General features: G+C 50.9%; 4 protein-coding genes across 5 annotated transcripts; 2 read left to right on the top strand and 2 right to left on the bottom strand.

Annotated features, from left to right (window-relative positions):
- The first annotated feature begins 6,962 nt into the window (after positions 1–6,962).
- On the top strand, positions 6,963–17,686 carry SPARC (secreted protein acidic and cysteine rich). The gene is made up of 10 exons (XM_009971381.3): positions 6,963–7,115; positions 13,118–13,186; positions 13,404–13,454; positions 13,628–13,712; positions 14,140–14,261; positions 14,511–14,631; positions 14,838–14,971; positions 15,130–15,278; positions 15,994–16,142; positions 16,367–17,686. Exons 2-10 carry the CDS (start codon positions 13,130–13,132, stop codon positions 16,393–16,395), a joined length of 897 nt encoding a protein of 298 aa, XP_009969683.2. The 5' UTR covers positions 6,963–7,115; positions 13,118–13,129; the 3' UTR covers positions 16,396–17,686.
- A 29,955-nt stretch (positions 17,687–47,641) lies between these two features.
- Positions 47,642–106,870, top strand: FAT2 (FAT atypical cadherin 2). The gene is made up of 24 exons (XM_033006192.2): positions 47,642–47,941; positions 60,215–63,500; positions 63,956–64,270; positions 71,334–71,395; positions 72,232–72,543; positions 73,164–73,374; positions 75,841–75,980; positions 77,745–78,020; positions 78,470–78,680; positions 79,630–83,682; positions 85,459–85,655; positions 86,282–86,435; positions 87,228–87,461; positions 88,273–88,662; positions 90,003–90,217; positions 90,846–90,983; positions 91,653–91,796; positions 92,475–92,672; positions 93,813–94,620; positions 95,401–95,546; positions 98,874–99,315; positions 101,842–101,995; positions 103,824–104,416; positions 105,260–106,870. Exons 2-24 carry the CDS (start codon positions 60,236–60,238, stop codon positions 105,793–105,795), a joined length of 13,194 nt encoding a protein of 4,397 aa, XP_032862083.2. The 5' UTR covers positions 47,642–47,941; positions 60,215–60,235; the 3' UTR covers positions 105,796–106,870.
- Positions 106,871–110,119: 3,249 nt separating this feature from the next.
- Positions 110,120–133,939, bottom strand: LOC104366127 (proton-coupled amino acid transporter 1). 2 transcript variants are annotated; one of them, XM_042790344.1, is made up of 11 exons: positions 133,858–133,939; positions 130,035–130,182; positions 129,225–129,315; positions 127,981–128,069; positions 127,648–127,743; positions 126,828–126,912; positions 124,503–124,721; positions 124,175–124,273; positions 122,533–122,699; positions 116,179–116,348; positions 110,120–112,980 (listed from the first exon to the last, which is right to left on the bottom strand). In XM_042790344.1, exons 2-11 carry the CDS (start codon positions 130,175–130,177, stop codon positions 112,712–112,714), a joined length of 1,428 nt encoding a protein of 475 aa, XP_042646278.1. In that variant the 5' UTR covers positions 130,178–130,182; positions 133,858–133,939; the 3' UTR covers positions 110,120–112,711. The 2 variants fall into 2 exon arrangements, with proteins under 2 accessions (XP_042646278.1, XP_042646277.1); XM_042790343.1 differs by lacking the exon at positions 133,858–133,939 and having other exon boundaries at positions 130,035–130,198.
- Positions 133,940–134,558: 619 nt separating this feature from the next.
- Positions 134,559–139,698, bottom strand: GM2A (GM2 ganglioside activator). The gene is made up of 4 exons (XM_042790443.1): positions 139,379–139,698; positions 137,351–137,503; positions 136,305–136,487; positions 134,559–136,183 (listed from the first exon to the last, which is right to left on the bottom strand). Exons 1-4 carry the CDS (start codon positions 139,493–139,495, stop codon positions 136,028–136,030), a joined length of 609 nt encoding a protein of 202 aa, XP_042646377.1. The 5' UTR covers positions 139,496–139,698; the 3' UTR covers positions 134,559–136,027.
- Positions 139,699–141,343: the final 1,645 nt, after the last annotated feature.

The following is a 141,343-nucleotide window of genomic DNA, read 5'->3' as shown; positions in this document are numbered from 1 at the left end:
GCAGCTGTATTTTCAGCCAGCTAAGGGAGCTCTGTCCTCTTAGATTTCTTTTACCCTCTGATCAGTGAAATCCCATCAAACTCCAGACAGATGAAGCAAATGATTCCTCCACTGACTGGCCCTTGCAAGGAACAGAATATTTGTGCGTGGCCATAAAGATCTGTATTGCTCAAGGTAGGAAGATTTTAAGGGACCTAAACTCCCCAGGGTAAAATTCATGCTGGGCAGGGGAGTTTATAAGGGCTCAGAAGTGCATTTGGAGACAATCTGAAGGAAGCCTGCAAGCTGACATAGCAGGGAGGTCAGAACTTTTGCTGGTGGTGTTGTCCTGGAGTGGCTGTGTTTGCAAATTGCATCATGAGGAGATGCTAAAATCCTCTAGCAGTTGTCAGCACTGCCCCTACCAGCCCGACCTACCCTGTCCCAACAGCCCTTCCTGCAGCTGCTTCTCAGCAGGGATGGCTCAGTGTCACAAGGCACCCCGCTCCAAAAAGCGGGATGTCAGAAAGCTGTCATACTGTCAGCCCTGTATCTGTCAGAAAGCATTTCATACTGTCTGCCCTGTGTCTTCTTTGCCAGCTTCTAAGCCCACCTGTGACTGTCTTTTTCCTTTGTATGAGATCCTCCCAAATGCATGTTGACAAAATCAATCCCATTTTGTCTCCTTTAAGAGACACCCTGCTTATGGACCTTCTTGCATCCATCAGCCTGGCTTGTTCATCTGGTACATCTCAAGTCGGGGCTTGTTCTGAAACAAGTTCAGCTCAAGTAGAAAATGTCAGAGCAAAAGACTAAAAAATGCAGATGCTCAGGGTAGATATGTGCATGCTCATCCGGGGGTGGCCTGAGCACTCTGGGATGCAGCCCCAGCTCCAGAACGGTCCGATTCCCATCCAGAGATGCTGTAATAGCTCATCCGTGAGCGGTGCTAGAAGGGACGTGGCCTCCTGGGATCTCTCTGCATGGCACAGGGCTGCATTTCTTGGCTTATGCAACAGCAGCATGGCCGGGGCTCTACAGCTGGCAGGGGATGGGGATGGTGCTGGGAGCACCGAGCCATGCACAGACTGAATTACTGTAGGGCAGGGCTGGCCAGGAGGGGGGGATATTTTGATAGGGTTTTGCCAGCAATGATGGTTAATAGGAGGATAATTAAGTCCTGTTCTTCAGCCTCCATGGGGAATTGTTAAACTTTCCAGACTTTAATTTTACAAGCTGCCCAGCCTCCTCTTCACCAGTGTGCCTTGCCCTCCCCAAGACCATCTTTCCCTGCTTCTCTTCACCTCCAGTAGTGCACAAGCCTGGAGTGAAGGCAGCCATCATTTAAAGCCTATGTTGTCAGCTACCACGCTTCTGCAGCCAGCAAATTATGCTGAGGACATCACCAATCCCTGCTGCCTGCTCCACCTCATCTGTGATCCCGATCCATGGCAGCTCTGCCCCTTCCCCACTCAGCCCCACTGGACATTCACCAGTCTGCCCAGTGTATCACATCCCTGGCAGGGGAGCCATCTAAATGGGCTCCCAGCAAATCACCTAGGGGCTCCCAGAAAACACATGGCCCAGGAAAACCACTGCGTTCACTCCCAAGTTGTAAGGTTGTGGAGCTGATTAAACTAAATTAAAAGGGGTCTGGTTATCAGTGACTGTGGAGTATGTAGCCAACTCATTTGAGAATCAAGATTTTCTTAGAGGACTTCACACTCATGACCTAAAAAAAACAAAGGCAGCTGGCCCCAGAGAGCCTTGTGAACCCTGGCACTTGCCTTTCTGGTCTTTTCCTTGCCCATGGTTATTGCCACTGCTTTCCAGATGGTGTTTGGATGTCCTGGAGCTGGCACAGCTTCATCTGAATACTCCCATCATGACTGCCTTTTAGGAGAGACTTTTAGGCTGTGTTTATCCATGCAAAAGAGCTGCGACTGCAGCCCAGGAGCTCCCCTCTCCCCGCATGTCCCAGGGGTTTGAAGGTAGATTCCTGTTTATTTCCTTAAGCAGCTCTATTCATAGCCTTCAAAAGCTGCCAAGCTGCATCTGTCAGGCCCAAGAGGGCTCTAAAGTGCATTTTAGGTAAACACCAGGAGCAAGGTGGAACTGTCTGGAGTTAGCAGTGTTTGCTGCAATTCTTCCTTGGATACTCTATTGCATCTTCTGCAAGTCATAGGCACGTCTCCCGCACAAGGTCTCGAGCAAAAAGTAAGTCAGGCTGAGACACCAGACTGTAACTGAGGCACACACAAATCTCCTGTTCGGAATTAACAGATAACAGCCCCCTGCAGCAAGGGAGAAGTCATTTTAGGAAAGGCAGCGAGGTCCTTTGGATATTGGAGGCATTGGACTGGGACCAAGCTCAGCCAGGCTGGATGTGCCCACACCGCACATGGGAGCTTCAAAGCAGCTGAAGATCTGTCCCGTCTGCTGGTGCCTGGTGTGACAGCTCCAGTCAGTGCTGTGGGGACTGCCCACCACGATGTGGGGGGGCTACAGCCAGAGGGATTATATCTACCACCCTCTCTGGGTGTAGTTGGCGGCAAGCACAGCTGTGATGTTCAGACCTGATGCCCGCGAGAGGCATCCAGGGCAATGTAGGGGTAGCTGCAGCACACAGGGCTCTCTGCTTGCACCATGGCTGAGGAAGGTGATGGATCTTTTTTCCCCAAGAACAGATAAGCTTCTCCCAAGCCTGCAGCCCCACACGTTTCCAAGTGAGTGAAATGATCATTGCAGGGGTAGTTTGAAAGAGGTGCCGGAGACATCCCTCCCATGGGGCATGGGAAGTGCCTTCCATCAGAGACCCCAGGGGACAGCTGTGAGAGCCCACGCACGCCATGGAAAGAGCAAGCCATCCCCCAGCAAGCATGTCCTGCCTCCTGGCTCCGCAGCCTGCTCCCAGGTCATGACTCACTGCAGAGCCATGCACAGCTGCATTTCCACCCCCTGCCCCGCAGGCCTCTGGTTTACAGCTGAAAATCTGTAATGACATCCACTGCTCCTTCTCGATCTGCTTCAGAGCCATCACCCCATTTGCCTGCATTGCCCCATGGAGCCAGCTCACCCCCAGTCCATCTGCAGAGCACTGAGGCTCAGGGTCTCCCAGCCCAGGCATTGGAAGAGACCTTGGCTGGGTGTCAGTCTGCTCCATCTGAACCAGGCATCAGTCCCACTGCTGAGTTCTGCGGGGAGAGTCCCATCCCACTGGGAAGAAATCCTTGACCCACACAGGACAAAAACAGCCACTCTCGGGCAAGTTCCCAGGACAGCTTGGGTTCATCCTGCCCTGTGCAGATGGTGATTCCAGTGGCCATGCATCTGCTTAGCGTGAGTGTAGAGAGCACAGATTTTCTGCCTCTGATCTGCTTCTGAAATGGAAAAAACCAGAAACTCTCCTGCAGGACCTGCTGACACACTCCCAGACTGCAAGAGTGCTGGGACATTCCTGGGATAAGCAGATTCCTGTCTGCTCTGCACTTACTCGTCTCACTCGCCTTTCCCTGGGCTGGGTGCTGGGTTCCCACCCCAGCAGCCGTTGCCTTCCCCCATGCTGCCCCATCCCTGGAAGGAGCTCAGCCTCTAAGCCACACAACCAGCGATGAAGACTTAGTAAATGACATTCCCGTAGTGGTTCCAGGGCATCCTGTTTATTTACATGCACTTTGGGTTCATTGTTTTGTAGCAGCATCCACCAGCAATTAATGAAGAAACATCCTCTCCAGAAAAACTCATTAAAGAATCCCTCCAGAACAGAGAAAAGGAAAGGCTCCTTAGACTGACAGATTTGTGAGTAGGACACAGTAGGATTATTAATCCACACTTGTATCACTTCCACGAGCTGTTCACTCACATTACTCTCCTCTTGCAGCAGAATTGTTCCCCTCTTGGAGAGAACCAGGGTTTTTTCAACTGTACCAGCCCAGATCTGCCTGACCTGGCTTAAAATGGGATGAAGAAATTTGGATTTTGAACTGGGGTTAGCTGGAGTTCAAACCTCAGCCCTGCAAACCTCTTGGCTTTGCTGTAAACTGAGCTCAGGCCTCAAGGGGTCTTGTCCTGTTTGCTGTTTCCATTGGAGTTTGTGCGGTCACTTGAGCTGAGAGCTGAGCACCCAAGGCTCCTGGGGCGTATCAGCTGCACCCAAACCACCCTCCTGGCACGTGGTAGGAGCCCCCACACTGGACCCGGGAGGCTGGCAGCACTGTCAGAGCTCCTGGGGCTGATGAGGCCCTTTGAGCCATCTTCTGCCCATCCAGTGCCCCAGATAGCATAAAATGACCTTCCAGCATGTGTGAGGTCCAAGTTTTCTTCCTGGCAGCCTGACACCTCTTTGGTGGTCCCACTAAGCCTTATAACTGTGGAGAGGACTTTTCAGGACTTCCTTTGCAAGCTCTCAGTCATGTTTGGAGCTTCGTAAAGCTGCTGAGATTAAAGAGTCAGCTAGCCAGTTGCTCCTGGCTGTTGTTTCCCTCCATGCGATCCCCCTCCATCCAACAGCTGACAACGCATACCCGGGCCTGGCACCGTGCCCCCCACAAGATGCAGGACCTGGCTGTCCCCACCATGTGCACAGAGGACCGTGGGGACCCCTCACTCCCACCCACTGGTGCTCACCGCCGTGAGCTCAGGGGCCATTCCCAGATGTGACTGCACCACTGCAGCAGGCTGCTTTCTGCTTTCACTCAAACCCAGGGTTTAAGCCGCCACGTATATAAAGAAATCCCTGTTATAATTATCTTCCTGGCACTGTGATTTGTCTAAACCTTTAGAAGAGGGCTTAGCTTCAGGATAGAGTGAAGAGCACTAAGCAATTGCCACGTTGTCAGTTAGAAAAGATGTGGTTTCTTTTCTCTTAATTTTTTTCTTTTCCTCCCTAAAATTTTTTCCAGATGTCTCTTTTTTTTTTTTTTTTTTTTTTTTTTTTCCTTAGGAGAAATACCAGCAGCTGTATGATTTCAACGCGAGCCGTGACTAATCCAGCACAGAGAGCATTCAACTCCTCAGGGTGCAAATCAAGCAAATGAAACTTGGGCTGAGGGGATCCAAACTGGACCTGTGAGTGTCACTGAGCAGCACATGGGAGCTATGGACACTTGTGGTGGGAGGAGAAGATGCTCCAGATGCCATGAGTGGTTGGCTGTGTTTGAAAGACTGATGGGGGCTTAGACACCATCACAAAGCTGGCCTCTACACAGAGGGGGTCGCATGGGGTATTTATGGATGTCTTGTGTGTGATACCAACATCCACATATCAGCACCCAGGGATAGCTTTTCAGTGGTGTGTAGCCAAATAAAGAAATGGGTGAAGAAGACTGTCTTCTCTTGTTCTTTGCCACCAGCCTCCCAAGCTGCCTGATCACAGAGATCAACCATCTCACTGCAAAGTGATGATGGTTTCTCACAGCCCCCTCCCCTATCTTTCCCCTCCCCTTTCCCTTTCTGTTTAATTTTTTGTTTCTTGTTGGCCATATGGATGTTTAGTCTTACAGCTGTTTCTTTCACATGCAGCAGAAGTGCTGCAAGGCCAAATGAGGAGTGAGCTGATAATGAATCACAAATCACAAAGTAACAGGCATCCTACAGAGCAAGGAGCCAGCACAGCCCAGCAGATTATGACAGGCCAGTTCCTTTGTTGACATCTAAATCCTCAACAACATCAGTGGGAAGAGTACGCAGCCTGATCTATGTCTCAGCCCCTCTCAGAAATAACTTGTAATCATGAGGAATGAATCCAAACCCCAGGCAGCCAAGACAAAACATGATGTTCCATTTTGTTATGGGCTTGGATGTCCTTCACCCAGCATCCCCAATCAGGCTGCTGGTGCCCAGATGACTAGTCCTCAGACCTGCTGGCTACACCAGCCACCATCTTTCCAGCAGTGCCAGGAGAGCAACCTTGCATCAACCTGGACGGGGTGAGGGTTGGTGCCACGGGGGGATCACAAACTACAAAATGCTGCACTATCTGCAGTGCTCAGGACAGCCCTGTATGTCATGGAGACACTCTTCAGGGTCATCTAAAATCCAGCAATTTGACAGCCTCTCTTTTTGGCTGCTGGTTTAACTTTGAAATGCAGTGCCATGGCCATGGTGGTACATGCTGTCTGTTTCACCCAGGGGAGCAGATGAACCTTAAATCCTCTCAGTCATGGTGAGATGCAAGGAGACAGGAGCTGGGTTTTCACCCTGAGCATAGAGAGGAACAGATGGGAAAAGTCAACTCCAAACAGCTTTGCTGTCTGGCTGCCTCTGGCTGGGCAGCTGTTCCAGCTGAGTTATGATCTGTAAGGTCAAAGTATTTAGTGAAGAGACCATCAGATTCAACTGACTGGCAATTTCAACTGTGGGTTTTGCTCAATCAGTCCAGATCTGCGGGAAGATAACCACAGCAGAGAGACCGATCTGCTGAGGGTCACATCTACCAGCCCAGGATTTCTCTGCCTACTCGGAGCAAATTTCAGACATGTCATAAATCTCCCCGTTCTCTGGATAATTCTTTCCTCTCCCTTCCTGCAAGGCAGTCCCAGATGGCAGCAGTGTTAGGAGACAGGATGGAGGAGTGAGGACTCTCCTGCCTTTCTCTGCATCCTACTGAGGATGGGAAACACCACCTCAGGGACTGAACTACCCTGTTGTGAAATGACAGCATTTAACATTTTAATTGCAGTAGGTCAAGGTGGTTGGAGGTGCACAAGCCAAGCAGAGAGATAATATTCCTCCCTGCTCCCCCCATGCTGCTAGTCTGAGAGAGCCAGAGAACTGACCAACTCATTGCATTAGTGCACACAGCTGCTGTGACAATGACTCTGCTGGGAAGGTTGTGCTGGGGGCTGATCTGTCCCTCCGACAGACCCCCTTGATCTCCAGTCCCGCTTGATTTCTCTGGTCTATCCTTCGGACCCAGGCTGTGCCTCAGTCTTTCGGGTGGGTGGGACTGCCCACTGGGGAGAGAGGGAGAGGAAGAGACCGATTTGGAAAGACAGCGAGGAGGAGGAGGAGGAGGAGAGGCAGCGGGAAACCCAGCCCACCCTTTGGCTTCTTCCTGCCTCCTTCTAAAACCTGCAGATTCCTCCAGCCCGTCCAAACGCCTGAAGTTTCCTCAGCCCTGCTGCCGGGACTGCGAGGTATGGCCCGAGACCTCCGCGTTCGCTTTTGCTGTGCTGTTTCTCCCAGCTTGGGGGTCCCAGTAGCCCCACTCGCGGGGGTCCCTGGCCCGGGAGCTGCTCTCCCAGCCCGTGGGGTGCATCCAGTGCTCGGCAAGGCATCACTCAGGGGGAGGAGGTGGATGCTCCCCACCCTGAGCGATGCATTTACAGACCCCTCCTGACTTCTCTTTCTCCTCTTTGCAGCATCTCCACTCCCAAACTGTTACTGTATTTCATTGCCAGGTTACTAGCTCTAACGCTTTGGTGGCATCTGACTGTAAAGGTTTAACCTGCCCTAATTTTTCTCTCTCCTCCCTTTTTCCCCTCTGAGTTTTTATTTGTGGGGTATTTCCTTAGCAAGGTGCATGAGGCCAGCGTCTGTGCACATCAAACCATCCTGCAGAGCAAATCAGATCTAGTTACAAACCAGTCCCGATTACTCCCAGCCTGAGGTGCATTGGCAGGTGATGTTTTACTCACCGGGATATCTAGAGGAAGAACAAAAGAGCTGTTGACTTCATCTCATCATTGTTATCTTTTCAGTACAGCTGCTCTTATTTCTCCTAAAAAAAAAAAAAAAAAAAAAAAAAAAAAAGACACTTGGCTTTTTGTTCCAAGTAGTCTTTGAAACTATTTCACCATTTCAAGTCCCACTGTCCTGGTTTACTTCACTCCGGCTGATCAACTGTTAGAGAGACAGAGATTGCAGGAGAGGAGGAACAAAGCTCTTTCGGTTTTTTTTTTTTTTTAAAGTTTTAAGAACTTGGGCTCAGTCAGGCACAGTTTTAATTCCATGCAGAAGAGCTGAGGTCTTGTTTCCTTTAAAGGCAGCCGCTGTCCTTCCCGTCCCGCTGACGTGCGTGGCAGTCTAACTCTGCTCTTTGTGTCCCTCCTCTAAGAAAGCTCCACTCTGGTGTATCCAGCCAAGAAAAGGAAACTTAACAGGATGGGGGCTAAATTCCCAACGGTACTGAAAGGCAACACTCAAGTTGGAGTGAAATCGGGAGCACCGGGAAGGTCGCCAGTACTCCGAGCCCTCAGTTACCACCACCCCGAAACAGCCCAAAAATTCAGCAACCTTCCAAAAGTAAATTGCAGCCGTTTGTTAGAGTCGATCAGGCAAGTTTTATGTGGAAATAAAAGGCTGTTGCATTCTGCACAACCGTTAAAGCCAAGCTATTGTCTGCCACATAGGCAGGAGCAGGGATGCAGGCGGTGTTGGGAGGGGGAAGAGGAGAAACAAACTTTTCAAACTTTTTTTCAAGCCCCTCCTTCCACAACCCTCTGCTCTGCCATGACTCAGCCCCAGAGGAATGTCGGCTCCCATGGAAACCCTTTCTGGGTCCTCTGGTCAGAGGGATGTCAGGGCTGTTATCGCTGGAGCGGCTGTGGCAGAGCGAGGCCAGGGAGTGCTTTGAAGATGGTTTGCATTTTTGCAGAATATTTAGCAGACAGTTTCTTCTCTCCCTCCTCTGTGGAGCTGTGCGAGATCAGCTTGCGGTATCCCCCGGGAGCCAGAGGGTCCGCTTGCATCTGGCACAGAAGCATCCTGGCTGCTTTTGGCACTGCCCCGCGTCCACTCCAAACAAAGAAAAAACTCAGGCAGGACAGCAAAATGCTGTATTGCCTGTCCTTCCGACTGAGGTCTGCAAAGGACTCATCAGTGAACCGTAGCTTGCAGCCCAGGTCTCATCCATGCACTTTTCTTGGTACTAATTTCATTGTTTCTCATTATGGATGCAATTTGCAACCTAGACAAACTGTGACAGCTTCAAGCCAGCACACAACTATAGTGGCATAGAGGCTCTTGCCCTTTTATCAATAAGCCCTGTAAGATCTGGAGCATCTATAAGTGCAATCAGAGCTGCTCAACTCCCTGAAAGGGGAATATGTTAATACAACGATGTGGTGTATATATGTCTTTAGTGACCGCATGGACAGACATGGTAGATTTTTTTTTTTTTTCCCTGTGTTTTACTTGGAGCATGCAAGTGTGTGCATGAGCTAAAGGGAATTTCACTTCCATCTAAACCTAGCTTGGTTTCCTGAGCCTGCATGCTGCATGTGAGGGGACTGTGCAGGTGGCAGGGGCCAGGCTGGCTTCTGCCCAGTCCTCTGCTCCTGCTCTGCTCCCCTGTGACCCAGTGCAGCTGCAGCACATCTGGGCAAGCCAGCACCCCCAGCAGTACAGCCCAGACATGCAGGGACCTGTTCAGCAGAGAGCTTTATGGGGACTCACGCAAACAACTCTGACTTCAAATCAAATTTTAGCCTGGGAGTGGCTGGCTGAGTAAAGTTCAGAGGGTCTTGCTTGCATAAGGAGGTCAGGGCCAGACAGTGGGGTCACAGCCCTTGCTTTCTGTCTCTGAGGTGCCCATGCTCAGTCACCCACCTGCACCTTGAAAACTATGGCCCACGGTGGGGTCTGTAGGTAGGTTTTTCTGGGCTGTTCCTGCCTTTACATTCAGTCTGAGGTGCTGGGGCATGTCAGACCCTGTAGAGCCTTGGAAGAGCAATGAGCAAACAGAGGGGCCAGGTTGGGGTGCAGGTGGGGAGCTGAGTCATGGGAGGGTTTTTGCCCAACGATTACCCACCCCTGATCTCGGCTGCTGGCGATGGGAGGTGGCCGTGGGGCCCCTGGCCTGGGTTAGCAGTGGAGGCAGTGGGGCTTATCCCAGTGACCTCAGGGAGGAGCTGTCAAAAGGGGCCAGGCAGAGACTCCTCCCCACGCTAACGTGGCATCCCGAAGGGCTTATGCAACCCTGGCCAGGGCCAGCAACACAAGGGCCACGATCCACCATCCACGGAGCCTCCTCCAGAGGCTGCACCCTCTGGGTCTTGTCCTCCCCCAGCCCACAAAGACCCTCAGGCTGGCTGGGAGGGCACGAGATGGACCAACAGAACCCAGCGGCACAGACTCTCCACTGTGCATCACTGCAGGGTATTTTCACCAGCATGAGAAACTTATGATGGTGTTACACAATTGGGGGGAGGGTGTTAACGTGTGCCAGAGTAGCCTGCTTTGAATTTATGGAGGTGCTGAGGGTCAGTCTCAGCCCTCTCTACACCCCATGGCTCTCTTGTTAGGGACTTGTCTGCAAAATGCAACAAGCAGCCAGCGCTGAGGGATAGCCTGGACCATGCTAGAAAGGTGAACCACTGAGAGGGATTTATGGGGGCCACAAGACTGTTTACACAACAATTGGGAGCTGAAGTCCCCACTTAGGATGCAAGTGGGGTCAAGTGTTAGAAAGGCAGTGCAGGCCATGGGTCCTCTAGCCCATGGGTGCCAGGCTGTCTTCTCCATCTTCAGCAGTCAGGAGGGCAGGCCTGAGGTGGTGCCCATGAAGGCTTCTCTTATTTTATATTCATCAGCCCTCTCTGTGCCCACCATCTGCTGGTTTTCAGAGTCTTGCGAAGCGCTGACTTCTGTTGATTACTTTAGGATGTAAGTCCCTGCTTGCTAAAATCTCCTTCCCAGTTCTGTTTCCCTGAACCCAAAATGACTCCCTGCTGCACCCCATAGCTCTTCCCCTCACTCTGCTCTCTGTGGGGCTCTGGCAGACCGGTGCCAGACATTCCCAGCACGGGGCCCCTCGCAGGGATCCCCCCAAGCCCCTCTGGCTGGCGGATGGATGCTGAGCTCACAGTACAGCCCAGTTGCCTGATCCAAAGAGCATCCTCTTGGGCAGCAGGACCATTGTAGGTGCACAAGGAGGGACACTTGAACGATGGGCCGGGCTCCTCTGCCAGAGCAGTTCTGTGTGCAGGGCTCCTGAGCCCTTATTTCAGGACTTCTGGCCACCAAGCATTCAGGAAAGACCATGCCTTTGCCAAGCAGACAGGGACTCACAGACGCTGCAATGTCCTTTCTGCCTCCAGGAGGATGTTGTTTTTCAAATAAATTTGTTTTCCCATCTCCGGTGCGAGACAGCTCTGCAGAGCTTGTTTGCTCAGACTCGTGCTCCTTCTTCCTCCAAACACAACACTGGCAGCTCTGACTGTCTGCTGGCTCCTAGCAAGCATGTAATTCCCTGACCCCAGCTTACTGCATGCCCAGACTTTGAAATTCAGGGTAAATGATCTAAAATGGCCTTGGTCTGGGCTTGGGTTCTTCTTAATGCCATTTTCCACAGGTACATGCACTGCGCTCTCCTCCAGCCTGGGCACTGCCGTGTTTCTGCCCAAAGAGCATCACTGAACCTCAGAGCATCTTCCAAAGCAAACAAGCCCCTTGGGAGAAGCCCAGGAGGAGCCTTTACAAGTCATGAGATGGCAGCAAGGGAGGAGATGCCCAGATTCACCAGTACTTTTCCACCTTCCCCCCCCAAACCACCCCTCCAGAACTGACCAGTGATCTCTTCTGGCAAATGCTGGGAGAGCTCTCAGCAGCCTCCAGAGCAAATAAAGGCAAGAGCAAGGGACGGCATGTACCGAGCAGGAGAGGAGGGAGCTGCTTCAGCTTCAGCCTTACCAGAGAAAACAGGCTTATTCACCCCCACCTGCAGCCCCTCTCCCCACAGGTCACCCATCTCACCACAGCAGCCATCCCCACCATCTCCCAGCCCTCTGACATCCCTGGGAAGCTGCCTTCCATGCCCTGACACCTATTTTGCACGGGCACCCCACTGGGGCTGGGTGAGGCGCTGAGATTGGAAGGAGGGTTTCAGCCTCTGCATGGCCAAACCTTGCTAAATTAGAAAGCCCAGCCCAGGCTGGCTGGTACCCTGGCAGCACAGCGTTGGCGTGGATTTATACCCAGAAAGCTGCTGTGCACGGGGAGGAAGGGAAAGGATACACCTGGCAAACCAGATAGATACCCATCCATGCTCACTGGGAGAGAAGATGCCCTGTCCAACACTTTCTGTCGTAGCAAAGACACCCATCCACCCAGCCCCAGGGGGCCGGTGGGCTGTGGTGCCCCGGCCATGCAGGTGGAGCGGAGGAGGGCGAGCGGAAGGGAGGCAGCGGAAGCCTTGGCAGGGGGACAAGTCCCCTCACTGGCAGGAGACAAACCGGGGGTGTTTCGCTCTCCCAGCAGGCGGAAGGGAGCGGGCAGCCCCCACTGTCAGGAGTGGGATGCCACTGGCATATTAAGCGGCCAGCTGAGCTCCTCTCTGCCCTCAGACAGAGGGGCTCAATCCTGCCAAACAGGAACTGAGGCGGGGGGACAAGGGCAGGGCGATTTCACCAGCTGTGCTCTCCTCCTGGCTCGCATTGCGGATGGTGTTAGCTGGGCTGCCTGGCTCGCTCGTCCTGCAGAGTCCCCGCAACTGCCCAAATTTGGAGGGTTCCATCCCCCTGGAACTCATCTCTCAGAAGGACACAGCCTCAAAGCATCTTGGATCCCACAAACCCAGTTTGGGGACTCTTGGGTCTGAGAAGGAAAGTGAAAAACTAAAGTAGAGACCCCAACATTTGGGGGTGCTGGGGATGGGGGACTGGTCCCTAAAACACCTAGAGATGTCTGTGTCCACGTGGGAAGGGGTTTTCTAAAGGATTTAATTCTTAAGTGCCTCATTTCACCATCTCTCTGTTACCTCTTTTCTTCCTCCACTTTCATTTTTTCCTCTGGTTGATTGACAAATAAAATGGTAGAGAGTTGCCTATACCTGGGGCTCATATCAGGGGCTTTTAACATTAAAATATGGGGGGTTGGTCCAAAAAAATCTCCTATGAAGGAAAGGGGAACTGCCATTTTGACTGCAATTTTTCTAAAGGCATCCAAGAAAGTAACAGAAATCTAAACCCCCACCATCCCATTTCACAAAATCAAAAGAATTTGTCTTGGAAACATGATTTGGCTTAAGATTTTGGCTAGAAAAGTCAGCATGTGGGTCAATAATATTGAACAGACAAGGCAGGAAACCAAGAGAATGCTGTTTTCTGAGTGTCTGACTGCTAGCCGTGAGCTCAGCCCAGAGCCAAGCATCGTGTAGTGGCCTCCTTCCTCATCCCTCCTTTTCCTCTAATTTATTCAGGGTTGCTGAAAGATGAGGGCCTGGATGGTTTTCCTCCTCTGCCTGGCAGGCAAAGCCCTGGCAGCTCCGGTAAGTACAGGAGACAATGCAGCCTCTCTGCTGTCGGGGTTGTCCATCTGATGGTATCAGATGGGTATTTTCTTTTACAATGAACAAAACCCTGGGAGATGGGAAGCAGCAGGGGGGAGAAGAAACCTGAGGGTGGCCCTACTGCCTGTTCCAGTAGGTCAACCCCTGGGGACTGTTCTTCCTACAGACCCCAGCTCATTGTCCTTTTCCCCTGCAGCAGGAGGCTCTGCCTGATGAGACAGAGGTCATCGAAGATCCCACCACAGAGGTAGGAGACTCTGTTTCTCCTTGTCACCCATCCCTTGCAGCACCCACCGCTCTGGGAAGAGCATCTCCAAAGCATGGGGGGAGCAGGGGCAATGTAGGGGGCTGCTCTTCCCCCCCAGAGCTGGAGCCAGGCTCTTTGTGCTCCCCCACCAGAAACACTGGCCTCTCTTGCAGGAGCCCGTGGGGGCTAATCCCGTCCAGGTGGAGGTGGGAGAGTTCGAGGAACCCACGGAGGATGTAGAGGAGATTGTCGCAGAGAGTAAGTTGCTCTTCCCCTGCCCCCAGCAGGCAGAGACATCATCCCTTCCATGGGTGGGGGAGATTTAGCCACCCCAAGCAGTGAGGGACCTCTCTGGGAAGGGCTGTAGCACAAGGACGATGCCAACCTAGACGCACAATTAAAAGCAAAAGAGGTGCATGGCCTCTTTCCAGCACTGGATTCTCTGTAAGCTCTTTTTTTGCAAGATAAAACAATATTGCATTGTGTGGCTACAGAAAGGAGCCCAGGATTAGCCTGAAGGCTAACATGGTCTTCTGGAAACCCTCACATATTCCCAGTGCAAGAAGAGATGCTCGGGGCTGTCCCTGGTGAAGTCTCTGTCTTCCCTCTGTGCCAAGATGCCCCAGGCAGCTCATGGGAGGTGAGGATGGGGCAGGCTCTGACTTTGCTCTCTGCCCTCTCCCAGACCCCTGCCAGAACCATCACTGCAAGCACGGCAAGGTGTGTGAGGTAGATGACAACAACTCGCCCATGTGTGTGTGCCAGGACCCCTCCAGCTGCCCAGCCACCGCCGGTGTCTTCGAGAAGGTGAGGACAGAAGCTGCTTGATGGACCAGAGCAGGGAGGATCCTCACATGGGACATTGCCATAGATGGTGGAGAAGACAGTCAGAGTCAGGGTGACAGGTGCCCATATGGCCTTGGTCAGTGGTGGCCAAGGAGCTGTTGTCCACCCCAGAAAACAAGTTAAACATCTAATTTGGAGGCTCTCTCTGCTGACTGCCCAGCAAGGCTGAGCTTCACTGTCCCTCACGCAGCATCTCCCCATCCTGTGCAGGTCTGTGGCACTGACAACAAGACCTACGACTCCTCCTGCCATTTCTTTGCCACCAAGTGCACCTTGGAGGGAACCAAGAAGGGACACAAGCTGCACCTGGACTACATCGGGCCTTGCAAATGTAAGACAAATCTAAGGCTTATCTAAGGCAGCCATTCCCTTAGAAAAGGGGACCCCTAACCTGAGCGCAGCCCCCTTGCCCATGGGCTGAGGGACAGCAAAGGTCCAGGCAGATGCAGGGCCAAGGTGGGAGGTCGCGGGGGCTGTGTGTCCGGGGTCTGGGGCTGATGTCCAGGTTCTGTGCTGACCACCTTGTATGGCTTCCAGTCATCCCTGCCTGCCTGGACACAGAGCTGACTGAGTTCCCCCTGCGCATGCGGGACTGGCTCAAGAACGTGCTGATCACCCTGTACGAGCGCGATGAGGACAACAACCTGCTGACAGAGAAGCAGAAGCTCAAGGTAAGGGGTTGGGGAGCTCACCCTCACCAACAGAGCCCAGCGCACATGAGGAGCCTATCCAGAATGACCTGTGGACACCCCACGTATAGCCGCTCTTGGGATCCCCCTTTTCACCCCGTTCCCCTCCTGACAAGGTCCCCTGGCCTCTCCTATGACAGGTGAAGAAAATCCACGAGAATGAGAAGCGCTTGGAGGCTGGTGACCACACTGTGGAGCTGCTGGCCCGTGACTTTGAGAAGAACTACAACATGTACATCTTCCCCGTGCACTGGCAGTTCGGGCAGCTGGACCAGCACCCCATCGATGGGTGAGCGTTAGCAGAGCAGGATGGAGGCCTCCACCAGGACCTCTTCCTGCCTGAGAACCAGGGTGACTTGGTGGCAGAAGGTGTCAAGGCAGGCTGGAGGTGTGACACGAGTGGGTGGCTGGTAGCAGAGGCACAGGCAAAACCCTGTGGAGGGACAACCCCTGCACACATTTGGCAGGGGCTGGGGCAAACCAGGCTGGGATAGAGGCAGTTTTGCCTTTTGCAAATAGCTCTTCTGCAGAAAGAGGGGCCTCCCCCAGCCCTAGGCGCTTCCATCTCCCTTGGGTGTGGAGTTTCTGTCTTCTCAGATTTACTGTCGCATGATAGTTCCCTAAAATATCTCAGTCCAAAGGCCCCTGCTGAATAACTTCAGCAGCTGAAATAGCAGCTGCTGGCTTAGCTGTGAGCTGAAGATGGGTGCCAGAGCAATCTCATACACAGACTCACGGGGTGGGGGCAGCTGGTGAGGACCCCCAGCTGCTGGCTATTTTGTGCCTACCACTGCCAGTTGCAAAAGCAAACAGCAGTCCTTGACCTTCATGACACTCAGTGGCGGATAATGGGAGGCCACTGGGACAGCAGTCAAACCAGACAGAGAGCTGGGACCAGCATCTTGCCCTTCACTGGCCCTCACGCCCAGCAGAGCATCTCCCCTCTGGTGGGAGGGTGGCTGGTGCTGGTGGGCAGCGTGTTGACCATGCGGTCACCTCGGCAGGTACCTGTCCCACACCGAGCTGGCCCCCCTCCGTGCCCCCCTCATCCCCATGGAGCACTGCACCACCCGCTTCTTTGAGGCTTGTGACCTGGACAACGACAAGTACATTGCCCTGGAGGAGTGGGCCAGCTGCTTCGGCATTAAAGAGCGTAAGTACTGAGTAGGGAAGGAATGGGGGTGAAGGGGACACTGAAAAGCAACCCCAAAGCCCCCCACTCAGGATGAAGTAATGCCATTATATGAAGCAATTACTGGCACTACAGCCAGTCCTGGGGAGGGAAAAGCAGGGGAGAGAGGGGAGGGCAGAATCGCAGGAGCAGTGGGACCCTGGCAGCATCCACTTCCTAACCTCGTCTCTCTTTTCCTTCCACAGAGGACATAGACAAGGATCTTGTGATCTAAACCCCCAGCTTCCTTCTCTGCTGCCAACTTTGTCTTGTTTTAACCTTCCCACTTCCTTTGGTTTTTAAATCGCTTTTGTTTTGTTTTTCCCTGGGAACAAGGTGCTAATATAGATCTAAACATATGTAGTAACGGTGCTAAGAGAAATAACAGGCCTCCTTCATAGCCTAATCTATTACCACTAGATTACTCACTCGGCTGTTTCCACATGCTCTTACCAGCCCTATCTCTCTCTGATGTGTCTTTCCCATTGACAGACCCTTTTTCTGTCCTAAATATCCACTCTGCCTCAGTATCCAGCCTTTGGATCGACTTCTCTTAACTTCTTACTAACAGCACGTTCTTGGACAAGTCGGCATAGACACAAAGATCTCTCAGCTGATTCACCACCCCCAGTTACACACCACCAGCAAAAGAAAGCAGAGCCAGAGGATGGAGGAGGATTGGGCTTTTCGAGCAGAGCAGCTGTGGGTGACATTGTGGTCAAGCAGCTCATGGTAGGGGTGAGAAAGACATAGAGTGGCAGGATGATTTCGTTTTCCTTTTTTTTTTTTTTTTTTTCATTCCCAGGGCTTGAATTTAACAATCACTGGGCACAAAAAAAAAAAAAAAAAAAAAAAAAAGGACTAATCAAAAGAATAGGAAAGCGCACAAAAATTAAACCAAATAAAACAAAACGCATCCCATCCTGTAAAATCCCCTTGAAAATAAAGGTTTGAAAGTGCTACGTGCTTAACCATTACTCAATGATGGTACCGCTGTCGTGTCTTCTGTGCTGCAAAGGGAGTTTGGGTGCGGCCACCTGTTCCCCCCCGGGTGTGCGTGGCTGACCTTGCTGTTGAGATTCTGCTGTAGTCCAGACAAAGCTCTTGGCTCTCCCCAGACCACGGTGCCCTTGAGCACTTCCCACCTCTGCCTTGGTCATGCTTAAATTCCAGCCCAGCTCTCCCAGGGAAGCTGTGTCAGGCTTGGGAGGGACATTTCTGCTCAGAAAGAGGCATGCTTGCCACACACTCGAAGGAAAGGCTGTAATAATTTTTTCCTGTTGTGGATTTTGGGGTTTAAGGGATGGGCAGGAGGGAAGGGAGAAGGTACGTGGATTTTGCTTTATAGAGAGGGTCCTGACAGGAGCGAAGGGATGGTTAAGTCTCACAGGCTGAGAACTTTTTACCTTTGAATGTTTCCTGTGCCTTATATTATTAAATTCCTGCCACAGTGTGAGCAACCTGATGAGTCTCTGTAATAAAAAATACTGATTTGAAACACTGACAATAAACAAGCTTGCAATGTTCCTCTGTTTTGTCCCATCCCGAGGAGGGGGATCACACACCCATCGCCAACCTCATGCATGTGGTCAGGTTGTAACACAGGCATCCCAGCCCCAGGGAAGAGTCTGGTCCAAGGTAAGCTGGGCTGCAGTCACAGCCCATCACCCCACTGTGAACAGGCTCATTGGGGGATCTCAGATGGGTAATGCATGAGCAAGATGGAGCTGGAGTGATGGAGGCAGACAGGGTCACTGCAGCAGCCAGCACAGACACTCACACCGCTCTAAGGCCCTTGCTTTCATGAGCAATCACATCCCTGGGAAAGGTGAAAAGGCGCAACAGTAGAAAAATAAACACCACCATTTGTATGGGCTAAAAATATCCAAGTTGCAAGAGCTCTGATTAAGCTGTGAAGTCCCCCTGTGAACAGTCCCTTGCTGGATGTGCTGTGCTCCAGGCAGAGCTGTAGGGTCACATCCTGCACTGGGTCACTCCCAGGTGCAGAGCCCTGGGCAGGTCCCATCAGGGATAACCCCTTTACAGGTGTCTTGCCAAGCTGTTTGAACCCAGAGTGGCCAGATTAAGGATTTTCACCCCTGCCTTGAGCCCCAGGACTTGTTCCACTCGGCCGTGCAGCTTCCCAGAGCCATTAGCCAGAGGGGGATTTCTCACTGGGGATGCCTCCCCCGCCTCGGAGGTTGCCACTGTGATTTGGCAGACCTGGCCTAGCGAGGGGCACCGCTGCCCACGACCCCCACCTGCGAGATCCAGCGGGCTGCAGAGAGAGGATCCAGCTGGCGAGAGAGGATTTGGGCAGAGGGGAGGATGGGAAGACAGGAGGGGACTAGAAGAGATCGGCTGCCCTCTGCAAACCTGCTTTCCAGTTGCGCCCTCTCAGCCAGCAACTCTCACTCGCCTTCCTCTGCCAAGACACAGCCGCACTCCTTCCAGCTCCAGCTCTCTCCGCCAGCACCGCTGGACAAGGGAAGGCTTTCCAGCCCTTCTCTCCTCTGCCTTCCCCTTTTGTGCAGGAGTTGGCTCTAAACCACAGCAAGCTCAGGAAAGCCAGCAGGCTCCACCAGCAGAGTCAGTTATCACAGCTCAGGAAGGCGAAGGGATCCATCTCCAAGGCCATGGCCCATCCCAGGGGACGATACTCATGTCCCGACAGTCTGGCAGAGCCCAAAGGACCCAAACTCAGCGCTATTACAAGTGCAGCTGTCCTGGCTTTAACTGAGCATCAAAGTGAGATCAGGAGGTTGCAGCTGGGCCTCGCTTAACCCTTCAAAGGTCACAGCCTGAAGTATCAAGTTGCTGGAATTTCACTACCTTGGGGTAAATGCCATACATGGGGTTACATCAGGATTTGAGAATAAGCTGGCCTTTTTAGGCTTTCAGACCTAGATGATCAGCAAGGGTGGAACAGAACAGCACTTTCCCTGTTAACAGCTGAAATTGAGCCTTCCAGTGCCTCACAGCAGTAAAGAAACTTGCCTGTACTTTCCATGTGGAAATTCTTCCTGTGGTTAGTGCTGACAGAGGACAAAGTTTGCAAACTTGAAAAAAAGAAAATAGAAAAATAACAGAGAGAACTGGATCCAAAACCAGCCTGACACAAGCACAATCTGACTTGAGTGCTATAGTACATCTGCAGGCAGAGGTGGTTAATTTTGCTGTAGCTATTCAGGGCAGCAGCACAGAGCAGTTCACTGAGCATTGTCCTGCATTCAACAGAGAAAAGATGGGGAAGACAAGCCCCAGTCACACGCCTGGAGACAGCCTGGACTCTAAGGCTCACTGTTTGCAAGGTGTAGCTGCACCCAGAGATGCTTCTGCTCTAGCTAATGGTGCCACTGGAAACCCATGGGGTTAAAGCCACCCTGAAGCATGTGTGAAGGCTGGTATTTCACAATGTTCATGCCTCACTAGCTAAAATCAGTTCTGCAAAGGAAGACTGAGCCATATAACTGAGGGCTTTGACCCCTATTCATCTGGCCCACGGTGGTGGGGTTGATGGAGTCACTCTTTACCCAGCAGTTTTTGGAGTTACTGTTCCCAGCAGTTAGTTATCTCCCACAGCAGTTCAACACACCCAGATTTCCTGCTGCTGGGGGATCTCATCGTGACCCCCTGGGTCTGGTGCTTGGCGGGATCTGTGCCAGGACCACCTCCACCTCTCTGCCCAGCTCTGGGTTTGTTGAGCTGCTCCTGAGCTGCCTGTATCAACTGCAGAGCCTTCTTCTGGCCAAAAAGATATTTCAAAGACAGACAAACCCAGTAAAACCAAGCCCTGCCTCCAGCAGAGAGACAACACGAGGGGAAAACACGTCAGGGGATGCATCTCCCTGCGGCCGGCCTGGAGGGCAAGCAGGATGGAGGCACACACCCCCCTCTGCCCCACCCCCACGCTCCCCAAAGTTGTGAGAGCTCCTCCACCCCTGGCTCATCCATCCCCTCCCTCCCTCCCTCCGGTCCATCAGCCCATCACCTCCATCCCCCGGCGCGGCGGCAGCAGCGCGGCGCTGCCGGCGGGGGGAGCGGCAGGGCAAGGGACGGAGCCCCGGGGCGGAGCGGGGCGGGCCGGCTGCTCCCGGCCGGGGGGGGGGGGGGGGGTGTTTGTTCCTCCCCCCTCGCTGGGGCAGGGGCTGCCGGGGCTGCCCGGGCACCGGGCGGGAGGAGGGACCCGCTCCCGGGGGCGCATCCCCCAGCCCAGGGCTTTGCCCGTCGCAGCAGAGCATCCCAGCGAGATGCGGCCTCGCAAAATGCAGCCCTGGTCCCTTTCGGGGCTACATCCCCGTTACACTTGGCCATCCCATCCCACCCCAAGGGTGGCCGAGCCCTCCCAGCCTTTCTGGAGTGCAGACCACCTTTTAATCTAAAGGGCACATGGCTTATATGAATCCCAAGCTTTGTGTTTTGCCAGTCGGTCTGCCTGTCTCGGTACCATTCCCTCTAATTTATGAACCTACTGGCTAGTTTTAACTTGATTTGATGGGGCATAAAACCACAAAGACATCAAATTCCTCCAGGTAGCATTAAGATGGAACGAGGGCACACACATACAGACAAGTACTTTGCTGCACAGTGATGCTGAAGTCTAACAGAACTGGGCTAGGTCTGCCTCCCAGATGCTCTGGTGCCAAGGTAATTGCACAGTAGGTAATTGTGTCAGGCACTGCCCAGATTCTGCACTGGCCAGGGAGAAGTTACATTACTTTCTATTTCATGGCCTACTTCATAAACCATGGCCATTTCCCAATTAAGCCCACTCTTTGTCAGCCTTGTTATTGTGCTCATAAGAATCACAGAAACTCTGATTTTTTGATTCTTGGGAAACAACTCGCCCCAGGACACATTTTTATGTGCACTCCCTACATTTTTCTTAATTTCATATTCCTTTTGATCATCGCTTCAGTTGGACCCAAGAGACTATACAAGTCTCTTGTTATTTCTTGTCCAAACACCTCACTGATCACCTTTACAGCCTGGGTTTTAGAGACTTTGCTGCCGTCAGCTACAGGGCTGAAATTCCCCATGTGCAAAGCCAAGCCTGACCGCAGCATGATGGCAGCTGTCTGTGGCCTGCCCAGGGCAGCCACGGCACTGCAGCCATGCCCGGCGGGACAATTCCCAATGGCCAGGGCTGTACTGGCCCCTTGTTGGACATTTCACAGCCAGGAGGAGTGTAAAAACAACACAGGACTCCTAGAATGAGTATCCAGTGCCGCCCAGCCACGTGGCGCATTTCCTCCCACAAAATAAGGGGTCTCCTGAAAACCAAAAGCATTTTCTACCCAACACTAATGTCCCCAGAATATCTGCTTTGGCTCAGAAGTACCTGAGCTGGACACTGGCTGGAAGCTGGGTTAATATCACCACATTTTCTATGCTGCCTCTGCCTGAAGCATCTGCTGTTGGTTGCAGAGATGAGTTGAGACAGACTTTTGGTCTGACCAAGTCCTGCTGCTCTTCTGCACTAATCACTTTGCAATCATTACCTGTCTGCTTGGGCTTGAGCAGCAGGATGCATCCTACAGGATTCCTGTTGTTTCCTCTTGGTCATGGTGCCCTAATGAAATCCTTACCTTATCTACCATCAGATCATTCCCCCATCACTTGGGAGCCAGCTCCAGGTTTTCACTCTGGTACAGATTTTCATGCCCTTCAAAGAGCCGTTCCCCATTCTGAGTGCTGCCCACATGCTGTCTGTTTGGTGAACCTTTATCCTGCTCCACTGGAGTAATTTCCTTTTCCTTCATAGCTTGCTCATCCAGGTTGGATGCTGGAGTATTTTACTTAACATGTCTTGTTTGCATCCTTCTTCACCTGGCATCAAATGAACTATCTGTGGCAGGAAGAAACATGCTGTAATAATCAGAGGGGAAATCTGGAGGGCTCTGGTTGCTCCTCCTCAGAGGCAGATGCCCACATCCCTTGCATTTTAACCATAACACAGGGCCTGCCCATATAGATGTTCTCCAGCCAGTGCTGGCAAACTTCAACCCCTGGCCATGGAACCTCACTTCCCCCAGAGATCTTGGCACTCTGGACAGACTGGAAGGAGCATGAAGATAATACTCCTGCTCCATATGCAAAGAGCAAAAGAGAAGGGGAGGAGAAGCCCATACTCCTCTCCTTGGCTGCCTCTACCTAAAAACTGGCAAGGGTGAGAGTGGTCCGCATACAGCTCACACCTGCAACCCCTGCCCGTGCTGCTGCCCACGCGAGCAAGCCCTCTAGGGAGGAGCATGCCAGCGAGTGCCAAGAAGCCTCCGCAGCCCCCCGCGCTGCTGGGCTCAGCCCAGTGCTCCCACACCTCTGTGCCCATCCCTCCTCCCACTCCCTCCAGCCCTGCCTCCAGACCCCCATCAGCACCACACAGCTGCAGCGCCGTGGCAATGAACCCCTGATAGATCAAGCCTTCCTCCTCTGGATGGTTCGTCTCCCCAAGGATGCTCAGCCCTGGCTTGAAAAGCCAAATGTTAGATGAGGAGGAACTCTTCTGGAAAGGAGCTGTGACACAAAGCCAGGGTATGCGTTGCTGCTCCAGCACCCAGCCCCCCCTTCCACAGTCATCACTGGGTGCACGCGCCAAGCTCCGGGCTCTGCTCATGGCTCCCCTTTTCCTCCACGCTGGAGCTGTGGCTGGCTTTCCCTGATTTTTGCCTCCAGCTGTACCTTTAACATGTGTGGGCAAACCCAGGCTCTTGAATGCAATTCGGTTCAAGGCAACGGTGTTGGGGCACGTTCCGTTCGGGAGAGGAGGAATGGTTGAATTGCTGGGGAAAGGCCAGCCTTTGGCTGCCAAAGCTGGGAGAGGCCTGGCTTCCTGATCTGGCCCGAACTGGGGAGGCTTCAGAGCAGACCCAGGGAGGAGCCAGTGAGGGATCGGCTTTGCCTGGCAGGGACAGGGGCAGAGGGAATGAGGTGGGGATGAGGCGAGACCCCTGCTGCAAAAAGTTCCTTCTACGAGGGTGCCAAAGGATCTGCAAAAAGAGTGAATGACCCCGCCTTGTCTTCCCTGCAACTGCTTCTTTGTAAATGTCTCCTCTTTCTTTCCAGGTGGGAGAGCAAATATCTTCCCCTTCCACGCAGACAGAATGGAGGCTGCATGTCAGAGCCGTGCTTAACACACACGTGTGCACACACACAAACTGGGCTTCCTGGGTTATCTGACAAGCTTCTCCTTCCTCCTTCTGCTCCCTCTCTTGCTTCTCCCTGGGCTCAGTTCACCCTTGCACAGCCCCTTCCATCCCAGTTACTATTACAACAGAGTAAAGCTGAGTCCAGGCAGTTGTGACTTTTCCCAGCTCCACAGCAGCCCACGGGCCCCTCCCCAGTGAGAAAAAGGAGCTGGGCTTGTCAACCTGAGCCACAACCCCGTGGGTGCCTCTGTTTGAGAGTCATCTGTTCAAACCCTGCTGCCAACCAAAACCCATGCCCGTTTCTGCACACCCCCTCCCTGCCTCCCTTCCGTCCCGCCGAGCCGGCTGCACGGGGCTGGGGGAGGCAGCTGCCCCCAGACTGCTCTCTGCACAGGGCTGGAGAGCCTCTCCATCTGCCCCAGGCTCTGTGGGGTTGGACACCTATCTCTCCTGCCCATTTCCCAGCCTGTCTTCTCCAGAACCCACAAGGCTTCCCAGGAAATACTGGAAGGGATTTTCTGTCTCTCTCTGCTGGGGTTTCCGGGAGCCAGAGCAACCTCCCCCGTATCTCCAGATCTAAATCACCGGAGACATGCCACAGCCAGTAGCCACCCCAGCTCTGGAGTGAAGTCAACCTTCCCCCAGAGATAAACAGGAGGCTCTGCTCCCCACCTCTTTGGCAAGCCCATTGCTCACCCACAGGCTAATATCAGCCTTCGTTCTCCTGGCCCATCAGTCTCTCCTCCTGTTCTCAGCCAAGGTGCCGGGAAGGAGCAGGAGCTGATATCTTGGGGCTTTCTCCTACCAGGAGCCTGCCTGTGACCTCTCCCTAGAGACCTGCAGAGGAGCAATGGTGAAAAACATGAGCACAAATCAAAGGGTCTCAGCTGCTCACCTGAGTCAATTTATATGCAGGCACCCAAGGAATGGGATTAGCTGTGGGGTTCAGAGCTCTTATCTAAGTTTTTTCAATTTGATCCTGAGTTGTCTCAGAAGAGATGGGTGAATTTCTTGCAGATTATTTAGGGGATCAAAAGCAGCCTGGCAACAAAAATTTTTCTTCCTTGCAGAACTCAGAATTAAGCCATGTGCTACTTTGGAAGTGGTGAAATGATGATCACACAGGTGAGCATTTGCAAAAAAAAAAAAAAAAAAAAAAAGGGGAAAAAAATTCAAACCCTCCCACTGGTCATTTCCAGTGTTGCTCATGTTGCTCGTTTCCAGTGCCTCTCATTTCCCCTGGCTCTGGTGAAGCCAAGCACAATTCCAGCACAGGGAGGCATTGATTGACCATGTTCTTCATCCTTTTATTTACCTTCTCATCCACTTGTAAGTGGCCAGGCTTCAATTCTCTGAAGAATCAACCCCTTGGTGTTCTTATAGACTCATCTACAGTGATAATCGGCGCAGATGCCCTCAACAGGGTTGAAACATTTGCAGAAGGGAGTGCTGATTTCTTGGTGGGAATCCAATGAATGATCTCATCCTTGAAAGGATGCCAGAAATCACCATCTCCACTGGGCAAATCATGGTCTTCGCTGTCGACTGCACAGACAACCCCATGCTTTCTGCAGATGGTCTGTGGTGCCTCTCCAACCCACAGTCCCAACAACATCTCCACCCCCACATTCTTCAGCTTTGATGCCTTGGCAGGAGTAGTCAGGACTGCTGTCACCACTGTGGCTACTATCAGAGCCACTGTACCACCAAATACCAACTGGACATCAGGCAAGCTGACCAAAGAGTAGAAGAAAACCAGTTTAGTGTTGGAGCAGCAAAATAAAGAGGGTGGCATAAGCAAGCAGTCTGACTGACAAGGGCTGGATTGGCACATGTGATATGGTAGATACTTCTGGGCTAGAGACAGATGATGAATCTCTGCCAGCAGTCCTTTTCCTGCTCTGTCCCTTCCCTGTTCCCCTGCCCTCGTGGTGGCAGGGCAGCCTGGCCATCACCCGCAGAGCCAGGTGCTGTTCTGCACCCCAGGTATTGTCCCCATCACCCCTTGTTTCCCTAGCTGTGGGACTATCAATAACTTCCATGTTGCCTGCTCAGGCAGTAGCAGATCAATGGGAGCATGAGGTACCATGTGTCTTAAGAAGCCAACTGTCAGCAAGATATCCCTTCACAGCCCTTTGGAATGAGGGCTGCAATGCAATGGCTGATCTACCCTGCACACCATGCACTGTTTTAAATTCTCAACCGAGTCCCATCCTGCCCCCCAAGACCATGACTGTCTGCTTCCCAGTTGTGTTTTCCAAAGAGGACCTTGAACTGTTGATGAAACTTAAAAGCCATCCAGGTCTTACAGTTGCCACTTGGCCTCGATCACACTGCAGCCACAGCTCTACTTTAGACCAAGCCCTCAACCTGTTGCTTGCTAATACAGCCTGTTGACCTCCTGGAAGCAATGAGTGAGAGCACCCTGCCAGGGTCACCGAGAGGGTAGGAAAGAGGTGTGGTTTGTGCATGTCCACAAACACCCATTGCAATGCTCTCCCTGCCAGCAGGTCAGAGGCTCAGAGTGGTTGGGAAGAGATTGCACCTCAAGGTCCCTCCCCGATCAGCTACCTGGGTGCACCCTGCAGCAGGGTGCTCTGTGGTGGAGTGGAGCCTTCCTGGTCCTGGCCCACCTGCCTCTCACACTTGTTCATCCTCCTGGAGAGATCTCATCTTTGTTCTCTGAATCCCTGTGACCTTTTTTTTTTTTCCTCTCCGTGTCTCCACCCATTCCTCTAGACCTCTGTCTCTTCCTTCCAGACTCTGCCCTGCGTTCACTGTTTAAATTCTCCATTCCACTGCCTCTTGCCACAGCCGCCCATTTCACACATCTCACCGAATTATTTTTGCTCCATTTCTGTCACTCACAGGCATATCCCTCATCAGCTCCATTTCCCTTCCCAGTTCCACCCCAAAAACCACCTCCACTCCCTCTCTGTCTGCTCTTAGCTGCACTCTCTGCCCAACTCCACCCACAGCTTCCGACAACACTGCCTACCTCACAGGTGGATTTCCCAGCCCATGTTCATCCCTCCCATCTTCAAGCTCTCCAAGGTGTGGAGCCACCAGAAAAGGTCTGCCCCTTCAGAGAGAGATCAGTCTGCCCGAGATCCCCTTCCATGACTGTAAGAGCCAGCTAGAGGGGTGAGGTACTTGAGATGGGTACCTCCCTTTGGTGGGACGAATTGGGGTCCACAGGCAATGGCTCTTTGTCTCCTGGGCTGGAAAGCACTGTGGGACCTCCTTCTCTCCCTGCCTATCAGCTGCTCCTTCCGGAGAGCCCAGGGTACCCTCTGCTGAACACAGTGCAGCTCCTTCTCTTTGTTTCTATTCCAAACCTCTGCAATACCTTTGTTCACTTCAGATTTCAAATTGTTGAAAGATTTATAAGACCACAGTAAATTGAAAGATATAACATCCAAACGGGGCTTTAATTATCATCACAAAGGTATTAAATGTACATCCAAAAAGAGAGGGAGACTGCTTATCTCTCTGTGGGTATAATTCCCTGTTGATGTGTTTGGGTGCATCTCTTTCCCCCCACCCTGCATATTTGTATACCAGTGCATGAATTCATCTTTGAAGGCTTTACAAGAATGTGTAATCTCCCTCTTTAATGTGCTTCCATATCTTTTCACATCTTGATTAACAGGAGCACTCCCCTTTATTCATGTTCATACTACGCCATGAAAGGCATCTGCACACATACATGGAGAAGAGCGTAAACTGGTGTTTACTAACTCAAGTTGTATTTCCACATAAATACATTCTGCATAAACTTCTGCTTTAGCACCTTACAAAGATGTTTTGACATATGTGTGTGCTCATGTAATTATGCTCTGTACCTAAAGCCACTCATTTCTGTACATGCACAACTTTGACATTGTTTTCTCTATCACTGGTGTCATATGCCTGCATCACTGCTGCTCCCCTGCCAACCAACAGCAGATGCCTGAGCCCCTGCATGCTGGCTGCCTAGCAGAAGAGAAAGCAGAGATGTGAAGACCTGGTGTATTTTCCAGGTTACTTGTTTTATTTACACCACCTACCCTAGGTTAGCACAAGATGTCCAATCAGCTTTGAAAGCAATCCCTTGATCCTGAAACCTCCCAAACATCTATGTTCTTCCCCTTTGAATTAACTCTGCCTTCAGAATTGGATCTCAAAGGCCCTGGCAGAAAACAGACTTTCTCCCACCTTCAGTTTACTGTCTCCTGAGCCTCACACAGGTCCACATGTCTCCCTAAGAATAAAAGCACACTCAGAAAGGTCAACTCTTGTGTGTAACACCATCACCTGCTGCTACACTGCCTTTACACTCTGTTTACGCAGTCCATACATGTGCAAATCCACAGTTGAAAAAGACTTTGGCCAGGTACATTCATGTTAAGAGTTTACAGGAGTTTATTTGTCCATCTGGTGCTCACGTGCCTGCTGAAAACCCCTGCTCTAATTGCCTTGTGAATGCTGGCCCATTCCCGTACAAGCAAGAGCAATCCGTGTCCATGCTGTTGTTATTTCCATGTTCCCTACAGCCATTCTGTCCTCTGGTAATTTTGGACAGAAACACTTTGGAAATTATAAACCACAAGGTAATATAGAGGGCCCTTTCAGTGCTGCTGGCAGTCAGATAAGAGGCTTTCTTTTCCCTGTCTTTAATGATCTCAGGCATTTAGAGGAAGGAGATAAATCAGAGATATCAGAGCTCATGAGGATCCACATATTCTGCTGTTCTGCCAGAAAACAAAGAGCAGAAGAATTTAAAATCCTGCAGCCAAGAAGCAAATGTCCCCCTGTGTGCCATGAGGCTCATGTCCATGCACACATGCTATGCTGTATATGCTGGACCACATTTGGCAAGGGCTTCAGAGCTGTGCCTGGCCAGCCAGCATGCCAGCTGCCACAGAAAGCCTCCTGGCCTGCCCTGCTCTCCAGTAGCACTGCAAGCTTTGGCTCAAAGCACGTGTTTTTGGGAACTAGGGCCTGTCCCTCATTTTATACCAGCCTTGGCCCAAGGCACTTATGCTGATGGATGTCCTGCTTCCCAGGATTCACAGCCAGATCTGCGGTGCATGCCCAGCAGTCACCAAGCACCTGGTTTACCCCTGAAACCACATCTATACACCCAGAGGGGAATATAACCCAGCAAGTAGTTTCTGTCCCCCTTAAGCCCCTTGGATTTAGTGATTTAAAGCAATCCCAAATCAGGCCCCTCGGGGGTTGAGTCAAAACAAGTGGTGGGCTGATTGCTCTTCCCCTCACCTGAGGGTTTAGTCACAGTCAGCAATGCCTCACGGGTCTCAGCTTTCCTCAGTCCAGGAGCTGCAAAACTGATCTGCCCTGGGATGGGCTCCCAAGGGCACAGAGAAAACTTTACAAATCGAGGGTGCTCTGCTCTCCCTCTTCTAGCTCTGGGTACCCTGGGTTGACTGTACCCCAGCCCAGGGATCTTTTCCACGTGCCCACACAGATACTGAGTCCAACTCCACTGCACTGTCACATACCACTCTGCTCCCCTTTCTGTCGCAGAGGTGCCTTCTCTCTTAACCCCCTTCTAATTTCTCCCATTAACACAATATTCTGCTTTTGCAGAAGGAAATCCTTTCCAAGTGCTTAACAAAGCTATGTCCCATAAATTTTTATTGATTTGGGAATCCTGCATGTTGCTGTAACTGATACTATGATGAGCTGTGCTAGGGACTGGCAGGGAGCACGTGGTAGTGTCTAAAGTGGAATTTCCTCTATATCCAGCTTAGGGAGTATTAAGAGGACAATAATAGCAATCTGGACCTGTTTAAGGATCACCCAGTGCTGATCCACATCTGAACACCTCATGTTGTCAGACTACCCAGCAGCAGCAAGCAGCAGAGCCAAAGTGCATCGACACAGTGGGGTGTGTTCCCAGCTGCAGCCAGCCTGGGCTCCTTGAGCCCTGGGGCTGTAAACATGAAGTTTTCCAGACTTAAAACTGTGTGAAAAACTTGGCCCCAAGCTTATCTGGGAGCAGTCCTAAGTCTGCTGATGGTGTCTCTGTGCAACAGCCACAGCTCCTGTGCCCTTGCCCAGCTCCTACTGATGTTAAATTAAGGGACAAAGGGTGGCTGATGGACAGAGGGACAGGCACTTCCACCAGCAGTGTGTCACCTAACAACAACAGTGCAAAAGAGATAGGGTGCAGGATCTGTCCCCTGCACTCAGAACAAGACATGGCATTAAGAAGAACCATGTGCCCTGTGCTGTGCTCCCACAGCATTGCTCAAGCGGGACTCTCAGCCGATCACAGCCACAGCCAAGGCACTGTGACACCTGAAGAATTACCCCTCCCTGGTTGTGCAACATGTGTGTGATTTGTATAACAGCAAACTATTGCCCAACAATCATATTTAGGCTACTCGCAGTCATCCTATGTACACATATGCCAAACCATGTCAGTATTGGCCAATATGTATTAGAAGATCTCAAACATCCATCTGCCTGCCTACCTGGCTGCAAAGCTTGTGCTGAAGCTAACCAGAAGGCTGGGTTTCCCATGGTCAGTCAAGGAACTGGTTATTTCTTAATTCCTTCTCTTCTGGTCCTTGGAATTCTTCATTTCAAGGACTTTATCCCTCTGACTGATATCCAGGATGTTCAAGCAAACAGCACAGATACATGTCCAATGAAGATGTCATTTACCTCCTTACCAAAGACATGGCAAGTTCAGACACTGGTGTTGAGGAATAACCTCATGCTCTGAGGATGCATGTGACCCTGATTTATCATGAAAGCAAACCCTAGATTTTGTCCTCCTTTCCCTTCCATGTCAGCTTATCCTCAGAATTACTTAATTTCTATTGAAAGAAACTAACAGCAAGAAAACGCAACTGAGAGGAGATGCTCTCCAGGTATCAGGGAAAGCCCCTCAGAAGGTAGAATGACCCCAGGGGTCAGCTCGGCCACCTGAAGTAGACACCCCCTCCAGAGCCCTGGTGTATAAGCCCTTAGGTTACTTCCCTGTTAAAAGCCACCTAATATCTGATGACCTCTCCTAAACCTCACTGGCCAATCTCCACCCTCAGCCCAGCTGAAGCAGTGATGGTACACAACATTCATTTTTTTTCAGTACAGCACTGGGCCCCATGGAGCTAGACCCTCCCTGTACAACCATAAACAAAAAAGGCCTGCCAGAGTCTGGAGGAGGTGTGGATGCTGGGTGAGGAGATAATTTATGCCAACACACCAGCCTAGGCTTTAAACCTCAGCCTAGAGTGCTCTGGAGCCCAGGCAGATGGTCCTTTTGCTGCTTCAGTGCTCTCCATGGAGCCCGTTTGCTGGCACCCATCCGAGCGCAGGTCAGGCACAAACCCTCATATTATGCACAGAGCTGGGTGATGCAGGCTTTACAGCAGAGCTTTCTTCAGGCAAGTCATTAGATGTCCAGGAAATAAAACCCAGTGAGAGCTTCTCTCTGGGTGGCACCCACAGGAGATAATTGCTGCTGGATAATTGCCTGAGGGCTAAGGAGAAGTTCCTACATCAGCACATCGGAGCTGCTCCTCAGGTACCCCTGGCTCCTTTACATCCACATCTTCCCCTTCCAAACTGCACCAGAGGAAATTCCAACACATCGTGTGATCATTGCAAGAGTGTCCAGCAGCCTCAGAGCACAATCAGGAGAGATGGGTTGAACTGCAGCATCAGCAACAGGAGCCCACTGCCTGGATGAGCAGTCCCCCACACACAACCCCGTTCTCCCTCGCCTGGTGGCTCCTGCATTTTCCCGCTTCCCCCAGACGAGTCCCGGTTTGTCCTGAGGTTTGCTTGCTCGCCTTGTTTATATGAACAATCATTTTGGATGTGGTAACAGCAGAACTGTAGCAACATGCCTCCCTCCCGCCCTGCATCCTCCGTCAGCAGCGCAGGGCACAAAGCTGCACGCTGCTGCAGCCGGGCTGTTTCAGGTCCCGGGAAGGACCAAGCTCCTTGCAACTTGTTTCCTCATGTCCTCTCTTAATCCCAGGTCCCATCAGCAGACCCCATCCTGGCAAGCACTGTGGTGTGCCCATGGAAAGCCTGCCCACTGGCTGCCATGCTCCCATCACCCTCACTGCAGTAGCAGGGGTTGAACCAGCTCAAGGGCATTGCAGGTTTTCACCTGATTTATTCCATGTGTCCTATATGGGCCTGTCCCACACACGTCTAATAAATCATGAATTAAATCCTCTTAGAATAATATTAATGGCCATGTTTACAGTGAGCAGTTTGCAGGAATTTCCCTACCTACACCTATCAGTGTCAGATTTATCATTTAACATTCAGGGGCTGTGATTTTATTAGGACACTCAGTTCCTGCACCAGAAATACATGAGCTGCGTGTCCCTTGCCACAGAGATGCGTATCTGAGATTCATCCCCTGCAGTTATTGATCATGTGTATCATCACAGCACCTCACAGCCCTCATCACAGGACACCTCAGCACCAACTACATGCACATGGCTGCCAGCGGTAACAGCATGAAGAAGGTGCCCGAAGGATGGTGATACCACCTGGGAGGAGGCTGGGAGCCTTCTTCCCAAGCCCAGGAGGCAATAGCCCATTGTTTGGGGTTAAATAAGGGATTCTTGGCCAGGTGGGATAAGCCATGATGCATCTTGAAAAGGAAGGCAATGGTCTAAGCCTGATGTGACACAGGGTGGGGACAGAGAGGTGAGAGTCAACGCTGTCCTTTAGGGACCTGTCTCCAGATCAGACACAGCTTTGCTGTCGTTCAGATCACTCCTTGAGCAGATTGAATGGAGACAGCAGGGAGGCCCAGCAATCCCAGCCAATATTCCCACTGGAAAACTCAAGTCAGACCCACAGCCAAGTACAGATCCTGGGAGGCACCTCAGAGCACAGCTCTGTGCGGGGTAACCTGGGTCCACGCACCAATCCTGCCCTTTCTCCGAGTGCTCCCAGGCTGAACCCACAGCTTCCCAGGGCAGGAGGCTCTTCAGTGACTGGCCACAAGGCTGCCCTGACCTGATAGGGATATATTTTTGCAAATCCCATCTAAGAAGATGCTCACTGGACTCATCCATCACATCAGCTTTTCAGAGAGCCCAAAGCAGCCTTACCTTCAGCTCCCAGCTCCCTTCTGCCAGGACTTGATAGGGCAAAAATTATTTTGCTCCAAATGAGTAATGCTCGCCATGCTACAGAGTGCACCAAAACAGACAGGTCAAAGAGGAAGACTCACCAAGTGCCTTTCTTTTAAAACTGATGTCATTGCCACAACTTATATTTATTCTAGTAGTCCTTAAATTAGATGCCCTTAACTGCCCTGGGCCAGAGTACAGCAAACACAGACCACAGCAAATGAAATAATACAGCAGAAGGAAGACAATGAAAGCTCACTCCCTCCTCTCAAAATGCCACCCACTGCCTGTTGGAGATGACAGCTGAGCAGGCAGGATGGCCCCGTACCAGCTCCCCCACTTGGAAAGTCCCCAGCCTCTAGCTCCAGAGAGCGGCTGTGGGAATCGGCAGAGAGATCAGCCCAATGCATAACAAAGCGGACGTCCTCTCCACGGTGGCCATGTCCCAGCTTGCCTGAAGCATCAGCAGAGAACAAGCCACCGGGCTGGAGACAAGCTGCAGCCCATGCAGTCGGGACGGGGCAGGCACCGGCCGCTTTCTGCTCCAGGAGGACAGACGCCGGGGTGGTCTGCAAGCCTACTGAAGAGCAACGAAATGCTACATCTCCACTTGACTCTTCTTCCTGTGCAACCCAAAACCCATGCACTGCACTGCAAAGTGGCCCCGGTCCCAAGTGCAGGAGGAAGGTTTCCCTGCCAGCAAATTCCCATCCGCGTTCCCCTTCTCTCCTCCCGTTCCCCTTCCTGCTCGCGTCGGGCAGGGCTGGGTAAGCCACTCCTGGGTGATTCACTCCTCACCAGGCAGAAATGCTTTCTTGGATACACACAGCTGGGCACAGGGAAGAGGCGCAAGTCCTCTGATCCGAGTTGAATCACTGCGCCCCAAATGAGCTCCTGCATGCAGGGACACAGCTCCCGCAGAGGTCGCGGCAAGGTGAGTATTGCAACAGTACGACGTGTGACTCACCAGCAGAGAAAAATGCAATTTGGGGTAGAAATTGGGAACGCAAGGAGGAGAGTAACCTGTCAGGGCACAAACTGGGGGTGCAGGTTACAGAAACACCCATGTCTGTCTCAGGGTGAAGAGGAGAGCAAACTCGTGCAGAGCAGTGAGAAAGCATGGGGAATGGCATCGGGTGAGCGAGCCTGCCCTGGGAGCAACGGGCACCTCGTTATGCTGATGAGACTGGTGCCTCTCAGCCCCGGCTGAACTCAAAGTGGAAAAGATCCTCATCCAGCCACAGTGCCGGGAGTTTTTTTCTTTTCTTTCAGGACAGGATTTACCCACAGAAGTCTCCACGTGAACAGGATGGTCACCTAAGGTTTGGGCTGGATGATGCCAGGGTGCATCTTGCCAAACTCTGCTGTGGAGGCAGGCTCTGGCAGAGATGCACCCACACCAGACAGCAGCACTGGCTGGGCTCTGGGCAAACCACCCATGCCATGTTCTTCCTCTCCTCCCCTTCCCAGTCCCTGGGGCAGCAAGGGCAAGACCTGCACCCATGCCCCAGCAGTGAGCCAATGTCCCCAGCACTCAGATGCCTCCATGGGCACTGCTTTGGGTAATTCCAGCTGCATGCCCTGTGTTTGCCCTACAGGATAATAGACTTTTTCTCACACCCGGGTTTTTTTTGCTTGTCCCTGAAGGCAAAGCAGCCTTGATCAGCATTTCCATTTTATGTTGCAACAAGACACAAGCTCCCTGAACTCCATTGTCCCAACAGTTTTGCCAAGGGCAGCAGGAAAAATGGGCAGAGGTTCCCAGCAAGGTAACAAAGCTCTCCTAATCCCTGCTAAGAAATGCACGTCCCTAGCCTGGGACACAGCTTGGTCCCTACTTCCAGCCGGCTGCAGCAGAGGGGAAGGTGTTGGCTGGGAGCATCAGTGCTGAGCTGACAACAGTCATGATGGAAGGCTGGCAGGGTGTCCTCCTGCACCCCTCCAAGCCAGCTGGATTTCTTCCCGGGGACTGCAGAGGAAGGGAAACGGGGTGGCCATGAATCATTCACACCCAGGCTAGCAGCTGGGGCTCCCCTGTCTCCCTCTAGCGACTGCAGTCCTTGGAAGATTTCAGGTTAATTAGGCTGGATCGTTAGCTGAAGCTGCAGCTCTTCTGGTTCATGGGGCCCTAGGACTTACTCTCTCAAAGGACAGAGCCCACAGTAGTCACAGAGCAGTTGAGCAGGAGCATCCCCAGACTGGTGGGAGGGCTCATGTGTATGACAGCAGCATGTCAGAGCCAGGGTAAAGAGCCAGAGCCCTATTGTGCAAGATGCTGTACAAAATGGAGAACAACAACAACAAAAAAACAGCTATCTATATAAATAAACCAGGCACATCTCCACTGGGAATTTCTAAAAAAAAAAAAATAAATAAAAATCACCACCCTTTGGGATGCAAAGCAGCTAGGCCTGGAGAGCAGCTAAGCATCGTTATTAAATAAATTAATTAGCTCAGCAGAGCCCGCCAGGTACTGAACACTTTCCACTTCCAAGCAGGTAAATGAGTCCGTGGGAACAGAGGTTGCTCCACTCTTGCCAGGCAGCGCAAGCTGCATTTTAATAGTAATACAAATTTCTGCCGCTCTGTCCCTGGACGCGGCACACCAGGGTGCTGTGTGTCCCCCCAGGAGAGGCCAAAGATGCCCCCAGTGCCAGGGGGCACAGCCACCTCTCTGCGGGCCCTGATGCAGGAGAAGGGCTGGGTGGCAAAGGGACGTCTGCCCTCAGCATAGCCCAGAGCTTTCCCCCCGCGGGGAGCGGCAGCTCTGGAGCCAGCGCTGCGGTCGGGGGGAACCACGAGCAGGGCTGGGAGGGTGAGGTGTGCCCGGCGTGCAGGGCTGAGCACCGCCTCCGAGAGTGCAGCCCTGCGCTTTGCATCACCAACTGCTTCCGTAGGCAGGCAGGATGCCTTTGATCCCCTCCCCAGCCCTATCTCACTGCCTTTAAAAACTAACTTTCATCACCCTGGGGTCTGGCAGGAGTAGGCTAAGTAAACTCTCCTCTCTCATCCGAATTGCAGCCGTCAGATGACAACACTGGCAGGCACAAGTCGAGCAGGCGACAGGGCAGCACTGCCCTCCCCGCCAGCCTCGTAGGTGTAAGCTTGGCTTTGACCCCTGATTAGGAGGGAGTGACCCAGGGCCGGGTTGTGGGTCACAGCTTGCCAAAATGAGACACAGGAAGTGGAAAACAGGAGCTGGGGAGGGAAGGCTGAAGGTAGAGGAGGTAAGAAGGGACTCTCCCCCCTTCCATCCTCCCTGCAGGCAGGTCCAGCTGCGATGACCCTTCCTGCATCTCCCCCTCCAGATGTTGTGCAGCAAAATGTGTCCAAGTCCCTGTCCTCCTGCAGGAGCTTTGCTAAAACTCTGAGAATTTTAAGGGGACTATAGAAAACCTACTGAAAAACACCAGCACAGCTCCAGCCTCCATTCCCAACACGAGTGTTCACCAGGGTAGCGGGGAGGTAGATCTCTGTTGTAAGAGGAAGTTCACAATTATAGCACAAGTCGTTACTGGAAAATAAAATTCCCTGGCATGTTTCAAATAAAATCTGAATTCCCCAGTCTGAGGTGCAAGACAGCCCACAGCGTTCATTCCAGGACCCATTTGAAAGAGAAAATGAGACGATATTTATGATGGCGGAGGCAGATAAAAGTCAGTAGGGGAAAAACTCAAGGAGGGCATTTCAAACAATGAATATTACTTCCAAAACAGTACAAGATTCACTTGAAAAAAGAAGTCCCCAGTGAACATGCATTGCTGACAACTCCTGAAATTAAATCTCTGCACGCACACACACCCCCCTGTAATCTGAGCAGCACTATTGCAAACAGCTCCAGAGAGCACAATCATGCTGCCTCTTCCTCTGCTTGGAGGAAATGGGATTATTCAGACCCTGAGAATCTTTGAACAGCTCTTATTTTCCACCTGCAGGTAAGGGCAGCCATTCTGCAGACGATAGCTATGTCCAGGCTACCGGGCTGCTTGCAACCAGCCTCTGCAGCACACCAGGGTCAGGATCTCTGCCTTGATTCCAGCTCCAGGGTACCAAGACTGAGCCACGAACAAATACTTGGTCCTCTTCCCACCCAGCAATGGATGACCATTGAGGTTGATTCCTTATTGCACCCAGATCCCCACCGCAGATCAACCCTTAGCATTCCCCACGGGTGCTGCCCTAAGTGCAAAGCACGACCCACCCCTCCCCAGCGCTCCTGCTTGCCCATGCAAACACATCACCTGCCCTTTCCTCCTAGCCGCCTCCAGAGCCTCAACAAGCTGCAGGAGCTCCCCAACAGGCTGAAGAAGCATCTCATGTCACCCCCACATCTGAGCAATCCACAGATTTGCCCCGACTTGGGCAGGATTAGGCAGAGCTGCTGCCAGGCTGAGCTGCCCAGGGAGGACTGATTATTCCTGCCAGGAGCCAAGGCTCTGAAAAGGGACATTGTTTCAAGGATGATTTGCTGTTTCCCCCTCACACACACACACTACAAGTCTGTAGCTCCAATCTCGCTTTTTTTCGAGGCGCCTGCTACCACCTGCAGTCAGCGATAAGATCAGAGAGGGACAATCAAGGGAAGAAGGGAGTGAAAGCTGGGCCAGTCAGCTGAACCCAGGATGTTCTGCCAAGGGACTAAGCCTTGCCTGGGTGCTCAGCCTTGCCCGAGCCCAGCTAGTTGCTCCAGGTGTTGCATGTTGACTTGAGGGCACCCCAGAGCAGCAAATGCCCTGTTCCCCTTTCAGACCAAACCTTGGCTTCCACACAGCCCCTGCTATTGCTCAGGAGCCACGTGTCCGCAGTCATTGCTGGAGGGAACAGGTTGCAATACCTCACTCCCCCTCCCCAGCCCATCTTGGCTCGGGGCACGCTGGCAGCTGGGAAGAGGCAGTGTTGAAATGGTGACCTCAGGCCCTGCAGGAGCTTGATTTAAGAAGATGATGCACTCTGGTCAGCACGGGAAGCCCACACTGAGGACTGCCACGCTGCCCTGGCCTCCTCGTGTGCAGGCTCACTTCCCACAACCAAGCCCTCTGCCAAGGCACGAGGAGCAGGACAGAAGGCAGCCTAGACCTCTTTTCAGCAAACTGCCGAGTGGGGTGTGATCTGATTTCAGGGGCCCTACAACAGCATCCCAAATGCCTCACCCCCAAACACAGTCTCTCAGGGGTGTTTAGCCACCAACCCTCCCCAGTACTAGGTAACAGCCACCACTCTGGCCTGGCTTTGGTTACACCAAAGCACTCCCAGAGAAATAATGCGCAATCTTCTCCTCTGCCCTTAACCTTAACCTCCTGCCAGCTGCTCCCCTCCCCTTTCTCAGGCACTTGCACCAGCCCCATTTCCCATAACCCTTTCTCTGCCAGCACAGCCCCTTCCCAGAGGCAATGCAAGCAGACCCACATGAGCATGTCATACAGCAACCTGACCTCTAAACTTTGGGAACTCAAATAAAAATGAGCCTGAGAGATAATCCAGCCTCCTGGGTTTACTTTTAAAGCTCAATGCAAATTAATATAGAGAACATTTTGCAAAAAATCAACATTGCCTCCTGCTGCAGCATTTCAGCTCTGTTATAAAAAAGAAGAAAATCCTGGTTTATGGGATGGCTTGGTACTGGATGCTGTCAATGGGTCAGAAACATCTGTCAAATGTACAGCCAAGTAAAGAGGTTGAAGAGTGTCTTGAGGTCTCAGCAAAGGAGGATTTGCTTCTGCTGAGCAAGGAAGAATGCCTGGGGCTGCGATCCTGATACTCATCAGTCCCAGTGGTCGAGGTTGCACTGGGCACCAGGGTTCACCCCGCTCTGCTGGGAAGGGAGCAGGAGCGCCAGGCGGAGGAGTCACGTTCGCACCCTGTGCTACATCCAAAACACTGAGGGATGGTTTGAAGCAGGATGCCAGAACCACCCATCATACTTCATTTTTTTTCCTTTAGTCTTTGCTATAATCCTTTAATGAATTAAGTGCAGCAATTAAGAAGGATTTTTTTTTTTTTTAAAGGGAACATGCATGAAAATGGAGATGGGTATTTTTGCTGTTCAAACACTTAATATGATAATTAATGCAAAGCCCCTCAGCTTTAGGGATTCTCCACACCTCTCACCCAGCCCTTTTTCTGTTTATCTTTCTGGCAGACTGCCTCTCATATTTATTCTACTGAAGGTTGACCCTTCCTCTTGCTCACGCTATGCCCACACTGCATGGGACAGGGGGAGGAGGAAAGGGTAGAGACTCAAAGCTGCTTCAGAGCAAAAGCCCCAACCCAACATCAATGGTGGAGAGCCCTGTCATAGCAGAAAATGGAGAAACCTCCTTTCTGGGGGAATTCAGAGGGCACCATGCCCTTAGGGCAGAGTCAGAAGCATGAGCAAAGCCCTGGCACCATGGGGCTGCTCTGCAGCTCCCTCAGGGCCATGTTGCCTGGTGTTATAGGCCAAGAAGAGGTGCCTGCTGCCTTCATCCACTTCCCAGGCATGGCCTCACTGCACACATCTTTCACAGGTTCAAGGCAAACTAGGAAAGCTGTGTTTAGCGGGCATGCTGAAGAGACACTGTATTTGCCCTCCAGGAAAGCATCCAGCCTTCATCTAAAGTGGCTGAGCTGATTCCTCATGCCTAGCTCACTGGGGAGGGATCTGCTAGATAGGGTGACAAGGTAAGCACTTTTGTCAACTCTGACAAAATGGAGGGTTTGGCTCTGCAAAGGATTCTGAGCAGGTTCACCTTCCCAAAGCAGCCTTTTGATGGCCTGTATCTTCTGGACCCACCAAACCTCCTAGTCCTCAGGCCCCTTCTCCATTCCTCTGTTCCCTCTCATTCCCTTAATCCCTGTTTGGCTTAAAATATTCATAAGTATAGCTGAACATCCCTGTGCCTCAGTTTCCCCACCCATTAAAAAGAGGTTAACAGATCCCCCTGCCCCCCCTGGAAGATGCAGGCACTGGGAGATGATGGACGTCTGGGAGATGTCGTGGACCCAGGTCAACATTTAGAGGTGTCCTGCCCCTTCTGCTCTCATCACAAGTGTTTTACCAAGGAGACTGTGAGCCCTACAAACGTCCTTATCCCCCGGTCCCAGCACTGATGGGAAGGAGCCCAGAACTGATAAAAACCAGCAGCACAAGTCCAAGAGGAAGCCTCTCAGACACTTCTCTGAGTGCTTGGGCAAAGTGTTTCAGAGATGGTCAAAGTCTTACCTGTAACTCCATGGGCAGTTAGCAAATGTGGCTTACCTGAAAGCAGGCAGTGGGTCACCAGTGAACCCCAAACACACTGTCCCGAGTGGGCTGGATGGTATTCCTCAGCACTAAGAGTTGCTCTTTGGGTTGGGGAAATGCCTCAGCAACCCACATTTCTCTCATTTTTCACTCTTTTTTTTTTTTTTTTTTTTTTTTTTTTTTTATTAACTTCTTCCAGTTTTCATCAAAATGCATTTCCTGACACAAAAAGGCCTCGGTAAATGTTCTCTGACTCATTGAACTGGACAAACAGATCTTCTGTCTCCACAGGAACTGGACCATCCTGTTTGTGAGTGCAACAGCCACCCCCAGCTGTGTGCCAAGGGCTGGGGAAAGCTGCTCCTATGGTGAAAGACTCCCTGCCAGATGTGGGCAAGCCCACCCTCACATCTGGATAGCAGTCAGCCATTTTGATTTTTCTCTCTCAGTTGCTTGCTGCCTTGTCCCAGAGCAGAACAAGTCTTGGAGATGAGGCTCTTTAACCATTTCTGCAGAATGGTCCACCAGCTTTTTGCCTGTAGGACCATGATTTTGTAAATTCAGAAGGAAGATAATAATACCCCCAAAAAAGTAACTTTACTATTGGGAGAGAAGTTTGTCTCCATTCCTTTGATACCCTGTGAGAAATCGGTGGGAGTTTGGACAGTGGATTTGTTCAGTAGTACAAATTCATGGAGATTTGGGCTGCTGGTACTGTGTCCGTTGAGAGCCACTGTCCTATACAACATGTCTGAGATCTTACCTTTCTCTGTACCAATGCATAAAATGTGCTGCATAGCTTGCAAAGTCTGCACTGATCATGGCCAAACATAACAGTCAATAAAGCTGATGACCCTTGCTTGATTGTCCAGTTCAGCCAAAGCAAACGCTTTTCCCCTTCGGCTGCTGTGCAAGATGCTTCAGAAATTAGGGAAACTGCTCCCATGGTGTCCCTGGGAAATCTCAGAGACACACCATCCATCAATATTTTGCAGTCTGAGACAATAGCAACATCTCCTGCTACACTGGTACAAGCCCAGACACTGTGCTCTTGCTTCCTGTAAACAAGAGCTGTTTAGCTCTAAATTTTTCTTTTGGCTCAGGCTCCCCTGGTTCAGTGAGGATGGTATCAAGATAATCATCATGTGGACTGTATTCCTGGTACAAGGCTCTGTTGCACAATGGCACCTCTTTATAATGTCCTTGGAGCAAGGAAGTTCCAGACTGGCTTTTCCGCCAGACATGACTGGGCGTCAGGTCTCAGCACCAGGTCAAAGGAGAAATGGTAGACAGTGAGGATCTGAAAGGGGACCCAGAAGAGTTAGTGGTCCAGGATGTTTCAGCTCAGACTAGAACAAACACAAGTTATTTCTCTACTTGAAAATTAACCTCCTCTTTGAAAGCATTTCTGCTTGAGCCAGGCAAACTGGAGGCCTCTGAGTGAAGCAAGAGTGTGGGTAGTCCCCTGCTCTGCCTGTGCCTGATCTCCCAGTGCCTGTGCAATCCCCAGCATGCGACCCAGTGCACTGGACTAAAAGTTAAACATCCAGTCTAAGCTAGTTGTGTGGGGTCAGTGAGAGGAGAGAGGTATCTTCTGGGAACAGCTCATTCCCCCTGGATAGACACCTGAACTTATGGGCTTGTAATTTAACCTTTCATCCCTGCTCTACCCTTCAGATAAATTAACTTGCTGTCCTCTTTCCTTACCCCCTAGGAAAGATCCAACCATTTCCCATGTTCTCCTTTCCACCCTTCTTCACTGCCACCTCCACTAACCTCTTTCTTCTGCACAAACGCCAAGCTGGAGCTTGGTTTCTCAGCCAGGATGATAGAAAGACATGTCTGTATTAATCCATCCACCACTGCCCCAGCTCTTTCCTGAGCAATAGGGCCATGAGGAGGGACTTGCTGGGGCCCTGCCTTGCAGTGCATGGTGGGGAAAAGGGGCTCCAGTGCAGTAATTTCAAAGACTTATGGTGGCCTGGGACTTGCCTGGTGGACAATGGCATGAACCAGTAAAGTCCTCTGAAGGGCACCAGCTCCTTAACTAGTTAAGCAAGGAGGGTTAAGGAGTCTGTGATGCAAGAAGCAGTGGTTGTGTAGGCACTCTGGGAACGTAAAGCCAGTGATACTACCTCAGAAACCGAGAGAGAAACCTCCCGCCAGACGGGGAAGTGAGAGGCTGTTCCCTGGGCACGCTGGCAAGGACTTCGCCACATTCCCCCCCAGCACGCTCTGATGAAATCACCCGCTTGGGTCTGGTGGACAGTTTTGCTTGAGGTCACTTCCCCGTGCCTCGCAGGGACATGGTGGCTCCTCTCCCCGCGCTGCCCCGACGGCTGCCCCGCGGAGGCTGCGGTCCCACGCCGCGCCGGATTCAGTCACCGCCACCCCAGCCAGCGATGAGATCAGCCATCCGGCACACGGCGCAGACCCATTGGCTTGAGATGAGCTAATGCCTGCTCCGCGCAGACGGATGGAGGGGGAGGAGGAGACACGCTGACTCGCTCGCTCATCCCATGACGAAGAGCCGTGGTCCAGCCCGTGCCCTCCCAGGAGGGCAGCACACAGCTCTCTCCACCCGATGGGGCTCCACTCAGCACGGACGATGGAAGCGGGTCCGTGGCACACCCTGGCATTCTCTGCCGGCAGGTATTCCTTGCCTTCCCTGCAGCACCAAACCTTCTCCTGGGGTCTTGCACAGCATCTTGCCCCATCCCATCAGGGTCCCATCTGTCTGTAGAGTGATGACATCCCCTCTGCGGGCTGGCATCCCAACCTTCTGTTGTGCTGAGCTTCTGACTCTGTCCTGGTGCCAGATGGCTTCGGAGGCAGATGACTTCATCTCTTTTAAAGGGGCGAGGGATCTGTCAGCAGTGCCCTGTAGGAATCAGTGTGTATCGTCCTCAGTGGGGAAGTGAATGAGGAAGGGAGCATGTCACAGCAGTGGTTATGATCCTACAAAGGGCCCAAAGGGACTTGAATTCCAGTCCAACACTGCCAAAAACCTCGTGTCCTTCACTCTTAGCAATCCATTGTTTGATCTGTCCCACACAATAGCCTTGTGCAACACCATAGAGGGTGGGGGGCCTGATTCCAGCATGAGCGCTGTGGTGATGCCCTCCTGTGCAGGGACTACCCAGTGTTCAGCCCCAAAAGCCAAAGAGGTCTTAATGGAGCCTGCGCTGGATGCTGGGGAGACCAGAAGGAGTGGTTTGCATTGCACCACCCTCTATCCCCAAAACTAAGTATGATGGGTGCCCAAGTCAAACCCACCCATCAATGGACTCCTCTTAGACCTCAGGCCAGGATAACCTGGAGCTTCTCTAAGGAAATCCCAGTTCAAATTTGTATTGGGTAAAAAGGGTGAGTCTCAGTGTGAGAATCGATTTTGTACACAGAAATGCGGTTCAGGGCCTTTGGTTACCACCCAGAGGGTCCGCAGCAAAGGGAGAGATGGATCCACCCTGTGCCCCTTAGGAGGCTTGAGGAAGACGAGAGATGCAACCTGCCTGTCCCTCTCTGCAGACAGCACCCGCCTCCCTCCCCGGCGTGTTCTGCCCGGCTGGGAGCTGCACAGTGGTTTGCAGCTCCATGAGAACAATCCTGACTCATCGGAGCATCTTCATGGAGGGCTATTATCAGCGCTGGTCAATGAGACTGCAGTGCACACACAAGCACACGGAGCTGACTCCTCTGCAGGGCTGGATCCTCCCCTCCCCCAGCGCACACGCTCCCACTTGTTGGGGAAAATGCTGCTGTTGTTTCAGGCAGATAATCGCCCCTTCCCTTGCAAGTCCCTGCACGCTCCCATGAAAACGTACCCACAGAGCATTTCAGCGCAGCAGATGCTGAGGCTCAAAGGCCAGACCCACAGACCAGTTCTCCTTTTTGCAAAGGGGAAACAAAAGTTGTTTGCCCCTGAGGGAGGTAACTCTCCGTCTGTCTCGGCTCTGCCTCGGGGCCATCAGATGCTGGCACACCAGTGAGCGGACATTTGCTGTAGATTTGGAAGTAGCCTGATAAATCAGGCACCATGGGAGAGAAATGGGAGCTGGGACTGCATAGGAAGCGCCCACCACGAGGCTGGCTGCCCACCCTCACCACAATAACTGGAGCATTTCAGTCCCTAGCTGGGCCAGCTCACTTAAAGAATGCCAAACCCTCATCAGGGATGAGAAAGGGGGTTGCACCATCATGTCCGTTTCTGAGGGCTGGAGGGTTTGGAGAAACACCCCAGTTTCTCAACAGCACTGCCCTGGCCTCCAGATCCACAGAGGCAATGCTCCCGTGGGGCCAGTTGCAAGCATTGGCCAGGAATGGCACGTGTTCAGGAGGATGAGCTGGAAGATGGGCCTGCAGGCATGTGTTCAGGAGGCAGGCAGATCTGGTCCTCAGGGTAGTGAGTAGGTATAGCCATTGGCAATGAGGCCCCTATAAGTGTTTCTTGTCAGTCCAGAGAGGCTATTGGTGATTTTCCTACCCTAGCCTGAACATGCTGCTTCTCTGCAAAACTCTGCACGCAGCTAACCCACAGCAGAACGTCTTGGTTCTATCAAATGGAGATCTTGGGTGGAACCAGGAAATGAAATCTCTCCCTGTGATTAGGGAGAAAGGAGAGTCCTTGCCAGCCAAGTGATGGAGATCTGACATTCCATGTGCCCTGGAAAAGGGCCCATTGCATCTGATGGGGTGAGATCTCGAGAGCGGGACGTGGCAGGATGTAATATTGACACCAGCTTATGGACCTTTTGCTGGCTTGTTTGATTGACTGCCTGAGTGGTGTGAAGCAGTGCTCAGGGCAAAGACAAGCATCATGCATGGCTCCATCTTCCTTCTTTCTTTCCTCCTGGCGCAGCTCCCCCAGGCAGGCCAATCCTCTCTGCTTGCAACCTCAGGTAATTCTACAACTCACCCCTTTCTGCAGGAGCAGTTGTTCCTTGGGACAAACACAACACTCTTCCCAAGCCAGCCTGACTTCAAGTTGAGTAGCGGAGCTGAGAAGGCAGAGCCAGACAGTTTTCACCACTCCCAGGCTCTCACCCACCTCTGATAGAGAATTAACAGCTGGACCTCAGGAGGAGTTCTCCTGTGCTTCTTTCCCTTTCTGGATGCCTGGGATAGTGAACAATCCAAATGGGCTCTAAGAGCCCATGTTTGCCTTTGTATGGAAGGCAAGAGTCCATCTTAGTGACCTAGCCAACTATAATCTGAGGATTTTGGGGTCTCTTCTCTGTAGCTAGAGTACTGCTCAACCTGATGCTGTGATTTAGTTAGGAACAGCAATATTTCTTATCAAACCATCTGGTACATTTGGAAAAATAATCAGAATTTTGGACAATCAAGTCCTCCTTTGCTCATGTCCTCAAAAAGCATGTCTATTTTTTTTTCCAACTGTACCTGTTCAATTAATATGATGTCTCTCTACTCCATAGCCAGGGAGAAAAGTTTTTTCTAAGAACTGAAACGAAGTCTCCTGCACCCAACAAGACTGGTACCACGTCCTGCCACTGCTGGGGAAAGGAAGACCCAGCGTCACCAATCTGCTGGCAATGAGGTGGAGTTGTCATCGGCTTTTGCACTCACTGGGCATTTGTATGTGTTTTGTAAGGGGATCAGGTAATAACCACCCCTAGCTTATGTCCAACCTTTCTGCAGGTTCTGCCTGATACATGGCTCTTAGATGAGCACCGGCTTCCTCAAACAGCATTTCATCAGCAACATATGGCAGAGGAGGAACTGAAAGAGGCCCCCTGGAAGAGCAATGAGACCGCGCAAAAAGAAGAGCTGTCTTGTGGGTGGCATGATAGTCTTTTGCCTTGCTGAAGATCGGCACTGCTAGCCTTGCTAGCTGAGAGTTCATGCCTTGCTACACCAGATGAGACCAAGTCCCCAAGCCCCATGTCTCCAGGGTTACCTGCTGCTGCAGATGCTGGCAAAAGGAGCAAGGCACCTGGCCAGTTGTGAAAGGCTGCAAACATAGGGAAATGCTGGTTCTTGTAGCAATCAGCTGATGCCCTGAAGCCAGAGGTTTGCTCACTTGTACATTGGTATGTCTAAATATAATACAAGTATTGTTCTGAGCCCTGCCTCAGCCCCATTGAAATCCAGCCACCAATACCTGATTTTCTCGCCTTCCATGGCTGCATGAAGGAACTTTTCCTTTCATTCCTCCCAAATGCGCCTCCCATTGCCATTACTGACAGATCACCTGGCCTCCTCTGATGACATATCTTAAAGAAGAGGAGCTGATTTTCAATTTCAAGGTATTATTACTTCTATTATCACTTTTATATTCCTCAAAACTTCCTTGCAAATTTCCCCCACAAGTCATCTGGCTAAACCAGCTGGAAAAATGGACCAGCTGTACATATAAATCCAACAGGATTTATACCCTCTTCTCATTCAGTTCAAACTAGTTCTGAAAGGCCATGATGAGCTTGACATCAAAGTCATTTTCCAAGTGGAGTTAAATGCTGTGAGGAGAGCACCCAACACATACATTTGTAGCCCAAAAGCCAGCAGATCAGTTCTCAATTCAGCACTGTCCCAGGGTGACCCCAGGAAGATCATTCAGTCTCACCATGCTGTGCAAATTTCCTCTCTCATTCTAGGTACAAACTGTTCATTAGATTTAATCTAAAATGCTGAACAATTTTGATTCCATCAAAACTGCATTTTCTGGTGAATTTACCAGATTGCTCTCACTCACCTCCACTGGCAGCCCCAAATATTCCCATATATCATGGCTCGACCTCTTCACATATTTTCAGATTTGCACCATGAAATCCCATGGATTTTTTCATGGATTGGTGTCCTGTGATTTAATTCAACAGTGACGAGTTTAAGACAAGTTCCAGTTGAAGTTGTATGTGTGGCTGGAGGACTCATAACCTGCTGTTCTGGGGAATTTGCTGGTAAAGTGCAAGTTTGCACCAACCACTCCTCCTCAAACAGATTGCTAATGGGGTCTGTCTCTCTTTACGTGTTCCTGTGCTCAATTCCATCACTGTCTCCTCATGGAGCCACAAAAGGAGCAGTTGGGCACCTATTCAGACAATTTAAAGTTAAAATTGTCCAGGTTTTATATTCTTTACTTGTTTTTGATTTCCTAAAACTGTACAGAAAGCTTTCCGGTCATTTCCTCTGCAAAAATGCACCACAGGGGGGAAAATCTTCACCTTAACCTGAACACTGATTTCCCACGTTGAGACCTATCCCTGTGTTTGTTCAAACCCCATTGCAATCTAAAGGGGATATTACATTAGTAAAGGGGATATACATTAGCATGTACTGAGAGTTGAGGGGAAAATGAGGAGGGGAGGCAGGAGGGTACTGGGACAAAGAGGACTGAAGCTCCCCACAGACTGCCCATGCTCTAGCTAATGTGACAAGGAACATCCACAGACGGGTCTGTGTCACATCCCTTCAGTCCAGCCCTGAACAACGCCCCCCCCCCCCGAGTTGGGATGCTCTTTCATTGCCAACAAGAATCCCCCAAAGCTCCGGTACAATGCTCTCTGTGTTGCCACCTCTCCTTGCTGCCTCCCTCTCTTTTCTCTGCCTTTTCAGGACAGGGACCACCTTTTCATCCTCTGCCTGTACAGCGCCGAACACCCTGGGGCTTACTGGCGGCAGCTGGGGTTTCTGGGGGCTCCCCCAACACAAACAACAACAACCTTCAAAGTGCCTCTCCGCACGCAGCTGCTCTGAGGGCAGATTCAGGTTTCCCCCACCCCCTTCTCCCCATCCCTCCTTGCAACACCCACCTGGCAGCTAGTTAAAAACAACCTTTGGGTTTTTCAGGTGTGTTGGAGGGATTTACCTGACATATTCTGCACACCCCCCCACCCCCCCACACACACTTGCAGTTGATGTCCTGGATTTCATGGCAATGTTCGTTAATCTAACAGTAAAAAGCTCTGCAATTATTTGGCTCTAAGGCTTGGGTCCTTGCCCAGCTCTGACATTCGCACACACACAAGTTCACTTCTGCAGTGAGGGAGCGGGTGATGCCTCTCCTCTTCCTCCTCCTCCAGTCCGTCACGGAAGGGCTGGCTCTTCAGCGAGGCAGTTCCACCTCCTGCAACTTTCTCCCTTGCTGTTCTCAACCTGTGCTGCCGGAGTTTCAGCCAGCAAAAGCCCTTCTTGCAGGAATTTCTCTGAACCCTCTCCCCTGATTTTCAAGCACCATGGACCCCCGGCAGCCAGCGAGGTGCTGCTGTGGGAGAGGATTTTCAGCAGTGAGAGCAGAGAGGCAGTAAACTTCAGGAGAGGTCTCTCCTGTTGCAACAGGTAAGGCACGCTGCTCGCTGGTGTGGGAAGTTGAAATGACTCAGGGAGAAGTCTGTACAGCATGGATGGAGGAAGGCATGGAGAACGAAGAGATTTAGTCATGAAACTGCTTTTGCATGTGAGTAACTTTTGCTGAAAACAGCCTCGTCCTAAAGATAGGGCTTTGGGATGCAAAGGGAGAGCCTTTCATCTTTTCCTCCAGTCTGGCAGCCCTAGCGTGGTGGGGGGATATGGAAGGAGCCAGGAAAACTTCAGCTGTGTTTGCACAGAGTTTGCATCTGGTCTTAGCTGGGAAAGTTTAGCATGCTGCAGTCAGTGCAAGCAGATGGGCTCCAGGTAGCAAATGTGGAAGCCGCACTGCTGAGCAAGGCAGGCGGGGAGGGACTGAGCAGAGCAGTGCTCCAGGTGTCTGCACAGGGCAGGATTTCTGCGGGGAACATGCTTGTGCTGGAGTAAATGGATGTGCTGCTGCAGGAGCGGTGATGGCGTTTGGCTGTAGGCTCGGTTGTTGGCCTTATACAACTTCACTAAGCAGGGTGAGGTGGTGCTGCTCCAAGCTCTGTCTCCCCGTTCCCCATTAAGTCACTTCCACTGTCACCTCGAACTCAGCTGTGCTTTGTGGATCCCCGAGTGTAGACACGGTGCTGGTGCCTCCCTGTACAGCCAGGCAAGAGCCCCTTGCCTGCCCTGGTCCTGCTCCACGACAGGCAGCGGAGCCAGGGAGCTGAAGCAAGAGTCACTGGCACTGCTTCACACGGGAGCGCATACGTGAACGTGCATGTGTTTGCATCAGTGCAATTTTGCTCACTATCATCTTATTTTGCCCTGATAGCAAAATGAGATGAAATCCCAGAGCCAACTCAGCCCCAGTTCAGGGTGTGCAGGAATTATTTCCCGTATATGTGTGCAGCGCTGAGAAAAGAGGTAAAAATATAGGGATGGAGGCCTGGGTGCTTGGAGCAATACGGGGCCCTTCCAAACAACAGTTATCAGCTAATCAGCTTCTCAGGGGCATTAGGGGCTGACTTGGTGGCGTGCAGCACTCCAGAGGGGCAAAGATCAGCTGTCACACAACAGGGTTTTTTTTCAGACAAAACTCTTGAAAAAGCTGGCACTTACTTGGGTTTGCAGCTGTGAAGGGCTGAGAGTCTTGAAACTGGGGCAGTGCAGTGGCCAGAGCTGGGAGGCTTTGCAGGCAGGGCTGTGACCGGTGGGCTCCCATTTCGCCCAGGGTGCCCTGGATCCAGGCAGGAGGGCACGGAGCCCACTGCCTCCTCTGCTCTGGCACTCAGGGGGGTTAAAGAGCGGTCATGGGACACATGGGGAGCTGCTACAGCGGTCCAGGCTGCCAGCTAGAGAGACCTGGGAGGTTATCGGAGCCTCGGGACGGAAAGCAAACAGTCTGTATCGGGCTCCTGAGGAAGGCTGGGCTGTCTCGGTATTCAGGGAGGCAAAATCACCAGGCTTGGTATTGTGCACCCTTATCATCTCCTAATATGCAGCGCACCTCAGCTTATCAGGAACAGTTCAGGGACATCCGCCTGTCTGATAAGTCACTGGGGTTCCTGAGGGACTGAGCAGGGAAGAGGTTTCTAACCCAGCCAGTGGCTTCAGTCTCTGCTTCTCCCCATCTGCTTGTTGTGCTCTAACGTGCTTCGTAAAGCTGCAAAAGTGAGCCCAGCCACCCCGCCTGCAGAAGGGAGAGTGCAGCAGGATCTGTTCCTCTCCTGAGCCTTTCCCTTAGATATAGCTTGCACCACAAACGTATTTCAAATCCTAATGCTCTCAGAAACCAGTGCTTCTCCCAGCCCTCCGAACAAACAAGCATCATTCATGTACGAAGGGAGAGTTCAAAGGAGGCGTAACACCTGGAATCAAACATCTGTTAGAAACTAATGCATTTTGCATCCTACGCTCCTGCCAACTGCTCCAAGGCAAGTCCTAGAGGATCGTTCCAGCTACCTCCATGCTACAGAAATGGCATTCCCTGCTCCACACACCTCGCTTTGTTTTTTTGCGACGTGTGGAATACGCGAGTGCAGCTGCACCTCGAGCAGTAGTGGGCTTTCTTCTGTATCATGCACAAGCATAAGAGGATTAAATACCCTCAGCCTTTTTTTTTTTTTTTTTTTTTTTAAACTGGGTTGGCAACACTGATGCTCCATTGTCTATTAGCAAGCTGATTTGCTGAGCAAGCAATTTTTCCTCTCAACCACACTTTTTCCTTGGCAATGGGGCAGGTACTGGTTTATTAGCAAAGAAACTTTCTTTCCTAATTCTTGGAAGAAGGAGCTCCAGGGAGGGGCAGGCTGAAAGGGCTATTAGGAAGGTTTGTAGCTCAGAAACGAACAAGAAGCAGGTTTGAAACAAACCAAAGGAAGTATTTTTTTTCCACACAGAGGGCATAATTAAATTCTGGAACACATTGCCACCGGATATTGCAGAGGCCAAAAGTGTACTTGGCTTCAAACAAGGTTTCGAACCATTTGAGTTGGATCGCTCCAGTGGAGGTTAAGCGCAACAGCCCAAGAGCAACCATGTACTTGCACTGATGCTGGAAAACAGGAGGAGCATGTAATACATGCCTTATCTCTTACGCTCCTCCTCTACACAATCAAAACTGGCCCTTTTGGGACAGATATTATAGAGAGATGGCCAAGCGTGGCTATTCAGTTGTTCTTACATTGTGGGACGATTTTGGATTGACCTTGGATTGATGCTGTGACTCGAGCAGCCTGGGAGAGGCTGGTTATGCCGTGAGTAGATACTCTGTATTGCTCAGGTTGACAGGGACACTGTGTGCCCAGCCTGGTACCTGGCTGTCCCCACACGGCTGCTTGCTCCGCAGAGGTGTTGCAATGGCAGGAGCTTTCAGGAATGTGTTTCCAGCAGACAGCTCAGGGCGGGAGGTAGCACCTTGTGCTGGGAGCACAACAAGAGCTGACAAGGACATGCTGTGGCAATGAGACCAGCCCGGGCAAACATACTTGTCTCAGGGGTTAATCTTTTCTCCGGTGAAACCCTGAGCTCCCCAGGCCAGGGACTGGCTTTACATCAGCTTGTTTGGCACTGTGGATACAGCAGAGGAGGTGGGCTGCTGCGGGCAGGTTTCCTGAGGGCAGGCAGGGCTGGGAACTCAGAGTTTTCTATCAGCTTCCAGGTATCTCTTTGCATTCAATAAATGTCTGCTGCAGGGAATGTCTGTGACAGAGCTGCTGACATGCTGACCAGCCATCCTTTTATGAGGGAGGATCATGCCCTGATCATGTCATTCATTCTGTCCTCTGTGTCCTTACACTGTCTCTGAACACAGGAGAGGGACGGGAAGGAGAAGTGCAAGGCAAACAGATGGCAGCAGGGTGAAAGAGGCTGCAGGCAGAGCGGAAAGCTGCTCTCTGTGCTCTCCTTCAGGCACCAGAAGGGAAGGACCAGCAGGGTGCTGGGCAGGGGAATGAGAAGATCTTCCTATCAGTTCAGGGACAGGTCTGCAGGTGAATGAGAATTGCTTGGTAGGGGAGAAAAAGGTGAGGGAGGAGGCACTGGGACGAGGGCTGTGCTGGAAGGCAGAGAGAAGACAGGCAGTCCACATCCTGCTGAGCATCAGTGCTCCTCACCTGCATCCAGCAGGGCACATGGTCCCTCACCCAGCTCTTCATGCCAAGATGCTCTTGGACTCCTTCCCAACAAATTTTACTGGTCATAGGATAACATATATGTTCCCCACAAGGAATCACAGAAAGGGCCTCTGAGAGGACTATCGGCACTCAGGTGATGTAGCCAGTGTCCTCATTGCAAACATCCAGGTTGAATTAAGGTGCAGATGAGGACTCACAAGGTCAAGCAGATCAGGGTTAGAGTACCTCCCAACACTGATGTGCTCCTCTTTCCAGGCTGGGGTGGGAGCTGAGCCCAGTCTGCATTCACGGCTCTAGTGGGCCAGATGGGGGTTGTGTGCTGGGATCCCAGAAAGGACCTCTCAGGCTTTGCAGAACCTAAATAAACAGCTGTTTTGCGAGCAGCAGAATTCATGAAGCTTGGTTGCCTGGGGCGCTCTCTCTCTTGTGTGGATTCTCTGATGTCTAATAATTGGGTTGGGCTCACATTAGAGCCTTTTCTTCCAGCTGGGAGTCCTAATTTGGATTTCTCTCCTCTCTCCTGCTGCTTTTCACAAGCTTGTCCAAACCTAACTCCTTTCAAGTCTTTACTTATCGGGTTAAATTTGGCTGAAACTGGCCAGTGGATCCAAAAGGTAGCGGGGAGGACTGACAGTGTGGTCCCACGCACCAGCTTCCCTCAGAGGTCTGCAGACAAGGGAATGATTATCAGTGCAAGATATTTTCCTCATGCTTGGGATGCAAATTGTGAAAGGCTCAGTATGAGTTTTGAAGGAAAAAGAGATCAAGAAAGAGCCCAGGATCTCTTGTGGGCTCTCGCAGCCTGTGCTGACTGTCACGGCACGTGGGCTGGGCCAGCGAGTTTGCAGTGACAGAGGTACGTGGCCCTGGGCACTAACAGCCTCCATGGGAGCCAAATCCCAGAGAGAGAGGTGCACAGTCCCCGCAGCAGCAGAGTTGGGGCACGCTCACGTGAGTAGCTGGCACGCTGCAGCTGGCTCTTGCGCCTACACGTTTGGGCTGCTGCACCACGGTGCCCGGCCCCTGGGCCCCTCGCAGCCTGCCTGGTGAGCCCCCTTCCCGCCAGCACTGCCCATCTCCAGCCCTCAGGGCTGTTTCTTTTCACAGGCGACAGGTACCCTGTTCCCATCTGAGCCACCAGTGGGATCTGCTGTTTCCTTCCTGTCTCCTGGCTGTCTTAGCTGCTATCCTTGGCCAAGGAGATGTCACCCCCCCACCAACACATCCCTGGTAATCAGTGCAATGGCAGCTTCTGGACCCCAGGCAGGATTTACCCCCCTGCTGCTGCTAACTGGGGAGAGCAGGAAGCAATCAGTGCGGAGGGAAAAGCAGCTGATCTTTTCAGGGGAGAACAGAGGAAGGGGATTAGGAATAATGTATATGGATGCCTCCCCCTGCCCTTGGCACAACAAGTCAACCTCCCTGATGTCACACTTTGTCTGGGACAGGAGCCAGCAGCAAGGCAGTTGGCACTGCAAGGTTCCCTCACACCCCAGGCCTCCTTCAGTGACCCCATACCCCTACTGAGGGCTCCACAGCTCTGGAGCTGTGTGATCAACACTTTACGTCGCAAAGCCAAGACAGATAAAGATCAGCGGCCCTTATAACTACAGGGAGTTCAAGCCTGTTCAAGTTCTTCTGTGTCTAACAGGCAAGCTCCTGGAGGCTTACAACAATGACAGAGAAACCTCGGCCATGTGACATATCTGAGCCAGGCTTAGGTGATGGAAACAGTACAAAATCAGTCTCTCCCTGGGTTCCTCACAGAGTATTGGACAGAAATGCACATCACATCATGGAAAAGTGACAAGAGCCTTCGGCTTCACATACAAGGTGATGCCTTGCTCGTGGACAGAGGATGACTTGGAGTCAAAGGCACATAGCATCTGCTTGCTCTGGTGGAGGAGCAAACCAGGGCAGCAGGTAGAGCAGCAGGCACAGTCAAAGCCATGAGGATGGGGCAGTGGGCGAGATGTCCAAGGGGGAAGGGGGTGAGTGGCTGGCTGGAGGCGGCCACGGTAAGATGTCATGGAGGAAGGTGCCTTTAGAGCCAGTCTGGATCTGAGCATCCGGTTTGTGAACAACTGACACGGTGACAAAGGTGGCAAAAGCATTCCGTTGCATGGGGGAAAGGAGGGATTGGACATCAGAGTAACTAAACGCTTCCCAGCCACCCTTCCCATGTGGAAAACCATCCTGTTATCCCCTCTTCTGCACAGCTACCTTCACTGCTCCAGGGACAGCATCCCACCACACTCCTGCTGTCTGTCCTGAACAGTGGTTCTAGCAGGACCCCTTGCATGTCCGCTGGCTGCAGCAGACTAGACCCAGGGAAGGCAGCACTGTCTCAGAACAGTATTTTTTACCAACTCCTGTAGCAATGTAGCATGACTAGAGAAAAAGGATGTCCCAGCATCATGCCAGGTCTACCAACATGGGGCCCAGATTGCCCCCCACAAGTCAATGACTCACAGACTTCCCCCCAGATGCCTTCAAGAGAGTCTCTGTTCCTCCAACACTCCTTAGAGGCTGCCAGTCCAAGTTCCCCAGGGTACCCAAACTCCCCAGGTATAAGGTGCCTGCCTGGCCCAGTTGGTAGGTGATGGGAGGAGCATCCCTGTGGTGCTTGTAGGACTGTATCTGTTCTGCTCAGGGACCTGTGTGTGACCCCCGCCATGCTGAGCAGTCCAAGCCAGAGTCAGTGCTCCACACACCAGCATAACACTCATTAATCCCATGGTTTTCCATGGCTCTGAAGCTGTGAAGCCCCCAGTACAGCCCACCCTGTCAGCACGCAGTGATTTTACCACCAGGAACGGAGCTGAACCATGAAATTCTTACAGCGCAGGGTGCAGGCACTGCCCACAGACCACTGGCTGCACGACATAAGCAGCGTTTCACAGGTCACTCTGAGCAAGGGCAGACCTTGGTTGTAAAAAGCACGTGCACCGGGTTTTAAATGATCGGCTGCCTTGCTCCAGGCTGTTTAGCAATCTGGAAACAATTTCCAAAGGTCTATCCAAGGCATTCAGAGATTGAAAAGACGAGAGGGGGAAAGAACACCCCAACTGTGCTCTGGTGGAATCTGCAAGTCCAGAAAAAAATCTCTACCCACACTAACACAGCCTCTAGGAAGGCTGGTGGAAAACACAGTTCTGCAAACAACCTAAGCAAACCATCCACAGGCACTGGAAAACCCCAAGATACACTGAAGAAGGAAACACCATAACTTCAGGGGCTCTTTTCATTAATTTTTTGGCTTTGTGTAGTACCTCCAGGATGTATTTCTACTTCATTGCAAAACCAAAGAGAGACTGCACAACCAAATGCAGGAGCAGGATCTCCAAGGACAGCACCAGCCTCTATCCCGATTTCAGCATCCCAGTCAGAGAAACGCTGGCGAGATCACAGGAACAACTCCATGCCATGGCTTGGTTTGCTTTTCAAAGTCCAAGGAAACAGTTAAAAAAATACCTATCTCCCAGCAGAATTCAAACCCTACAGGCCCAGCTTTGTGAGCAACCAGCAGGAAACTCGCCAAAACTGAGCAAGGCACCAAATGGGAAAGGATCTAATTCCCATCAGCATTGCTGTGGCAGAGAAAAAGGCAAACATTAACCAAGCAGCCCAGCCCGCATGCAGGGTGTAGAGAGGTTATTTCAGCTCTGGGAATCCAGACATCTCACAGACATGGCTCAATACCTGTACAAGAAGCATACTTTTTAATCTGTGAGTTTCCAACCGAGGGACTACTTTCTGGTTGATCGTATTTGTCAGGAGGCTGTAAGGATGTTGCCCCAACTGTAGCCAAAACCCTTCTGCTCAAGTACCACCCAAACCAGGAGAAGACAGTCCCAACTACTATTCTCTTCCCCAAAGCCTTGTGCCCACCATCTTATACAATTTACTTCCTTTCCTCTCTATCTCTATTCCCCAATGACCGCTGAAATTCAGACCCACCATTAAACGACCCCATCATTGATTATTAAAACAACAAAGTACATCTCCCTTCTCCCCCCAGCTCCTAGTGCTTGTAGCCTCCAACAAAGATGTTGATGTGCTCAGGGATAGTTTTGATCAGTATCTATCCGGGGGAAGGAGGACGTTTCTTGTAGCAAAGAAAAGAAAAGCGGGGGAGAGAGAGGGCAAGAGAGAATGAAAGAGGAAGAAAGATAGCTTGGGACATGTGCTAACAAAAGTGCAATAAGGGAAGAGCTGTCCTTACTTTCCCATGAAAATGATGATTTTTTTCTAACCTTTTGATCTCAAAACTTTGGGCCAAGCCCCCACCACAACTAGCAAGGGGAATGCTGCTCTTGGTGCACTCAGCACTCACCTTGTTTTGTGTTTTGGGTTTTTATTGCTTTTAAACGCTTCTCTTGAAGGGAGTCGAAAGGTGGGGCTGGGGCCACACCTGCTTCCTGGCAGGGTGCAGCACTTTTCTGCGATATGGCTGACAAACACAGCAGCCTGCACATCGCAGGAGACCCCCAGGAGGACCCCCCCAGCCATGCCCCAGCCATGCCCCAGCCGGCCAGCGTAGCTGTGCCCTGCACGGATCCACCCAAATTGCCCATCTCCACGGCCACCCCACGCACACACACTTTGAACCTCAGTGCTGTGTTTGTTCCTTCATTTCAAACCAACAGATTTGGGCACGTCTTTGACGGAGGATTACAATTTGGATGTTAAATTTAGATGTGCGCTTAGGCTCTGATTAGAGATACACTGACTGTTTACTCACTCTGCAGGGAGTTTGCATCTACAGGGCTGAGAGTGAAGCCCCTCAAGGCTCTCTGATCCTCGCCTGGTTATTAGGAGGGGAGGCTGAATCACCACATAATGATACCCTGGTATTTCCCTCTGTCGGGAGCATGCCTTACCTCCCTCACTCCATCCCACCGGTGGGTTTTCTCCAATGCATCTGCCTCCCCACAGGCAACCAGCACCAAAAGGGCATCTGTGCTCAGAGGAATCATGAAAGAAAGAAGCAGAGAGCTTTCAGGAGTAGAAATAACTGTTCCCATGAGATGAGGGACCAGAGGCAGGTGAGGATGTTTAAGTGTTTAATGCTTGCAGCTGATCTGGCAGCCATAAAATGGGTATGGCCCTCGCACTAATTACTGTCAGCAGAAGGGTATGGGGTAGCACGGCTCAGAAAAACAAAAAAGAATGTTTCTTCTAATCAACATGAAAAATCTGTCACAGTCGCAGTTGATTTCACCCAGTTTCAATATGGACGTCCTTGAACTCAATTACAAGGACCCTTGACCTTGGCAGCACTGCCCCTCCTTGGCAGCCACCTATATCTGGGATTTTAAGGGGTAGTAAATTGATTTTATGCCATTTTCACATTATATACAGCTTTCCCACTCACAGTACAAGAGTCATAGAAATCCACCTCCTTTCTGCTAGTTTGTTACTGTCACCTCCTAGGGATGGTTCTAACAGGGCTTTCCCTGTGGCTAAGCCAAGGCAGTAGTCAACGAGGTTTGCCCTCTGTTCAGAGCACTGTGCCCCATTTTTCTCTTGAGCTTCACCATGGCCTCTGGAGATGTCCCAGTCTCACTTCTGCATGGTTTGCATTGTGAATGTGGTATAAATGATCCCAGAAGTAGGAGACAGAGCAGGGGCTGCACAGTTATCTCCCAGGAGATGTATTATTCTTCAAATTACATTAAAACCATGCTGGAGAAGGAGAAACAAGACATCCAGTGTGTCATTGTTTCCCAGAGCAACCTACTAAAGAAGAAACTCCAGGCTATGAGTAGTAGGTGATGGTTTCCAGTTTCCTTCCAACAAGGTGGGAAGTTGTGAGCTCCTCCCAGGACGCTCAACCAGAATAGGCCAACCCTTGAAGGACACTAGTGTCACCAACACTCTCCACATCATTATTTTACCAAAGGATAAAATAAGATACAACAAACACGGGCCTGTGTAGAACTGTTCAAACAGTGATAGGATTTCCCAGCAGTATTGGTACAAAAATTGTCCAAGCAGATGCACATGCGGTAATAAAGGTGATAAAATAGCGTATCTCAGAGCACAGGAAGTTGTTGCTGTCAGGGGACACAACAGGCTCTCTGTGCTAGTGTTGGGGATTTGGGCATGGGTCCAGGCACAAAGAGAAACTGTTAGACTTTAAAAGCTGGTAGTGATGCTTCCTAGAAAATTCTCTGTCAGTTTTAGCTGTGTCTCTCAAAGTTTCAGATCATTTCCAGAGGAAATGAGGCTTCTGCCTCATGCCCCGTGTGTGTAGTTGCTCTCCATCTCTCGTAATAACTGCTGAAGCCACTGACTGTTTTCAGCCCAGCTTGTAATTGAGAGCAAAGCACTCAGAAATATGAGGTCATGACAGGTTTTGCAAAATAATTAGCTGGACAGAGGAGTAAAATGCTGCCAGTGCCCCCACAGAGGAAAAAACAGCAATGTATGTGAAGCCCTTCTTAGATGTCAGGAAATCTACAGGCAAGAGTGAGGTTAAGGACATTCCAAGAGAGATTCAGAAGTAAGTTTGCATCTTGTTAAATGCCAGAAAACCCACTCCTTGCTCAAGGTTATCCTCCCATATTGAATTGCTGGTGCCCAAGAAGGCATGTGCTCTAGCTCCAGCTTTTCTTGTGGTTGTGGAGTTCATAATGTCTCTGTCTTGTGGGTTCTCTGATGTCTTATAAGAGATGAGTTCACATTGCCATTTCAGTACAATTCAATTAAAAAGTCAATTAGCCCAGATACAAAGTGATCAGCTTCATTAATTCTGCTGTTCATGCAACAGCAGTGTTTTTTGTTGCTGTTTTGTTCTGCTGTCTTATTCTACTCTGAATTGTATGTGACTTTTCCTGCTCCACAGTCCTAGTAGACACACGCGCATGCAGCATGCATACATCTTCTTTCCAGGTTCAGCAGTTGAAAATGTTGGAAGGGAGCAGCTCTAGGCAAGTCCCTACATGCTGCAAAACTCTTAAGCATTGTTAAGTAACAAGCAGAGCTTTTAAGAACATGGTTTTCAACTTCTCAGAAAGAACCACATGCCTTTCTGGATCACCTAGCCCTGTCCTCCAAGATTTTCTTTCATTTGCTGTGCATCTGGGACTACATTGTATTTCCTAGAAGTGAAATTATGTCATAAAAAAAATTAGTCTGAATTTTGTCAAATCCAAATTGTGTTGACTTCTCTACAAATTCTGGTAGTTTCACTTCAGCTTCAGACCATTTGTTTCAAAAAGAAATTACCACGGCAGGGAGACTGGTGGATAGTTGGCATCTATTTATGAAAGAAAAAGGGATTTGAAGGAAGTATGAAATTTAAAGCTTTGTATTTATTGGTAATTAGATATCTCAGTGGGAGAATATGACACATATTTTTAGTTAGACTACGATAAGTTGTTCCTAACATTCAACTTGACTTATAAATTGAACTAGTTCTGGCTTTTAAAGAGATGAGTCTTGAAAAAGTATCTGGAAAAACAAGTCTTCCCTGTTTAAATTAGGAATGTGCCAAATGACTGGCAGGTACTTGATATATAATTTAAATTTAAAAGAGGAAGAAACAGTTCTAGATAAAGATCTCCTGGGATATCTAGGGGAAATATATGCACCTATATTTAGCTTATCCCTGGTTTCAACCCCTAAATGCACGCACAGCAGCACGCACTTAGTTTTTGAAAAGAGCAGGCCTTGATCCTTTAACAAGCTCTGCAAAGCTCACCAATAAAGTTACATCCTTGTTAATCACATATGTGCTCCCCAGTTCCTTCTTTGATGCACTTTGTTCACAGAGATAAATCGTGGAGCCACAGATGTTCAGGAGTCGTTAGAGAAGGAAGTTGATGGCAGGTGGTCATGGATGGCAGATCTTCTGCAGGAATCCTGACCCTGGGGCTTTGCTGTGAGAAGGGAGGAACCAGAGAGATTACTCAATGGCTGAGGGTGACATGGTCAAAGTGTCTTGCTAAAAATCTGCTCTTTCAAGCAACACAGAGGAGTCCTTCAGGGTCATACCTGAGAATCAGAAGAACTTTGAGGTAACTGAGTCAAAAAGGCCACACAGTAGAGCTGGCCATTCAGAAGGAATTTGCACAACGTAGCAGAGCATCTCTGCTGAGGAAGAAGAACAAAGTCCTGTAGGAGCGGGAAAGGAAAGGGAAGACAAGCCATGGGGAGAGACATCAAATCACAGTCTGTATATTGACTCTTGAAAATACTTTGCAAGAACTTGTGTGGAGGGAGAAGTTAAGATGGAGAAGGGAGGATGGAGAAACAAAACTGAAGTGAGGTTTGGATTGGGGGTGGAGAGTTCAAATATGTGTTTGACTAGGGAGAATGAAGAATGAAGGGAGGAAGAGATTGTTTGCAGAATAGGAAGTCAGCCTGATCAGAGCATTTTTTATTGCTTTTTGCATTTTGCCCCCTATAAGGGCAAAAACTGAAGGAGAGAGTGAATGGATCTGAGCCAGCATGAGAATGTGGGAGGATAGGTCTCTCACTGGGACAGAGGGAAGGAGACCTGAGCTAACAACTGCATCCGCAAAGGTCAGGGTGGAGAGAGCAGGGAGGTGAGGCTGAGCCTATGGAGACTTTTGCTCTAACACACTGGCCTTAATAAAAATTAACAATATTCTTCCTTTGACACCTGCAGGACTCAAGGAGACACCACACCATGGAAGTCACTATCAGGAGGCACTTCCTGAGTCTTGCTGTTTTCCTGATGCACTGTGTGGTCCACAAGGCGAGCTGTGAGAAAGGCAACACTTCCCCTCTGCACTTCACCCACTTCTTCTACAATGCCACCATCTATGAGAATTCAGCCCCCAAGACCTATGTGGAGAGCTACGTCAAAATGGGTATTTACAAAACAGACCCAGAGTGGGACATCAGATACAGAATAGCTTCTGGAGACAACACTGGCCTCTTTAAAACAGAGGAGCATGTGATTGGGGATTTCTGCTTCTTGAGAATAAGAACCAGGAGCAGCAACACAGCACTTTTAAACCGGGAGGTCAAAGACAGTTATATTTTAATAATCAAGGCCACAGAAAGCACCTTTGCCTATGAAGCCTGGGCCAAAGTTCTGATCCACATTCTTGACAGAAATGACTTGAAACCTCTCTTTTCACCCCCCTCCTACAAAGTGTCCATCAGAGAAGATACTCCTCTAAAAACAGTGGTCAGCACACTCAGTGCCACAGACGCTGATGCTGGCCAGAACGCCGAGTTCTACTATGCCCTCAACACCAAGTCTGACCTATTCACCATCCACCCCACCACAGGAGCAGTTATGACCACAGGTAGGCTGAACAGCACCCATCGAGGCAGGCACCACCTGCAGGTTTTGGCTGTGGACAGAATGAGAAAGATCACAGAGGGGAACGGCTTTGGGAACTTAGCGAGTCTCATGATCCAGGTGGAACCATCTGCCAGGAAACCTCCCTCTATCTCCTCGGTGAAGGTGACACCACCTGACTCAGCTGAAGACTTTCTCTATGCAACTCTGTCTGTAGAAAGTGGTGACTCAGAAGCAGGGATAGATTCAGTTGACTTTGTCGATGGAGATCTGGGAAGACATTTTAAAGCCATCAAATCCTATTTTGGGAGCACTGAGTTCATGATTGTGTCAACCAAAGAGATCAACTGGCTACTTTACCCATTTGGTTTCAACCTGAGTCTGCAAGCCAAGGACAAGAGCAAGCCACCACTGTTCTCTCCTATTAGAGTTATCCATATACCTCCTTCCAAGTATGTTTCTGCCAGGTTTGAGAAAGAAGTGTACCGGGTCCAGCTCAGTGAATTTTCCCCAGCTGGAAGCCAAGTTATTATGGTGAAGATCACACCAGTCTTCCCAAATCTTAAATATGTTTTGAGACCTACTCCTGACAGCACAAGCTTTAAAATCAATCCTCACACTGGACTCATAACTACAGTCAGAGCAATAGACTTCCATGAGCAGTCTCATTTTGAACTTGAAGTTACAACCACTAACACTCACACATCCACGACTGTTGTCATTGACGTCACTGACTGCAACAATCACGCTCCAAGTTTTAGTCAGTCTTCATACCGTGGGGCCTTTGATGAAAATGTGCCTCCTGGTACCAGTGTCTTAACAGTAAGGGCTACAGATGAAGATGAAGGAGATAATGGCTTTGTCACCTACACCATAGCCAACCAGAAATCAGTTCCCTTTGTCATTGACCCCTATTCTGGCACCATTTCCACCTCCAAGTCAATGGACTATGAGTTGATGCAGAGATGGTATCATCTGCGAGTATGGGCATCAGATTGGGGATCACCCTTCCGCCATGAAACAGAGGTGTACGTCTCCCTCACGCTGAGCAATGTCAATGACAATGCTCCTGTGTTCGAGAAGGCAAGCTGCAGTGGCAACATCCCACGGGACTTTCCTGTTGGGAACCCTGTGGCCACAGTCTCTGCAATCGATAGCGATGAGCTGCAGCATATCAAATATGAAATCAAGTCTGGCAATGAGTTACGGCATTTTGAACTGAATCCCGTCTCTGGAGTAATATCCCTTAGAATATCTCTGAGAGATCTCCCTTCTGAACAACCACTTTTCTACTCTTTGAAAATAACTGCAACAGATGGAGAGAACTATGCTTTGCCAACATCTGTAAATATCTCTGTGGTCAGCCAAGGTCTCCCCATGAAAATGCAGTGTGAGGAAACAGGAGTCTTGAAACAACTGACAGAAACTATCATACACTCCATTGAGTCTCAGTCTCAAGGCCATGGGCAGGATGATGAAATATCTTTGAATTTGCACCTTATAAACCATAACGCTCCAAAGTTTGATGACAACTTTCCACGATCTATTGATATCATAGAGACTGTTCCCATTAACTCAACTATTGCTGACTTGTCAGCTATTGATCCTGATACTGGTTTTAATGGAAAATTGGTCTATGTGATCTCAGATGGAAATGATGACAGTTGCTTTACCATTGACCTGGAACTGGGTCTCCTTCAAGTCCTTTCTCCTCTAGATCATGAGCAAACCAGCTTCTACATTCTTAACATTACTGTATATGACCTTGGCACACCACAAAAATCATCTTGGAAACTCTTGGCTGTGAATGTCTTGGATATCAATGATAACACTCCTAAATTCCCACAAGGTGCCTACTGGGTGGCGATACCAGAACATGTATCAACAGGGACAACAATAGCTCAACTGAAAGCAGAAGATGCTGATACAGATGACAATGGGAGAGTAAAATATTCTCTCCTAACCCCCACTGATAAGTTTGCCATTAACAGTGTCACTGGAGAAGTGACAGTTACAGGTGTCCTGGATAGAGAAGTGTGGCCTTGTTATGTGCTGAAAATAGAAGCTAGGGACCAGCCCAAAACAGGCTACCAGCTGTTCTCCGTTACGGATCTCATTGTGACTCTGGAGGATGTAAATGACAACACCCCGCAATGTCTCCCAGCCCTCAACAGTGTGAAGGTCCCAGAGGACCTGCCCGTGGGAACCATTCTTCTCTTTCTGGAGACTTTTGACCCAGACACTGGCTCTGGGGGTGAGGTGAGGTACAGCCTTATTAATGACGAGGAGATGATGTTTCATGTGGATAAGTTAACCGGGGCACTACGATTGGAGAAGGAGCTGGACTATGAGAAGAAGGACTCTTACAATCTAACCGTGCAGGTCAGTGACGGAGGGAAGCCTTTCTCTCGCTCTTCCCTCTGCCACCTGGAAGTGAACATCCTTGATATCAACGAGAACTTGCACCCACCACGCTTTGCCTCCTTTGTCTTCAAAGGCTGGGTGCAGGAGAACAGCCCTGAGGGCACATCAGTGATGATGGTCACAGCAAAAGATACTGATAAGGGAAAAGATGGAGAGGTTCAATATTTCCTCCGAGAGGGCACTGGCCTGTCCGTCTTCCACATTGAAAAGGACACAGGTAATGAAAGCTTAGTTAATGGTGTCCCTTAAACTCTTAAACTATGTGCTGGTTTTGGCCTGACCTTTTGATGTAACAGGACATTTCTATATTCTCTCTATTTACAAAGTTCTGTGCATTCAAATCTTTCTTGCTCATGCAGGGATGTACAATGTGCATCCCTGTATCTGGGAAGGAGCATGCAGGGTTTTTCTCCTTAAAATAATGGAGAATCAGTCTGTCCCAAAATACTGAGTTCTTCCCTTTCACTTGTGTATTAAATTATTCTCAGCACAAGCAAGCCCTCGCCTTCCACACAATCTCACAGCCATACAGGGTTGGTGCCAGAGTTTATACCTGCAGCAAAAAATCCAGGAAGCAGACTAGAGACACAAATTTGTCTGGCATTAAGGACAAAGTGGTCTGAGTTCCTTAAAGCCTTAAATGCTAACAAGCACTTTCTGTCATTCGTCTAGGCACCATCCGGACCATAGGACCACTCGACAGAGAAGGAATTTCTCACTACTGGCTGACAGTGCTAGCTCTTGACCTGGGAACAATTCCTCTGTCTTCTGTGACTGAAATTTATATTGAAGTCACCGATACCAATGACAACCCACCTCAGATGTCCAGACCTGTATTCTATGCCTCTGTGATGGAGAATTCCCCACGAAACACATCTGTCCTTCAGCTTGATGCCTTGGATCCAGACTCTAGCTCATACGGAAAACTGACTTTTCACATCCTAACTGGAAATCCTCAAGGACTCTTCACCATTAACCCCATTACAGGTAAGACTGACCCAATTCAGCATCTGTTTTTGAGGCTTCCAAGTGCCCAGAGGATGTTAAATATTCAATATGAACAGCCCACACAGCTGCCTTTGTCACACCTCCCTTCTGCAGCAAAAGTCCCAGTCTCCAAACACACTGTGTGGGGAGGCTAAGGATTGAAACCCTCAAGCTGAGGGCTGCTATTTGCATCCAGGTGGCTCTCAGAACAACACAAATGTGCTACTTTCAGTGCCCTAAACAGAACCAAGCAGTTGCTTTTAATCTTCCCCCTTATAAACAACTACCCTACTGCACAGCCTGAGCCAGGAAACACCCTTCTGGAGGTGGGTATCTGTTCCTGAGACAGACCAAGGCAGGATTAATAAAAATGAATCCCACTGCATTTAAAGGCTCCACCCATTCTCCGGCGCTATTAATGTAGTAAGTGTAGTAAGCCTCTTCTGCTGTCTTCCTAGACTGTATCTTTCATCTGAGGATTAATTACCAGATCTTTCAGAGCCATCAAAAACCCGCTGATGTTTTGTGTAAACACCTTCCTCAAACTATCCCAGCAGAGCTGACATTGGGCCAGTCTGGCAAGGAAAGCTGTGCTGAGCCCTTCACACCATCAGCTCCTGGGAGAAGAGGGAAGGGAGGGCACGGAGTCTGAGTATGGGAGAGGATTAATTGCATGACTTTGATCTCCTGTGGATGATAAAAGCAGTTCACCTACTGCAGCGAGATAGAAGCCTGCTCTCAGATGAGAAAGCAGATGGATGTATTGAAAAAGGCTAGTGCAGCTCTCAATTACACGTTACCTGTGGTATAATGGCTCTCTGGCAGTCCTCTACAGCTGGCTAGGAGAGGGATGTTTAGAAAGAAATTGTTACGCTGAAAAACTGAAATCCTTCTGGTTGCAAGAGATTCATAGGGTGTCTCTACAAGGCACCATATAGATACACCTGGAGATGTCAGCTAACTGTGTCCACTGCTAGCCCCAGTTGTAGCTGTCTCCACTGTCAAAAGCTTTTTAGCCAGGTCAGGTCATTCCGCTGCATCCAACTTTCCCACATAGTCCAAACAACTATGCACAACTCAGCCCCACAGACAGCTTGCACAAATGCGGGGTTCCATGGAGAGGTGCCTTCAGAGGCCCTATTTTAGAAGACCACTGCCTTTGCAATAGGGTTTGGATCAGAAATGGCTATCAAGACACCAGGCTAGCTTCCCTCATCTGCTGAGCTCCATTGTGCACCCATGCACCCCCAGGAAATTCAGTCATCCCTGTGCTGCAGGCAGCAGGCAAAACATCCACCCATGTGAGTGCAGCCCTACAAAGCCATGCTCCAAGGCTGTTGTGTTTTATGCTAAAATAAGCGACACTGGCAAAATCTAAATAATTTGCTAATGAGACACCTCACCTCTAAGCCAAACCTTTAATTCCCATTTTACACAAAAAACACTCTCTCCTGTATGAGTCACCTCCTATCCATCTCTCTCTACAGTGAGGCAATTTGCATGTCAAGAGTGGTGAGTTTGTCAGTCCTGTAAGAAACCTATGAGCTGATCTTATCTCTTGGACAGTTGCAGGAGGTCTCTTCTTTAAAGCCTGAGCTTGGAGGTTGTTTAAGGACCTGCTTCCAAGCCTGATGAGGATTCAGTTATCCATTGTTTTACTTGCATGTCACCCAGAAGAGCAAATAATTACCTACAAACATTGGCATAAACTGAGCAGTTTATATCCTCATGCTTACAGTATCTAAAGAGGAGTCATGTGCTGCTACTGCCAGAAAGAATATCACAGCTTGTCTAAATTTCAGGGCTGTAGGAGCTGATTGGAAACCCTTTGATATTTTCATTCTCCAGACAAGGGTATTCTAGTTGCTCCATTCAGTAGAATGAAAATATAATCTTTGGTCTCAGACTATTAGTGCAGCATTGGAAGATGAACTGCTGGTCATTCAGTTCCTGGTCATTCACATCAGTGCAGGGTTGTATTCAAAAAAAGGGTTATCCCAGTGCAGTGCAAATCAAATGAGTTACATTTGAGCAGGAGAAGAGAGAAAACACTGCAAGTATCTGAGCACTATAGTGCTACTAGACCACTGATGTTTATTTCAGATTTTTAGTTAGGATGTATCCTTTGTTTTTCAAATGCAATAAATGCATCTATTCTTTCACTACCTGGAGGAAATGATCACAAAAACACCCAGAAACATTTCAGTTCTTGAAACACCAGAGATCTATATGATCCCGATTGCCAATATGCCTTCCATGGTCAATCTCAAATCCATGGTCAATCGCAAAAGAGTTTGAGTAGGCAGAGCTGCTTATCTGTGATGAAGCTGAATCTCTGTCACATAATTCAATGATAATTAAAGTTTCAAGAGGAAACCACAGAAGCTGCTGCTCACACGATTTGAGCAAAGGACAAGATAATCTGCATGTGTCAGGGGTTCCTCCAGCACTCAGATCAGAAGGGAGGCTCCTACATGTGGAGAAGACTGTGATCAAGACCTCTCCTCTTCTCCTATCTAAAACTGTCATCAAAGGACAAATAAGTCACATTGGCACTGAAATAAGCCAGAGCATGAGAGGGCCAGATGTCACTCTGGGTGTCTCCCAGGCAGGGCACTCCTGGTAGGAGCCCTTGGCAGAGGGAGAGGAAGCCTGTTCTCATCCTGTTTGCTAATATGAATTAAGGTCCTCGTTTACTATTACAACAGGCATGTCTACACCCAGAATAACCCTGCAGAATAGCCCTGCACAATTATTTGGGGCATAGTGGCACACTATTACAAGTAACCTATTTCTGGTCCTGGAGCTGGCTTGTTCTGTGTTTGATCCAGTATCTCGACATAGGGGTGGATTGGCCAGTGGAGACATAACCAGCAAAGCCCCTTGACTTCTCCTCTTGAGGCCTTGCAGGGAGACAGGAATGGCCATGATAATTGTCCCTTGGCAAGGCTTGACTCCTCCAGCATCCCTGAACTACTACAGAAGGGCTCTAAGCTCTTCCAGATCTCAATTCCCTAAAGAGGGTGGAGAAAAAGAGGGAAAATAAATTAAAGGCTAATGAGAAGAGAGAATAAAACTGTGCAGTGAGATGAAAGCTTTCTGCCATTGGCAATGGAATCTCTCCAGCCCAGCCTGGCAGCTGGTGCAGAGCAGTGTTTGTGGGAGACAGAGAGATAGATACGTGGAGAGATGGGGAGGTAGTAGGGTTTGGGGTATACTTTTGTTGGAAAGGTTTTCAGCTTGTTTTGTTCAGGATTTACAGTCTCTTAAGTGAAGGGGGTTCTAGTCCAGACAGGACCAAGAGGAACTGGGAATCTGTGTCAGGGCAAAGCCATTCATCCTGCTGAAAGGCTGTTTGGAGAACCCTTCTACCTTGGAATATTCATCTCCAGCTCTTATCTAGTGCTTGTTCTTCTGGTGCTTCTCCTGCTGTGTCAGTGTCCATGGGATTCCCCAGGATGCCTGTGGTTACCTGCATTTCTCTGCATGGAAGGACATCCAGACGCAGCCTGCTTTTTAAATCTGAGGGGTGGTTGCACTGCTGCTCCCCAAGCCAATGTACCACCAGCTCCAGCTGAGCACGGAGTAGTGCAAAGCAGGGTCAGAACAAGAAGAGAGGTGGTAGGAGGAGAAAAGAGAGGAGAAGGTGAAATGGAAGCAACAGTGAGACAACAGAAACAGGATTTCAGGATAACAACTTCTTCCCTTCTCGGGCTCCTGTGAAAGCCCCAGTGCCTGCAAACTTGATTCTGGCTATTTTAACTATCTTAGATTTTCCTCCCTGAAGCAAGGGCAGGGGGCCAGCAACCTCCACCCCAGCCCTGCTCTTGCCAGCAGAACTTATTATTATTTTTTTGTTCCCTGACAACAATGCACTGTTAATTTTGCTGCTCCTGTTCCAACACGACCAGCTTTCCTCTCTCCCCTTTCCAGGCAGCAAGCGGGAGAATTACAGACTGTCCTTTCCCATTGCTGTGTGTAGATAGACTGCAAGAGCAGAGCTTGTGCCTGCCTGTATGCAAGCAAAAGAAAGGATTGTTTCTGGACCTTCAGGTGAATGCAGATCTTGGCTAATTGGCCAAGTGCAATTAGGACCTTTGACAATTTTGTTCAGTCTGTGGAGGACTCAGCAGAAGCCTTCAGGGCCACATACAAGAACACAAATATAAGACACCCACTCGATCACAAGTCCCATGGGGTGGGCTAGCTGGTGTTTTCCAGGCGGGCAGTGACTGCACTGATAACTCACACATGTGCACATGCACACACAAAACACGCTCATTGGAAACTAAACATGCACTTTCCAGGTCCTTGGAGGGGCAGCAGAAAGAAACAAGGAACTGTTTCCTCAGGCCATGAAAGCTGACTGCAGTTCCCCTTTAATAACAGTTTCCACTTCCATTTTAGCCCTCTGGCTTCACAGTGTGTATAACCAAGTAGCAATAAATAAAAATATGCATTAATTCCAGCTGGCTTCTCTCGAGCACCATGTCCGATCCCTGTCTCCCTGTCTCTGGGTGCTCAGCTGCCATGTGAACAGTGCTGGCAGTTTGTGCACTTGGCAGCCACACTACACCACGGCTCCATACGGGAATTCGACTGATTAACCGTTAACCACAAGAGCTTTCTGATCTCAAGGCAGAGTGGTAACTGGCTCTGGAGAGGGGAACTGAAAGCCGCAGTTGAGCACAGGATGAGGGGCAGAGGGAGTTTGCCTGGGATCAGGAGGAAAAGCCAACCCTTTGACTTGTGGCTCAACAGATATGAAGCTAAACCCAAAAATGCCATCTGGTAAGACTCCCAGCTGGGATACGAGACAGGTCTGTGATAGAGAGTAGAGTCAGCTCTTACTCCCCAGGAGATATGAGCATCTTCAGTGGTACAGACATTCAAGATAGTCATTAAGTTCCAGTTCATCTACCTTCACTACAGTCCTTCTTCAGCTCTAGAAGGCTCAGCTACAATCCTGTTTTCTTTCATTTTTATCATTAGGTCATGAAAGAATTTCAGGGTGTGGCCAAGCAAATCCAAATAATCACTTCAGAGTGGTTTAAGTTACCTTCCATCAGCTGGCATGCAGTAACCAAGTGCAAACAAGGTATTAGTCTGTTGCAACTGAATTTTGCAATCTGCTAGACTAGAAATATCTCCAGTGGGCACACAGGTAGTCAGTAGCTCTGTTGTCAATATCTATCTATGTGTCCTATGAGCTTCTTAGGCCAAAATTATGAACCATCCTCTGAGGTAGCTGGAGTTTTAGGCTTTGTTCACCTGTCCTAGCCAACCTACCTAGGCAACCTATTGGCAATGTGGACAGGAGCATCAGAGTTTTCAGTGAACCACTGCTGCAGTGCTTTCTTTAGGCCCCCATTAAGAAAGCATTTCCATGCATATCAAGAGTTTTGCTGCTGTTGGAGCTCTACAGCCTCCCACAAGCCTGGGAGAGGTTCAAAAGCTCCTCAGCCAGTGTGCTCTCAGGCCACTGCTGAGTCCTCTTCACCTGTCGAGACGTCAAAAAGAGGATTAGGGAGAAGAAAAAAAATCCACAAAATATATGCAAACAGTCTTTCAAATCATCTTGTCATAACACATTAAGTAGTGTTGATTTATGATTGTAAAGGCATCAAATAAATGTTTAGTGCAGCAGCTGGTGCCAAATACAAATAATCCCAGAGAACAAGTGGAAACAGTTAACAATAGTCTTGTTCCAAGCAGCTGCTCCTTGCTCCCTCATTCAGCTGCCCGGTGTTTCCTGCAGCCATTTGAAATTTTCTCCTGCCTATCATGCTCAGACAGTAATACACCAAAGTATGATACCACTGAAAACAATAATATTAATTAAAACTTTTTGGCTTTGGACCAGAAATTAGAGTTGAGATGGGTTCACACAACTCTGATTTACAAGTCTTTCAGGATGCACAAGTGCATGTGCTCACACCACTGCAAATGCACTCTGTCTCCCATGCAAAGCACTTCCCAGAGCAGCATGAGCCTGCATCACTGCTAGTGACGGTCAGGAAAATTCACCCTGCCTTTCGTTTGTGTGAGGAAGCAGGACTTCCCATCGCAAAGAATAAACACCATGATAACAGCGACTGCAGAGAGCAGGAAATGTGGAAAACAGACAAAAACACTCACAGGTGTCAGACTTGATGACTGTCAGAAAATCATGCATTATATATACAATTTCATCTGTAAAGCAGTTGTGAAAATGGTCTAGAGTTGCTTTTCCCCAAAGGTGAAGAGTCAAGGCATCTGATAAGGACTATTATCAAACCAGACGTGGAAACACAAGCCCTAACTCCATCCTTTCCACACTTGCATCTACTCAGTTTAGTCACTGACAGGCCAAAAAGAGGCAATTATGATGATTTTTTTTAAAGCTCTATTTTATTATAGCCACAATTTATCCCTCCTGCATCAAACCTATTCCTTGTGGTTAAACTAGTGTGTATTTTTTAGAAATCCCTCAAATCTTGTAACTGTTAGAAGGTTCATCCTGTCTCTCAGCAAGGCTTAAATACCAACGTTACTATTGACTGCGTACCTTATTTTTAGCCTGAATGCATTTGTTCTATTGGTAGAACAGAGGGTATTTCCCAAGACAGAAGACAAACTTTTGTCAAAACACTGTAAATTACAAAGAGCTTAAGGTTCAGCACAGGGGAAGTAGGAGTTGAGACTTGTTAAGAGGCCAAACTTGTGCCAGCGCATGCAGAATGTTTCTTACTTAGAGACATAAGAAAAGTTTTGTTTTCACAGTCCTGCAGCTTTTCTCACCAAATGCCTTGACAACCCTCAACTGATGCAGGCATCTGGCAGGTGTCCCCCCTCCTCTGTGGTCTCTGTAATCAGCAGAGCAAGAGCAGTGCCTCCGCACAGGGATTCACACTGGAAGTGGACAGCTTGCCCTCTGGGGATATCTATCTTTCTCCTCTGATCACAAAGGGGACCTGAAATGGAACAAGTGGGCAAGCTGATGTGGGGCATGCAGGGATTTGATTCAGCCCTGGCTTTCCTCAGACGCTGAGTCTTGGAGCTCAAAGGGTTTCTTTCTTGGCAGGTCTGATTTCTACGACTTCACGGCAGCTGGATCGAGAATACAAGGCTGAACATATCCTAGAGGTGGGTAATGATGATTGTAATTAGTTTTATTTACCTACAAGTGTATTAAGTCCTCAAAGAGCTTTCCTTGCAAGTTGGAGCACAGAGAAAGAATCTCATCCCATCAGCTCCCAACTGCTGGGAAACTTAATTAAATGGTGTGTGTTGCCCTAAGAGACAACTGCAGCAGTACTGCAGGGTTTACTATTTCCTTACTTAAGACTGGAGCAAAAGGTCTGTTCTGGAAGCTGTGGGAATGCAGGAAGAGGACAGGAATTGTCCTCTAGCAGGACAGATAATACGTTATGGGAGAAAGAGCAGGTCAGAGAAATTCACCCTCATTTATCTTCTATCAGACATTGCTGTGTAGCTTTGTGTTACGGGCCCCCATTCTCAGCTGCTTTGAGCTGTGCATATTTACGTTAGAGGTATCTTGAGGTGTTTCAGTCTATCAGGGTGATTGGGGATAATACATTACTCTCTGCAATGCAACATGCTGGGAGCATGTATGGGCACAGCGAAGTGAGGATGGGTGATAACTTGCCAAGCCACTGCAATACAAACGTTTTCAGTTGTGTGACCCATAATGACCGATCTGACCCACTGCCCGGAGCAACTGCAAGCAGGAGCCCTGCAGACGCGTCTCCCTGTGCATGCACAAGCCTTACACAGTGCCAGCTGCAGCCACCAGATTTTACCCTGCAGAGAGGAGCAATGTCTCCGAAAATGTTGAGATACAAATGCAGATCCACACAAACCCCCTAGTTTAGTCGTTGCCCATCAGGATGAAGGCTGGCTGCACATGTCCTAGGTCATGACAAAGAGCTCTGTCACCTACTCACTTTGCTTGCTGGCAGGTGGCTGTTTCTGACAACGGAGAGCCAGCCCTGAAGTCCACCAGTAGAGTCGTGATACAAGTCCTGGATGCCAATGACAGTCCTCCCAGTTTCCCCCACAAGCTCTTCATGGTGCAGCTTCCTGAGAGAGATGCCTCAGAGACGCCACTGCCAGTCTACAGGCTGATCGCTTCAGACCGTGACCAGGGCCAAAACAGTCAGATCACCTACACCATCGAGGAGGAGGAGGAAGGGATATTCACCATCAATCCCACAACCGGGATGGTGTTCTCCAGGAAGGCTTTTCCTGCCTCCGAATACAACATACTCACGGTGAGAGGGAAACCGAGAGAGCCAATGGGAAGAGATGGGTGGAGAGGGAAAGAGAAGAAAGGTTACAGAAACTAAAAAGATAAAAGAAGGAAAGAGTTGGAGAAAATGCAACAGTGGAAGGAGAGCTTGAATGAGACAGACTTGAGTTACAGGGAGAGAAACTGAGAGGGAAAGATGGGAAATGCAGAAGGTAAGAAGCTATTAAAAATGGAGGGTAATTTTAAAATTAACTGTCCAACCCACTCTCAGAGATGAACGGTGATCTATAATCCCGTATGGATGTGGACCCAAACCTGAACAGTCATTGGGTTTCAATACTAGCCTCCATTTGGCAGTCTGATCAGGCCATGGGGCTTGGATAGAACTTTCAAACTCTCCCACACTCGGGGTCCTTGCTATGGGGCTTGCAATCCAGGTCTCTGCTGTGGATTGAGCTTGGCAGATTTGCTTGATGGTCAAGAGGAATTTGGATTGCATGGCTCTACCTTGGAAGCAGCCAGAGCACAGGCCACTGGGTCAAGATTTGATTTGTGGGATTTTGGGGTCCTGGTGGGTGGGAGAAGCAGCTTCCCATGGGCTAAACCAGCCTTCTCCCTGACTGCATGTGCATCTCCTGGCAGGTCAAAGCAACAGACGGCGGCAGCCCACCACTTTCCTCCCACGTGCGGCTTCACATCAGCTGGGTCACCCGGCCTGGTCCTTCCTCGGAGCCACTAGCTTTTGATGAACCCCATTTTAACTTTGCCGTGATGGAAACAGATCCTGTAAACCATATGGTGGGAGTGATCAGTATTGAAATGGGCCCCAGCCAAGTGTGGTTTAATATCACAGGTGAGACATAGAAATTAAACCCGGAGTGTGATCTGGGAGCATTTGCCTCAGCTCCCTTGGCTTTCAGCACTCGCATGCCTGAACTAATGAAGTTGTTTGCTTTAGGTGTAGGTGAGCTACAGGTAAAGCTTTCTCAGACGCCAAAAGGCTTAAACAGTCATAGAGAAATCTGCCTGTCCAAGGGCCCCAGTGCCAAGTGCAATTATCTAACACACTTTTTTAATGACATTTGGGATTTGCCAGTGTTTGAGGTGTTCTCCGATGTCACATAAAAGGCAGGGCATGCCAGTCCCAGCTCCTCCTGGGAATCGAGTGACACTGTTGGCTGTGGCAAAACAGCCTGTGAGGATCCAGGTGTCTGGCTGAGTCTTGCAGACACCCCCCATTGCTCCCTCCCTGCTGAGCCCATAGTCTCAACAGGGAGACAGGAGGGAAGGATTCCTCAAAGAGCTGATCTGACCTAACTGGTGGGGCTCTCCCTTCCACCTCACAGCATTCCAGGGATGACTTAGAAATGAAACATGATGAAGCTGTAGTACCTCTTCTAAGACACATGATGCTGGGGCAGAGGGGATGTGGACTGTCACCCCAGGGGACTTGTCAGGCAGCATGTGTGCAGGACTGGTCATACCAATGAGGGCCAATTCTGCTCATGTAATTTGGTGTTTTGAAATGGCGCCTCAGTCTGCCTTGCTCAGCCTTTTCCTGACACTGCCTGCAGGGCTTGCCCTCATCAGAAAAAGCCTTAATTGGGTGAGTGAATAGTTTTTCTCATTACTATATTAGGGCAGGGATAATGCTGTATAAATATAATTAAGCAGCAAGAGATACAATGCTACAAGGAACAGACAATATCAGTGCAAGGCTTATCTGGCGTTAGTCGCTGTCTGCTTGGGTTTGCAGAATTAACGGTATATTCCTCTGAACCCATTGTTTCCCTGCTGAGTGCTTGCCTGTATGCTCAACCTCTTCTGCGCCAGTTCCTACTGCACCAAGTGCTACTCAGGGCTCTCTTGGATTGTATACATGGAAAAGGACAGAATTTCATCTTCCCTGCTGGGGAAGCAAAGCATCACAGTAGCTGGCAACCAAGCAGGTGATGAAGAGATCCAGGAACCTTCAGCACCTCATTCAAAAACTTACCTTTCCCGGTCCACAAAGACTGTCACTGGGGTTGATGGTGTCTGCAAAAACTCTGACAAAGCAACATCTTTCTTCATCTCTTTCCTTTCCTTGGCTTCCCTTTGACACCATGCAAAGGGTGCCCTTCTTTCTTTTCTCAGAGAAAGGCATCCATGGGTCTCTCTTTTCCTGTCTCTGCTTCTTTCTGTCTCCTTCCCAGCAGGAAAATGGTAGTCCAGATGGCTGGCAACCACTGCATTTCTCCCGCAAGGGAAAATGTGTAATTTAACAACCAGCCCAGATTTTCCCAGCTGGTAAGAGAATAAAGCAAAATCCAGAGCATCCAGTAGCCAGGAAAGGAGAAGTCGAGACCTGGGATAAATTGCAGAAAACTGCTTCTGCTTCTCCATAGCTCAGAACAGCGTAGCGGTGTTTCACGTGCAATGGAGAACTAATGGGCCACAAGCAAGCGAGGCATGAGAAAGGAGCTGCCATGCCAGGGCTGAACAGCAGTAGAGTGAGGGCCAGCCTTCTGCTGCTGAGCTGCTCAGGCCTGTGGTTCCTCCACTACGCAGCCATCTGGGTTGGAGGCAACAGGCTCTGCTCACCCTGAAAGCACCGTCTGCCTCCCCAACTGTTCAAGTATTAGGCTTCTTCAGGTAGCTCACGGGCCCCCAACTGTGGCAGTGAAGACAGACCATTGCTGGTATGCCCACAGTGTGACCTTGAATTGGAAGCCAGCAAGAGTGTTGTTCAGCCCTGCAGGTTCCTGATCCATGCTAAGCCTGTGACGCTGCATAGCTGGAGACCTTGGGCAAGTAAATCAATGCTCAGAAGCGCCTGTTGCAAAACTAGCCAGGACATCATATGCGTATGTGCATCCTTTTTCCTTCCCTCCATCCCTTCATTTTCTCTAATTCCCCCCACCTTCCCTTTCATACTCCTTTGTCACCATCTGTGACTACTTCTTTGTCCAGCTCTTCCATGTCCTCCCTGTATCCTGTGTCCATCTATCACATGTTGTATCGAGTTTCCAGATCGGAGGGAAACCTCACCAATGGCACTGTCCCCAGTCTAGATGTGGCCAAAGAGGTACAGAGTAAATGCCTACACATCCCCATTCAAGGTATATTGCCTGGCACGCTACATATCTGTGATTGGGCACGAGCTCTTTGTGTGCTTTTTGTATTGTGCCTGGAGAGAAGACCCTCATCCTTTGGATCTCCAGGCAACTCCTAGTATCCCTTCCCCTGCAGAGACTGCCAACAACTGCAGCTTGCTCCTGACGGAAATCTAAGTGTAACTGTCCTTCCATTTCCTTTTCTCATCTCTCCCTTATCCCAGGTGGTGATGATGACATGGATTTTGACATTGAAAAGAGCACAGGCAGCATGGTCATTGCAAGAGCCCTCGATGCAAGGAAGAAGTCAAGCTATAACCTAACAGTAGAAGTCACTGATGGGTCCACTACCATAAAAACCCAGGTAGTGTTTTTTTCTTTAGTAGAGACCCTAGAGTGAGTATATGCCAAAGGGAATCTTGCTTCTGGCTCTGCTGAGCTCTAGATCAGGTGCCAGGCACAAGAATCTCCATACACTGTGACCTTACGTTACACAGTGACCCACGTCTTTCCTAAGTACCAAGCTAAGAGTTTTTTTATATTGTTGGAAACGCAAATGGTCTAGGAAAGCCTGGGCCTTTCCTGTTGATCACAGCCAGCACATGAGAACACATCTACATCACCAGCCAAGCTGGGATGGCAGTTCACACTCTTAGACCTCAACTTGCTCCCAGCTGCTCAGGCTGAACTACAACATGGCTGGGACAACATGCTAAAATACAAGGGAAGTGCATATGTATTTAAATCAGGCTCGGGTCCATGGTGCCATATCAAGGAGTGTTCATAGGACTTGTTAGCCTGTGTAAAGCCATCACAGACACATCTACAAGAGGTGAGGTCAGGCCCTGCCCTGTGCTGCTCCAAGTGCATGGAGCATTGGTAACAGACCAGCACTGAGGTCCAGGGGGCAAGTGGGGCAACTGCAGAGATGCTGTGTCCTCTGAGTTGCCACATGAAAAGCAAGCGCTGGTGAAAGGAGGCACTTAGCTCTCAGGCGTGTCCCCGAGCCCCAGTTAAAATGACTGCTGAGATTTTCCTATCTTTACCTACCCTCAGGAGGGGTATTCAGGGCTTAATCTTTCACCAACCATTTTCTCCACACATAAGGAGTAACCAATATTCCAGCCCTCACTGCACAGGAAGACCTAGAATGTGAGTCACCCCTCAGTGACACCTATCGTGGGAAATTCACTGCAGAGGTTTGCAGGGGATGGTGAGTGAGCAACACTACTATTCCTGTGAAACAAAATGCTAATGGACAGCTATCTGTGTCAACTATCTTCAAGTATTGTTCCAAATAAACAAAGCCCCACCTTCCCTGACACCTTGCAGCTCATCACTACATTTATTTTGGCACTCAAAGCCATTTGCAGATGTCAGAAAACCAGCTTGTGCAAAACACTCATGGCATGTTCAGGTTTGCTAAAGGAAGCAAATTATTACACTTGGTTGGAACTTCTTAAGATGCAGTGAACACATTGGTAGTGGGGGTCAGGACAGTCATGGTAGGAAACCAAATAGAAGAAACTAGGTGACTTTGCAGGCAGTATTCAGGCAGGCCATTCATAGGTGTTTGCTGTTAAATGCAGAGGAGATTTGTGTAAAAAAATTCAGACCACGAACTTTGCTCCTGCATATCATCTCCACGCAGGTGCTGCTCTTGAAATAGGCCAGCCCCTCCCTTCCTTTACCAAACATCCCCCCTCTGTCAGCTTTCTGGTGTGTAATTAATGAGGGCTGGTGGTTGTGGAGGCACCAGCCAGCAAAGCTGGCACCACAGCTGAGCAAGTGCTACTTTTCATGGCAGGCTGTGATGGTTTCCCAGTGTGCCAAGTGCAGGCATGTTCAATCTGAATGGCTTGCCAGATTGGAGAGATTAAATAAAATGAGAGAAATCAAACTGAAAATCAGTAAGGGAAGGCACAGCAGGAGTTCCTTGGAGAGAAGGACAAAAGGGCTGTCAGTCACCATGGATGGCAAAGCCCCAAGATTTGGAAAGCTGTGACAGTTACAAGGCTCAGAGCACAGCAAGGCCCAAGAGGGGTTGGTAGCTGAGATTTTACATGGTTGCATAAATCAGGTTGCTCCCATGTCCCTGCTGCCCCTCATTGTGCTGTATACCCCACAGGCATTTATCCACGTGATTGACATCAACCAGCACCGTCCCCAGTTCCTGGAGAGTCATTATGAGGTGAGGATTCCTGAAGATACCCCATCGGGGAGGGAAATCCTTCAAGTCAGTGCAACAGACAAGGACAAAGGCAAGGGGCTCATCTACACCATCCATGGCAGCGTGGACCCCAAAAGCACAAGACTTTTCCAGTTGGATCCAAGCAGTGGGGTCCTCACAACAGCAGAAGGCTTCAGTTCCCAGCCCATGCCTCAGCACACCCTAACAGTGATGGTGAGTCCTAGCCAAACCCTGCTGAGCCCATCAGCTTGACCAGAATACATGTATCATTGGAGAAATTAAAGCTGGTTCTAGCCTTTGAGGGAGGCTTTGTCTAGAACAGAAAAGAAGGTCTTAACCTTTACTCTATAGGCATCCTGGATAAATCTAGGTAGCACCCTGCTTTCCTCTAACCATGTGCTGAGCCCATCACCTGCTAATTTAATTGGAGGGCCACTGGATTCTTATACAAGAAAGCACGGTGAATAATTGTTAATGTTTGGTTTCAAGTTCAAGGCTGAGCTTTGGTGCTGAAACTTACAGGTTCATTCCCACCCAGGGGGTTGTACGACTGGAAAACACCACCCTCTGTAAGAGTCCTGATGAGCTACTTGGAAGACTGGTGCAGGCAAGGCTGCCTACTTCCCGAGTGTGACCGTACCTGCTCTTCCTCTGTCATTCAGGTACGAGACCAGGAGGTCCCCATCAAGAGGAACTTTGTTCGAGTCATCATCCATGTGGAGAACTGCAACCTTCACCCTCCTCAGTTCAGCAGCATCCATTATGAAGCAGAAGTGCTGGACTCAGCAGTGGGGGGCACAGAGGTTATACAAGTCAGAGCCCTTGACCAAGACCAAGGAGCCAATGCTGAAATCCACTACTCCCTTCAGGCAGGTGAGAACCATGCAACAAGACAGTTTAGGCTGATAACATGCCCGTATTTCCATCTTCTAGCTGGTGGCCAGACAGTGGCTGCACAGTTCTAAAATGCAATTTCCTTCCTATCCAGTGAAAATCTAGAGTGAGCAGGTAATTTCCATATTATGGAATATCAGGATTCTTCCTTAAAAAGGCAGTTCAATGTTGAGTCACTGGTCTAAGAAAAAATGTGACTGGGTAAGTTAGAACAACCTAAAAGCTGCTCTTCTCATCCTTAGGAACTGAGGGAGGGATCCCTGTTCAGTTGTTAGGCAAAAGCACTCCAATTCCCACAACAGTCACCATCACTTCCACCATTTCTACCAAGAAATATATCCTTGAGGAACAGGGAGCACCATCTCAGCATTGGTTGGTGGTGGGTTTGGGTCATGCGAGCTCAGTGAGTATTTTATCATTTACTCTAAAGGTTAAAACTTAAATATTTATGGTTGTGCCACACTGCCTATTTAGCAGGTAAATTATTTGCAGGAGACAAGCCATCCTGTGCTCCATCTTTCTCACTGCAATTTAGATCAAGGATTGAGGAATTTAATTGCTCCTCGAGTATTGGTAATTACAAGCATGACAGGGCTTGAAGAAACTAGTACAGTCTGTGCTACCATGCTCTGCACACGAGGCAAAAGCATCAAGCACATGCTCTGCCACCACTAAATATGCTCAAATTAGAAGGGTATTTATCTCTAATTTACATTTTGATTGATTTAAAAGTTAGCTTGTAGATCTCAATGGGTTAATTGTTCTTAGAATTAAAATTATTTAGAAATTAATGAAGATTCTTGTCTCCCAGTGAAAGAAAGAGATGTTAATTAGGTCTGAAATCAGGAACATTTATGGAAAAGAGGTTTAGAAAACCAAAACCAACAGGGTGTCTGCATTCTTCACTTTGTAGTTTCTCCTCTTGCAGGTAATGGGGAAGGTTTCTTTAGCATCGACCCATATTCTGGAATTATTACAGTTGCCCAGAAACTGGACACATCCAGGCAGGAGCGATTTACTCTTATTGTAAAGGCAGAAGATCAAGGGTTCCCCCAGCTTAAAGATTCTGCTACAGTACACGTCCGCATTAGACCATCTGATCGAACCCCTCCAAAATTTCCAGAGACCGAATACATCACAGAGATCAGTGAATCCACTGCTGTTGGATCTCCTCTGCTACAGGTTTCAGCCACAAGCTTGTCACCAGTCAGCTATGAAATAAAAGAAGGAAATGGAGATGGAGTGTTCTCCATGAACTATCAGTCAGGCCTTATTTCCATTCAGAAGAGCTTAGATTTTGAGCAGGTATCTTTTTACCAGTTGAAAGTCCGTGGCATCAATATGGCTGGAGCATTTATGGACACAATGGTACATATCTACGTCATAGATGAGAACGATAATGTGCCCATCTTCGTTAAGCCTTCTTTCATTGGCTGGATCATGGAGAACGCTCTATCACAAAGCATGGTTCTGGATGAAAGTAATGCACCCCTTGTGACTCATGCAACAGATGCTGATCAAGACTCCAATGCTCTGCTGGTCTATGAGATTTTGGAACCAGAGGCACTGAAATATTTCGCAGTAGATCCCAGCACAGGGACACTGACCAGTCGTGCTGATATAGACTATGAGCTCACTCCAGTTTTTCACTTCAGTGTACATGTGCATGACAGTGGAAGTCCCAGCTTATTTGCATCCAAGCCAGCCAAGGTCACAATCCATGTTAAAGATGTGAATGATTCACCTCCGGTCTTTTTCAAAGACACTTACGAGCTTTCTGTGTTTCTACCTGCCCACCCAGGGATGGAGCTTTTGTCAGTGCAGGCAAAAGATGCAGATTCAGAGGTGACTTACAGCATTGTGGAAGGGAACCTTGATAATGCGTTCTGTATTCATCCACTCACAGGTCTCATCTCCATTCTTAATGCTACTGGCCTGGGAAGACATCGTGAACTCACGGTCAGAGCTGGTGATGGCTTATATAAGAGTACTGCTCTGGTTAAGCTAAATCTAACTCAAGCACAAGGTACTGGCTTAAAATTTGATCGAGAGATATATACAGCAACTGTGATGGAGAACTCTACAGATGAGAAGACTCTTACTGTTCTTGGAGTCAAGGGATATCAGCTAAATGAACCACTTCTCTATTCTCTTTTGAATGGAAAAGAAAGATTCAAAATGATCCAGGCATCTGGAGTACTCCAAACCAAGGGTGTGAAATTTGACCGTGAAACACAAGACATGCATGAGGTAGCTGTGGAAGTGAAGGACAATAGGAAACCACCACGAGTGTCCCAAGCCATGGTCAAGGTTTATGTAGAGGATGTTAATGACAATCCACCGCAGTTTGAGAATGTGCCATATTATACCTCAGTGCAGGACGGCACAGAGCCAGGTGATGTACTTTTTCAGGTGTCAGCAACAGACAAAGACATAGGGGATAACGGAGCCATTACCTACTCATTTGCTGAGGACTACAAATACTTTTGGATTGACCCCTACCTAGGAGACATCTCACTTAAGAAGCCTCTTGATTATCAAGCTTTAAATAAATACAACCTCCGAGTCATTGCTAAGGACAAGGGCAAGCCTCCCCTCCATGCTGAAGAGGAGGTCGTGATCAGTGTGAGGAATAAATCCAACCCTCTGTTCCAAAGTTTGTACTACCGAGTGAAGGTGCCAGAAAACATCCCCCTGTACACACCTATCCTCCACATCCAGGCTCGCAGCCCTGAAGGCTTGCGTCTCATCTACAACATTGTGGAAGAAGACTCCCTGAAACTCTTCAGCACTGACTTCAAAACTGGTGTCCTTACTGTCACAGGCCAGCTAGACTACGAGCTAGAAACAAAACACACATTCACTGTTAGGGCCACAGACACAGCGCTAGGATCCTTTTCAGAAGCCAGGGTAGAGGTGGAGGTAGAGGACATTAATGACAATCCCCCCATGTTTTCTCAGATCATCTACACAGCATCTGTCTCAGAGAGTTTGCCAGCACAGACCCCTGTTGTCCAGCTCTTTGCTTCTGATAGGGATTCAGGCAGAAACAAAGTGGTCTCCTATCAGATCTTGGATGATGGTTCAGATGCTACCAAGTTCTTTAATATTGATGCCAGCACAGGGCAAATAACAACATCTCAAGCCCTTGATTATGAAAAAAATCAACAGTTTCGCATGAAAGTAAGAGCTGCAGATCATGGGATGCCTCCACTTAGCAGTGATGCCCTGGTAATTGTAGAAGTGACAGACATCAATGACAATCCCCCTGAGTTCAGCCAGCTTCAGTATGAAGCCAAGGTAAGCGAAATGGCTACGTGCGGGCACATTGTGATAAAAGTCCAGGCCCTGGACCCTGATAGCGGAGACACCACCCGACTGGAATATGTGATACTTTCAGGCAATGACAATAGGCATTTCACTATCAACAGCACTTCTGGCATAATATCCATGTTCAACCGCTGCAAAAAGGACTTGGAGTCATCTTACAATCTCAGAGTTTCTGCTTCGGATGGAGTTTTCAAGAGCATTGTGCCTGTGTATATCAACACCACAAATGCCAATAAATACAGCCCCTCTTTTCAGCAGAATGTGTATGAGGCAGAGCTGGCAGAAAATGCTGAGATAGGTACCAAAGTGATTGAGCTGCTGGCTATTGACCCAGATGGTGGCCCATATGGCACCATAGACTATACCATCATAAATAAACTCGCCCATGAGAAGTTCTCCATAGACAACAAAGGCCATATTGCCACACTCCAAAAACTGGACAGGGAAAATTCAACAGAGAGAGTCATTGCCATTAAAGTCATGGCCAAGGATGGGGGTGGGAAGGTGGCGTTCTGCACTGTCAAAATAATCCTTACAGATGAGAATGACAACCCACCTCAGTTCAAAGCCTCTGAATACACACTGTCCATCCAGTCGAATGTAAGCAAAGGCTCCCCCGTCATCCAGGTACTGGCTTACGATGCTGATGAAGGTGCAAATGCAGATGTCATATACTCTGTTGATTCTGTGGAAGATGTGGCAGAAGACCTTGTGGAGATCAATGCTGCTACTGGAGTTGTTAAGGTCAAGGAGAGTCTTGTTGGTTTAGAGAACAGAGCCTTTAACTTCAAGGTGAAAGCGGAAGATGGCAGACCCCCTCACTGGAACTCCCTTGTCCCAGTGAATCTTCAGATTGTCCCCAGGGAGGTGACATTGCCAAGGTTTTCTGAACCCCTTTATACATTCTCTGCCTCTGAGGATCTTCCAGAGGGATCAGAAATAGGATCAGTCAAAGCTTTTGCAGAGGATCCCATCATATACAGCCTGGTGAAAGGAACCACTACAGAAAGTAACAAAGATGAGGTGTTCACACTGGACGAACAAACGGGGGCTTTGAAAATCAAAAAGGCTATGGATCATGAGACCACCAAGTGGTACCAAATTGATGTTATGGCGCACTGCTTACATCAGGAGACTGAGCTAGTCTCTCTGGTCTCTGTGAACATCCAAGTGCAGGATGTCAATGACAACAGACCTGTTTTTGAGGCAGATCCCTACAAAGCTTTTGTCATGGAGAACATGCCATCAGGAACCACAGTCATTCAAGTGACAGCTAACGATCAGGACATGGGTAATGATGGACAGGTGACCTACAGTCTGGAAGCAGAATCTGGCAACCTGCGAGGACTCTTCACCATTGATGGTGAGAGTGGGTGGATTACCACACTAAAAGAGCTGGACTGTGAAGATCAGGAGATCTATCGGTTTTACGTGGTGGCCATTGACCATGGCAGGAAAGTCCAGCTGTCTTCCCAAACCCTGGTGGAGGTCACTGTCTCTGATGAAAATGATAATGCTCCACAGTTCACCTCAGATTTCTATAAAGGATCAGTAATTGAGAATGCAGAGCCAGGGCAGGTTGTTGTCACACTGAGCACCATCGATGCAGACATCTCTGAGCAGAACAGGCGAGTCACATGCTACATAACTGGTGAGTTTTTCCTGACTTTAAATCTTCAGCAAGCAAAATTAGAGTATCATTTCAAAGTGAGGAATTGTTATCTTGTCTTACAGAATAATCATACAAAAATTGCATTATACTGACAGACCTATCAGATGCAGGACATGAAGCCTGAGCTCTGTCATGAGCTGGACTCTTCAGTTAAATGAGTCTGGGGTATCCAAAACTCTTCAATAACTAACTGCAGTATATGGAATTATCATTATAACTACTGTCTCATCACTGAATAGTCCTATTTATTTGGAAATAAATAAATTTAAAAATTATATAAGTAATTACACAGTACCATAGATGTATTTCTTTATGCTTTCTTAACAGAGGAATAATCTGCACAAGTAGAAGCTTGATTTTATGGTACTTTTTGACCCCAAAGGGTCTTTCTCAAACCTGGAACAGATACTTCAAATTAAAATGTTTGTTCAAACTCAGATGAGGACCCTTCAGGGTCAAAATATTTAGCCAGATCATGCTGCAGCCTGTTATCTATTATTGTAACCATCCAAAACAATGGACGAATGCTGGCACTTTCAATTGGTTTATGGCATGCCTAAATATTTGAAAGCCTTTGGGAAAAAAGATTCAATCCATTTACGTATTCACATTTCTGCCATCTTAAAGGTGGTAGTAACTTCCAACTACTTTGAACCTGAGAGAATGCATGCTTGTGTTAGTGGTGAATAGCATATGCTCCCTCTGCTACATACTTATGAGCACAGGTCAAACTCTACCAATAAATACATAAATGCAACTACAGCATAGCACTGCAGCAAAAGAAAGGAGGTGGTGAACACAGAGCCTAGCTTCCCCTTGTTCACATGCACATTGATTTCAAACACACAGAAACTAAATCTGTGCGTGGTCTGGAGTCTCCCAGCATCAGCAGAAGGGCTAGCAGAGGTCTCATTGTGTCTCCAGATTCACCACCTCATCACCGCAGTGCAAATGAAAGCAGAAAGAGAGTGAATTTAATTTACCTGGCTGTGCGAGTCCCTTCAGAGTCTAACACAAACAAGCCCTGCAGCCAGCTCTCTTCATTGCCTCCCATTACCTAATGTGCTCCCTCCTTCTGCCCAACGGCGTGGGTTCAGCAGAGGACACCAGCTCCTTGCAAGAAGAGAAGGATTCTCCAGGGGCAGCATCCACTCCATTTAAAATCTACTCTGTGTAACATCAGCAGGAGTGGCATGAGTCTGGTGACCAGAGAGCCTGCCTAGTCCAGATTTACCTGTCTCTCATCATCTGGCTCTTATAGAATCAAAAAGTAGCCCCAGAAAGCACATCTATATATTAAATACATCTATAGGTTAAAAGGAAGTACAACTATATGTGGTACTGTAACAATAAGATTCAACCAATGTCTGCAGGGTATTTGCAACTCTCACATCCCTTTAGGAACACACACCAAGACTGACACACTTGAGGAAGGTGAGACAATGTGGTTTTGAGGCAATGAATATGCACATCTGCAGAACATTACCAAAAATGTTTGCAATCAGTTGTTGTTTCCTTCTTCCAGACAGTGAATAACAGTAACAGAAACAGGCAGGGTATTTCTCACCTGTGCAGTGAGGTAGACCAAATGCACCTCAACTGCTTGATACAACACCAGTGTCTTCTCTACATTACCACTATGAGTCCTTCAGCCCTCTGAAGGGACCGGCAGTGGACACACCTATATCCCCTTTCCTTATTACTTCTGATTTTCAGCCCTCAGTAAATGCCTTTTTTCCTCCTGTCCCCTTTTAGAAGGAGATGTACTGGGGCAGTTCACAGTTAATCAAATAGAGGGCAAATGGACAATTTCTTCCAAGAAGCCTCTGGACAGGGAAGATACAGAGAAATATCTCCTCAAGGTTATGGCCTCTGATGGGAAATTTCAGGCTACCACTGAAGTGGAAATTTTTGTTCTGGATATCAATGACAACAGCCCTGAGTGTGGCCAGGTAAGACATCTGTCCTGGGACATCAGGGGTGTGAGGGGAGCGGCTGGAAAGGAGAGAACACAATAGCAAGGAAAAATGAACAGAAAGAGCATGTGTTAAGAGGGTTTGGCTTGTCATAATTCTTCTCACACAATCCTGTTGCTTTGATTATGCTTAGCAATTTTAATTAAGCTGCATGTCAAGCAGGAACATTAAATCTAGCCTCTAAGCATGTTTGCCAGCAGTAAGTGAGCACCTAAGCATTATGAAGGATAATTTTTGGAGATAAACAATGCCAGGAAGCCTCCTGGGTAGGGTCATGTAAATTACCAAGTTTTATATCCTGCTAAAGTGAGAGATTCCCATCAGGAGGTTTGTTACTCTGATCACTGGGTATGGATGTTACCCATGGTGAGAAAGAACAGAAGTGGTTGCTTCCCAAAGGAGATTCAAAGGCTTGTGTGAAATGAGCTCACTGGTCCTAGTCCACACCCCAGCAGCCAGCAATGTGAGGCACATTGTGTTCCCCTCAAAACCACATGGTTTATCCTTCTCTATGAAGCTTCTGCTAGTCCATTCCTCCCCATACGGGATGAAGGTATTTAAGAGATGGCTCAGATCCCAATGACACCTTCTATACTTGCCAGATATTCTACACTGGAAGAGTCTCTGAAGACGCTCTACCGGGTCTTTTCATTTTGAAAATATCAGCATCTGACCCTGACATTGGCAGCAATGCCCAGATAACGTACAGCCTCCACGGCCCTGGCGCAGAGGAGTTCCGACTGGGCCCACATACAGGTGAGAGCTGGGCAATGGGATGCTTTTATCCTCTTCCTCACCCACGGCCAAGAAATGCCAGTTCCCAGCGTGGCTCAACACTTATCTCCTCTTGAGCAAACAAAAAGACTGTTCATTCCCGTTCTCACAAGCTAGGAGGGAATGACAAACATGCAGGTTTATTGCAATACAGTATAGAGGAGAGTGAGCTCTGTGTCTTCTTGCTAGCTTTCTTTACAAATATTAGCAATAGCATTGTTAAAATGAAGGGCAGGCAGTATTGCTAACAGCCAGGTATCAAGGAGAGATCACTATTACAAGTATTACAGTGCTGGCTTGAGCCAAAATCCCAAGTTCTAAACTCTAAAAAACGTCTTATTAAGTCTTGGGCAGTGTATTTTCCCAAAGGTTTCCTCCTTTCCAGGCAGACATAGTCATTCTAGAGAACACTTGGGGTTCATTACATTGTAGAAATCTTAATGCAGTGGGGGTTATAAATGTGTTTGGAAGTACAATTTATTTACAAGCATTTTTACCTCATGACGGCACCCATTGCATGAAGTTCAGCCCGACTTGCAGGAGTCCCCATGCCAAGCCCTCCCAGGGCACTGCCTGGCACTGATCCGAGAATAGCCCTGAGCAATGTGGTGTGGACACATCACTGCTATTAGCTGGATTACAAACGATGTTCAAACCTGGTCTGTCCTCTCCCACGGTTCATCCAGGAAAGCAACATGCTTGAACCTCTCTGAGCTCTCCTAGGCTACGGCTGCAGTTGCAGGAGACAAGACCATCTCCTGTTCTTTCCAACAGGGGAACTGACCACATCTGCACCTCTCGACCGTGAACAGAAACCTATATACCATCTTGTTGCCAAAGCGACTGATGGCGGAGGCCGTTCCTGCCAGGCAGATATAACACTGATTGTAGAGGACACAAATGACAACGCACCAAGATTCTTCCCCAGCCACTGCGCTGTGGCCGTTTTTGACAACACCACAACAAAGACCCCCATCGCCGTGGTTGCTGCCAGGGACCTTGATGAAGGTGAGTCAGAATGGGATTTACTTTTTAGCACAGTTCATCTTTCAGCCTGAATAGAAGCCTTTGAAACCTAGGGAAGGCCTACAACGATGGGCATAGATGATTGAATCTTGGCAAAGATATGCCTGGATCTCATCGCTGACATGTCCTTGACTAGCCGGCTCACATCAGCATTTCTGTGACCCTGTAAGAAGTGCAATATCTGTAGAAATACACAAAGACAGACTTTGAGGACATGCTCAGTAACTAACTGTGATGCACAGTGCAAACTGTGACACACAGTTTGTCTGGGATCCAAACCGGACAGAAACTTTACCAAAGATAGAGAATGCATATGAGCATAATAAGGAAAAAAGCGAGGTTTAGATCTGAGTGGGGTAGGCAATATGAATGAAGAAGGTCTTCTGAAGACAAAATTCTCAGAAACATAGGTAAGGCTCCTAAGAAAGGAGCTTTCAATAAACCTCTCCAGCAGAGACTCAATTTACAATGACAGAGAGGCAAAACCATATTTATCTGCTTTGGAAGCAGATATGAAGGAAAATTGCATTTAAAAACAAGGGAATTAAAAATGAGAAGCACCAGTAAATACAGAAAGTCGATGCTGATGGATGAGGGTGAGGGTGGCTAGATGTCTGAACCTGCAGATGGTCCGGGACACAGTCGATTTTCATACGGCCTCCATTTTCCCTAGGAATTTAAGGTCAAGTACACTTGGTCCCAATGGATTAAAAAAAAAAAAAAAAAAAACCAAAACCCAAAACGGTAGCATTCCTACCCATGAATTAAGGCAGCCTGTCCCTTATCCTTCCAGGTCTCAATGCTGAGGTGGTCTATTCTCTGTCTGACTCTGCCAATGGACACTTTTCAATTGAGGAAACCACAGGGGTGATCCGTCTGGAAAAGCCTCTGAAGGATTCGCAGCATTCAGCATTTGAGCTGACAGTCTGTGCTACGGACCGGGGCACCCCAGAGCCCCTCTCTGCTCTTGGCACTGTCACTGTCTCCGTTGTGGATCTAAATGAATATCTGCCTGTCTTCCTGGCCCCTGAATATGTGGCCATGGTAAAAGAAGACGTGGCTGTGGGTACGGAGGTCCTCAACTTGTCAGCCTTGACAAGGGATAATACAGAAAACACAGAGATCAAGTATGAAATTGTGAATGGCAACGACCATGGGAAATTTCAGCTCAACTCAAATACAGGTAAGATGATCTCATGCCCAAGCAAGTCCAGATTGACCCAACATCAAAGGCTGTCTTTGTATGTGTCTTTTCTGGTTCTTCTCCATTTGGATTGCACTTCTGCTCCCCTCTGTCTTTAGCCAGCACAAGGGTGGGGAATACAGTCTTCTACCCTAAATTTTGCCAGCCAAGTCACTTAAGTGAGTGATCCAAATCTTGCTGAAGTCAATGGAAAGATGCCTGTTACATGTCTGGAGCCTGAGACAGGTCCATGGGAATGAGGAGTACATGGAGAATAGGATGGGGAAATTTTTCTGCTTCAAAATGCAGAAGTTGGTTTCATTTAAAAAGTCTCTCCATCCTAATCCCACAAGGAACCTGCAGCCCAGGGTAACAGGCAGCTTTATTAGGTAGCATTCAATGAGTGTGGATAATACCAATCTGTTAACCATGAGCAGGTGTTGAGCCAGGTTTACTAGCCAAATAAAGCACTGCTCTGTTTGTACACTGATCTGATAAGAGCTGTTATGAGAAGGCCAATGTCAACTCCCTGAAACAAGCCCTTGGCTGCATCATCAATGGCCTTCTGCCCTTGGCTGTAACATCCTCATCCGTGGCGCCTTCCTCAGCTTCCCTGTCCCCAAGACTTGCTAATTTTTCCACACCAATCTTCTTATTAGTTTATATGTCTTAAAAGACATAGAACAGTGTAATTTCCAGGGAATAATTTTGTGACAGTTTCAGTGCTGAATCCAGGAAACCATTCAAGTACACAGGCACATTCTATTGTCCCCACACGTGCTTTTTTTTTTCCCCCTTTATGTCTTCAGTCCGTGTTACTCACTTGTTTTTTGAGATTTACAGCCTCTTTCTTCTTTGTATGTTGTATCCTAAGCCTCACAAATCACAGCATCTTGCCATGCACCTTTTTCTCCTGTACAATTCTGCATCTACACCTCACACCTTTTCATCCTGTCTATGACACAGTTTAGTGAGGCCCTATTACTGCCTTGGTCACAGCTTTCAATAGCACTGTTGGCCTCTCATCCTATTTTGTCCCAGATCTCCTTCAGTCAAGATTCCTGGAGACTTTCCAGAATGAAAGTATATTTTACCTCTTCAGACACTTGATACCAAAATGAGGCAGGTCATGTCAGAATCAGTTCAATTATAGTTTGTTTTATGTGATGTCATGACCTTCAGTATCCTGATATAACCAGAGAAGGTTAAAGTTAGGTCAACAGCACCTTTTCAGCTTGCAGTTTGGCAGTTGTCTCAGTATATCTCCAGTATTCCAAGAAACATTACGTGCCATTCATTCAAAGTATCTTCTGTCCTTTTCTATCCATCTGCCAATGCAGGTGCCTTATACATAAATGGGAGCTTGGACTTTGAAGCAAGTCATGAGTATTACTTATCCATCGAGGGCACGAGGAAAGGCTCAGCTTCTCTCAGTGATGTGACCATGGTGGTGATCAACATAACCGACATCAATGACCATGCACCAGAGTTCACCCAAGACTCTTACTTTGCTGATATCCGGGAGGATGCTGCAGTTGGAGAAATCATCCTCACGGTAAGATTATGAACCAGGCCAGCGATTTTTACCTATTCTTTGACTCATGCTGTGCATTATTTACTCTTCTTTTGCACTTTACTTTTCCTCGGACGCAGCCACCTCAGTGGGTTTGTGACATTCAACACGCAAGATTTAAACATGACTTTAAAAAAGGATGAATGCCAGAATTCCTGACACTCCATAGACAGAGAGAACACTTTGCCTTATGAGATATCTTTAAGTGAAAGCTTGAGATACCTATGGGGAGCTCAGGAGCTTTGAAGACCTCCCAGGAGAGCTAAAATGCCTGCAGAAGGCCAACACACTTGCGACCTGGGGAAGGCAGAGGCTTCCCTGGGCAGCATAGTGGATCCCAGGATATTTCCATGTGGAGTTCCCTGCCCAGCTGCTTCCCATCATAGGGGTGGTAAAGTCAGGAAAGGGACAAAGAGAAAGCCATTGTTGTAGCTATGTTGAGTTTTGTCTTGAAAAAACTAATTAATGACACTTACGTAAACCACTTTCCTTCCTCCTCCTTATTTGAGGCAAACTCAAACCAATATCCTTAAATGACAAGGAGGTCCTGCTTCCATTCCTCCAAGGCCTTTTTTGGGCCAGGGGTCCTACATTTTTTTTCTCCTAACAGGTGTCAGCTGATGACTTGGATGGAGCAATGAACAATCAGATCACATACTCAATCGTAGGAGGGAACCCATTGGGACACTTTGCCATTCAACCCAAAAGTGGGCAAGTCAGCATTGCCAAGCATCTGGACAGGGAGGAGGTGAGTTCAAGAAAATGGGAACAGGAAGGCTAAAACAGATGTGCCCCAAAAGACTGAGGGAGCGCAGTATATTCAGCTACCTCTGGTTTTCTGAATGATCTATTCATAAGACAGTAAGCAGAAGTCAAGTCTCTTTCATTCATTCATTCTCTAAACTCACAGATACTTCTGTAGGTAGGCTGGGCTTTAGAGAAGGGAATATAGCCTTCAGTGGTCACAGATCTGGGGTTTGGTTGGCTCCACTGTTGCTTCAAGCTGGCTGAGTGAGAGTCAGCTCCAAACTGGAAACCAACATGGTTGGTTTCTGCTTCTCTGCATCAGATCATTATAGAAAACAGGTATGAGGAGGAGATGAAAACATCATCTGGACAATCTCTCATTCATAAAAAAGTAGCAGCTCAAACCACTATTGACAGATATTTGCCCAGCTTAGTCTCATCCATCTTTGTCAAGTTGTTTTCCTTCTCTACAACTATTGTAAAGCTGATTTTCTTTAGCAATGTGCTTTGAAATTTATGGATGGAGAGCCTTAACCAAGGGCATAGCTGTTGTTACGGTGTAATTCAGGGCCTCAAGCATTTCAACAAACTGCAGCACAGTAAAACATTAATGTGAAAAAATTACCATTCCTCCACTTCGCCAAGTAATCATGCACTACAAATCCTCCAGATCCCCAGTTATTCCCTGACAGTTCGAGCCACGGACAATGGCCACCCTGCTCAGTTCAGTGACGTCTCTGTGCGTGTCCATGTGTCTGATGTCAATGACAACCCTCCTCGGTTCTTCCAGCTCAACTACAGTGTGGTGGTGCAGGTAAGCCAGTAGAGAGTTTCTTCAGCCAGTCTGTCTCAGGGTACTAAGGTACTCATGCTGGAGCAGAAGGGTGAGACTGCAATGAAGCATGCTGTTGCTTTGTGCTTATTGTCACAAAGAACTGGTAGCATCTGCAGGAGCAGATATTCTGCCAACAGATGCCATTTTTTCTTTCCAATAGCTTCAGGCACATCCTGTCCTTTCAGTACAGTCCAAGTTCTTTCACACTTTCCCAGACTGACCTGCAGCCCCCTTTTGCCTTGCAATCATCCATGTCTACACCACAACATAAAGAACAGACCCAAGCACATGGTCAAGCGTCATCATGTCTGCTGGTTGTCACTTGGACTCAAAGCGCACGTAGTCAGAAAGAAACACACACAAAACGTGATTTCCTCTGCTTTTGTGCTGACCTGACTCAAGAGGAAGGCAAAGGCAGTAGCTCAGCTGTATATGCTTAACTACCACATATGTAATGCCATGAAAGGGTGTCCTTTCCCACCACTGGGTCTCTGCCATTTTTGGCAAGAGTCTTGGTCTGCACGTACTAGAGACATGCACACAGGCTCTGGGATTTGTTTTTGTGTTCCTGATCCAGCAGCTCAAGGGGCATTGTGGGTTCCCTTGGGCCTTTTCTCTTTGCTTGTCTTTCTCCACTAGCATCTTTCCCCATTCCAGGAGAATGCTCCCGTGGGTACAAGCGTCCTGGAGCTGATTATGAGTGACAGAGACTCCCCAGAAAATGGACCACCATATTCATTCCAGATCACCCAGGGCAACGATGGGAAGGCTTTTGATGTCACCCAGAATGGTCTGCTGGTGACATCATCCATCCTGAACAGAAGAACAAAAGAACAATACCTATTACAAGTCCAGGTAGAGCCTGCCTTACCATCCTGGTTTCTGAATTCCCCAGACAGATTAAGTAGCAACAAAATGAGATTAGGATGGCACAGCTGGATGGAAACTTCTCTGGCTTTGGAGAAATCCAATCCAGGCACAAATTGTGCAGCTTGGAGCCATCTCCAGAGATCATTTCTCCACTTAGACTGCCCACAAGAAGCTGGGGGCCAGCTTCTGCATTGATAAAATCAGATAATATGATAATGAGAAATACTCTGTCAGCAGTTTCCACAGACAAATGCTTTTCCCAACATCATTCTAGTGACTTCCAGTTTAAACTGAGACCTGGATCTGATCCTACAAACTTTCTTCAAGTATCCTTGTCATTTAAGAAGTGGTTTATGTTTCTTTTCAAAGAGGATTTCTATTATTTGATTGTTGCAGAGTGACTGAATTAATATTCAGTGTTATCAGTAAGGACAGTCTGTTAAAAACAAAAGGATGATAACATGCAAAGTACATACTTCTTCAGTAATGGCAATTGTTCTAAAAGCTAGGTACTATTATATTATAAACCTCAACCACTAACTGCCTAAGATTAGGGAGAAATTTATCCCGTAATCTGATTATTTGCATTTTTCTATTTTGAGGTTCCTTGACTCATGCTAGACAGACATTGTCAGAGGTGGGACAGGGGCTTAAATAGTCCGGAAGGTGAGCAAATGTGTTGATGTGCGTAACTGCTTTATATCTTTGTACACTCAGTTACGCATGGAACCCCAAAGATCGGAAATGTCTCTAAAGATGATTAATCCTTAGGAAATCAGAGCCACTCAGGTGTGACTCAGCTGCTGATGAGCACACATGGAAATGAGCATGACCCCACCACTAACAGAAGGTCTCAATCAGTCTCCACACTGGAAGGCATGCTGCCATTTCCCTGGGGCCATCTCCAGGCAGAGGTCCAACAGTGCTGCTGATTTTTCCCATTCCTCCTTCATTCCCAACCGGCTGCCTGACAGCTTCCACCCGTTGCTACTTACAAGGCACTCTCCTTCACAAGTCCTTATCCGCCCATCACCTATCACCTCACCTGACTGACCCTTCTCAGTCAGGTGAGGTGACAGTAACTCAGCATGGGGCTATAACGGATCCTTCTGTTTTCCTTGACAGGTCTCTGACAGCGGTATCCCTCCCCTGTCCTCATCTGCGTTTATAAACATCCAAGTGACTGAGCAGAGCCAGTATGCCCCCTCAGCCCTTCCCCTGGAAATATTCATCACCACCAACGAGGAAGCCTTCCGAGGTGGCGTTCTGGGCAAGATCCATGCCACAGATCGAGACCCCCATGACACACTGGTGTATACGTTGGTGGCAGAAGTGCCCCAGGAGGGGCTCTTCTCTGTTGGGGCTGCAGATGGGAAGATCATCGCTGGGGACAAGCTTCCCCATGGCCATTATCTTCTGAACGTGACAGTCAGCGATGGTACATTCACAGCCACCACCAGTGTCAATGTCCACGTGTGGTGCTTCACGCAGGAGGCCTTGGACAAGGCAGTGGTGCTACACTTCCGCCACCTCTCCCCTGAGGAGTTTGTGGGGGATCATTGGCGCAACTTGCAGAGATTTCTGGGAAACATCCTGGTCACCCGACGCCAAAACATCCACATGGCCAGTTTACAGCCTGCAGCTACCTCTGATGGAGTGGACCTACTCTTGGCTGTTGGAGAGCCACACGGCTCCTTGTTTGAGCCTCGGGTCCTCGCAAATAAGATCACTGTGTCAGCTGGGGAGATGGACCAACTTGTTGGTCTCCGGATGAAGAAAGCAATTCATGTGCCATGTCACGGGTCAGATTGCACCCACCGTGTCTGCAAGGAAACCATTCAGCTGGATCCAGGCATGATGTCTACTTACAGCACCGCCCGACTCAGCGTCCTTACCCCACGGCATAGCTTGGAGCAAATCTGTTCTTGCAATGGTGAGCAGTCCTTCCTAGTAGCGTCCCACCCTATAAACCTGGGCATATTGTGTTTTCCTTCTGTACGCTGTAAAGCACCCGGACTTGCCATGGAATTAGGTTGCCCAATGACCAACAAACCTGCCTGCAATTTCAAAGCCAAATCTAAACTCTTAGAGCTTGAAAGTTTCACATAATATTTTTTTTTAATTAATCTCCTGCAGCATTTAATAGCAGCAACATCTATCTCATTGGGAAAAGTCACTCATACCTGGCAGGTAATGAAGTTCGGTGATCAGAATTCCGATCTCTGAGCTTCTGTGTTGATCCTAGACTCAGCAAAGAACAGACTAACTGATAAATTTGAGGAAAGACAAATAAAGCATATTTGTTGTACTCACTCTAGAATACTTCAAGAAATAAATAGAGGGAGCAGGAATAGAGGTTAGCATCACTCGGGCAGGAATGGTATGGGAATACCATAGAAGAATATAAAGATTTATTAAGAATGAGGAAATTAAAGAGTGTTGTAGACCATGCTGAGGGCACCTTCCAGCTGCTATAAGACAGAATTAGTCATGCTGATATTTCAGGATTGTTTTACAGTTGAGTATATAGAAGAAATATTGGGAGCTCCAAATGGGAGCTGTGGGAGATGCTGTGCAATGGTACATGGATTGACATGGATGGGACTGTTCCTGGACAGTTATGGTGTCGAGCTGGGAGAAGAGGCAAGGCTTGATACAGTCCATAGTCTCCAAGTGTGACAAAGATGAGACCTTTTGCTCATTCTCCTTCCAGGAACAGCTGTGAGGTTTGGGGGCCACAGCTACATTTGGTACCAGCACTCACAGATCGGCTCCTGGCACATACACTTTCGCCTGAAGACCCACCAGCTGCATGCTGTTGTGTTCTATGCTAATGGGACCGACCACGCCACTTTGGAAGTATGTATTGTAATGCACAGGGATTTCTTTCCAGTGTAAAAAAACAAAGACAAAAACAACTTACTCTTTTGGAGGAGGGAATCACAGAAAGAAGATGCAATAGTATGTACCCTTAGTAATTCATCTAGCTAAAATATAAGACTTGGGAAAACCAAATGAGAACCAAGCACAGTTTGACAATTGCTGCAGCCACAGCTAGTGAATACTTTTTTACATCTGTGAATGTGCATGCTAGTCTCTGGTATGAAGGCAGCATACACCCATAACATAGATCTACATCATCCTATTTCCTCGTGGCTTGCTTCTCCATCCCTCTCTTATCTTACACCTCTCAGGACATAGAATTTATCGGGTGGAATTTTCCCCAGACCAGTCTGCTTCCACTGTAGCAAAAGGCAAACTTCCCCCCCCAGACCTCAGGAGTAGACTCAGACTCCCACTGAACACACAAATCGTTTTCCAGGCTACTCTATGGCTCAACCCAACACAGAGGAGGCAGTCACAGTGGGCTGGAGGGCTGGGTCAAAAGGGTAGAGATAAGATGAGCTCTGATATCACCAGCCTTTACCTTCATCAGTCATGCATCTAATCAAATGGACCTCGCATTAAACGTCCTTTACAATAATAGACAGAACAGACAAAACAGGAGGCTTAAATGTTACTTCTCAAGCCCCTACTGTTTTCAACCACTTTCTTCAGGTGGTTTCACTGTTTAAGACACTGCAGATCCAGGAACATTTTAGTCTGATCACTCTTCTCCCTCTGGCTGCACAGTGAATCTACCCAGCATTCAAAGATCATCTCCCTCTTCCACTTTTGCAAAAGAAGGAAAATAGCACATGTCTGAAGAATAGGGGTTTTGTATATTCCTCATCAATTAAATTTGGACTAATTTGAGACCAAGATCATAGGACATACTTACCAGCTTACAGAGATTTGTCCCAGAGACTAATCACATTGAGATCTACACACTGCAACCTACCTGGAAATGTTCATCCTGTCCCTGAATTCCCTCATCCCTTCTCATGATTTCACAACCCCATCTTCCTATTTTGAAATCCTTCTTTCCACTGTTATAAAAGACCCACACAGACAGAGAGCTGCACAGCAGCCAATGCCCAGCGACCTGCCCAAAGTACATATTGCAAGTTCCTGCTGCCACAGCCATTGCTCCTTAAGAGCAAAAGCAGAGAAACATCATCCATAGTCCTGTACCCATCTCTGAGAGCGACTTTGAGCTGCATTGTAAAGGGCTGATGAGAGAAACTTAGCTTCTCAAGAAGGGTCTGTAGCTTTCTGCCCCATCTCTGGGAAGGAGAGCCACCAAGTAGTTCATCAGGAGTCCAGCACTCCAGATGGTTCTCAGAAAGGATGAAATGGCAGGAAGCTCTACTGAGCCAGGCCTAACACACAGAGTCAAGGGAGAAAAGACTCATTACTGATGGAGTTCTGTGTGCCCATGATCTCCAGTACCTGTACAAGCTTTTCAATAGGAAACATTCAGAAAGCCTCCACCATAAAGTTGCCTGTAAATCATTTCTTCCTTGACTCACTTTATTAACAGTATCCCAGGGATCAAACCTTTTCTAGACCTTCTGGCCTGTAAAAACTGAAGGAGTCCCTCATGATTTTAAGCTTTGTAGACTGCAGTACTCTAGGTGTGAGCCAAAGCTTTGAAAGAATCCTAACCGATGGTTTGTAGATTTGGTGAAGAGGATGAGTTCTCCCAAGGGTATGCATATCATCGCCCTTCCAATCACTAAGCTCTCCTGATGTTCAGAAATAGGTTGCAGCAAGAGGAAGGCAAGCCAGGCAAGCTGGGAAAGACTTGGCAGTCTGTCTGTTCTTGCTCCAGGGAATCGAGTTCTTAGCAATCTCCCAGCCCCAGAAATTGATAAGCCCAATCTGCAGACCCATCTGAAGTGAAATCATGTTCCTCCAGATAAACTGAAGTGACAAAGTTCTCTGGTGTGCTTGCCAATTGTGCAAAGAGATTTACACACATGCTGCCCTGAGGCCCTTCCATGGCATGTGCCAGCTGCATCTAGTTCTTCCTTCCTTCAGCAGCTGCTCTCTCCTCCCACTGGGATTTATTTATACGATGGGCTTCTCTAAGAGTTAACTGTTGTCCTGCTCTGCTTTTGGTGCTTCCAGAGTAGCCCCATCATATCACATGCAGGTTCCTCTAGAGTCCAGCGTAGCCCATAATCACTCCTCCTCTGCTAGCCTCTTCTAAGCATCACCACTCCTTGCTGTCTCTAATGCCCACCATGGAGGTCTCTTGCCTGGGATGAAATTGCTTGACGTTACATAGCAAGCTGTGCAGATTTTCCATGAATGTTTTGTTCCATCTCTTTTCTCCTTTTCCATTGGCTCTTGGCTTCTATGAGAGAGAGGTTTTGTCAGCAAAGCACTGGGGAGAAAAAGTGAAAGAGAGGTTTACTCCTGACTTCACCCTGAAACAACACAGCTAACTTTTTCTTTCTTCTTCTTCCATATGAGTTTTAAAGATCAATCTTGGGCCACAAATAGGAATTTTTGACATCCCAGTTTAATGCAGAAGACACTGGTGTGGTTCTCTTTTAGCAGCTCAATATCTTGTGTCCCTCCCATCTGCTGAATATCAAGGATTGGATTGCAATACCTGTCAGCAGCTTTGGCCTGGCTTTCCAGCATGCTGGGTAGGAGCTGGGTAGAACAGTGATTCCTTTCACTGCCTTCTCCAGAGAAAGCTGCCACTGCTCCTCCTCAACAAGGTTCTTTCAGCACCTTCACCCATGCCAAAAGGGCAACTGTTCCAGCACTTTCCCTACCACTAAGAGACAGTGAGAACAGAGTAAAGGCCACATGGCCCAGAACAAGAGTCCATCTGTGACTGGTAATGGAGTTATGGATAGTCTGAATACCAGGGCTCTGATTAGGCTCAGAAAGGGGGAAGAAGGGGCAAGCAGCCACAGGAGTGTGATAACATAGCTCTACACCCTGTTATGTGAAAAGATGAGCTTCCCTCCCTGCACACTGGTCAAAGGTTTCAGGGAAGGACCATGGGTGAAATTCTCCCAGAGAGATGAAGGTGTTTTGCAAAAGAAAGGAGGTTGCAGTCACTTAAACAGGCTTTAGTTGATCCATGCATAGCTTAATATGGGTGAAAAAGGCTGCATTTGCCTAGCTGGAAATTCTTGGAGTCTGAAAGTTGGAATTCATCTTGACTGTCAGTGCTTAGGTGGGGAGAGAGGGGAACAAGCAGCAGGAGAAGCGTTGAAAACCTCAGTGAGTAGCAGCCACCTGTATCACAGCTAACAGTGACTTCTGGGACGTCTTTTGCAGATGGTTAATGGAGTGCCTCAACTTGGGTACAGCTGCCGAGGAAATTACACTGGGAACCTCTCCTCCTCACGTTTTGTGAGCGATGGTGAGTGGCACTCAGTCTTCCTGGAGGTGAAGAATACGTCTGTCCGCCTGCTCATCGATGGCCTGGGAAATGCCTCTCTCCAGCTGCCAGGGTCCTGCAGTATCTCCCAGGGAAGACGAGACCTGCTTTTTGGGGGCATCTGGCAGCTGCTCCAGTCCCAGAGAGTCACATGGGGGTTCAGGGGCTGCCTGGATGTGGTTGCAATCAACGGCAGAGAAGTTGTTCTCCTGCCCGGGAAAGGTCAATCCAAAGAAGTCGTGGAGGTGGTGGGGATAAAGCAGTGTTGCTCCCCCACTGGTGCCTGCAGCAGCAACCCATGCCTCAACAACGGGATGTGCTCCGAAACTCACGGAGGAGGTAAGTGAACATCCCACGCAGAGGAATAGGAAAGCAATAAACAGGGGAGGGAAAGATGCAACCTCTTCATTCAACCCTATGTGAGGGGCTGCTCCAGAGGAGAATCAGAGGTCTCCTGTCCAGGGGGACCTCAAGTGATAGCTGACTCAGTGCCGCAGCAGCTGGGGGGTATGAGATCATCATCCTGGCTCTCACCAGCAGACCATGGCCCGGAGGGCAGGAAGGTGTTTCTAAGGAGTGTGCATGACCTAGGAGAGCACAGCAGTTGCCAAAAACTCAAATGCAAATAGAAATTCCACCCACCCCTCTGCATCTTCTTTGCTTAAAGAGCCATTAGCGAGGCTGGAATCAGGCAAGATAGGATCATGCAGCGATAGTATCTGGGCAGAAACAAGCCAAGATCTTAGTCTATTCCCACTGCAGTCAGTGACTCCCCAGAGGTATGGGAGGGGATATGGGAAGGGATATGGGAAAACCGTAAGCACAAATCCCAGAGTTTCAGGCTAACATGACGTGCACATGCTCAACAAAGGTTTGATACCAGGCTCTGCCCATGACCGCCTCACCACTGCCCCATTCCTCCTATCAGAGGGTTTCCCCACAGTGTGCTGTATCACAAGGACAGGGCTAGTTTGCAGTGGCCTCAGAGTGGGGGGAATCACTCCCAGTGATGTCCACCCTTGTGTCACTGCCCTACACCCATGTCCTAGCTTCCAGCACAACAAGGCTGCACCCCATAACATCCCATCTATCGAGATAGAGACTGTCTGCGTTTTGGCCCTTTCTTGGGGCAGAGGGCTGCTTTGCAGACTGCTGTCTGGGGCAGAAGCTCCTCTTGCAGCTCTGTGCTCTTTAAGGCTGTTGCCAAAGCCCTGCCCAGCAAGCAAGCGAGGACAGAAGAGGCAGCACACCTCCTCCTGCCCTGCCTGCAGCCTCTGGGAACAACATTCCCAGCCCTGTCGACTCAGCAGCTGCCTGGTTCAGGTGAACTTGTTTGACACGAGATGTATCTGTACCAAACAGTTAGCCTGGCTGGCACTCACACCTCAGCCTTACCCTTGAGACCCTCCACACAGAAAATCCCTCTAGATGGGCTGGAAGGGGCTTAAAGCCCACAAGGTGAAAATTCATCTCTGCTCTAAGTCAAGGCATCGCTTGCTTGCTTTGCAGAGAGCATACAATGGGAGGCGGAGAATCACCACCTCACTAATAATCTACTAATCATCCAGTGCCCTTCCCAGTTTCCTTCCAAGGTGATCAACTTTTCTTGTAAATGGCCCAACTGCCCAGGAAAGAGCCTGTGGATACATGGCCCCAGACAGAAACACACAGGACACAGCTGCAGGGAAGGGGTAGCTTAAGGGACATTGTAGTTTGTGAGGTTATCCTGGGTGCGTGGCTTCCTTGAGCGTTGTGGGCTCAGTCCTGGAGACCACGGGCACGCTGTGTGAGTTTATGCAAAGCTCTGCCCAGGGATCCCAGGTGTGGGATTACATGCACAGGCAAAGACACGTCTGTGCAAGCGGGCCCGGGTGAACCATGTGGCCGCGTGAGAACACATCTGTGCGGAAAGGGTCAAAGCCAGACCAGCCACCACATCAACCACAGAGCTCAGGACCACAGGTACAAACACATGTGAACCCTCACATCCAGCAACATGTGTATCTGGGCACACGCAGCCCTACAGGCAATGTCCAGCACCTGCTGCACAAGTGGCAGCACGTCCTTGTACAGCCACGAACACGCATGTGGAAACAGGTCTACATTTGTCCGCCCTACGCTCTAAAGCCGGGATGTTTAGCTTGTGGACGAGCAGCAAAGACTTTTCAAGCATGCTGCAAGGTGGAAACTCTGAACTTCCTACATAGCACCACCAGCCGAGTGACTAGCAGGAGCTCAGCACAGCCAGGGACATTCCCATGCTTAGGGCTACACTAAACAGCAGCCAAAAATGCGAAGAGCAGCAGCCCCCTCTGAGTCTCTGGCTATACCGGGTTTCTCTCTGACTGCGAAACAAACATCTCCTGTAGGCAAGAGAAACCTGACATGTTGAGACAGGCGCTTCATACCACGGGAACTCACACGACCAAAGACTTCAGAGAACAATAAGTTACAGAGGATTGCATTTAGCAGAGTCAGAAACTGTGAATCAGCTAGCCAGGCTCCCCTTCCTTTAACCTGAATTTGTCCCCCAGCTTCTCCATGCAATAAAGCTCTGCCCCAAATGCATCCCTGGTAGAAGAGGGTCTGTGTCAGGAGAGAACGTGCTTGACTTGTTGCTTCAGTAGCTCTCTAGTGCCACTGCATTGCCCCAGAGTGGCCACCCAAACTTCAGTAACTGCTCCAGGTCCTGTAACGTACCCACCAGCCCTCCGTGGATGGCTTGGGAGCCCCACAAGTACCTATGCTTAAGTAGCCAGATTGAGTCCTCCATGGGTGCCAGCAGCACCAGGCACTGCTCCTCCCTGTTCTTGCTAGTTCTTCCATAGGGATATGGTTTCTGTATGCCACTCTCTCACTTTCCAGGTTACACCTGCATCTGCCCTGGGTTGTTTTCTGGTGAGCGCTGTGAGCTAGGGGACAGTCCCTGCGAGTCCAAGCCCTGCCTGCATGGGGGAACGTGCACCCTCTCTGCCACCGGCTACTCCTGCCACTGCCCTGACTGGTACCTGGGCGACAGGTAAGGTCCAGGAAGGCTTCGGGATGGGTGATCTCCCATGGTGGGCTGGAAACAGCTCTACCAATGAGTATTGCACATTTCTGGAGCTGACCAGATCCAGACACTCTGGGATTAATGGCAAATTGCATGCAGCTGAGCATTGCAGCAGGGAAGTGTCCAAAGGCAGAGCTGAGCAGACCAGGACATACAAAGCTCTGCCATCGCATGGTCATCGCTCCTCTGTGCCCACCTCCTCTGGGCAGGAGGAAAACAGGAAAAATCTCCCCTCCTTGCAGATTCTTGGAATGCTTGCAGATGCTATGCTTGGTGCAGGTTCAAAGCCTTTCCTTGTGAGGGGGAAGCCTCTCCCCACATGCTGCTCCTTGCTGAGGTGCGAGCTGTGATGTGGGTACCCAGGCAGCAGGGTGGAGGCAGGCACTGCACTGGGTGGCAGGGGGGATACCCCAAGGCTGGGGGAAGCCTGGCTAGCACAGTTGTGAGCTGCCCCCTTCCTTCAGTAGCTGCGAGACCCACCGTGGGTGCTAAAGGGGCTATTTCTGCCCAGGACCAGCTCTGCAGAGCTCATTCAAGGGGAGTTCCTCTCCCAGGTCCCAGCCACAATTCATCTAATCCAAAGCTCAGCTTAGGATAGTGGGCTGTGCTGGAAAGCAGGTGCAGGATGCCATTCCCCCACTCCTGTCAGATAGCCTATGGATCCCCATTATCATGAGGTGTCAGAGCATTTGGTTTTGACCCTGAACAACATGGTTCATACCACTGCTGCTCAGCATTACCCACCACCACCACGCACCTCTCCAAGTCCCTGTCCAGCCTCCAGCCTAGCCTGGTGAGAGATGCCCAACACAGGCTCCAACAGGATCACAGCCAGTTCATCCTTCCGCCTCAGCCATTTAGCCAGGATGAACACTGATCCTTTGAATCAATGCCAAGGCAGGAATTATTCATGAAACTCTTGGAATAGAAGTATGTAGCTGAGCATTAGGTGGCAGTGTAATATCTGAAATCACTGGTCGTCTGGCCAGAGCCTGTGGGTGCACGTTGCACACACCAGCTCACAGATCCTAAAACACTAAGAAACAAGAGGAGCCCAAACCTCACAGAGTTTGTTCAGTAACAAGAAAAAAAAAAAAAGAAAAAAAAAAAAGAAGAAAGGAAAACCAACAAAGCATTGCATATTCCCCTTAGCATGGGGGGGATCATTACTGTGGAAGGAAAAGTCCCCTGTACTGTTGGGCAACATTTAGGTTTTGAGGAGTGGAGCAGGACAGAAAATCAGAAATTCAGTTTCAGTTCTGCAGATGCTCCATAAAGCCAAAAAAGCCTCTTCAGCAAGGATGCCCATTCATCCCTTTTCAGGCTAGAGGCTAGATGTTCCCCAAATGTTTGCTGCAATCTGCAGACATCCACAGATCATTCTGAGACCACACAGAGCCTGGAGGACTTATGAGACCTCATAAGAAGTTAACACATCTCAGAGTGACCCTGGTGTCCCTAATTTAACAGGATGGGAGCACCACTCTATGCAGTGTTAGCCCTAGAAACTCCAAATACTCCCCTGAGGCAGGAAGCCACCCATATTATTTTGTTGCATAAGACTGAAAAATAGGACCATCTTGTAAAACATGGTCTCCTGAAGAACACTGTTTTATACTCAAGGATCATAGTCCTCTGCCAGAAGAAGCAGGTAGCATGAGTCTAGTGAGGGAGGGAGGGTGGACCAGGATGGAGAATGCTTGGCTGGTGTAAGTCAGAGCCCTGAACAGGATGACGCAGCTTTAGCTGCATCCCCAGGCTGCCAGTGGTTGTTTCCATCCTTTCCTGCCCACAGGTGCGAGAAGCTGGCCGAGGAGTGCCAAGACAACCCGTGCCGAAATGCCGGGCGCTGCGTGAGCAACCAGGGCTCTGTCCACTGCATCTGCCCGCTGGATTACCAAGGGGAGTACTGCACGCAGCCCATCATCACCCCCGCCATCGTGCCCACACAGTGGGCGGTGGGCCCCGAGGAGATCGCGGAGATAGTAGCCGGCGTGCTGGGGGTGGCCATCCTGGTCGTGGCCTTTGTGTTCATCCGCAAGCGCTACTGCCAGCGGGCCAAGGCACACAAACCCGTGGCCCGGGAGGACCCCGACCTGCTCTCCAAGAGCGAGTTCTCCAAGAGCGTGGGTGTGGGCACCCAAGCCGTGCCACCCATAGAGCTCAACATCCTCAGCGACACAGCACACAACAACCTGGACAGGGCCACGCCAGAGCAGCGCAAACCCACCAGCACCCCTGAATTTGTCACCTTCAACTCAGCCAACGCCCCAAAGCACCGGGGCACCATCGTGTGCAGTGTGGCACCCAACCTGCCCCCCGCTGCACCCCCCTCCAACTCCGACAACGAGTCCTTCATCAAGTGCACCTGGGCCAGGGAGGAGATGGGTCAGTAGCCACAGCTTTTTCTTGCTCTTACACATCCCTCTTCCCCCTGTGAAGTGGAACTAAGGTTTGCAAACATGAGACCAACAGTGTTGGTTAAAGCCAAGCAAAGCAAGGGACAAGGCTGTGCAAGCCCCGCTATATGTCCTTTATTGGCTCTTCCCTCCCTGCTTACCAGTACATCCCAGTTTTCAGCTTTAACCTGCTCGGTCCCATACACAATCATTAATGCATAGCCTGGATTTCCACACATCCTGGGTCAAAAGACCCTATAAAACAGAATAATGAAATTAAGGGGAAAAAAATAAGATCCTACAAGTCAGTGTAAGTTTTAGTGGAGGTATTTGCATCAATGCTCCTAGGCAGTGTGAGGGATCACACCTGCAGAGAAACACCTTGCGTGGCTCCAGACAGCAAGATTACTGTTTTCTCTCCGTGCAGGAGTTCATCACCAAAGTACACTGTTAGAAGAGAGTTCACAAGAGTAACTACAGGGAAAGGGATAACTACAGGGAAAGAGATCCAGTGGGTCACTTGCTCTGCCCCTATCCCTTCATCACACAGGCTGCTTGCATCCGAATGGCGTGATGAATTATGTCTTTTGGATGCTAGAGTGGTGGATGTCTGAAGGCTGGTGGGAACACTGCCTCAGCACAGCCAGGGGTGCCCTCAGGTCCCCTCAATTCCTAAAGCAGCAACTACAACTTCCCTGTCCCCATGTCTCCTCTCTTCCCTGGTCTGCCACCTTTCCTGCGGGCTCAGAGTTGACAGAAGGAATTAGCAGGAAGACGGGAGAGGGAAAACAACAGCTTGAACTGCAGCTAACATAACTCTGTTTTATTCCAGTCTACCCAGCAGAAACAACCTACTGGCCACCCCGGTACCTGTCATCAGACGTCCAGGAATATTCCCACTATGAGATCATTCAAGGCCCCCCTGCATCCTCCTCCCACCCCCCTCTCCCCCCTCCACCTCCTCCGCCGACAGACACGGAGCCGGTTGCTCTTTACGGGGGTTTTCCCTTCCCTCTGGACCAGAGCAACAAGCGGGCCCCCATCCCACCCCGCTACAGCAACCAGAATCTGGAGGACTTCTTGCCACTCGGCCCCGTGGACATGGGAGCCTCCCAGTGCCAGAACGAATACACGGCCATCAGCTACTACCCAGCCCAGCTGGTGCAGGGCGAGGGCGTCCCGTACCAGCCCGACCCCGGCTACAAGCGGGTGAGCATGCGCCTGAGCGTGGCCCAGCCCTCCTACGCGGACTGCGAGGTGGGCCACCACCAGCCCAGCATCCGAGCCCAGTCCCTTCCACCCCCCAACTACGAGGGCTCCGACATGGTGGAGAGTGACTATGGGAGCTGCGAGGAGGTGATGTTCTAACGGCGGGGCTCGTTCTCGAGATGAGAAGAGAAGCGCGTCTCCGCACAGAGCAGTGTGCAAGGGGCTGGCACGTGCTGCTGAAGGGAGACTTACGTGTGTCCCCCCCGCCCCAGCTTGCAGCATCTCCCCCTGCACAGCTGGGTTGTAATTTGGCTGGATCTTTCCCCCGCTGCCCTCCATGGTGCTCCTGCTGCAAATGGAGGGGAAACGTTCCAGCCACTGCCGGGACACGGAGGGTGCTCCTGGGATGCCAACGACTAACCTGCCTCCTTGCCAAGGGGACTTCCTCCGACACCGTGCAGGACCACAGCATGCCACCTCCTCCCACCCCAGGCTCCCTGGCCACAGGGATGAGGAGGAGGGCAAGCACTACAGGCATGGCAGCAGTTGTGGTGGAGAAGGTGTGAAAAGACTAGCGATGCACAGCCTGGGAGTGCCCCAGGTGGGATAGCAGAGGCTCCCTGTCCCCAGCTCCGGCTCCAAGGGCTTGCATCAAGCCAACAGTTTGCCCAGTGGAATGGATCAGCTGGTGCAAACACTCTTCCATGTCTGCTCCCTGTGTAGGGAGAGAGATGAGGGAATCCAGCTAGTCCCATCAGTACATCCCTCACTTGGCCAACAGAAGTTCAAGGAAAAAAAAAAAAAAAAAAGGTCCATTTCTGTAGAAAAACCAAGCAACAAGCTTCATCACACCAGGAACTACCCACAGACTCGAACCAGTGCAGCTAGCAGCAAAGCAGGACCCCTGCTGAGTCAGAGTAAGGGAAACCCTGCCCAAAGGACGCGAGCACAGACATGTCCCTGGGGCTGTCATGGTCCTGTGCTGAATGCAGCAGTGCATGGTCCTGCCACCCAGCTGGGGCTCCCCAGTGTATCCCAGAAAGTCTGGCCAGCACCGCGTGGTATCTCCTATCCAAGATGGGGCACTGAGGCTATTGAGTGTGGGTTTGCCTGTACATCCTTGTGCTTGGAAATGTATCGTTTCTTCGTGAGAGGTTTTCTTTGGTTGGTTGGTTGATGTAATTTTTCTGTTGTTGATTTTTGGAAAGTATTAAAAGAATTTGGATTTTTTTACTATTATGATTTTATTCGATAACTCGGTAATGGATGGGAGCATGGGGCAGGGGGACACACCGCCCTACCCTACCTGGGTGCTCGCCCTCACGCTCCTCATCCCCATTGCGGCTGACATCCTGGGCAGTGGCTTGATCATCATCTCCATCCTCAGGAACAAGAAGCTGCGGAAGGCAGGGGAGCAGCCCGGCTCCCCATGCCACTGGGGGGATGGAGGGAGGGATACCCCAGGACCGGGTACCCAGCGCACCCGCCTTGCAGATGCCACAGCCGGGCAGGGATGCACCCAGGAATACGACCCCCGTGTGTTACTCCTGCACCTTTGCCCAGTCCAACAGCTCCCTGTACACCACTGTTTTGGTGATGATCCACTTCTTACCATCACTGTCATCAGCTACTACTACCTGAAGATCTGGGTGCTTGCCATCCAAGTACAGTGCAGGGTGAAGCCTGACGTCCACCCTAAAATGAAGCCCCACAATTCCCAGAACCTCTCAACTATGTTTGTGGTCTTTGTGCTCTTTGCTGTCTGTTGGGCATCCCTAAACTTCATTAGCTTTGTGGTGGCAGTGGAGCCATCTTGGGTTCCTCAATCCCAGAATGGCTCTTCACCTCCAGCTATTTCATGGCGTACTTTAACGGCTTCCTGAACGCTGTAATTTATGGGGCCATGAATCAGAACTTCAGGAACGAGTACAAGAGGATCATGCTGGCATACAGGGCTGATGGAAACTAACCCCAGAGGACTGAGCCTGGAGGGGAAGAAAATACCATCTAAGTGCATGCAGATAGACACACCAGTCCTTTGCCTCCTTGTCAGGGATGTACAAACAGAGCATAAGAGCCAAGGGAGGAGAGTGAATGATCCATCTCCACCAAAACATGGCTCACACCAGGAACAGCTTGGGCCACCATCCTTCACAATGCTGTCAGAGGGGCATGTTAGGCACATCAGAGCAAGAAATCTGCAGAGGATACCTGTTCAAAAAATCATCTGAACCCTTCAGGATTTTCTTTCCTTTCATTTCTCTTGTTATTCATCAAGTCTTTAAGACCTTAAGAGCATTTATAGACACCTATGCACCTCAGAGGATCCTAGGCCCTGTGAACCTTGGGTGAAGCATTAAGAGCATGCACTCCTGAAGCCATCATAAAGCTGCCTTGCTCTCTCCTTTACCCTCACCTCTGCCAATACCTGAGAAAGAAGCAGTGTCCAATTCCCACTCAGCCCCTTGGTTACATGGTCATGATTGTACCATGTTGGTACAATGGATCTCTGGATAGCCGAGAAGACAAATCCTGCCACCAGCTCCACATCCCAAGGCAGTGACTTACCCCACTCCCCAAAACACCCCAGGCATATCACAGCATCCTACCTGCTCGCTCAAGAGGACTTCATTACGTGGAAAAGCTGAGAAGGGAACAGCAGTATAGCCATCTCCCTCCTGCCCAAGCTGCAGATGAGCATCACCTGGCACAGGCAGACCTCCCACCCCAGCTGAGGTTAATCTCAAATTAAAGCCAGGGGAGATAGCACTTGGCTGCATTTCTGCAGGTCCCCAGCTTGGCTTTCCTCTGCTGGGATGGACTTGTGAGTTTTGCAGTTCCATATGGCTATTTTAAATAAAACTAAATGCAGATGGGTCCCCACAGCAGGCTCATCCCCCTGTGTGCTGACAGGACATTGTGAAGTGTAAGTTGCCATCCCCAGGCTTGCTGGGGGAGCAGCATTTTCTTATGGCCAAAAGATCCGATTCACCTGCTCTGCCCCTGTTTTCTGCTAATAAACCCCAGTTTGTGCCTTAGCTCTCTGGTGCTTTCAGCAGAGCAGGATGGTATGAGTGCTGGCACAAGGGGTATCCCAGCAGGGACCCACCACCACTGCTGCTGGCGCAGGGTCTGGGCAGGTTTCCGAGGGGTGGCCAGGCTGTCACCCTGCTGGCTTCCCACCCTGCTGGCTTCCCACCCTGGCTCCAAGAGTGCCAGAGTTTCTCAGCAACATGCACCGCCTTTTTCCCATAGGGCGAACCCACATTCTTCTTCCCAGTGTCAGAAGCAGCACAAGTAACACTGATGTTCTTTTCCTTTAGACTTTTTGACTGCTAACTCCCTGGGGTCACCTTGGCCAGCAGCTGCAGCAGAGGGGAGGGGAAGGGCAATAGAGATGATGCTTTGGTAAATGTCACCTGGGAAAGGGTAGCCTCAGCAAAGCCACTTCATGGAATGGGTGCAGCCCTGCAGCATTCAACCCTTAGAAGAAAGGATGGTCATAGATCCAGCCATGGTGACTCTCCACAGTCAGAAATACCCCAATCACCAGGAGCTGCCTGTGCCCAGCCGCTCCTCCCGCTCTGGGGTTCATGTGGCTTCAGATTCTCTCTCCAGGGACCACAGTCCCCATCAGTCTGCATATTTTAAGGAGACTTTTCTGCCACAGCTTCAAAAGATTAAATTTATAGCACTGATTTCCCAAACAGCCCCACTAATGACACACCACAATGGCATGAATTACTCAGCAGTGTGAGGATAAGCGGAGCTGCAGCAATGCTGGCATGGCAGCCGGCCATCTCCGAGCGTGGGCTGGCTTTTGCTCCTTTGATCTCTTGGGCAGATCAGCAACAGCTTGGCATCCACTGTGCTGCTGTCATCGGCACATGCCGGGATCTTTTTTCGGTCCCATTTTGACATAAGCCAGGCTGCTGGGTCCCAGGACCCAGCCAAAGAAGCCAAGGCACAGATTTGGTGGGACAGAGAGAAGAGCCAAATCCAGCAAGCCCATAAAGGCTCTTCACACAGCCTACTTGCACAAATGCAGCCAGAAAAAAAAAAAAACAACTTTATTTCAGCTTTGCTGCTCTGAATTTTATTTGAAACCTTCAGCAGAAAGGGAAGTCTTGTATGCTGCTGCAGGGGTGGGAGAAGCACAGGGTCTGACCCCAGCTGCCTGCTGGGCTCCAGGTCTCCTGCTTTCCCATGGATATCCCCTCCTCCCAAGCCCTCGCACTTAGGTGCTATTTGCAAAAAATAAAATAAAAAAATTTAAAAAAAAAGAGAAAAAAAAAAAAAGGGAGGTAAGTCCCAAAAGTTGTAGCGTGTGCACTGGCATTAATGCCACACCACTGTCCCATCCAGCCTGGCACAGCAGAGTCCCCCTTGGAGACCCCCAGAATTGCTCCACACCTGGCCTGGGCCCTGCCAGGTAGTTTTATACCTGCCTTGTGGAAGAGAAACCCTCATCTCACACCTCATAGCTTTTTCACGTAAAAAATAGATCATATTTATTGATTAAAGTAAGATACACAATTCAGGTGCAGCACCAGCTCTTCCACTAGGCAGCTACACACGCTGTACGCTGACAATAACCATAGGCATGAGACATGTACATTAATCATTTCCATATTTACACAGACAATTTTCTTGGTTACAGAGCAGCCTACGATACACAAGTGTCAAGTTTTCGTGTCCATCAGGTCCTGTATCAGGTCCTCCTGGCTCGGCAGAGCCCCTCACGCTGCGTGCCCCACCAGCGCATCCGGCCCCATCTCTGAACACCCCCTGCTCACCCCAATTAAAGTGAAGAACTGCAAAAAACATGTAATGCTGTGATATCCCAGTCTCCTGGGAAACAAGGTCTTCACCACTGATTGCAAAGTGAGTTTGGATGCTAGGAGCCCTGCCCAGTGCCAGGCTGGGGACATGTCCTGGCACTCAGCTGTCCCCCAGAACGCAGCCAGCCTTCTCGTGAGGTACCGACAGAGCTGGGGGCAAGCATCAGATGTCCCCTGCTCCTCACAGCGTGCCCTCCTCTGCCAAGGGTGACATTTCTTCACTCAAACCTAACCCCCAAGGGCCACGCCAGGGTCAGCACACAGCGATGGACATGAATATTGCACTTTTCCCACCCACGGCCTGCCCTGGAGCCCCCTCCACCTCCCAGACGTGAGTGTTTGCTCTCTGACCCCACAGTGTCCTCCAGATGGAGGATTTGAGTTAAAGCTTTGCTCTGCTCGTGACCCAGCAATACTGTAGCGTGCCAAAACCTTCACCAGCGCAGACTTGGAGGAGACGAGGTGAGCACCGAGAGACGCAGCAAGCAGGCGAGGGGCTGGAAAGGAGCAGTGACACAGCCCAGACCTACCCTGCCTGCACTTGGCCGTGGATCCACGTACCCAAAGCAGAGCCAGCAAAGGGGACACAGTGCAAGACACTGAAACACCACACATTGAGGAGGCAGGCTGCCGGGACACCGCTCTGCACAGCCTTCTGCTCCCAGAAGTGGGTCAAACACCAAAAATAACCCCAAGCCTCACTCATCCTCCAAAGACAGGAACGCAGCCTGCCAGTGCTCTGTTCACACCCCTTTCCCACCCCGCCAGCAGCCTTTGCCCACCCCAGGAGGACATGGCTGCACCAGGATGAGGGGATGAAGGCTCTCCGAAAGAAGCCACCACGCTACTGGTGTCTGGGAGATGCTGCGTTATCAGGGAGGAGTTTGGCCCAGAAATGGGCCAAGCCAAAACCGTTTTGCACCATTAGGGAAAGACATCCCATGGAGGATGCATCTCCTCTCTTGTTTTAAAAAAAAAAAAAAAAAAAAAAAAAGAAATCCAGCAGAAAAGCAAGGAAACTCTTTAAGGAGGGAGCTGGGCTCCCTGAGGGGAAGGAAAGCAGCAGCGTAGCAAGGACCAGTCACAACACAAGAAGCAAGAGGAGCACAGGTGAAGAGTCAGAGGGCTGCATCCTACCAGAGGATGGGACGGGAGCTAGGGCAGAGGCGGAAGATGCAGGAGTGAGACCAGGAGAGAAAGGGGAAAAAAAAAAAATAATTATTATGGGGTTTTTGTGTGTTGTGATTTGACATTCAGTATTCAGTATCGGCCTGCAGATGCAGCCGGAGTGTGCCGGGCCCAGCTCGGGCACTGTAAACAAGGCGATGTATTTTTGTGGCGTGTGGGCAGCACACGGTGACCCCCAGGGACACCGTGTCCCAGGCAGGGAGAGGGCTCACAGCCCAAGGCGACCAGCTCAGAGCCCATTTGCTCTCCACACGCCTCAGTTCTCTAATGCTGCTGAAAGCCACGTGTTAGGTATGTGTGCTAGATGGGGAAAAAGAAGTGTCACTACTGAAAGCAGGGGCCAGGGTTCAGCAAACCCCCCCAGGCCAAGTAGGTACCGTGCCCCGTGCCCAGGTCCAGGCCCTGCTCAGCCCCAGAGGCGGCTGGAAACAGAGCTGGAGCACGGCAGGAGCCAATGCCCATGTCTGGGGATCCCACTGTGGGAAAGCTGGGGGGCCCCGGGACGATCCACACCTCGGGCTCTGCCCATCCTCCCCACAAGGCTGGCGTGAGGAAGCAGCTCCACGCTTTCCAACCTGAGCTGAGGTTTTTCTGTTGCTGTAAAAATAAAGTGCTGACGGGGGGAAAAACAACTGGCACGAAAAAGAGCAGTCCCTGTTCCCCGCCCTGACTGAAGGGACAAGGGAAATACAGAAAGGTTGGGATTTAAAAAAATAAAATAAAATCAAAATTTACATCCCCAGGATTCCTCACCTCTCAAAGTGACTATTTACACAGGTGCCGAGGGGGCTGTTGGGCTGTATCACCTGCCCAAAAAGCCCCCAGGGAAGGCACTGCCCGGGCCTGGATCCCACCTCCCCAGCCCAGCACGGGACCCTGCTGCAGACGGGTGGCCGCGGTGAAGGGCAGCCCCATCCCCTCACAGGCCAAACCCACCATGTTTCCCAAGAGGAGAGGGGAGACCGTTCCCAGGGGCCCAGCAGCTCCCGGTGCCCACGTGCCCCCAGCACGGCAGGCGGAGGGGCTGGCGGGGCAGGGGGGGACCGTCACTGCACCATGACTCTGGTGGTGTTCACAACAGCAGCGGCGGGCGCCACCAGCTCCTCCAGCGCCTCGTACGTCCCCACCACGAAGCCCACGAAGCCAAAGAGGCTGATGGCGATGTCCTTGGCGATGACGAGGGGGTGTATGCCTTCTGTATAGTAGGTGGCGATCTCCAGCAGCGGGGGGAAGATGAGAGCCAGGGCGCTGCTGCTGACGGAGCCCACCAGCGAAATGACGATGTCCAGGCGCGGGATGAGGATGGCCAGAACACCTGGGGAAGGAGCAGACATGATGTTAGTGCTGCCACCTCCCAGACTGCAGAAACCCTCCTCCCCCAGGTCAAAGCAAGCAAAAACCCACCGCAGGGATGCCATTTGCTTGAATCACACCTCTGCCCTTTTCCCTGACACAAGAGCTTTAAAAATGTGGCTGCATATTTTTCCAGCAACTCCTCCCCAACAAGCAATTAAGCTGTTGCATTGAGTTAACAAAGCGCAGCACACAGACCAAACCCTTTCTGTCACCCTGGGCACCACCACAGCGAGCTCCAGGGCTGAGCAGGATAGGTGCCCCGGCAAACAGATGCCGCTGGCAGAAGAGCGGCTGCCGGCAACCCCAGCCCCCCTTGTGAGAGCCAGCACTCCTGCTCCCCACACCTGGGGATCTGTAAAGCCCCAGAAACCCCATAAAAGCAGGAGATGGGAGGAAAAAGCCCTTTTCCCCCCACCCCGAATAAATCCGTGTGGTTTGCATGTGTTTTGAGCTGCTCCAGCAGCACAGCACCTACAGCACAGCCCGGGGGAGAATGTTTGTTAGGTAAAAACTGCAGCCAAGGAAAATCCCCCTGGGAGACTTCTGACAGCTTGCACTTAGCGGTGCAAACTCCAGCATACTCCTGCTCCCCCCCTCCTCCTGCTCGGGGCCAGGGGGGGATGGAGGGATGGTGCCTTCTCCTTCCAGCCAGCCCTCAGCCATCACCACTTCTGGGTTCCCCTCGGCGCACCGCAGTGTTTGGGCTGGGGCAGCGGATCGAAAAATAAAGGATCATCAAGGTCCCGTTTTGCAACCGGGAGCGGTGCCCCTCAGGATGCTCATGCACAGAGCAAGCTCACCATCCACAGCAACCTCAGCACTCGAGAGCATTGCTGCTGCTTTTTGGTCAAACAAAGCCTGAGGAAAAGGCTACCTGAGCTTTGCACAGTGGAAGAGCATCCTCTGCAAGCAAAGCAGACGTCAGCACCAAGAGAAATAAATCAGTTTATTGCTTTGAAAGTTCTGCTTAGAAATAGGGGACACCTAGAATTATGGCAGCTACAGCCTTGGTGGAGAAGGGTCATCTCAGGGCTCCTTACTGGAGGGATCTGTTCACTCCCTGGCAATCAGCTACAAGCAAGAGAGGCTGTTGGAGCCTCCCTGAGCCAAGGATCACCCGCAGCACCACAGGAGATGGAAGACTTGGGAGACTTGACAGCAGGCAAAGACACAACCAGGAGACGCTCCTGCACATCCCCGCCACTCCAGCCCTGCTGACATCTGGATAAGCCTAGAGACAAACCAACCTGCCACCACAGGGACAAACAGCAAAGGTCCCTCCTGAGCTGACCTGGAGGAAGTTTATCCTGGTGCTCAGCCCTGCACAGCACCAAAGGAGCACTATGCCAGGTCTCTGCTGCAAGCAGCATCCCCACTCCAGCAGTCTGTGGGGAGAGCAGAGCAGCCGACCACCAACAGCATCCTCAGCCCACCCCACACTGCTCTTTGGACTCAAAGTAAACAAAATTATTAACACACACACACACCCCTCCCCACCCCCCGCTAAAACAAGCAGAACTGAAGCACCAGCTGCAGCCCTCAGCCTCCAGGGGCAATGGTCGTGCTTTCCGCAGGTATTAATTCAAAGCGTTTTTTAGTGCACTGGTTTTGAAGTCTAAGCTTAAAAGACACCCATACACCAAATTGCATCCTCTCTTTGGAAGCCAAAGCCATGATGCGGGCTTGTTCTGCGGCCACACAATCAGCCGATGAATATTCATGCAACCCCCCCTAATTGCTTTTATCCTCGCCAACAGCCACAGCCATCTCTTACAGGGAAGGGAAAGGGGAGGAGGTACAAAGGAACCAGCATCCTTCCACCAACACCTCCGCTGCCTTCCGACCCCCAAACAGGAGGGTACAGCCACTGCCAGTGCCTAAAGCCACCCCATCACTCCAAGCCTTCGCTTCCCTGGCCACGCACACCCTCCGGGAGAGGCTCCCAGCCCGCGGGCGGGCTCCGAGCCCGACCACAGCACCAGGGTGGTCAGAGCATATGGTGCATCATGGCAGGATTTCATCCCTGCACCGTCCCTCCAGCTGCAGGTGTCAAGGCAGAGCATGCTTCAGGAACTCAGTACAGAGGAGACGGGGCTTTGCCCGCCTCTGTTCATGCAGCACTTCTGGCCCATTGTCAGCGAGAGCCCAGAAACCAGCAGCACCCTGTGCTCAGCCAGCTCCACCACCCTCGAGTTAGCACCACGCTCCTCTCAAACCCAAACCAAAGCCAGCTGGGACACAGGGCCAGGTCCCTGGTGCTCAACTCTGGTGCATCAGCAGCGTCAAGCCATGGAGAAAAGCTCTTTGTCAGCAGATGACGCCAGGGAGCTCAGTCAAGCGTCTCAGCTGTGCTGACAACAGCAAGGATTTACCCTTCAGGAATCAAAGCCAGACAAAATCAGATACTCCTGCACCTGATTCGCTCCGCACCTTTCCCAAAGGTCCACCAGAGTCAAGCCCAGCAGCCTGCTCAACCAGAGCCCCACTGCAGGCACCAAACACCATCAAGGGAAACGGACCATTTGGGGCTGATCCAGCCAGACCTGCCCTGCGGCACTCTGCACCCCAACAGACTGCCATGGGCATGCTGGGGCTTTGGCTATGGGTTGTGTACCACTGGCCACTGTCTTCTGCTGTGTTACACACTGCAATGAATGTGTGTGTACAAGGACACCCGTTCCCTCACAGTCAGTGACCCCTTTGCTGCCGTGTCCCCGTCACGCAGGACGAGCCCGGCTGCCTGCGGAGAACAGCCTCCAGGCTGGGCTGCTCTGACACCAGACCAGGTGCTGGGAGTGTTTCATGCAAAGCTTGATGGGACTCAATTGCCTTCAAAAGGGGCATCAGAGGGACTCTGGGCCTGAGGCTGCACAGGGATCTGCCACCTCCACATGATCTGGGAAGTTTAATACTCCTCCATTGAGAAGACTGGTCCTATATAGAGGGGGCAGAGGACCACTGCTGCTGCTCCTTGGAGGCCACCCTGGCCTACTGGCTTGCATTAGCAAGCTCCAGGAGAACCCCTGCTGCAAGGGCTTTAGTGGCAGGGCCAGAGGCAGCAAGGTGAGGGGCGATGGCTCTCAGCACCACCAGCCCACAGCAGGAAGGAGGTGCCACATCCTCATAGGGAAGCTCAGACAAGCTGCTTTCTACTCACAGGTCACGCTGACCAGGACCACCCTGAGAAGCAGGTTGACCAGCAAGCCCCAGCGCTCCGACACCCGGGCAACGAGAGGAGGGATGACGATCTCAGCAGGCACGTAGAACTGCACGGCGTACGTGAAGAAAATCCCAATGGAGAAGAGCAGCTTGACGGCTTGGTACAGCCTGCAAACGAGAAGGAGGACACTCACTGAGACGCTCTTGCTCCAGCCCTGGCAGCGTCAATGGCAGAAAGTAGAAGGGGAACGCTCTGCCAAGAAGGACTTCTGTCTGCCAGTGGTCTCCCCTCCTGAACACTCTCCTGGAAAATTAGAGGTGATGCATTCAATTCACAGAGACCTTTCTTGGGCGAGAGATAGCAAGGAGACAGTGCAACCTGCAAGTTGTGGCAACACATGCCCCCACACCTACTCGGAGGCTTTAGTGCTGGCTTTGCATAAGGAATCATCAGGTCAGGAGTTGGGCCAGCAACCTCTCAAGTGCTGCTTCCCCTTAGGAAAACTCGTGGGCACAGATATTGAGAGCTATTCGAAAAAAGAAAAATTTAAAAAAAAAAAATAAAAAAAAACCTGCAAACCCATCCTGCTCCTAACTCATTCAAAGGCACAGGTAAAGCTGAGGTGTCCTTGGCCAAGGCACCAGGATCCCAACTTGTTCCTTGACAAGTTAAGGCACTTACCTACATTTCTAGATGCTCACAGGTGCCACACTGCCTTTGACTGCACAAAGTCCTGCAGGTACCTTGCTCCCTAGGTAGGGATATGGGCTCCATGCCACCCTCACCACTTGACCAGGCTGGACTCTGCAAGGTCTGCAGTGACACAGGGTGGCCTTCATGATTGTCCCCCACAGACAACACCCACTAGCACTGGTACTGTTGAGAGTCTGCAATCCTGATTTTTGGCCAGTGACCCAGAATGATGTTGCATCCATCACCCATCCCCAGAGGTTCCTCACCTTGACCTTCACTAACAAAAATCTAGCCTCTGAGCTGAAGGAATAAAAACCAAAACAAACAAACTGATTTTTTCCTATTTGTAACCAGCTGGATTTTATTCTCCATCTTAAAATGGGAGATGAAGAATATATACAAAGAGGCTTATCAGCTGCAGCCTGAATATGTCACAGATTTCTATTATTGCTTCGCTTCTGAAGAGGGGAAAAAGGACAGTACCACTGGGATAAGTCTGGGCTTACAAAGCAAATGTGATGCAAACATCACCACCATCACCTGCACCTCAATCTCCTCCATAAAACAAAAAAAAGCAGCTATTTTTGGAATGATGCATAATACATGTTTGAGGGGAAGACAGTTAAAAGAGCAGTTTGGGCTGAGCAGAAGGAAGGCAGAGTGCAGACATGCTGCAAACAGCACCTTAGGCTCACCCCGAGTCAGATCTCACCATGTCCCAGATCCTACAGCGATGCAGCAGCGGGGCAAGCATGGCTGCAGGACAGAGCCTGTTGCAGGTGGCCAAAAAGCCACCTCCCCGCCCCATCTTGGCCCTCAGCTCACCAGCAGCAGAAAAAGCCTCTCCAAAAGAGAAGTGATATTTAGTTACATCACATATGGTCCTACCCGTTCCCCAACTCAACACATGCTGACCAGGTAGGAAACACGGGTCCTGGCCATACCACTCTGGTAAATATGAAGTGGATCCAAGCTGAGGGAAATATCTGGCTCCTTCTGCCACCTTCTATCCCTTTACCTTCTTTGGGCCCAAGCTACTGCCCCTCTGTATGTTGGCTTTCAGCATCCAGCTGCTACAACAAGTCTCAAACCAGAGAAGTCCAAGTATTCACATGCAGGACAACTCTGAACACTAGTGGCAGAGTCTGGTGGAGTCAAACATTTCCCACAACCCTGGAGGATGGAGTTAGGGATAAAACGGGACATTATGCAAGTCCATGGGACCAGATCAGACTTACTTGAGGTTGTGGCCAACATCAACCTGAAGCCACTGTATCATCTTTAAAAGAGCGGAGTGATCAGGGAGAGGTCCCGCTACATGGGGAGAAGAATCATATCCACCTTCAAGAAGGATGAGGGAAGCTACAGGCTAATCAGCCTCACCCCGATCCCCAGAACAGTATGGGCTAAGTCCTCCTGGCATCCATTTCCAGGCACATATTGGACAGAATGAACAGCCAGGGGGGATTTTCCAAGGGGCAATCATGGAAATCTCCTCATTGGTGACCTAGATGAGCTCTCAACAACCCAGAGCACACTCTCAGCAAGTTCCTAACAAGCCCAAATTGGAGGGGATGGCTGACACACCTTGGAGCAGGACCTAAACAACATGGTGGCACGGGCAAAGTTCAAACACAAAATTCCACACAAGGGACGGGCTGGGGCCCCGTTTCCCACCTGACCTGGAGGTCTTGGTGGGCAGCAAATGGAACATGAGCCAGCAGAAGGACCTTGCAGTGATTAAGGTCAATCGCATACCGGCCTGTGTTAGCAAAAGCATAGCCAGCAGGTTAAGGCTAGGGATTACTCTCTTGCCTGAGGCTTGTGAAGCTGCATCTTGAGTACTGTGTCCAGTCTTGAGACTCCCAGAACAGGACAGGCATTGACCTACCAGAGCAAGTTGAGTGAAGGCTACTAAGACAGTTGGGGCTGGAGCACATGATGTACAAGGAGAGGCTGCGAGGCCTGGGCTTGTTCAGCATGAAGAGAAGGTTAAGCGGGATGTTATTACTGTCTTCAGCTATCTAATAGGAAGGCACAGAGAAGACAGAGACAGGCTGCCCTTGGAGCTGCACAGTAGAAGAACCTGGGGTAACAGGACAGAGCCACATCCCAATAGGTTAGTTAAGCACCAGAGCAAGGGCCTGGAGAGGTGGGGAACCTCCCTCCTTTCTGCTGTTCAGAATGTAAGTTGGCCCTACTTTGAGCATGTGGGTGGACCCGGTGATCTCCCGATGCCCTCTCCAATTTAAGTCATGCTGTGATTCCATAGGTAAACTAAAGACAAAGTTATCACAGAGTCCAGAGTGCGCCCACTCAGCCACACATGATTTCAGTGCATGGTAGCCTTGAGCCACCTACCCCACAGCCTGCATATCTTATCGCTGTATTTTCAGTTAAGTGATGCTGTAAAGCCATAAAGTGCTCCAGGGCAATCCACAATTAAGAGATGTTATTAAAAAAAAGGTAGAGAAAAAGGTTGGGTACCAATCCTGTACAGGTCAGGAACCAGGGCAACAAGCTCAAAGGGCATTTTAAATATCAACAAGGGGAAGAGCTCAAGCACTAGCCTTGACGCACAGAAAACACAGGTCCACATGGGGCCCTGGAAAGGCCTGCCAACCACAGCAACCGCCTGCTTAACCCCGAGAGCTACGCCAGGCCATCCCAACAAGCTGCAAGAAATTGCATACCCTCCTTTGACCGTAAGCTCTGTCATTACCTACCTCCAACTGGCCACACGCAACCAAACATCTTCCCCCTCACTACAGCATTTCTTCACTCGTCAGATGGTGGGGTGAAGCAACCCTTCCGAGGATGCGAGGAGGAATTTCTGCATAGCAGTGCAGTATTTCGGAGGCTGTGGTTAGATGGGGCACTGGGAACCGACACACTCCTCATTTGAGGAAGCTGCGGTTATAGAGAAATGAGGCTGGAAAAGTCCTTAGTCATCCTGAAACTCAACGATTCCTGACACGCTCATCAAATCTGTACTAGAGACCTCTGGGCAATGGCTACAGCCAAGGAAGGATGCAGCATCTCTGCCATAATCCTCGCCTTGTCTTCCACGCCGCAGGCAAACCCCATGACTTCTCACCCACAGCCCTTATAACCAGCTTCTGCAGCCCAATGCCTTTTACTGCTGGGGAGAAAACACACAGGCAAAGTAGGATGGGCAAAACACTCATTCAAGAGCAAGCCCTCACCCATCACCTACAGTCTAATGCTTGGGAATACAGCGGTCAAGGCTTTAGCCCAAGTATCCCAGCCCTTATTTTAGATAACCCATTTCCAAGTCCAGTATTTACAGCCTCCATCAAATGTTTTGCCAGGAAGCAACATGCACAAACACCAAAGTGTTTTGAGCGCTAAGTCACAAGGATCACAGCACGCCTTCCCCGGAGGCAGCCCACAGGAGCCCTGACACATGCCCAGGCTTCCCCAGGCACTGCTTCCAAAGGGCTTTTCTCACTATCTGAAAAACCCTACAGGTTTGTTTGTTTGTTTTTTTGTTGTTGTTGTTTTGGTTTTTTGGTTGTTTTTTTTTGTGTTTTTTTTTTTTTAATCAGAAAAGTACTTTCACAGAAAGCAGGGGTACTCCTAGAAACGTGTATTTGAAATAGGATCTTTCTATACCCTAGCAAGTCACAGAAATCCCATCACCCTCTCCTAAGGGAACATTGTCCTTTAGAGCAAACAAAGCTGAGATTTCCCGCAGAAGCCCCTGGGCAGCATTACAGGTCAGCAGATGCCATTACAGGCTGTGGCGGGACCTGGTGCTCTTCAGAGCCCAAAACCTGGATCTGACCTGCTTCCCGCCTTCAGAAGTGGCGGCATTTCATCGCCTTCACACCTCGTTTTAGCTTGCTGAGCAGATGGGATTCATACCTACTGTGCCTAGCACCATGGGATTCAGATCTCCCTACAACACAGGCACGTTTTTCCACTAAACCCATCCCTCCTCACTGAGAAGAGGGACCTGGCAGAGCTCCCAGCCCCTACAGGGGACAAAGCAAGGCTCTAAGCAGATGCAGGACCTTCTGCCACACCGACACCAATATCCAGCAGTTCAGTCACTACGCAGATCCAGCATGAATGAAAGTCCATGCACTCAAATTGAAAAAAAAAACATATAGCAATAATTAAAACAAAAACAGGCTCTGTTTTTTTAATATCTTTGCTTTCTTCAGAGCCCCATCTGCGCAGCTCTACAAGGTCAACATGTGGAAGCCCACCAGTGACTCAATTTTCAGTCTTGCCCAAATCCACTTCAACAGTTGAGAAGAGGCAGCAAGTCATGCTGCACAGTATTGGGCAGCTGCTAACAGCAGAGAGGATGGGCTGGGGAGGGGGACAGGCACCCCCAACTCCAATTCTCACTCCGGTCTCTTGTAGGATTTCAAGCCAGCAGAGACATCAAAGAGAAACTGTTGAAATTCCAAGTGCTCCTAGGCAAACCTGGTGAAACTGTAGTGCCCCAGGACAGCTTTCCAAGAAGCCTCGTGGCATCAAAGCCAGCCCTCAGCTCCAGCTCCACACCAAGGCGCAGGAGGTGCTGCTGCCCAAGCGGTACCTCTGCAGCGTGTAGATAAGAGCTTCTCTCCAGCTCCTCCTCGCCTGTCAGCACCATGTCCTGCCACACAGACACCCCAAAGCAATGTGTCGTAAGAAGCAAGAGAGATGGGCTTTCTCAGGACTTTCTCAAATAGTCCCAAGCAAAGCAAGCTGGAAAAGGCCTTTGTTCTCAATATTTGCATGCTCCACACTTCTTGTCCCAGAGGCAAGAGAAACTGCTCGCATTTCTCCTCTGGGATGAATATGGAGACGTGACACTGAGCAAACACTTACCCCCAGGACCGACCAGCACGTGGCCCGGCCAGCTGTACCAGCAAGAAGAGAAATAACCCCTCCAGGTAAGCAGGCACAGGGTCAGGCTACATGTATTTCTGCAGGGCTCCAGCCAGCGACCGGAGCATCTCAAAAGGCCTCGCGGGATCCCAGAAGAGGACAGACAGGTTTGGGGAGCTGCAGAGCTCAGCCCCCATGGGAGGGAAGGGGTATCCTCATGGCACCAGCACTCACAGACAAAGCGCTGGCTTGAGCCAAGCTGCATCCAGGCACAACACGGAGCCCAGGAGTGGGAGTTTGAGCTCCGGGGCTGCAAACAGGAACGCAGACTATGCGTGGAGACATCACATCTCGCCCCCTCTGCAAGCTCCCAGATGAGGGTTTAGTTTTCCACGTGCTTCACTTAGGGAAGAGAAGCAGGTTTTGCAGTGTTCAGTGACCTTCTGATACGGCCATACAGGGGTTGTGTTCAACACCTGCCAGCCATAGCGCTGCTTAGCCCCCAAAAAGACACCACAAGACTCCAAGAAAAAGGCAGGAGCTGCACCTACCCAGGAAGGGACCACCAGGGACCATGAGGAAGCAGCCTGAGCTGCAGAGCCAAGACCAAGCTCAGACACCACAGCAATGAGCTCACCACCCCATTCATCAGACAACCCTTGACTAGCTCCGTTGGACAGTCTGGCTACAGCATGGTTGATCCTTCCATGAGCTCATCCATATTACTTCTCATAAGGAGCAATGTCCCCTCACTGCCCCCTTTCCTGCCTCCCTGGCCAGAACCCTCCTCCCTCACCCCCTGGGACTCACCAGCAGTTGGGCAGGTTGAGTGTTATGCTGGCCTGAATGTCCGCCCCGAAGCGCAGGTACCCCAGGACGCTCAGGCTGATGTACAAGATGGTGACAATGGTCATCCCCACGTAGAGAATGACTGGGAATTGCCGGGGGTTCTTCATCTTGTTTTCCAGAGGCAGCACCTATGGGAGAAGGAGGAGGATGACAGCAGCAGGTTATCCCCGTTCCTCTGTACCCCTCAGCCCTGGAAAGCAGGAGAGGCAGCCCCATGGCCAAACACAGCACCCCCCATGCCAGGAGATGGGATGGTCACACACAGAGCCCCGAGAAGCCAGTTGAAAAAGCCACTGTACTGGAGATCTGATTTCTGTGCTCCCATTTGAGATCTTCACAGTTGGCAATGGCAAGTCTCCAGCAGGGTCACTCATGCCCTTGACTTAACAAAGAGACCTGCTCCCTCCTCCCAAAGAAGCTATGCCCATAGGTGCCTGGCGTCTTGGGGCAATGCCATCCACCCCATACCTTGGTTGTATTACACTCTGCACCCCAAAACAGCACAGCCATGCCCACTGGGACAGGCCCATCATGTTACACTGTCTTATTTTGCCCAGCAGACCCTGGAAAGACCAAGACAATTTCTCCTCTCTTATCAAGTTTGAATGGACAGATTTCAACCAGGCAGTACAATAAAAAAAAGGAAGGACAGAGTCAAGTCCCTCACCTCTATACTACTAACACTTGCTTTCAAATATAGGCCCTCAGCAAACATTTTTATAACTGTCCTTGGGTGGTGGAGATTTCAAGAAGAGACACAGCGGCAGAGCCAGTGAGAAGGCAGGACCAGAAAAGCTTTTATTTGATTCTCCACCTCCAAGTCATGCGAGGAAAAGAGCATTTGTGCCTCACTGCTGGCAAGAGCCCTCTGCCCTGGGCACAGCATTCAGTAAACACTCCTCCTGTAATGGATTTGGCCCTCTTCAGCCCCGTGTTTATACAGCCACCTCATATTAAGAGATGAAAACATTTTTTCCTCCTTTGAAGGGAGCTCCCAGAAACAACCCACAACATCTTAGGGAGCCATTAAGCTCTCCACCCACCCATCCAGCTTTTTTCACAGACACAGCCAGTCTATTTACAGCATCTTGTATGAGGTACATGCAAATCCAGCCCCACAGCAGGCAGGGGCCACACGTCTGCTGAAGGGAGATCTCAGTGCCTCCACAGCAGGGTGGGAAGGAACAGATCACTTTTTTTTTGTCACGCTTTTTAGCCTCCCACTTAGGCAGCTTCAGGATCCAGCGTGGTAACAAGACTCAGGACTATTCCTCATCTGCAGGTCAGCCAGCAGAGCCAAAGGCAGCTGCCAGAGCGATTCCCAGCAGAACCCAATCTACTGCCAGATACAGCCACCTTCAAAGCAGCAACCAACCTCCTGAGGTTTGGAGCATGTGCTCCTCCAGCCTCAGATGGAAGCAACAGGGTTTGACCCAGGAGATAGCCTGGAGGCTAAACCTAACAGCATCGTTCAGAATTTGGGCTACCGTCAGAGAAGTTCATCTGCAAATACAGCTGCAACACAGAGCAGGTGCTGCGGCAAGCCCAAGCATGGGCTGAGCCTCCTGTGCAGGCAGCCCCGCTGCCACACGCTGAGACTTACCACCCCGATGCCTTCGAAAGCAAAGATCGCGGTGCCAAAAAACAGAGGGTAGGTCTTCCAGGCTGCTGCTAGAGGCAGCTTACTGGGATCAGGAATGTCCTAGAAAAAAAGCCCATGCAGAGTTCAGATGCGGGGAGAATGGGGAGGACCAGACCTCCCTATCACAGCCCCACGCCAGAGGGAAAGCCCTGCGGAACACAGGGCAACCGCTGTGTCCATGGGAGTGAGCAGCACCCCACAGCATGCAAACACCCCGCTGTTGAGCTCCCTCCACCTGCCAAAACATGGAACATCACAGAAATAATAGAGGGGAGCCATACGCACGTACCCTGACAATGTACTGGTAGATCACAACAAGGCTGACAAGCATGGCCACGTTGGCCAGCATGGAGAAGATGGACAGGACCTTGAGATTCTGGATGAACGTGAGCAGCACCACAAAAGGCAGGATAGAAAGCATGTATAGCCGGGAGTCCATGGTGGGGGTCATCACCACCGTCCTGTTGGAGCTGCAGTCGTTGGTGGTCCCGTTTGCTGCAGATATGACCTGGGGAAGCACAGGAAGGCTTGATGAACCCCATTGCACAGGTCTGAGAGCCATGGATCTTGGCAGCCCAACTCAGGTAGGTCAGAATACTACCCCATCAGCTCACTTTCAAGCACAGCTAGTCAGTTAAAATCAAAACAACATGGGTTTTCAGGCAGTTTCAAAGTAAATCCCTGTTACCTTGCTAGGAGCAGAGGTGGGACTAGCTACAGCACCTGAGCCAAGACAGAAAAACCTGCCTGAGCCCAGGCTTGCTGAGCACACTGAGGGCAGAGGTTGGTTTGCACTGCCCACACGGTCAGTTGAGAAGAGAGGAAAGAGGCATTAAATGCTATTTCCTCAAAGGTCCTTCTCCTCTTGCTGCACCACTTCACACCCAACATCACACACCCCTTCAGTCACCCAGTGCCCTGTTCCCATACAAGGACATCTAGAAGCTACTGCTGGCCCCCAACTTCGCTTTCTTCATGGGAAACCATCCTTTCCTTGGGGTCTTTCATTCCAAAGGCACTCCAGGCCACATGCTCACCTCTAGAGACAGTTCTGCCCCAGGAACTGGGTGGCTGAGCCACCTCTCCCAAGAGCATGGGCATACTGTGGATCACCAATACAACAACAACCAAGCTGGTTCGTGTACTAGACGTCATCTGGCCACTGCAGTAAAAGGCTGCCCGCAAACTAATTTCACCTGTTCCAGAGCAAGTCTTGCCCCAGCAGAGAGGCTGAAGAGCTTTTCCACAAATCAGAATCCTCCATGGGAGAGGGCAGCACAGAGCCATGCACCTACGGGGCAGTACTGCTTGAGCCTTGGCCCACCCTGCCATTCTGCAGCTTGTTCCAAAGCAATTTTCCAAACCAAAGCTCTGCCCAGCACAGCAGCACCTCGCCCAAGGTACCACCTGCACCATCACTCCCCATCTAGCACACTCTTCCCCACCACAAAAAGTGACAAGCAACGCTCCCCTCCACCCACCCAAAAAATTCTAAACCTGAAGCCAAAGAGTTTCTCAGCTGGGGCCTAAAGTGGGTTGGATTTGCAGATTTTTGCCAATTTGCCTTATAGCTTGAGCCAGCCTTCAGGCTCTGCTGCAAGGGGCCAAGCAGAAAGAAGCCCACTTTGAAACAGCAGCAAGGGGCCATTCACAAGGAGCAGGGGGCCAGCAGCAGCCCAGTCCCATGCACACACCCTGTTCGCTCTTGCTCTCAGGGCAGTTGGCATCAGATCACCAACGTTCACCCATTTATTCCTCCCAGCCACCCCGCAGCCCAAAGGGAATCTCCTCAGCTGCTGCTCCCGGAGCACAGGCAGAGCCCATTCATCCTCCAGCACTCACTGGCAGAGCCCCTCCTTGCTCCCCTGGGAACCACCTCTGAAGCTGATGGGTATCAGGGAAGGGCAGGCAAAGGCCACGGCTGTGGTGGTAGTGACCAGACCATGGAGCAAGAGCAGGATCACACAGGGGAACAATGCTGAGCGGTGCCTGCAAGGCACCAAGCTGGTAGAGGCTGGGAACAGGGACTCATTCCCAGTTTCTTACAGTGTGGGAGCCAGCCAAGAGGTTCAGGGTTTCTGTTTATTTCCTCCTGACTCCTGGAAAAAGGAAACTCTTTCCCTAAAAATGTAATTAAGCTCCAGAGCCACAGAATGAGGAAAGAAACTGGAATGCAGGCGACTCCAAGAAAGGGAGAAGAAAGGTTCCTGGTAGGTTCTGGTACCCACATGTTACCATCTACACAGGTTATCAATAAACTTACTAACCAAAGTGGTCAGGATATCAAAGGCACAGTCCCTCTGCTGTCACCTCTTTCCTGCCCTCCCTCACTAGGAACAGCCCCTGCTCCCCGGGGTGATACAGATGGCTCTAGCACCTCCGCACATGGAGCAATGTCATAGGGACTCTCAGAGAAACCTGCCCTCTTTGAACAGGAAAATCAACCCTTCAAAATACCCGGGCAGAGGAGTAGTACCTTCCTGAGCAGCATCAGTTACAGAAACCAGACCTTTGGTGGAGAACAGGGCCGTGACACAGGAGCCAAGAACAACCCAAGTGCTTCCACACCCCCTCTCACCTTCCCCTTGCTCACGAAGGAGGGAGTAAGCCTAACCTGTTTCAGATTGTCAGCCAGAAAGACGAAGTACACACAGCAGAAACCCAACTGAGTGATGATCAGGAAAAGTCCCACTATACGCCTAGAAAAGAAAAAAGACCATTTGTTAATCCAGCCCATACAGAAATAAGAGCCCACTCAGGTTGCCTGGGGCTGTACTCCAACACTGCAGTGATGCTGCTTTCCCCAGGGGTCGAGGTGTGCAGGTCAGAGCACACCCAGCTCACTTCTCCTCGATGATCAGGAGAGAGGACCGTATCTCCATCTAACCTCACAGATCTCAAGCCCTCTGGTCTCTTCCTCCCATCCCCTCCACAGGGTCAGGACCAGCCTCAGGAGGAAAGTCTCCTCGTTGGGTTCAGCATCTCCAGTCTGCTGCTGAATTGTTACAGCTGGAGACAACACTCCCTGGGCACAGGAATAGGTGGATATTCCCAGCATCTGATGTGCAACGATCTGTGTGGTGTGGGACATCCACAGGGCTGGGAGCATCCCTCACAGCAGCCATTAGACATGCTCAGTGTCTAACAAGACGAGCCAGCACTGCAGTACATGTCATTTACCCCTTTGTTATACTGTGGAGACTTACTTCTCCCACTCCTTTAGTATAAGCCACATCTGGCTGGGGACAGGACTGGGGCAAAGGCTTCAATGTTACCCCCTGGGGGACACTGAGCACTCAGGGTAGGTGAGCCAAATAACATTATGTCACTTGTGCTCATCTGTTGACACAGCTCAGACACCAGTCAGCTCTTCTGTCCCGGCTGCAGCACTGGGCTTAAAGACAAGTGCCCCGCCTGGAGCTGGGGACAGGTACCTTCCCCAGATGGCATGTGTCCGCAGCCATGCGCTGGGAGTTGACTCCAGCCCGTACATCACAGCACCCCCATAGTCCACAAACTGCTTCTGGAACCTGTCCAGAGAAGAAAGAGAGAAGGGACATCACATCAGCCCTGTCTGTGAGTTCCCAAGGCAAATTATGACATTAATGGGAAAACAGTTCCTGTGAAAAAGCCCAGAAACAGTCCCTGACTGAGACTTCAACATGGCCAACTTGCTGCTGGGAGGGTTCAGAAAAACCACAGAGTTTCTTGGGAAGGAAGGAAGAGCTGTAGGAGCAGCAGTGCCAAGAAGGGGAGTTGCTCCTTACCTGTAGCAGAAGTGATGGGCACATCTCACCAGGATGCCCATGCAGTGCACAGCCACGACTCCCATCACCAGCAGGCTCACAGGACCCAGCTGCAGGGGAAGAGAGGGGGAAGACTGCACTCTGATGGCCAAAGGGAGAGCTGCACGATGGGTTTTACTCCCAGACAAAACTCCACCGGCTCGGTGAGCTGAAACACCACTGGAGGCTGAACTGGAGTTCCAATGCTGCTCCTGTGAACCAGCCCCACCAGGACCAAGAAACCCCACAGAGAGCCACGAGTTTGGCAGGAATGATGCAAAAGAAACAAGCTGGGGCAGTTTGGGCATAGCAAAGCGCTTCCAGGATTGTTTTTCAAACTATCTAGCACATTCCTATTATACAGGTGACAAAGAAGTCATGGTCTGGACGAAGGAAGGAAGGTTTCTTTTTAAATTATTTTTATCATTTCAATCTGAGCAACGGGAACGCTGCATTGCTGAGTGAGGAAACACGGAGCAGAGCAGCGAGGTGCCCCCACCTCTCGCACAGACAGCAGTTCTGGGGCATGATACAGACACAGAGGAGCTGAGCGTCAGGACAGAAGTGACGGTGGCCAGGGGCTGCTGTTTGACCTCCAAATGTGATCTCAGCCCTCAGGCAGCAAAGATGCATCACATCCACTGACCTCAACCCGGCCAGAGCTGCGAGGCTGGGCCAGCCCACACGAAACTCCACAGAAGGAAGCACGCCTCCATCTCTCATCACCAGCGTTAACTGCTGACCGATTGGGCTCGTTATGTGTGTGCTGGGCTTGCAGGACCCTCAGGAGGCACACAGCATGTTCAGCATGGACTGGCTGGGACAAACCAAGGTGGAAGCCGTGCTGACCCTGCCATGATCAGGGTGAGATGTCATCCAAATGCAGCACGGAGTGTTTTGGGAGCCTGCCGCAGAGGCCAGGAAGGTAACACCCAGCTGGGTACAGAGGCTGTGACCCAGCACCATGCCTGACCCCAGCAGAGCAAACCACTGCCCCCCACTCACACACTGAACTCCTGGAGACCAGCCAGCACAACACAGGAGCAGCAAGAACAGCAAATGAAGCAAGCAACAGAGCCCACAGTGCAAAAACTCACAAGCAGCCTAGCACCAAGAGGCATCTCAGCAGGGAGTCAAGCCCTAACCCCAATCATGCAAGCTGCCCAAGGCCCTGAGGTCACTCTGCCCCACAAGCTCCCACACAGCAGGGCTGAGAGCTGCCTTACCAGGATGCCGGCGTTCTTCACAGCCAGAGGCAGCCCCAGCAGCCCCGTGCCAATATTCCCCTTCAGGAGATGGATCAGGGTCTGGTACCACCTGAGGGAGAGAAGATGCAGAGATGTCCATCAGCAGACACCCGCGCCCAGACCACGCACAGTCTCAGCCCTCGGGTCATGCTGCTCAGGGCCCAGCAGCTCTGAGCTGCTGTGGGAAACGCGCACGCAGAGGTCCAGATCCCGTCCCTTGAACCCAGCTCAGTCCAGTGGGAATAAGGAAGGACTGGAGGCAAATATTCAAACAAACAGATTTTGGGCGGGCATTTGCAGAACCAGCTTTGAAGCAAAATCCAGCGTGAGCGCAGCCTAACACTGAGTGGCTGCACAAGAAACTCTCCGAGCTGAAGGTATTGGGCCCCAGTGGGCAGAGACGGCATCCTCTGCCCAGCTGGGTGAATAAGGCATGAGGAAGCTCCCACATATCCTCTTAAGCTGAGCTTGCTGTTTGCTCCACACAACTCCCCATCGAACCTAGCTAGAGATGGTGAATATTGGAAAAGCATCAAACACTGCCTGCTGCCAGCAAGTCCAGCTTCACTGGAGAGCAGAGAGCAACACTGGGGTGGCTGCTCACTTGGTGCCAGCACCCCACAGAAGCAGGACCACAGCTCTGCCCTCACCACCCCCAGGAGGGATTCCCAATGAAACCATGGCTCCACCATCCTCCAGCAAAGCTGGCAGGCAGGAGGTAGCCACCGTTACCTCCTCCACCCTCCCCAGGTGCTGCATCAGCCCGGGAAGGAAGGAAGCATCACTCACGTTGTCCCATTGGCCTCCCCAAAGCGCTGGTAGGACTCAGGGTGGGCGAAACCGTTCATGCCACCGGGCGGGCTCCCCTCCGGCGTCACATCCGTGGAGCTGTAGTCGTTGTAATCCTCGCTGCGGAGGCGCCGGGTGGACATGGTCCCTGCGGAGGGAGCTGCATTAGGGGTGCCCAGCTCGACAGCCCCCTTCTCAGGCTCCTTGGGGTCAGCCATCGTGCAGAGACACCTACTCGTACTGCTGGAGCAAGGTCTCCTCCAGGGCTTTTATACAGCAATGCGCTCCCGCCCAAGCTATTACGGAGCTGGCATGTCCTAAGGTCAAAGGTGCATTGCACATTCCCACCGGCTCTTCCTGCAGACTGGTGCCCTCGTTTTGGGCACACCCAGGCAGGAGGGGCTCAGGGCCCTGCAGTCACAGCCTGGATGTGACCCTCTTCACCTCAGGCAAGGGGACCTGTGTAGCTCTGCCCCAAGGGTGGCAAGTGTGGCACCACAGCCACAGGCAGCGGGACAGGGAGAAACATGCTGGCAGTGTGCAGGGTTTTCAAGAGGATGGCCAGAAAAGAGCTACTGCTTTTAACTCACAGAGTTTTCTGCAAGGGAACAGCTTGATCTTGCCAGGGAAGGTAAAGTTTCTTAACTTTTTTTTTTTTTTTTTAAAGACTATTTATTAAAAATAATTTTTTAGAATTGATTATGCTCCATCAGGCAGGACCACAGCCTACATGCCAACAGCAAATCACCCACTCTAAAGGTTTCACAGCCACGAAGGTGCCTACAGGACTAAGGGGCTTCCCAGGGTGAGGCACCTGCCCAACCCAGAGCTCTTACTGCAGCGAAAACCACAGCAGGGTCCTGCAAGCCAGGAGCACGGGCATGAGCCCTCACCAAGCACACAAGCCTCCTGCCTTCAGTTGAAAAGCAGTCAGCTGGTTTAATTCCCACATGTGCCCTGAACAGCTCCTGCAATGCCTGCTGCTCTCCTCCCAAAAAAAGCCTTTGCTTCCTCCAGCCCCCTGCCTCCACCCAGCAACCCAAGTGCCCACCAGGAAGAACCAGAGGCAGTGAAATCATCTATCAGGCTTCTGCCAGACAACCTGGCGACTTAGTCCCTGTCCCAGGGGTCCTCTGGGGTGTCATGTCCCAGGCATCACCCCCGCAGTCCCAGCCCTCCCAGTTGCTGATGGGGAGCGGGCTGGGGCTGAGCAGAAGCAGCAGAGAAATATCGCTACTGCAAATGGGCTTGTTTCCTGCCAGAGGGTTCCTCAAGCGCCTGCCGGGTCACGCGAGCACCCACAGGATGCGGCCCGGCACAGATCTAAACATCTGGCTGTGCAGGGAAAGCTCAGCCCAAGCTGCTGGGGTCCTGCTCCACCCCCAGAGCCCCCAGGCATCCCCCCCGCTCTCTGCAAACCTGGCTGCTACGTTCAAAAACAAGCCAAGAGCTGCAATCGCTGGGAGGGTCCCCGCTTGCAACCAGAAGGGAAGCAGGGAGAGCAAAAGGGACTTTGCTCAACTTTGGATGCTTGCTTCAGATCCCAGCTGCTCGGGAGCAGTTACCCAGGCCGCAACAACGCTACTTTATTTCCTGCAGCACCAGGCAACACCAGCAGCAGCAAGCAGGGCCAGCCCGTCCTGCGCAATACCAGCCTCCAGAGCAGCGGTGAGCCCGGCTCGCAGGCCGGCACTCTGGAGCCGAAGGCAGCACATGCATCACTCCTGCCCAGCCAGGCCATGAAATCATGCCCTGAACCAGCTCCACTGCAGGCAGGGTGATCCGACGAGGCAGGGACCGGGAAGAACAGCAGCATTAGTTTACAGAAGGAAATTGTTAGAAGCTCTTTGTCATCAGTGACAGGCCCGAGAGGCAAGGGAGAGGCTTGGGAGGCTCTGTCAAGCACCAAGGGCTGGTTGGGGGCAAGGACAGCAGGCAGAGGTGGGGCCAGAGTTGGGTCAGGCATGGATACCCCTCCCCAAAGATGGCCTGCATGTTATCTGAAGTACCCAGCAGCAATATCCTCAAGATAAAACACAACACAGTTACATCAGTCTGCCTGTTCATTCCCCGTGATTTATTTTTTTTTTTCCCCCAAGCAGGCCCAGCTGCTTTTTGCTTTGAAGAGCCAGGGAAATGTGTTCATCATGACTTGCCTTCTTTGTGGCTGGATTAAAGGTTGCATAGCAGCAGGGAGCAAGCACTCAGCTCCCCCGTGATCAACAAGAAGAAGCTGCAAAACTTGTCTCATCCACACAACGAATATTTCAAACTGAAGCAAAACCCCACCACATCATTTCCTCGTCATTACAAAGAGCAAAGACAGGAACAGCCACATTTGGTTTCCACTTTAAACCCAACTCCTCAGCCACTTTCATGTGCGTTTCCCCCACCCCCCCATACACACTAACAATTTCATGCTGGTGAGCGAAGCGCTGAGGAAAACTGAGGCAACAGCAACTTGTCCCTTACAGTGACAACCCCACGCCAGAAGTCAAAAGCAAGATGGAACTTGCTGCTGACCCCGACAGCTCTCCCCAGCTGAGCAGGGGCTGCGTGCGGAATAAGGTAATGCAAAATCTTCCAGAAAAGTGAGCTGCACATCAAAGCTCACTGCCGCTTCCCGTAACGCGTGTTGAATCCTTTATTTCCAAGGTGCTGCTTGTGACCTGCCTCAGCGTGACACAAGGTAGAGCTGGCACTGCCAGACTCCCCTCCCGCCTTGCCCCACTCCCCTGCCCACAGGGACACTGCAGCCAAGCCCCTTCCCCAGCCCGCAATGCCCACACTGGCACGAACCCCCCCCCCCAGACACAACAGCCACATCAGCTGCCTCCCCAGAGCACCAGTCCCCTCATCCCTGTGTTACCCAGTGTTCCCAGTCCCAGAGTCACACCCAGACTCACCTCCCCAGTGCTTCGCAGCACAGCCTGGCCCCCCCAGCCCGGCTGCTTGGCACAACCCCCACTCCCCCCCCAGCCCCTGTGCTGTGCCGCCCCGCTCCCACCCCACCCCGTATCCCCCCCCCCCCCCCCCCCCAACAGCAGCACAGCTGCACCCCACAGAGCACGGGGCTCCCTGCACCCTCCCCACAGTGCCACACAGCAGCCCACACCATTACCAGCACCTCACACCCTGCGGGGTGCTGCCCCACCCCTCCCCGCTGCATGGCACCCCCAGACACTTAAAGGGAGATCCCACGGGCTGCCAGCACCGCTGCAGGGCAACACCAGCACGCACCCCTGGGTACCCACGCAGGGTCTGAGCAAATCCATACCCCCACGAGGGCTCTGGGCACCCTGAGGCACTGCTGCAGGCTGCCAGGACCCCTGGGGACCTCTGGGCACCCCTGCAAGCTGACAGCACCCCACTCTGCACCCACACTCTGAGTATCCCCGCACCCACATGGCCACCTATACGGACTATCAGCACCTCCCAAGCTCCCCTGAGCACCCACGCTGGCTGCCAGGACACTTCTGCACCCCTGAGCACCCACGCCTGATGCCAGCACCCCCAGGGATCGGCGGGCACTCACGGGAGCTGCCAGGGCTCTGAGCACCCTCCTACACACCCAGCCACGTATAAGGGCTATCAGCGCGCCCCAGCTCCCCCGCGCACCCACTCGGGCTGACAGCACCCCCGGGACCCCGCGCACCCACGCAGGCTGCCGGGCCCCCCCGCCGCGTCCCTGAGCACCCCGCGGGTTGCCGGTTCCCCCGTGCATCCCTGAGCCGCCCCGCATGCTGACAGCCAGCTGACAGCCCCCCCACCGCACCCCCTTTCCTCGCCGCCGCCGCCGCCGCCCCCCCCCGCGGTCCCGCACCTCGCCGCCGCCCCGCGCAGCCCCCGCTGGGCCCGCTCCCTCGGCCGCGCCGTCACGTGACAGCCGGCTCAGCTGACCGCGGCGACGCCCGCGCCTGCGCACGGAGCGCGGTGAAGGCGCAGCGGGGCAGGATGAGGTGCGGCGGGGCGGGGCGAACGGAGGGGCGGGGCAAAGCGGACGGAGGGGCGGGGCGGGGCGGGGCGAGGCGCGGCCGGGCACTGCGGCGCCGCCTGGCGGGCGCGGCGGTGGCCGCGGGCGCGCTTGCCGGGGGGGGGGGGGGGGGGGGGGGCGGGCCCCGCTGCCACGAGTCGGGCAAATAGGGGCACGGCTGAGCCCCGAACCCCTCCACGCGTGGTCAACGAGGAGCACCCTGCCCCAACCGGGCTATTCCTTGGGCAAGGCCTGCAGAGCGAGGCAGGCTGGCAGGGAGAAAGATGGTCGCGGGGACAAGCGACCCACGCCCGTGACCACCAGCGTGGGCTGTGTCCCCCGGAGGCGGGGGCTGTGTCCCTGTGTCCAAAAGCAGCGCCTGCAGATCCCCGTTGTGCCCCTCGCACAGGAGCCGGCCTTAGGGCTGCTCACACTCGGCTCTTCTGGCCGCAGCATCCCCCACCCGAGCCCCAATGCCACATCCCCGCTATTGCAAGGGAAACAAATGCCATCCCCAGGTCACTCCCAGCACTAAGAGGCACCAGCTCTGCTTCCTGGTAAAAAGATTTATTAAGAACCAGCAGTACCTGCCTGAAAGGAGGATGCTGCCCTGGCACAGGTGCTGCGTGGTGGCAGGGTGAGAGTGTTAGTGCTTCTCCAGGCAAAACAAACCCGGGTCAGACCCAGCAGCAGGATGAAATGGAAAGAGTCGATGGCACAAAGAGGCGGTGGGAGCACATCTGCGTGGCAGAGGACCTCCCACCAGGGCAGCCCAACAGTAGTTAAGGCGTATAAAGTGCTTGGAGGAAGACCAGCCCTATGGAGAGACTAAATAATGCAAGCAGGCAGGGACAGAGAGGGAAACAGGGATGTGGGTGGCTGGTGGGTCACCTGCACCTCTGCCCTGTGGGGACCTGGCATAGGCTGGCAATGTCACATGCCCTGTCCCCGGAGCTGCAGGTAGGAAGGATGATGCCTGCCCCTGCCTCAGCCCCCGACCACAACCAGGAGATGGGCTGCAAGGCCCCCAAACAGGACCCAGGCTGCCGGTCTTCACAGTCATCTTCCAGTCCATGTCCAGGATGCTGCTTCACGTTGCAGGGGTGCCTCTGCCAGTGCACTGGAAGGCTGGTCCCAGCGCAGCGTCCCACTTTGGCTCAGTCCCAGTGGCAAAATGAGATGAGTGGGACTTTTCCTCGGCCAGGCTGTGCCCGTCACAGCTGTGTTGTGTGTCCCCCACTTCAGAGCGAGCACAGCCCGGGTCCAGCCATCTCTCCAGGGAGAGATGTTCTCCTGGGAACAGCACCAGCCACTTGGTCCCTCACGAGTGGGAATTTCTGTTGGGGGTTTGGGTGGTTTCAGTCCTGTTGTGCTTGTGACATTTGTCGCAGGAGGGACATGGAGAGGTACCCTCACCAGTGCCACGTGTTACCAAGCTGGTCCCACACACAGGACAGGGATGTGCCAAAGGCAGACCCAAAGCTGCTGGGGGGGGAGTGGCACAGGTCTCCTGTGGCCACTCCGGGGACATTTCTGCAAAACAGCCCCGTGCTCTGGCCAGAGGTGGTGAGGGCAAGTGGCAACACCCTCCACAGCTAATCCTGCATCTCTCCAGCCTGCCCCAGCACTGCCCAAACACTCCTTCCTCCCCATGGACTGCTCCAAGTAATATTGCTTTTCCCTGGAATGTTTTTGTCTAAAATTGCCAATAGGATTGAGAGAAAAAAAAAAAAAATGAAACTAGGTAAAAAAAGACTACCCCCAGGTCACACTGAAAGGCTTGGGTTAGGCTCCAAGACCACCCTGTCCAGGGCAGGGGACACCCTGGTGATGGGCTTGGGGACAGCAGGACAGCCAGAGGGGCCTTTCTGTGTGTAGCAGGGGAGGGGAGGGAACTGAGTTAGGGTACAGGGGCTGCCTCCTCCTGGAAGCAGGAGGGATGCACCTCACAGGGATGGGGTGGGACAAGCTGGGGTGCAACTGGATAGGATGGGACAGGGGATGAAGGTCCCCCCACCCCTCACTGGGACTGCAGGGAGAAGGCCAGCTTGATGCAGGCGAGCTCCTCCCCGCCGTTGCTGACGGCCGCCCGAACGCGGTAGTTGCCGTTGGTCATCCAGGAAGGCAGCTCCACGTCGGGCAGGATGAAGTCGCTGGCTGGCAGGGAGTAGGAGCCCTGCAGAGAGAGGGGACATGTTGGCAAGACGTCAGCCAAACCTCCCCAGCCCCACAGCGAAGGGCACGGTGCTACCCAGCAGCGCTGTCGGCATCACGCCAGCCAGGGGTTTCAGACGTACCGCTTTGAAGGGGCAGTGGCAGGGGATGCCATAGGTGAGCAGGGGCTCTGGGCAGGTCGTGCCGGGCGGGATGAGGTTGTCGAGGATGGTGCAGACGTCGTTGTAGGTGCAGCTGCCCAGCTGGTCGATACAGGGCAGCTGGATCCAGAGGTCACCCAGCTCCTTCTCTACCACCAGCACTGCCTGGAGAGAAAGTGTTCAGCACTGGTACAGCCAGCATGGGCACCCACGGTTCCTCCAGTCTGTCCCCCCACACACACACTCCCCAGCTATCTCCCTCAGCTCCTGATCATGCAATTCTTCAGGGTGTCCATGGGGCCACCACACATGCTCCTGCTTCCCCATCCTGCTTTTGGTTCCTCTCTGCCTGCAGGTTTCTCTTCCTCCAACCTTGACACCTTGAGCAAACACCTCTCAGCACCCCACACACCCCCTCCTTCTCCTCTCTTCGGTGCCCTGTCCCAAAACCACCTGGCAGCTTCCATCCCGCAGCTCTGCCTCCGCGCTCCCCCGGCACGCTCCCCGTAGCCCCAGCCCCAAACAGGCAACAGGGCATTGCTCAAGACAGCCCATGCACCTTGGGCAGAGAGACGTGTTCAATCTCATTCCAAAAAGTCCCCAAAAAAGTGATGCAGAGCAGCCAGGCCAGCCCAGTGCTCCCACAGCGGTGCCATGGCATGTCCCTGGATGGAGCAGCCGGGTCTGGGCACTGAAAAACAAGTGCTGCAGCAACCACCGGGAGCACCCAGGGCACTTGGGGTTTCGTTTCTCTCCCTGAGTCATTATATCCCCAGGACATGGCACAGCTCAGGTGGTTTCTCCCACTGGGACAAGTCTGGCAGGTTCCCACTGGTCTGTCTGCTCCCACCACGGTTCTCCCCGTGCCCATCGCCCTGTTCTGGCTTACAGAGACAGGTCTGCTCAGCCTTGCACCGCTCCCCCAAGGGCTGCTCATTCCCGTACCCGCTGCTGGGCACATCCCAGCTGCTGGTGGCTTCGGGAAGCTCTGCCCTCCCTCGTCCCGCAGAGGCACTTCCAGCACGTACCTTCAGAGGGGAGGCCATGGTCTTGCTGCTGCTGACGGCCGCGCTGATGCGCAGGCTCCCCGGGATGCTGATGGGGTCGGGTGCCACGGAGAGGCTCTTCAGCACCACTGGGTCCCTCTTATCACCGCAGTTTTCCCAGGCAAAGCCACCCAACTGCAACACCAGGGGACAGGAGGAGTTAGAGCCAAGGTGAGCCTTGTCCTGGGTTTGCAGGAGGTTTCCCCAATGCTGGATCCCTAAACCCCCCCGCAAACATCAGCTCACAAACACAGCCAGAAAATGACCTTCAGCCCCTCTTCAAATGCCAGATAAATATTTCCCTCTGCATTTTTCACACTCCCAACTCTCTGAGCCTAAGGGCATTGCAGAAACTCTTCATCTGGCCCCCACTGCCTGTACTTTACACCCAAAGAAGGTTCCCAGGCTGCAATTTCCAAACTTGCCTCAGCTCAGCCTCCAAACATTTTGCATGTGAATAAGGTGAGAAGCATCCTGGGGCTGTGGAGCCAGCACAGCCCAGGACCAGCCTCATCCACTGGCTCCTGCCACCTGGTCCCACGCAGAAGCAGAAATGACACTCATGTGTTGCATTTTAAACACAGCTTAACATTTCCACCTCTGCTCATGCTCAGGAGGCAGATGAGCTGGGCTCATCCCCTCTCTGATACACCCTAGGGGCCTGATCCTGGGCCGATTCAGTCCAAATGAGCCAGGGAAGCAGTACTGTCCCATGTGGTAATGAAAATCTACACACAGGGGATGTCACCCAGATGGGGGGACATTGCTTATGTGTCCTGGACGGGCTGGGAGATCTCCCCTGTTTCCTCCGAGTCCCACTGCCAGCAAAGCCACAGGAACCCTTTGCTCCCACAGCCCAAATTCAAAGGCAGGGGGATGGCAGCACTCACCTGAAAACAGCCACCCCTGAGCCCGCCGCAAGCCGGCGGCAAGCGCCCTGCCCCAGCTCCCTCCCCAAACAAGCTCCAGCCTAATTGCAGTTTTTTTTCCTGGCAGGGAGGCAGGAGGACGCCTGGGCTGCGCACCCCGAGCAGGTTTGGCCGGGGCAGCCCATGTCCCCATGCCACGGGCGTGGGGCTCTCCCTGCCTGCTCAGCAGCCGCAGAACCGGTGGAGTCTGTCTTATCTGGTGCCAGCCAGCAGCCCCAACGGGCAGCACTTGCCCACGCAGGCGAGCAGCCTGTCCCGCCATCCCGCTCCCCAGCCGGGAGCAGCCCAGGGCGCAGGGCAGGACGTGGGGCTCGGGGCAAACTGCGCCCCGACATTTAGCAAGAGCTGGGAGCCCCTTGCCCACGGGCCTGCAGGCAAAGAGGCTCCATGGGAGCTAAACATCAGTGTGTGGCTGCGTCCTGCTGTGCCGCAGACCCCCCGCTTCCCCACAGAGCCCCCCTCCAGCCTTCCTAATCGGTTCTTCCTTCACTGGGGCAACATTAGCTTTCCTGGAAAATAAACTGAGATATTCCCCTCCGCACCGCGTGAGAGTCACACTTCCTAATCAGCTGTATCTTAACCAGTGCGTGTTGATGAGCCCGACCCAGCACTGCGTGGGAACAAGGAGGCAGCAGCCTGAGCTGGAAAATGCTCACGATCAGGAGAGAAAGCCGAGGTGCTGGGAGGCTGCGGGGAAAGCTCAGCCTAAGGAAGAGGCCGCTGGCCGCCTTGGTTCGTAACCGCTTGTCAAAATTAAAATCCCCACCAGCCCCGAGGCTGAACCCGAGCCCGCCGCTGCAACCCCCCACAACACGGTCAGGTCTACGGGATCCCGCTGCTCCCCGCTCCCCCGCCACAAACACGAGCCCCAGAATCATACACTGCACTCTGTCCTTCTGGAGCAGAAAATGCTTTTGATCGCTCGTACAACCCAGCAGGACCGGCGGGTTGTAAAACCCACCGCCCTGCAGCGCTCCGGCTGCTGCCCCCGCCCCCCCCACCCCCCCCCCCCACCTCCGGGACCCCCCCCCCTTCCCTGCCCAGCAGAAAGGAGCCGGGTGAAGGGTTTGGTGTCTCTCACCTTGCTCAGCCTCCGGGCCCCGCTCCGCTCCACCGCCAGCCGCGGGGCCGAGCCGCCGAGCGCGCCCGGGCAGAGCTGCAGGGCGCACAGCGCCAGCGCCAGCGCCGCTCCCAGCATCGCTGCGCCGGCAGGATCCGTGCGGCAAAACCGGCGGGAGGAACGCACCGAGAGGAGGAAAAACCAAAGGCGAGGCCGGTCGGGAGGCAACCGGGGGCTCTTCCCCCGAGACGGGGCTGGCAGCGGCGAGACTGAACCGCCCTACGCGGTGGGACGGCCCAACTCCCGATTCCACTCCCTCCTCTTGTGTACGCTAGAAGATTTTCCCTTCCTTTTTTTTTTTTTTTTTTTTTTTTTTTTTTTTTTTTTTTTTTTTTCCCCTCCTCTTCCCCCCCACCCTCTTCCCTCTTCCCTCCCTGGTTTTGTTGTCAAGCTCAGGACTGGAATTGCAGGGATGCTGGGACGGGAAGCTGCGCTTTCCCAGGCACCCAGGGCCTGCCCCCTGCACGGGAAGGGGGGGGGGGTGGGGGGGTGTTTCACGGTCGGGGTGTACCCACCACACCAGGCCACCCACACCACCCAGCTTCGGGGGGTGAGACCAGACCATCTCCCCACCGCTCGGCGTGTTCCTCTCCCCTCCCCCCCGCCCCCCCCCCCGGGCTGTATCTCTTCTTGCACTCCACTGTCTGCCCCAGAGGTTTGCGGGTGTGCAAAGGGGCTGCACCCAACCCCGACCGGCACCCGGGACCCCCGCACACCCCCCCAGGGCAGGCGGCAGCTGGAGAGCAAAGATAATCTGAGACCCTGAACCGGGTGCCATGTGTACTGGGTTGGGGGGAAACAACAACACACAGGTGTCAGGCACTCCCCAACTGGGCTGTTGGCCACAGCACCCCACTCCCGCCACCCACCTACCCTCCATTTCAGTTTTAACACTCCTCTCTTCCACCTTTTCCCCTTTGGGTGCCCATTGTCCAGCCAGAGCTGCCCCAAGCTCCCGTATCGCACTGGAATGGCCCCACAGTACCCCACCATCACAGATGGTACAGGAGCGTGGGTTTTCCCATATATTTTAGTGAACAGGAGCGTGGGTTTTCCCATATATTTTAGTGAACAGGAGCGTGGGTTTTCCCCTCCCTGTGGAAAGCTGGAAGGGGCCAAGCCGACTGAGCACACAGGACACGAGTGCGGCAGGTCTCAGACCTTCCCCCGCCCCACCTCACTTGTGGGACCCTTCCCCACAGACAGCTTGGCTCTCCCTCACAGGCTGACTCTGCCTGGCCTCCCCCTATCACTCTCAGCCCTGGGAAGGGTTGCCCAGCTTATCCAAACCCTTGTCTCAGCTCTATTTTTAGCCTTTCATCCTTATTTAGCAGCAAGGCCGGCCGGGAGCGTGACGGCAGGGCGCAGGAGCGGGCAGGGGCCGTGGCAGACACTGCTGCCCACCCTGCGCCGGCAGCGACAACTGCATCGCTGATCCTCTGGGGAGGCTTAAGGGTGAGGAATAAATAGCCCTGTTCCTCACGCCTGGGAGCAGGGCGGAAAGTTATCCCCTGGGATTAGTTTTCACTTTGAGGCCCCGGAGCAGCCGGGGGACTGGGATGGGGACGGGGATGTATGGGGAGAGGCATGGGCATGGCCAGAGCACCATGTTTGGGGCCGGGAGGGGAGCAGAGCTTCTCACAACCAGCGTGGGTGAAGGTTTCACTCCCCCCAGTCCCATCCTTCCCCCCTCCATTTTGCCATGGGGGAAAAAAGAGAATAAAGGACTGTAATGACAGGTTAACTCACATCTTTTTGCTTGGAAAAACACAGGCAGGGACCGAAATTATTTGAAATCACTGCTCTAACTCAAGACAGAAGCATGCGTGACCTAGATCCCCACCAAAGGAGTCTGTGACCGTTTTCTGGGCTCCAACACATGCAAAATCCTCTGCAGTTCAAATAGTTTTCTGAGCTATCTCACCC

The sequence above is a fragment of the Tyto alba genome, unplaced genomic scaffold (genome assembly GCF_018691265.1).
Source record: "Tyto alba isolate M040663 unplaced genomic scaffold, T.alba_DEE_v4.0 Super-Scaffold_17, whole genome shotgun sequence".
Classification (NCBI taxonomy): Eukaryota; Metazoa; Chordata; class Aves; order Strigiformes; family Tytonidae; genus Tyto; species Tyto alba.
This window is presented reverse-complemented; position numbering and strand designations above follow the sequence as displayed.

Bases quoted from the DNA above. Each gene is read 5' to 3' on its own strand.
- SPARC (XM_009971381.3), top strand. From the start codon at position 13,130: ATGAGGGCCTGGATGGTTTTCCTCCTCTGCCTGGCAGGCAAAGCCCTG. The intron at 13,455-13,627 runs GTAGGAGACTCT...CCTCTCTTGCAG, and splicing joins TCGAAGATCCCACCACAGAG to GAGCCCGTGGGGGCTAATCC. The intron at 14,262-14,510 runs GTGAGGACAGAA...CATCCTGTGCAG, and splicing joins CCGCCGGTGTCTTCGAGAAG to GTCTGTGGCACTGACAACAA.
- FAT2 (XM_033006192.2), top strand. From the start codon at position 60,236: ATGGAAGTCACTATCAGGAGGCACTTCCTGAGTCTTGCTGTTTTCCTG. The intron at 64,271-71,333 runs GTAAGACTGACC...CTTTCTTGGCAG, and splicing joins CACCATTAACCCCATTACAG to GTCTGATTTCTACGACTTCA. The intron at 83,683-85,458 runs GTGAGTTTTTCC...GTCCCCTTTTAG, and splicing joins AGTCACATGCTACATAACTG to AAGGAGATGTACTGGGGCAG.
- LOC104366127 (XM_042790344.1), bottom strand. From the start codon at position 130,177: ATGTCCACCCGGCGCCTCCGCAGCGAGGATTACAACGACTACAGCTCC. The intron at 126,913-127,647 runs GTACCTGTCCCC...TTTCTTTTCTAG, and splicing joins ACACATGCCATCTGGGGAAG to GCGTATAGTGGGACTTTTCC. The intron at 124,722-126,827 runs GTTAGGCTTACT...GTGCTTCCCCAG, and splicing joins TGGCTGACAATCTGAAACAG to GTCATATCTGCAGCAAACGG.
- GM2A (XM_042790443.1), bottom strand. From the start codon at position 139,495: ATGCTGGGAGCGGCGCTGGCGCTGGCGCTGTGCGCCCTGCAGCTCTGC. The intron at 137,504-139,378 runs GTGAGAGACACC...CTGGTGTTGCAG, and splicing joins GGGCCCGGAGGCTGAGCAAG to TTGGGTGGCTTTGCCTGGGA. The intron at 136,488-137,350 runs GTACGTGCTGGA...CTTTCTCTCCAG, and splicing joins CCATGGCCTCCCCTCTGAAG to GCAGTGCTGGTGGTAGAGAA.